The 144,179-nt window shown below is 45.5% G+C and overlaps 3 protein-coding genes across 6 annotated transcripts; 1 reads left to right on the forward strand and 2 right to left on the reverse strand.

Moving 5' to 3' along the window:
* Nucleotides 1–14,416: 14,416 nt before the first annotated feature.
* On the reverse strand, nt 14,417–56,048 carry LOC141264758 (uncharacterized). Of its 4 annotated transcripts, none has more exons than XM_073677044.1 (42): nt 55,880–56,048; nt 53,520–53,847; nt 52,100–52,201; nt 51,899–52,012; nt 50,871–50,984; nt 50,123–50,572; nt 46,722–46,853; nt 44,323–44,436; nt 44,127–44,246; nt 43,722–43,844; nt 43,577–43,633; nt 43,058–43,178; nt 42,870–42,968; nt 42,579–42,668; nt 42,345–42,494; nt 41,519–41,662; nt 41,318–41,437; nt 40,976–41,140; nt 40,673–40,786; nt 39,136–39,267; nt 38,793–38,906; nt 38,549–38,695; nt 38,325–38,465; nt 38,063–38,209; nt 36,889–37,014; nt 36,686–36,796; nt 36,377–36,538; nt 35,850–35,942; nt 35,604–35,759; nt 35,221–35,307; nt 34,974–35,135; nt 33,871–33,954; nt 33,623–33,775; nt 33,208–33,339; nt 32,742–32,789; nt 32,021–32,167; nt 31,159–31,335; nt 30,351–30,470; nt 30,106–30,240; nt 29,741–30,022; nt 29,476–29,606; nt 14,417–15,569 (listed from the first exon to the last, which is right to left on the reverse strand). In XM_073677044.1, the coding sequence occupies exons 2-40, from the start codon at nt 53,841–53,843 to the stop codon at nt 30,015–30,017; spliced, it is 5,235 nt and encodes a 1,744-aa protein (XP_073533145.1). In that variant the 5' UTR covers nt 53,844–53,847; nt 55,880–56,048; the 3' UTR covers nt 14,417–15,569; nt 29,476–29,606; nt 29,741–30,014. The 4 variants fall into 4 exon arrangements, with proteins under 4 accessions (XP_073533145.1, XP_073533143.1, XP_073533142.1 ...); XM_073677042.1 differs by having other exon boundaries at nt 29,749–30,022; nt 41,318–41,440; nt 55,880–56,047; XM_073677041.1 differs by having other exon boundaries at nt 41,318–41,440; nt 55,880–56,047.
* Nucleotides 56,049–58,498: 2,450 nt separating this feature from the next.
* On the reverse strand, nt 58,499–94,424 carry LOC141264132 (uncharacterized). The gene is made up of 7 exons (XM_073676442.1): nt 94,230–94,424; nt 87,871–87,997; nt 82,696–87,119; nt 63,077–63,121; nt 60,953–61,079; nt 60,780–60,866; nt 58,499–60,246 (listed from the first exon to the last, which is right to left on the reverse strand). The coding sequence occupies exons 1-7, from the start codon at nt 94,278–94,280 to the stop codon at nt 58,586–58,588; spliced, it is 6,522 nt and encodes a 2,173-aa protein (XP_073532543.1). The 5' UTR covers nt 94,281–94,424; the 3' UTR covers nt 58,499–58,585.
* Nucleotides 94,425–122,665: 28,241 nt separating this feature from the next.
* On the forward strand, nt 122,666–140,284 carry LOC141264765 (uncharacterized). The gene is made up of 7 exons (XM_073677053.1): nt 122,666–122,923; nt 124,653–124,769; nt 124,847–124,921; nt 125,283–125,324; nt 131,389–131,496; nt 131,838–131,987; nt 139,968–140,284. Exons 1-7 carry the CDS (start codon nt 122,813–122,815, stop codon nt 139,980–139,982), a joined length of 618 nt encoding a protein of 205 aa, XP_073533154.1. The 5' UTR covers nt 122,666–122,812; the 3' UTR covers nt 139,983–140,284.
* Nucleotides 140,285–144,179: the final 3,895 nt, after the last annotated feature.

Consider the following 144,179-nt stretch of genomic DNA (forward strand, 5'->3'; position numbering starts at 1 on the left):
TGTGTATGGCTGCTGAGACCAAATTTGTGACTGTCTATTTTGCTGTCGGGTAGAAGACAAGTCTGACACTTGGAGTTTAGAGTAAATCCCATAAAGGCCTGGATCCTTGCAGGTTCTAGCCTTGATTATTGGGTATTGACCATCCAGCCCAAGTTCTGCAAGACAGCCATGACTTGTTTCAGTTGTGAAATACAGTGGCTCTCTGAATTCCCCACTATAAGGAAGTCATCCAGATATGGTATAACAACTGTATATTGAATGCGAAGAAAGGCTGTCACCTCGGCTATCAGCTTGGTGAATACCCTTGGAGCAATCGACAACCCGAAGGGAAGAGCTTGGAACTGGAAGTGTCTGCAACTTCCTTGGATGTAAAGAGCAACCCTTAGATACTTTTGATGATCTAGGTGAATTGAGACGTGATAATACGCGTCTTTGAGATCTATCACTGCCATAAAGCAATTGTGAAAAAGAAGCTTTATTGTTGAATTTATCAATTCCATTTTGAATGTATGGTCGTCTACAAATCGGTTGAGGCCTTTTAAATTTATAATAGTTCTGAATGAACCATCCGGTTTTTTAATTAGAAAGAGAGGGGAATAAACTCCCCTTCCTTTTTGACTGACCAGAACTTCGCATAGCACTCGTTTGTTCAACAGGCTCAAGATCTCTGATTCCAGGGCCAGCTGTTCGTCTGGGGATTTTCTTACAGGGGTTATCACAAACGAGCGGCGTGGTTGCTGAATTAATTGAATCCTTAGTCCATCTGTCACTATGATGAGGACCCAGGGACTGGAGGAAATGTTTTCCCAGGCCTGAACAAAATGAGACAGTCTCTCTCCAACTTGTGGCCTGGCGTCATTGTCAAGGATTTTTGAAGGCGGCGGAGGGACCTCCGAACATACAGTACAGACCCAAAGTTTGGACACACCTTCTCATGTAAAGATTTCTCTGTATTTTCATGACTATGAAAATTGTACAGTCACACTGAAGGCATCAAAACTATGAATTACCACATGTGGAATTATATACTTAACAAAAAAGTGTGAAACAACTGAAAATAGGTCATATATTCTAGGTTCTTCAAAGTAGCCACCTTTTGCTTTGATGACTGCTTTGCACACTCTTGGCATTCTCTTGATGAGCTTCAAGAGGTAGTCACCGGAAATGGTTTTCACTTCACAGGTGTGCCCTTTCAGGTTTAATAAGTGGGATTTCTTGCCTTATAAATGGGGTTGGGACCATCAGTTGTGTTGTGCAGAAGTCTGGTGGATACACAGCTGATAGTCCTACTGACTAGACTGTTAGAATTTGTATTATGGCATGAAAAAAGCAGCCAAGTAAAGAAAAACGAGTGGCCATCATTACTTTAAGTAATGAAGGTCAGTCAGTCCGAAAAATTGGGAAAACTTTGAATGTGTCCCCAAGTGCAGCTGCAAAAACCATCAAGCGCTACAAAGAAACTGGCTCACATGAGGACCGCCCCAGGAAAGGAAGACCAAGAGTCACCTCTGCTTCTGAGGATAAGTTTATCCGAGTCACCAGCCTCAGAAATCGCAGGTTAACAGCAGCTCAGATTAGAGACCAGGTCAATGCCACACAGAGTTCTAGCAGCAGACACATCTCTACAACAACTGTTAAGAGGAGACTTTGTGCAGCAGGCCTTCATGGTAAAATAGCTGCTAGGAAACCACTGCTAAGGACAGGCAACAAGCAGAAGAGCAGAAGGAGAAAGGATTACCAGCTTCATGAATAGTTCAAAAAATAGGTTTCTTTATTGTGAAAAAAGCTCTTTAAAAACAGATTCCATAGTCACATAGTGTAGCCAGGGCAACGCGTTTCGAACGCTAAAGATGTGTTCTTTGTCAAGACTGGCTTGCAAATGGCATACCCATGGTATATAAACCATTGTTCACCAATCGCATACAAAATGGAAGTCACATGATACATAAATTTGCATACAAAAATATAAAACCAATTTGCAGAGTATATGCATAGTAAAAACAATCACATGACAAAGAAGAAATCATATATGGATAGAAAAGTTACTCGCTATAATGGAACAGTAGTTCCCTTCGTAAATTTAGTCCATTTGGTTGGCAAGTGTTCAGATGATACATCCAAAATGCTTCTCCATCAAGTAGGCGTCTCCTATTATCCCCGCCCCGAGGATCAAAGGTAAGTTTTTCAATGCCAAAGACCTGAAATGAGGATGTCTCTCTATTATGCTGCTCAATAAAATGTCTGGAGGCGCAAGAAATGTTCTGATTAGTGACATTAAAAATATCAGAAAGATGTTCTGCCACTCGCTGTTTTAATTTTCTTATAGTGCATCCCACATATAACAGATCACAACTGGCACATCTTATGATGTAAACCACATAATTACTGTTGCAATTCAGATAGCTTTTTATATTGTGTGTTTCACTAGAATCAGCATTAGTGAAGGTTTTAGTGATTTTTACATAGCGACAAATGCCGCATCTGGTGTAACCACACTTGTAAAACCCTTTACAATTAAGCCAGGTATGCCGTTTTTGTAGATTATTTGGGCGACTAGATGCCAACAGCCCCCCTATTGTTTGCACTTTTTTTGCCACCACCAAAACTCCAGAATCAAGAATTTTAGATAATACAGTATCCTCATATGGTGTCTGCCATACCAGAATTCATCAAGTATTTAACCCCTTAACAACATCTGACGTACTAATACGCGTCTGTGCCCTGGGACTTAAGAGCCAGACCCGTATTAGTACGTCATCGCGATCGCGCACGCACACAGGCTGTGCGGGCTCGATCGCCGCCGGGCGTCAGCTGATTGTCACAGCTGACACCCGGTACTATGTGCAGGGAGCGGTCCTGCACCGCTCCCAGCACATTAACCCCTGCGATGCTGCGATTGAAGTCGATCGCGGCATTGCGGGGGCAAGGGGAGGTGATCGCCGATACTCACCTCCTCTTCCGGCTTCCAGCGCAGTCTGCAAAGGCTTCCCGGGTGTTGCCATGACGACCCGATGTCGTCATGACAACATCCGGGTCACCAGACAGCAGGAAGATTGTTTGGACATGCGCAGTGCATCTCCAAACAATCTTCACACTGTGCACCGCTGACAGCCTGCATGGCATAGGGATGGTGCTCCATTCCTATGCCATGCAGGCGATCAGAGAAAAAAAAGTGAAAGTCCCAGAGTGGGACAAAGTAATAAAGTGTATAAACTGTCTGAAAGTGGAAAAAAAAAAAAATTGCAAAAATATATAAAAAAAATAAATCAACCAAAAATAAAAGTACACTGCTCAAAAAAATAAAGGGAACACTTTAACAACAGAATATAACTCCAAGTAAATCAAACTTCTGTGAAATCAAACTGTCCACGTAGGAAGCAACACTGATTGACAATCAATTTCACATGCTCTTGTGCAAATGGAATAGACAATAGATGGAAATTATTGGCAATTATCAAGACCCCCTCAATAAAGGAGTGGTTCTGCAGGTGGGGACCACAGACCACATCTCAGTACCAATGCTTTCTGGCTGATGTTTTGGTCACTTTTGAATGTTGGTTGTGCTTTCACACTCGTGGTAGCATGAGACGGACTCTACAACCCACAAAAGTTGCTCAGGTAGTGCAGCTCATCCAGGATGGCACATCAATGCGAGCTGTGACAAGAAGGTTTGCTGTGGCTGTCAGCGTAGTGTCCAGAGGCTGGAGGCGCTACCAGGAGACAGGCCAGTACACCAGGAGACGTGACGGAGGCTGTAGGAGGGCAACATCCCAGCAGTAGGACCGCTACCTCCGCCTTTGTGCAAGGAGGAACACTGTCAGAGCCCTGCAAAATTACCTCCAGCAGGCCACAAATGTGCATGTGTCTGCACAAACGGTTAGAAACCGACTCCACGAGGGTGGTATGAGGGCCCGACGTCCATAGATAGGGGTTGTGCTCACAGGCCAACACCGTGCAGGACGCTTGGCATTTGCCACAGAACACCAGGATTGACAAATTCGCCACTGGAGTCCTGTGCTCTTCACAGATGAAAGCAGGTTCACACTGAGCACTTGTGACAGAGTCTGGAGACCCGTGGAGAGCGATCTGCTACCTGCAACATCCTTCAGCATGACCAGTTTGACAGTGGGTCAGTAATGGTGTGGGGTAGCATTTCTTTGGAGGGCCGCACAGCCCTCCATGTGCTCGCCAGAGGTAGCCTGACTGCCATTAGGTACCGAGATGAGATCCTTAGACCTCTTGTGAGACCACATGCTGGTGCGGTTGGCCCTGGGTTCCTCCTAATGCAGGACAATGCTAGACCTCATGTGGCTGGAGTGTGTCAGCAGTTCCTGCAAGATGAAGGCATTGAAGCTATGGACTGGCCTGCCGTTCCCCAGACCTGAATTCGATTGAACACATCTGGGACATCATGTCTCGCTCCATCCACCAACGTCACGTTGCACCACAGACTGTCCAGGAGTTGGCGGATGCTTTAGTCCAGGTCTGGGAGGAGATCCCACAGGAGACCATCCGCAACCTCATCAGGAGCATGCCCAGGCGTTGTAGGGAGGTCATACAGGCACGTGGAGGCCACACACAATACTCAGCTTCATCAGGAGCATGCCCAGGCATTGTAGGGAGGTCATACAGGCACGTGGAGGCCATACACAATACTCAGCCTCATCAGGAGCATGCCCAGGCGTTGTAGGGAGGTCATACAGGCACGTGGAGGCCACACACAATACTGAGCCTCATTTTGACTTGTTTTAAGGACATTACATCAAAGTTGGATCAGCCTGTAGCGTATTTTTCCACTTTAATTTTGGGGGTGACTCCAAATCCAGGCCTCCATTGGTTAAGAAATGTGATTTCCATTGATGATTTTTGTGTGATTTTGTTGTCAGCACATTCAACTTTGTACAGAACAAAGTATTCAATGAGAATATTTCATTCATTCAGATCTAGGATGTGTTATTTGAGTGTTCCCTTTATTTTTTTAAGCAGTGTATAATGTACCCATCAATAAATATTATTATAAAAAAAAAAACAATAAAAGTACACATATTTGGTATCGCCGCGTCCGGAACAACCTGACCTATAAAACTGTCCCACTAGTTAACCCCTTCAGTGAACACGGTAAAAAAAAAAAAAAAGAAGCAAAAAACAATGCTTTATCACCATTCCGCCAAACAAAAAGTGGAATAACACGCGATCAAAAAGACGAATATAAATAAAAATGGTACCGCTGAAAACGTCATCTCGTCCCGCAAAAAACAAGCCGCCATACAGCTCCATCAGCCGAAAAATAAAAAAGTTATAGCTCTCAGAATAAAGCGATGCTAAAAAATATTTTTTTCTATAAAATAGCTTTTATTGTGTATAAGCGCCAAAACATAGAAAAATGATACAAATGTGGTACCGCTGTAAACGTACTGACCCGAAGAATAAAGCTACCTTATCAATTTTACCACACGCGGAACAGAACAAAAAAAAAAAAAAAAAAAAAAAACAATTCCTGAATTGTTGGTTTTTGTTTATTCTGCCTCCCAAAAATCAGAATAGAAAGCGATCAAAAAATGTCACGTGCCTGAAAATGGCACCAATAACAACGTCAAGTCATCCCGCAAAAAACGAGCCGTCACATGACTGTCTGCCAAAATCTGGAAAAATTATAGCTCTCAAAATATGGCGATGCAAAAACTAGATTTTACAAAAAATGCGTCTTTTAGTGTGTGACAGCTGTCAGTCATAAAAACCCCATATGATTCTGGCATTGCTGTAATCACACCGACCCTAAGAATAAAGACGTCTAATCACTTATACCGCACAAGGAACGGCGTCAAAAATAAACTCTTGGGTTAGGATTGGGCTAGGGTTAGGGCTGGGTTTGGGGCTAGGGTTGTGCTGGGGCTGGGATTTTTTTCAAAAGAAAAAAAGATGACGATATGGCGACTAGTGTTGAGCCCAAGTGCTCGCTACTTGAGTTTGCATCGGGTGCTCTGGTATGCATTGAGTATTGTGGGTATTTGAGTGACATGCTCGAGTCTCTCTGCCCCATATGCTTCGCGGCCAAAAAAACTTTACGGGGATTGCCTGACATGCAAGAGCGATCCCCGCATGTTTTTTTTTGGGTGTCTAATAACCGTGAAACATGCGGAGCAGGGACTCGAGCAGGTCACTCGAGCACACGCTGTACATGGTGCATACCTGAGTACCCGATGCAAACTCAAGTAGCGAGCACTTGCGCTCAAGAATAATGACAACTTATTCAATATGATGACCTAATGTAAACAAATTCTGTGCCGTACCTCTGGGTTCAAAATGTTCACTATACACCTTAATAAAATCCTTGACGGGTATAGTTTCCAAAATGGGGACACTTGTGGGGGGAGCTCCACTGTTTAGGCACATCACGGGCTCTCCAAACGCGACATGGTGTCCGCTAACGAATTGAATGGAAAATCGGCTCAAATTGTTAGCGGACGCCACGCTGCATTTGGAGAGCCCCTGTGTGCCCAAACTTTGGAGCTCCCCCACAAGTGACCCCATTTTGGAAACTAGACCCCCCAAGGCACCTATCTAGATTCATAGTGAGCACTTGGAACCCCAGGTGCTTCACAAATTGATTCATAAATATGAAAAAGTGTTTTTTTTCTTCACTTTTTCATTTTTACGAATCAATTTGTGAAGCACCTGGGGGTTCCAAGTGCTCACTATGCATCTAGATAGGTGCCTTGGGGGGTCTAGTTTCCAAAATGGGGTCACTTGTGGGGGAGCTCCAATGTTTGGGCACAGAGGGGCTCTCCAAATGCAACGTGGTGTCCGCTAACAATTTGAGCCGATTTTCCATTTAATTTGTTAGCGGATACCATGTTGCATTTGGAGAGTCCCTGTGTGCCCAAACATTGGAGCTCCCCCACAAGTGACCCCATTTTGGAAACTAGACCCCCCCAAGGCACCTATCTAGATGCATAGTGAGCACTTGGAACCCCCAGGTGCTTCACAAATTGATTCGTAAAAATGAAAAAGTGTTTTTTTTTTCACTTTTTCATTTTTACGAATCAATTTGTGAAGCACCTGGGGGTTCCAAGTGCTCACTATGCATCTAGAAAGGTGCCTTGGGGGGTCTAGTTTCCAAAATGGGGTCACTTGTGGGGGAGCTCCAAAGTTTGGGCACACAGGGGCTCTCCAAACACAACATGGCGTCTGCTAATTATTCAAGCAAATTTTACAATCAAAAAGTCAAATGGCGCTCCTTCCCTTCCGAGCCCTGCCGTGCGCCCAAACAGTGTTTTTTCCCCAAATATTGGGTATCTGTGTGCCCAGGGGAAATTGCACAACAAATTTTGGGGTCCATTTTTTCTTGTTACCCCTGTGAAAATAAAAAAAATTGGGTCTAAAGTAACATTTTTGTGAAAAAAGTTAAATGTTCATTTTTTTCTTCCACATTCAAAAAAATTCCTGTGAAGCACCTGAAGGGTTAATAAAGTTCTTGAATGTGGTTTTGAGCACCTTGAGGGGTGCAGTTTTTAGAATGGTGTCACTTTTGGGTATTTTCTGTCATAAAGACCTCTCAAAGTGACTTCAAATGTGATGTGGTACCTAAAAAAATGGTTTTGTAAATTTTGTTGGAAAAATGAGAAATCGCTGGTCAACTTTTAACCCTTATAGCTCCCTAACAAAAAAAAATTTTGGTTCCAAAATTGTGCTGATGTAAAGTAGACATGTGGGAAATGTTATTTATTAACTCTTTTGTGTGACATATCTCTCTGATTTCAGGGCTTAAAAATTCAAATTTTGAAAATTGCAAAATTTTCAAAATTATCGCCAAATTTCCATTTTTTTCACAAATAAACGCAAGTGATATCGAAGAAATTTTTCCACAATCATGAAGTACAATATGTCACGAAAAAACAATCTCAGAATCAGAGGGACCCGTTGAAGCGTTCCAGAGTAATTACCTCATAAAGTGACAGTGGTCAGAATTGTAAAAATTGGCCCGGTCATTAACGTGCAAACCACCCTCGGGGCTTAAGGGGTTAAATAACAATGAATTCAATCTTTCTTTCACTTACACCTTTGATTCTAAGTGTATATCATTTCTTGATCTAAAATTGGAGATTCTTGACGGTTCCATCACTACTTACACATTTTCCAAACCCATATCTGGGAATACCATTCTACATGCCAAAAGCGGACATCCGCGCCATACTATAAAAGCTATACCTGTGGGGGAACTGACAAGAATCAAACGTAACTGTAACAATGCAAATAAATTGGATGAAGAATTCATCAGGTGTAAAAATAAATTGAAATCTAGGGGTTATCCGGATTTGTCTTTAACCCCTTAACCCCCGAGGGTGGTTTGCACGTTAATGACCGGGCCAATTTTTACAATTCTGACCACTGTCACTTTACGAGGTAATTACTCTGGAACGCTTCAACGGATCCCCCTGATTCTGAGATTGTTTTTTCGTGACATATTGTACTTCGTGATTTTGGTAAAATTTCTTCGATATCACTTGCGTTTATTTGTGCAAAAAATGGAAATTTGGCGAAAATTTTGCAATTTTCAAAATTTGAATTTTTATGCCCTTAAATCAGAGAGATATGTCACGCAAAATACTTAATAAATAACATTTCCCACATGTCTACTTTACATCAGCACAATTTTGGAACCAAATTTTTTTTTTTGTTAGGGAGCTATAAGGGTTAAAAGTTGACCAACGATTTCTCATTTTTCCAACAAAATTTACAAAACCATTTTTTTAGGGACCACATCACATTTGAAGTCACTTTGAGAGGTCTTTATGACAGAAAATACCCAAAAGTGACACCATTCTAAAAACTGCACCCCTCAAGGTGCTCAAAACCACATTCAAGAAGTTTATTAACCCTTCAGGTGCTTCACAGGAATTTTTGGAATGTGGAAGAAAAAAATGAACATTTAACTTTTTTCACAAAAATGTTACTTTAGACCCAATTTTTTTTATTTTCGCAGGGGTAACAAGAAAAAATAGACCCCAAAATTTGTTGTGCAATTTCCCCTGGGCACGCAGATTCCCCATATGTGGGGAAAAAACACTATTTGGGCGCACGGCAGGGCTCGGAAGGGAAGGAGCGCCATTTGACTTTTTGATTGTAAAATTTGCTTGAATAATTAGCGGACGCCATGTTGCGTTTGGAGAGCCCCTGATGTGCCTAAACATTGGAGCTCCCCCACAAGTGACCCCATTTTGGAAACTAGACCCCCCAAGGCACCTATCTAGATGCATAGTGAGCACTTGGAACCCCCAGGTGCTTCACAAATTGATTCGTAAAAATGAAAAAGTATTTTTTTTTCCACTTTTTCATTTTTACGAATCAATTTGTGAAGCACCTGGGGGATCCAAGTGCTCACTATGCATCTAGATAGGTGCCTTGGGGGGTCTAGTTTCTAAAATGGGGTCACTTGTGGGGGAGCTCCAATGTTTAGGCACACAGGGGCTCTCCAAACGCGACATGGTTCTAATTTGTTAGCGGACACCATGTCGCGTTTGGACACTAAATCACTAAAACCTTCACTAATGCTGATTCTAGTGAAACACACAATATAAAAAGCTATCTGAATTGCAACAGTAATTATGTGGTTTATATGATAAGATGTGCCAGCTGCGATCTGTTATATGTGGGATGCACTATAAGAAAATTAAAAACAGCGAGTGGCAGAACATCTTTCTGATATTTTTAACGTCACTAATCATAACATTTCTTGTGCCTCCAGACATTTTATTGAGCAGCATAATAGAGAGACATCCTCATTTCAGGTCTTTGGCATTGAAAAACTTACCTTTGATCCTCGGGGCGGGGAGAATAGGAGAAGCCTACTTGATCGAGAAGCATTTTGGATGTATCATCTGAACACTTGCCAACCAAATGGACTAAATTTACGGAGGGAACTACTGTTCCATTATAGCGAGTAACTTTTCTATCCATATGTCATTTCTTCTTTGTCATGTGATTGGTTTTATATTTTTGTATGCAAATTTATGTATCATGTGACTTCCATTTTGTATGCGATTGGTGAACAATGGTTTATATACCATGGGAATGCCATTTGCAAGCCAGTCTTGACAAAGAGCGCATCTTTAGCATTCGAAATGCGTTGCCCTGGCTACACTATGTGACCATGGAATCTGTTTTTAAAGAGCTTTTTTCACAATAAAGAAACCTATTTTTTGAACTATTCATGAAGCTGGTAATCCTTTCTACTTATGCTGTGGAACTACTGCGAATGGTTCATCGCACCTTGCTTCAGGACGTCATTGCTCAGGTGAGCTGCTGTTACCTTATTACTTCTCCACTGTTGAACAAGCAGAAGAGACTTGTTTGGGCTAAAGAACACAAGGAATGGACATTAGACCAGTGGAAATCTGTGCTTTGGTCTGATGAGTCCAAATTTGAGATCTTTGGTTCCAACCACCGTGTCTTTGTGCGACGCAGAAAAGGTGAACGGATGGACTCTACATGCCTGGTTCCTACCGTGAAGCATGGAGGAGGAGGTGTGATGGTGTGGGGGGGCTTTGCTGGTGACACTGTTGGGGATTTATTCATAATTGAAGGCATACTGATCCAGCATGGCTACCACAGCATCTTGCAGCGGCATGCTATTCCATCCGGTTTGCGTTTAGTTGGACCATCATTTATTTTTCAACAGGACAATGACCCCAAAAACACCTCCAGGTTGTGCAAGGGCTATTTGACCAAGAAGGAGAGTGATGGGGGGCTACGCCAGATGACCTGGCCTCCACAGTCACCAGACCTGAACCCAATCGAGATGGTTTGGGGTGAGCTGGACCTCAGAGTGAAGGCAAAAGGGCCAACAAGTGCTAAGCATCTCTGGGAACGCCTTCAAGATTGTTGGAAGACCATTTCCGGTGACTACCTCTTGAAGCTCATCAAGAGAATGCCAAGAGTGTGCAAAGCAGTCATCGAAGCGGAAGGTGGCTACTTTGAAGAACCTAGCATATAAGACATATTTGCAGTTGTTTCACACTTTTTTGTTAAGTATATAATTCCACATGTGGTAATTCATAGTTTTGATGCCTTCAGTGTGAATGTACAATTTTCAGTCATGAAAATACAGAAAAATCTTTAAATGAGAAGGTGTGTCCAAACTTTTGGTCTGTACTGTATATCCGGAGTCTTTCTTGTTCTTGAAATCCCACTTTTTTTCTCCCGCGGGGCGACCTCTACTAAATTTCCCCCTCCGAAAATAGGTCTTCCTGGCGTCTGACGAAAACCCAGGGAACCTACCTTTTTTGTCGCTCGCTTTCTCAAGGACTTTGTCCAATTTTTTGTCAAAGAGAAATTGGCCGTCACAGGGGATAGAACACAATCTAGACTTTGATTGTAAGTCCCCAGGACATCCCTTGAGCCACAGAGCTCGTGTAGCCACGTTTGATAATCCAGCCGACCTAGCTGCCGGTTTTACTGAGTCGGCAGAGGTATCTGCTGGGAAGGCAGCTGCACCATGTAACAGGGGGAGGTTGGCTAGAATTTTTTCCCTTGAGGTCTTTTTATCGTTCAGCTGATCTTCCAACTGCTGTAACCATATCATTAGGGGACAAGCGGTACATGTTACTGCAATGGCTGGTTTTAGACCTCCTGCTGCTGACTCCCAAGTATGCTTTAAGAAGGTATCCGCCTTCTTGTCTAAGGGGTCTCTAAGTTGCCCCTGAGTCTTCAAGAGGGAGTGATCTTTTTGATGATCTAGACACTGCAGCGTCAATTTTTGGCACCTTGTCTCAGTTTTCAGAGTCCTTTAGGTCAAAGGGATATTTTCTCTTTGAGGATGAAGGCAAGGCTCCTACTTTCTCAGGCTTCCTCCATTCTCTATTAATAAGTGCCTTGACCTTAGCGTTCACCGGAAAGGTGCGTTTTTTTCTTTTCTTCCAACCCTGCAAACATGATGTCTTCTATGAACTTAACGGATTTATCTTCCTTTAACCCCATAGTGGTTCTGACAGCCTTTACCAATCTATCTGTGTCTTCTATAGGGAAGCATGGTCTCCCCCCTCTATCACTGCCTGAAGAGGATGAGGAGGAGGCCCCACTACGACACTGTCCATCCAATAACATAGGAGTCAAGAGTCAGAAGGATCAGATATGATTTTTCTTCTTTTCCTCAAAATTGTTTTAAGGGAACCCTCTACCTCCGATCTGATGACAGACCTGAGGCTGGCTGCAAAATCCGGGGTACCCTCAAATAGTTTTCTGAATGCAGTCCGAGCAGAGCTCCTTCTGCCAGTCTATCGCTAGTCGGCATTTGCATATGGCACATTCCCTGTTCCGCTTCTTGTCGGTAACTTTCCTGGGTTCCTCCTGATTATTTAAACACACAATAGGAGTCCCATTAGCAAATATATCTAGTGATATTCACGAAGATCACTCACCCCGCCACTGCGGATAAAAGAATTGAAGACTTTCAGGATACGCGACGCATCCCTCCTGGAGACCGTGGAGTCCTGAGAAGCTTTACCCTTCTGACTGGGACGACTGCTGGGCCTTCCGCTGGACCCTCTAGACCGGCGAGCAGACTGAGGTGGTGATGAAGGTGGTAGCGACTGTGGCGACGGAGCAGCAGCAGCTATGTCAGACATTATGTCAAGACATTGAGCAGCGTTCTGACCCCAGGTGCTCCTTTATATAGGGAGATGGGCGGGGTCAGCCATCTCCAGGTCCCTGCGGTCTCCTTCCGGTGATTTTGCCCCCTCCCCGCCATTTCCGCAGCCGCTGACGCCGCCAGTCTTTTGCCATGCCAGTCGGCATTATACAGGGTGCCGCCATCTTTTTCCCGGCGCTGCCCCCCAACGTCACCGAGGCGCGCCCTACCCAGCGTGCCCCACACCACAACGTCAGAGGTCACTTCCGGTCACATGGGCGGCAGGGGAAGGGTGGCGGTGTACGGAAGCCCAGGACCTCAGCACCGCCCGCGCGTGCAACAGGTCCCTGGAGAACCTGCAGACGGCGCTACCAGCACCTGAAGGCCGGCGCCACGGACAAGAGCCTGCTCTTCCAGCGCCCTAGTAAGTTTCTTCAGCATGACAGCCGCCTGATTACTTCATGAGGATTCCCATCAAGGACAGGAAATCAACTGAAGCGGGGGAGAGGTGCCGCCCTTTTATTTCAGATGGTTTCCTGTCCTCGAAGGGCGGATCCTCTTTCTCAGGTGTGCTGTCATGGGTGAAGGGAAAAAAATCATTATATTAAAGGGGTTGTCCACTACTTTCACATTGATGCCCTATACATAGGATAGGGCATCAATGTATGATCGGCCGGGGTCCTGCACGTGGCACCCCCGCCGATCAGCTGTTATTGGTGCCGGCGGCAGGAAGTGCTTACCTGTCAAGTTGTAGTGGCCGGTGCTTGTTACTGCACATCTGCCTATTCAATTGAATGGGAGGCGGATGTGTAGTACCCCGCTGTGGCCACTACAGATGGACTGCCAATGGATCGGGCATCAATTTGAAAGTAGTGGACAATCCCTTTAAGGGGAACGTAGATAAGTGCAGCCATAAATAGCCATAATGTATCCCTCAGCTAATGATAGTACTGGAGCGTTATAAGAGGGGTTGATATCAGTCACATATGATGTATTGCCTGGTGGTTAGATCAGTGCTGGAGCGTCATAAGAGGCTGATATCAAGTCTCATACAGTGGGGAAAATAAGTATTTGATGCTCCGCCGATTTTGCAATTTTTCCAACCTACAAAGAAAGGAGAGGTCTATAATTTTTCTTACTATTGCACCAACAGTTGTCTCCTTCTCACCCAGCTTCTTACTTATGGTTTTGTAGCCCATTCCAGCTTTGTGCAGGTGTATGATCTTGTCCCTGACGTCTTTAGAAAGCTCTTTGGTCTTGCCCATGTTGTAGAGGTCAGAATCTGATTGAGTCTGTGGACAGGAGTCTTTTATACAGGTGACTATGTAAGACAGCTGCCTATACTGCAAGTAACGAATTGATTAGGAGCGTCTAACTGGTCTGTAGGGGATCAAATACTTATTTCTCACTGCAAAATGCAAATAAATTTATCTAATTTATACAATGTGACTTTCTTGATTTTTTGGGGGGGGGGATATTTTATCTCTCAGTGTTAAAATTAACCTACCTAACCTGTCAGTGGGCAAACTTACAAAACAGCAAGGGATCGAATACTTATTTCCTCCACTGTACATAGACTGTTCTCAGCACTGGGAGAGGCGATATAAAGCAGTGGTTTTGGGGTCTCCACGCTTCCTGCCCCTTATCCCAGTGTAGAGAGCAGCAGATTGTATTCCTGTATCCCACAGTTCACCTTTCCTTAAACTGGAAGTGTCTGACAACAGAAAGCAACAGACTGCGTAAAACTGGAAACAAACTGAAAAAAGCCGAGAGCACCGGAGCTTTGAGGTAGGATGTGTTTATTTCCGATATACAATTTGCAGCTTGATTGCACTTTCTATAATGACCCTGTCAGTAAAGCGTGGAGGGGAGAACAAATCCCTCATCTTGGTTTGGTGCGATTTTAAATGAAAAAAATAAAATAAAATTAAGGGGCAGCGCATATTCTGTAATAACACAAATTCACATAAAATAAAACATATAAAAAAAAACAACAACAATTGTCAGAATGTAAATAGAAACAACAGATTGAGGCAGAATCGACCCTGTGTCCTAATGGGGTGCGGTGCAGATTGTCACGCCAATATTACTAATATACAGCATTTACATGGACACTGAGCAGCTGAGAACATATCCAGACACGGCGAGGAGGCTGCGGCTACTGTGCAGTCTGCTCGCCCCCCCGTGCAGTCACAGCACAGCTCTCCCCAATGACACGGCGAGGAGTCTGCGGCTACTGTGCAGTCTGCTCGCCCCCCCGTGCAGTCACAGCACAGCTCTCCCCAATGACACGGCGAGGAGGGTGCGGCTACTGTGCAGTCTGCTCGCCCCCCCGTGCAGTCACAGCACAGCTCTCCCCAATGACACGGCGAGGAGGGTGCGGCTACTGTGCAGTCTGCTCGCCCCCCCGTGCAGTCACAGCACAGCTCTCCCCAATGACACGGCGAGGAGTCTGCGGCTACTGTGCAGTCTGCTCGCCCCCCCCCCCCCGTGCAGTCACTGCACAGCTCTCCCCAATGACACGGCGAGGAGTCTGCGGCTACTGTGCAGTCTGCTCGCCCCCCCCCCGTGCAGTCACTGCACAGCTCTCCTCAATGACACGGCGAGGAGTCTGCGGCTACTGTGCAGTCTGCTCGCCCCCCCCGTGCAGTCACAGCACAGCTCTCCCCAATGACACGACGAGGAGTCTGCGGCTACTGTGCAGTCTGCTCGCCCCCCCGTGCAGTCACAGCACAGCTCTCCCCAATGACACGGCGAGGAGTCAGCGGCTACTGTGCAGTCTGCTCGCCCCCCCCCCCGTGCAGTCACAGCACAGCTCTCCCCCCCAATGGGAGCAATGAATGGGGAGCTTAGAGACCATTTCAAGCCCCCGACGCTGTACAGTCCTTCATCACACATGGAAGCGGCCGAGGATGAAGATGGCGGCTGCAGAGATCAGTTGCACCTGCGGAGAAAGTTAAGGAAGGATAATGATAAATTGTTAATTTATACTAATTAGCTGGGTGAGTGATTAGAGAGGCAGGAAAAACACAAAGAGTGAGCTGCAGTTTCTAGTAAATGTTTTATCCCCCCTCACCCCCACCAAGAGCTGGATCATAGCTAAACTGCAGCTTTCTAGTAAGCGTTTCACCTCACCCCAGAGTGGGATTCACAGCTACACTGCTCGGCACTACTGTACCATAGCCTCCATGCTGCTGCTTTCTAGCATTTATTCTTTCCTCATTCGAGCACTAGATCACTACTACACTGGCTCAGTGATGCTGTATAATATACTCCATGCTGCAGATATTTTCTAGTAAGTGTTCCATCCTCTACAATGCTGGATTTACAGCTGCACTATATACACACACACACACACACACACACACACACACACACACACACACACACACGTGGTCAAAATTGTTGGTACCCCTCGTTTAATGAAAGAAAAACCCACAATGGTCACAGAAATAACTTGAAACTGACAAAAGTAATAATAAATTAAAAATCTATGAAAATGAACAAATGAAAGTCAGACATTGCTTTTCTGCTTCCACAGAATTAAAAAAAAAAAAAATTAAACGCATGAAATCGGCCTGGAGAGAAATGATGGTTCTTCTTCTTCTTAACTTAATATTTTGTTGAACCTTTTGAGGCGATCACTGCAATCCGACGATTCCTGTAACGGTCAATGAGACTTCTGCGCCTCTCGACAGGTATTTTGGCCGCTCCTCATGAGTAAACTGCTCCAGTTGTCTCGTGTTTGCAGGTTGCCTTCTCCAGACGGCATGTTTCAGCTCTTTCCAAAGATGCTCAATAGGATTGAGGTCAGGGCTCATAGAAGCCACTTCAGAATAGTCCAATGTTTTCCTCTTCGCCATTCTTGGGTGATTTTAGCTGTGTGTTTTGGGTCATTATCCTGTTACAAGATCCATGACCTGCGACTGAGACCAAGCTTTCTGACACTGGGCAGCACATTTCTCTCTAGAATCCCTTGATAGTCTTGAGATTTCATTGTACCCTGCACAGATTCAAGACACCCTGTGCCAGACGCAGCAAAGCAGCCCCAGAACATAACAGAGCCTCCACCATGTTTCACAGTAGGGACAGTGTTCTTTTCTTGATATGCTTCATTTTTCCATCTGTGAACATAGAGCTGATGTGCCTTGCCAAAAACTTCCATTTTTGGCTCATCTGTCTATAGGACATTCTCCCAGAAGCTTTGTGGCTTGTCAACAAGTAGTTTAGCAAATTTCAGTCTGGCTTTCTTATGATTTTTTTTTCAACAATGGTGTTCTCCTTGGTCGTCTCCCATAAAGTCCACTTTGGATCAAACAACGACGGATGGTGCTATCTGACACTGATGTTCCTTGAGCTTGAAGTTCACCTTTAATCTCTTTAGAAGTTTTCCTGGGCTCTTTTGTTACCATTCGTATTATGCGTCTCTTTGATTTGCCATCAATGTTCCTCCTGCGGCCACGTCCAGGGAGGTTGGCTACAGTCCCATGGATCTTAAATTTCTGAATAACATGTGCAACTGTAGTCACAGGAACATCAAGCTGCTTGGAGATGGTCTTATAACCTTTACCTTTAACATTCTTGTCTATAATTTTCTTTCTAATCTCCTGAGACAACTCTTTCCTTTGCTTCCTCTGGTGCATGTTGAGTGTGGTACACACCATGTCACTAAACAGCACAGTGAGTATCTGTAGCCCTATATACAGGCACAGTGAGTATCTGTAGCCCTATATACAGCACAGTGAGTATCTGTAGCCCTATATACAGGCACAGTGAGTATCTGTAGCCCTATATACAGGCACAGTGAGTATCTGTAGCTCTATATACAGCACAGTGAGTATCTGTAGTCCTATATACAGGCACAGTGAGTATCTGTAGCTCTATATACAGCACAGTGAGTATCTGTAGCCCTATATACAGGCACAGTGAGTATCTGTAGCTCTATATACAGCACAGTGAGTATCTGTAGCCCTATATACAGGCACAGTGAGTATCTGTAGCCCTATATACAGGCACAGTGAGTATCTGTAGCCCTATATACAGGCACAGTGAGTATCTGTAGCCCTATATACAGGCACAGTGAGTATCTGTAGCTCTATATACAGCACAGTGAGTATCTGTAGCCCTATATACAGGCACAGTGAGTATCTGTAGCCCTATATACAGGCACAGTGAGTATCTGTAGCCCTATATACAGGCACAGTGAGTATCTGTAGCTCTATATACAGCACAGTGAGTATCTGTAGCCCTATATACAGCACAGTGAGTATCTGTAGCTCTATATACAGGCACAGTGAGTATCTGTAGCCCTATATACAGGCACAGTGAGTATCTGTAGCCCTATATACAGCACAGTGAGTATCTGTAGCCCTATATACAGGCACAGTGAGTATCTGTAGCTCTATATACAGCACAGTGAGTATCTGTAGCTCTATATACAGCACAGTGAGTATCTGTAGTCCTATATACAGCACAGTGAGTATCTGTAGCCCTATATACAGCACAGTGAGTATCTGTAGCCCTATATACAGCACAGTGAGTATCTGTAGCCCTATATACAGGCACAGTGAGTATCTGTAGTCCTATATACAGCACAGTGAGTATCTGTAGTCCTATATACAGCACAGTGAGTATCTGTAGCCCTATATACAGCACAGTGAGTATCTGTAGCCCTATATACAGGCACAGTGAGTATCTGTAGCTCTATATACAGCACAGTGAGTATCTGTAGTCCTATATACAGCACAGTGAGTATCTGTAGTCCTATATACAGCACAGTGAGTATCTGTAGTCCTATATACAGGCACAGTGAGTATCTGTAGCCCTATATACAGGCACAGTGAGTATCTGTAGCCCTATATACAGCACAGTGAGTATCTGTAGCCCTATATACAGGCACAGTGAGTATCTGTAGCTCTATATACAGCACAGTGAGTATCTGTAGCCCTATATACAGCACAGTGAGTATCTGTAGCCCTATATACAGGCACAGTGAGTATCTGTAGCCCTATATACAGCACAGTGAGTATCTGTAGCCCTATATACAGGCACAGTGAGTATCTGTAGCTCTATATACAGCACAGTGAGTATCTGTAGCTCTATATACAGCACAGTGAGTATCTGTAGCTCTATATACAGGCACAGTGAGTATCTGTAGCTCTATATACAGCACAGTGAGTATCTGTAGCTCTATATACAGCACAGTGAGTATCTGTAGTCCTATATACAGCACAGTGAGTATCTGTAGCCCTATATACAGCACAGTGAGTATCTGTAGCCCTATATACAGCACAGTGAGTATCTGTAGCCCTATATACAGCACAGTGAGTATCTGTAGCCCTATATACAGGCACAGTGAGTATCTGTAGTCCTATATACAGGCACAGTGAGTATCTGTAGTCCTATATACAGCACAGTGAGTATCTGTAGTCCTATATACAGCACAGTGAGTATCTGTAGTCCTATATACAGCACAGTGAGTATCTGTAGCTCTATATACAGCACAGTGAGTATCTGTAGCTCTATATACAGCACAGTGAGTATCTGTAGCCCTATATACAGCACAGTGAGTATCTGTAGCCCTATATACAGGCACAGTGAGTATCTGTAGCTCTATATACAGCACAGTGAGTATCTGTAGTCCTATATACAGCACAGTGAGTATCTGTAGTCCTATATACAGCACAGTGAGTATCTGTAGCTCTATATACAGCACAGTGAGTATCTGTAGCTCTATATACAGCACAGTGAGTATCTGTAGCTCTATATACAGCACAGTGAGTATCTGTAGCCCTATATACAGCACAGTGAGTATCTGTAGCCCTATATACAGCACAGTGAGTATCTGTAGCTCTATATACAGGCACAGTATCTGTAGCCCTATATACAGCACAGTGAGTATCTGTAGCCCTATATACAGCACAGTGAGTATCTGTAGCCCTATATACAGCACAGTGAGTATCTGTAGCCCTATATACAGCACAGTGAGTATCTGTAGCCCTATATACAGCACAGTGAGTATCTGTAGCCCTATATACAGCACAGTTATTATCTGTAGCCCTATATACAGCACAGTGAGTATCTGTAGCCCTATATACAGCACAGTGAGTATCTGTAGCCCTATATACAGCACAGTGAGTATCTGTAGCCCTATATACAGCACAGTGAGTATCTGTAGCCCTATATACAGCACAGTGAGTATCTGTAGCCCTATATACAGCACAGTGAGTATCTGTAGCCCTATATACAGCACAGTGAGTATCTGTAGCCCTATATACAGCACAGTGAGTATCTGTAGCCCTATATACAGCACAGTGAGTATCTGTAGCCCTATATACAGCACAGTGAGTATCTGTAGCCCTATATACAGCACAGTGAGTATCTGTAGCCCTATATACAGCACAGTGAGTATCTGTAGCCCTATATACAGCACAGTGAGTATCTGTAGCCCTATATACAGCACAGTGAGTATCTGTAGCCCTATATACAGCACAGTGAGTATCTGTAGCCCTATATACAGCACAGTGAGTATCTGTAGCCCTATATACAGCACAGTGAGTATCTGTAGCCCTATATACAGCACAGTGAGTATCTGTAGCCCTATATACAGCACAGTGAGTATCTGTAGCCCTATATACAGCACAGTGAGTATCTGTAGCCCTATATACAGCACAGCGAGTATCTGTAGCCCTATATACAGCACAGCGAGTATCTGTAGCCCTATATACAGCACAGCGAGTATCTGTAGCCCTATATACAGCACAGCGAGTATCTGTAGCCCTATATACAGCACAGCGAGTATCTGTAGCCCTATATACAGCACAGCGAGTATCTGTAGCCCTATATACAGCACAGCGAGTATCTGTAGCCCTATATACAGCACAGCGAGTATCTGTAGCCCTATATACAGCACAGTGAGTATCTGTAGCCCTATATACAGCACAGTGAGTATCTGTAGCCCTATATACAGCACAGTGAGTATCTGTAGTCCTATATACAGCACAGTGAGTATCTGTAGTCCTATATACAGCACAGTGAGTATCTGTAGTCCTATATACAGCACAGTGAGTATCTGTAGTCCTATATACAGCACAGTGAGTATCTGTAGTCCTATATACAGCACAGTGAGTATCTGTAGCCCTATATACAGCACAGTGAGTATCTGTAGCCCTATATACAGCACAGTGAGTATCTGTAGCCCTATATACAGCACAGTGAGTATCTGTAGCCCTATATACAGCACAGTGAGTATCTGTAGCCCTATATACAGCACAGTGAGTATCTGTAGCCCTATATACAGGCACAGTGAGTATCTGTAGCCCTATATACAGCACAGTGAGTATCTGTAGCCCTATATACAGCACAGTGAGTATCTGTAGCCCTATATACAGGCACAGTGAGTATCTGTAGCTCTATATACAGCACAGTGAGTATCTGTAGCTCTATATACAGCACAGTGAGTATCTGTAGTCCTATATACAGGCACAGTGAGTATCTGTAGCCCTATATACAGGCACAGTGAGTATCTGTAGCTCTATATACAGGCACAGTGAGTATCTGTAGCTCTATATACAGGCACAGTGAGTATCTGTAGCCCTATATACAGCACAGTGAGTATCTGTAGCCCTATATACAGCACAGTGAGTATCTGTAGCCCTATATACAGCACAGTGAGTATCTGTAGCCCTATATACAGCACAGTGAGTATCTGTAGCCCTATATACAGCACAGTGAGTATCTGTAGCCCTATATACAGCACAGTGAGTATCTGTAGCCCTATATACAGCACAGTGAGTATCTGTAGCCCTATATACAGCACAGTGAGTATCTGTAGCCCTATATACAGCACAGTGAGTATCTGTAGCCCTATATACAGCACAGTGAGTATCTGTAGCCCTATATACAGCACAGTGAGTATCTGTAGCCCTATATACAGCACAGTGAGTATCTGTAGCCCTATATACAGGCACAGTGAGTATCTGTAGCCCTATATACAGCACAGTGAGTATCTGTAGCCCTATATACAGGCACAGTGAGTATCTGTAGCCCTATATACAGGCACAGTGAGTATCTGTAGCTCTATATACAGCACAGTGAGTATCTGTAGCCCTATATACAGCACAGTGAGTATCTGTAGTCCTATATACAGCACAGTGAGTATCTGTAGCTCTATATACAGGCACAGTGAGTATCTGTAGCCCTATATACAGCACAGTGAGTATCTGTAGCCCTATATACAGCACAGTGAGTATCTGTAGCTCTATATACAGCACAGTGAGTATCTGTAGTCCTATATACAGCACAGTGAGTATCTGTAGTCCTATATACAGCACAGTGAGTATCTGTAGCTCTATATACAGGCACAGTGAGTATCTGTAGCTCTATATACAGGCACAGTGAGTATCTGTAGCTCTATATACAGGCACAGTGAGTATCTGTAGCCCTATATACAGCACAGTGAGTATCTGTAGCCCTATATACAGCACAGTGAGTATCTGTAGCTCTATATACAGGCACAGTGAGTATCTGTAGCCCTATATACAGCACAGTGAGTATCTGTAGTCCTATATACAGGCACAGTGAGTATCTGTAGCTCTATATACAGGCACAGTGAGTATCTGTAGCCCTATATACAGCACAGTGAGTATCTGTAGCCCTATATACAGCACAGTGAGTATCTGTAGCTCTATATACAGGCACAGTGAGTATCTGTAGCCCTATATACAGCACAGTGAGTATCTGTAGCCCTATATACAGCACAGTGAGTATCTGTAGCTCTATATGCAGCACAGTGAGTATCTGTAGCCCTATATACAGCACAGTGAGTATCTGTAGCTCTATATACAGGCACAGTGAGTATCTGTAGCCCTATATACAGCACAGTGAGTATCTGTAGCCCTATATACAGCACAGTGAGTATCTGTAGCCCTATATACAGCACAGTGAGTATCTGTAGCCCTATATACAGGCACAGTGAGTATCTGTAGCTCTATATACAGCACAGTGAGTATCTGTAGCTCTATATACAGCACAGTGAGTATCTGTAGTCCTATATACAGGCACAGTGAGTATCTGTAGCCCTATATACAGGCACAGTGAGTATCTGTAGCTCTATATACAGGCACAGTGAGTATCTGTAGCTCTATATACAGCACAGTGAGTATCTGTAGTCCTACATACAGGCACAGTGAGTATCTGTAGTCCTATATACAGGCACAGTGAGTATCTGTAGCTCTATATACAGGCACAGTGAGTATCTGTAGCTCTATATACAGGCACAGTGAGTATCTGTAGCCCTATATACAGCACAGTGAGTATCTGTAGCCCTATATACAGCACAGTGAGTATCTGTAGCTCTATATACAGCACAGTGAGTATCTGTAGCCCTATATACAGGCACAGTGAGTATCTGTAGCCCTATATACAGCACAGTATCTGTAGCTCTATATACAGCACAGTGAGTATCTGTAGCTCTATATACAGCACAGTGAGTATCTGTAGCTCTATATACAGCACAGTGAGTATCTGTAGCTCTATATACAGCACATTGAGTATCTGTAGCCCTATATACAGGCACAGTGAGTATCTGTAGTCCTATATACAGCACAGTGAGTATCTGTAGCCCTATATACAGCACAGTGAGTATCTGTAGCTCTATATACAGGCACAGTGAGTATCTGTAGATCTATATACAGGCACAGTGAGTATCTGTAGCCCTATATACAGCACAGTGAGTATCTGTAGCCCTATATACAGCACAGTGAGTATCTGTAGCCCTATATACAGGCACAGTGAGTATCTGTAGCTCTATATACAAGAACAGTGAGTATCTGTAGCTCTATATACAGCACAGTGAGTATCTGTAGCCCTATATACAGCACAGTGAGTATCTGTAGCTCTATATACAGCACAGTGAGTATCTGTAGCTCTATATACAGCACAGTGAGTATCTGTAGCTCTATATACAGGCACAGTGAGTATCTGTAGCTCTATATACAGCACAGTGAGTATCTGTAGCTCTATATACAGCACAGTCAGTATCTGTAGCTCTATATACAGCACAGTCAGTATCTGTAGCCCTATATACAGGCACAGTGAGTATCTGTAGCCCTATATACAGCACAGTGAGTATCTGTAGCCCTATATACAGCACAGTCAGTATCTGTAGCTCTATATACAGCACAGTGAGTATCTGTAGCGCTATATACAGCACAGTGAGTATCTGTAGCTCTATATACAGCACAGTGAGTATCTGTAGTCCTATATACAGCACAGTGAGTATCTGTAGCCCTATATACAGGCACAGTGAGTATCTGTAGCTCTATATACAGGCACAGTGAGTATCTGTAGCCCTATATACAGCATAGTGAGTATCTGTAGCTCTATATACAGCACAGTGAGTATCTGTAGCCCTATATACAGCACAGTGAGTATCTGTAGCTCTATATACAGGCCACTGACTGATTACAAGATTGTAGACACCTGTGATGATAATTAGTGGGCACAACTTGATTTAACATGTCCCTTTTGTCACATTATTTTCAGGGGTCCCATCATTTCTGTCCAGGCTGATTTCATGAGGTTAATTTTTTTTTAAATTCTGTGGAAGCAGAAAAGCAATGTCTGACTTTCATTTGTTCATTTTAACCGGTTCCCGACCGCCCACTGTAGATAAACGTCGGCGCTTGCCGGGCTCTGTGCAGTGCCGACGTTTAAAAACGGTGGGTGGTCTCGCAGTGCTCAGGACCCCCAGGGTCCTGCAAGCACTGCGATTCCGGTGCAGAGCGTTAGCTCTGACAGGGTACATCATCGGGACCTGATTAGATCAGGTCCCAGTGATGTTAACCCTTTGCTGTCTTCTATATGCTGTGATCTATAGTGATCACGGCATATAGGAGACAGCAGGAAGAGAGGGGGTCGTCTTACTTACCTCCGAAGACCTCCGTTTCGTTTGAGGACCTGGGGTTGCTATGGCAGCTGGAGGTCACATGACCGCCTCCAGCTCTGCCATATATGGTGTCCTTCCTGTCTGACTTCAGCCTGTATGTAGCTGAAGTCAGACAGGAGACTCTGACTGAAACAGTCAGTGAAGATCTCATATAATGTAATATATGTGTATTACATTACATGAGATCAGTGATCAGAAAAATAAAAGTTAATGTCCCATACAGGGACTAAGTAAAAATGTAAAAAAAAGTAAAAAAAAAGTTTTTAAACTATTAAAAAAAAAAATCACAAAATAAATAAAAATAAATAAATAAAATATTAAACCAATAAATCCGTAAATTATTACAAAACCAAAAAAAGTACACATATTTGGTATCGCCGCGTCCGAAACAACCCGAGCTATAAAACTGTCACACTAATTAACTCCTTCTGTGCACACCGTAATAAAAAACGGAGCAAAAAAATATGCTTTTTCATCATATCGCCAAACAAAAAGTGGAAAAAAATGCGATTAAAAAGCAGAATAGAAATAAAAATGGTACCACTGAAAACGTCATCTTGTTCCGCAAAAAAAAGCCGCCATACAGCTCCATTAGCCAAAAAATAAAAAAAGTTATAGCGCTCAGAATAAAGCAATGCAAAAAAAATATTTTTTTTCTATAAAATTGTTTTATTGTGTAAAAGCGCCAAAACATGAAAAAAATACAGTAAGTGTAGTATCGCTGTAAACGTACTGACCCGAAGAATAACGCTGCCTGATCACTTTTACCACACGCAGAACGGCATAAAAAAAAACTCAAAAAACAATTCCTGAAGTGTTTGTTTTTGTTAACTTTACCTCCCAAAAAACGGAATAGAAAGCGATCAAAAAATGTCACGTGCCCAAAAATGGTTCCAATAAAAATTTCAACTCGTCCCGCAAAAAACAAGCCATCACATGACTATCGGCCGAAATATGGAAAAATTATAGCTCTCAAAATATGGTGATGCAAAAACTAGATTTTGCAAAAAAAGCGTATTTTAGTGTGTGACAGCTGTCAATCATAAAAACCCGATATAAATCTGGTATCTCTGTAATCGCACCGACCCGAAGAATAAAGTAATCTAATCAGTTATATCACACTAGGAACGGCATAAAAAATAAATAAAACAAATATTATTCACCTGCTACTGATTTGTTTATTATGTCTCCCAAAGATCCCAGTAAGGCTCTGCTCACATTTATCCTGCGCTCTGCGCTGAGCACTTACACCAGAGTTTCCGTGTAAATCTCTGAAATATGTGAATCAGCCGGAACCGATGACGGAAGATTCCCTGTAATGAGGCAGATATAGGCACTGTGGACGCCGTCTAGCCTGGGATCCCACGGTGTCATTTGTTTTAGGCGTGCATAAAAGTGCGGTTGGCTACAGTTTTGTGCACTTCTGAAAAAAAGGACAACACTGAACAGAGGCCATACGGAGTCCAGAGTAACTCTGCTGCCTCATTACAGTGAATGGATCCCGCAGGGGTTTCATCTGAATTACATCACTTGGAAATTTAGATGGAAACCCCGATGTAAGTGCTCAGCCTAGAGCGCCGGATAAATGTTACGTAAAATGTTCCCAATAAAAGCTTCAACTCAGTCCTCAAAAAAAGCTAGTCCCCACTCAGGTCCGTCATCTGTTAAAAATATAAGGGACTTCCAAGTTACTGGTAGCAGAAAGGCTCTGGAAAAGCAAAATGGCCCTTGCCCCCCAAAAGAAATTCAGAAAATTTTGTGCTCCCAAATCCAAATGCCTATTCTACAATAATTTGTTCTCCAATTGTCAAATAGCGCTCCGTCCCCCCCAGATCTCGCCGTATGGCTGAGCGGTACGATACAGCCACATATGGGGTATTGACACTTTTAGTAGAAATTGTGTGACACATTTCGGCACCATTTTTACCCATTGCCCTGTGTGAAAATGTAAAATCTGAGGGTAAAACATTTTTTTGTGGTAAAAATATAATTATGCTTTTTTCACTGCCCAATGGTATAAATTTAAAAATTAAAAAATGCTCACTACTTCCCTAGATGAATTCCTTGAGAGGTGTAGTTTACAAAATGGGGTCACTTGTGGGGGTTTCTGCTGTTTTGGCATGTCAGCGACTCTTCAAATGTGACATGGTGTCTGCTGCCTATCCCAGCCAACATAGCGCTCCTTTCTCTTCCGAACCCTGCCGTACACCAAAGCAGTGGTTTTCCCCCACATATGGGGTATCGGCGTACTCAGGAGAAATTGTACAACAAATTTCATGGTGCAATTTATCCTGTTACCCTTATGATAATGCAAAATTAGGGAATGAAAAACATTTTTTATGGGAAAAATGTGAAAATTTGATTTTTACGGCTCAATATTATAAACTTCTGTGAAGCAGCTGGGGGTGCAAGGTGCTCACCACACATCTAGATAAGTTCCCTAAGGGGTATAGTTTCCAAAATGGTGGCACTTGTGGGGGGTTTCCACTGTTTAGGCACATTAGGGGCTCCCCAAATGTGACATGGCGTCTGCTAATTATTCAAACAAATTTTACATTCAAAAAGTCAAATGGCGCTCCTTCCCTTCCGAACCCTGCCATGTGCCCAAACAGTAATTTGCCTCCACATATGGGGTATCAGCATGTTCAGGAGAAATTGCACAACAAATTTCATGGTGCAATTTATCCTGTTACCCTTATGATAATGCAAAATTAGGGAATGAAAAACATTTTTTGAGGGAAAAATGTGAAAATTTTATTTTTACGGCTCAATATTATAAACTTCTGTGAAGCACTTGGGGGTTCAGGGTGCTCACCACACATCTAGATAAGTTCCCTAAGGGGTATAGTTTCCAAAATGGTGTCACTTGTGGGGGGTTTCCACTGTTTAGGCACATCAGGAGCTCTCCAAATGCAACATGGCGTCTGCTAATTATTCAGACAAATTTTACATTCAAAAAGTCTAATGGCGCTCCTTCCCTTCCGAACCCTGCCGTGCGCCAACAGTGGTTTTCCCTCACATATGGGGTATCAGCACGCTCAAGAGAAATTGCACAAAAAAAATTTGGGGTCCATTTTTTCATGTTACCCCTGTGAAAATAAAAAAATTGGGTCTAAAGTAACATTTTTGTGAAAAAAGTTAAATGTTCATTTTTTTCTTCCACATTCCAAAAATTCCTGTGAAGCACCTGAAGGGTTAATAAAGTTCTTGAATGTGGTTTTGAGCACCTTGAGGGGTGCAGTTTTTAGAATGGTGTCACTTTTGGGTATTTTCAGTCATAAAGACCCCTCAAAGTGACTTCAAATGTGATGTGGTCCCTAAAAAAATGGTTTTGTAAATTTTGTTGGAAAAATGAGAAATCGCTGGTCAACTTTTAACCCTTATAGCTCCCTAACAAAAAAAAATTTGGGTTCCAAAATTGTGCTGATGTAAAGTAGACATGTGGGAAATGTTATTTATTAACTATTTTGTGTGACATATCGCTCTGATTTAAGGGCATGAAAATTCAAAGTTTGAAAATTGCAAAATTTTCAACATTTTCGCCAAATTTCCGATTTTTTCACAAATAAACGCAAGTGATATCGAAGAAATTCACTATCATGAAGTACAATATGTCACGAAAAAACAATCTCAGAATCAGGGGAATACGTTGAAGCGTTCCAGGATAATTACTTCATAAACTTGCAGTGGTCAGAATTGAAAAAATTGGCCCGGTCACGAAGGCAAAAACAGGCTCTGGCGCGAAGTGGTTAATAGATTTTTAATTTATTATTACTTTTGTCAGATTCAAGTTATTTCTGTGACCATTGTGGGTTTTTCTTTCATTAAACGAGGGGTAACAACAATTTTGACCACGTGTGTGATGTCCTCCATGCTGCAGCTTTCTAGTAAGTGTTTTTTTTCTCACCACAGTGGTGGGTTCAAAAGCTACATTGCTCAATACTGCTGTATAATGGCTTCACTGCTGCTTCTAGTAAATGTTTTAGCTCATCCGTTGCTGGACTCACAGCTATATTGCTGTATAATGCCCTCCATGCAACAGCTTTCTAGTTATTTTTTTCACATTGCTCAGTACTGCTTTATAATGTGCTTCATGCTGCCTTTAGTAAGTGTTTTATCTCCCCCCCATTGCTGGATTTACAGTTTTTAAAGTTCTATATGCTACAGCTTTGTAATAAGTTGTTGTATCTCTCTCCAGTGGTGGATTCACAGCTACACTGCTGAGTCTACTAACTGGAGAATCTCAAGTTTTTTTTTCTTCGAGAACTATCGGATCAATGTAAAAATCAATGAACGGTCGTTGTCCCTGTGCGAAGGAAAGTGCTCCATGAATCTGGAGCCTCGGAGTGGCGTGTGCCATATCAGACATCTTACTGTCGTGCCAGATTTCTGGCATAGGGAACGTCGCAGCTAGTCGTGAATGAGACGAGCATTGCGGAGCTGGGAGAAACTGGTGTGAAAATGACAAAAGTTGCAAAATGTAGGTGCAACTCTAAAGTGCGCCTAACTTTTGTGACTTTTCAAAGCCTTTACGCCAGATTTCTGGCATGAAAGCTTTGATGATTCGAGCCCATTATTTGTAAATTAGCACAGAATTTCTAATATATTTAGATTTAAAAAAAAAAAAATAAATAAATAAATTATGACCGGGTGCCCTATTAAGGGTTTTTTCTAGAATTCAAAATTCAATTGAGCAGGGCTGCAATACCGCTCAAAACCTGTAGACAGGTGTGGCGCTGTTATTTGGTAATCAGCCACACTTTTCTTTTAATCCTAGACAAGCCCTACATCATGTAAGCCCGTATAGTTTTCAGGACTATTCTCCGGACCTTGCAGACATGATAGATAAGGAATAACAGAAATCAGCAGCAATGATCATTAGACCAAGACCCGAGGGACTCACTGGGGCCAGGACACCATCCGTTCCCATCTGCTTTACTGGAGGCTTCATCCCTTGCACAAAGAAACATTCACTGCTGTCCTGGAACGTCTGACCAGTCCGATATGGGATGCCTGGTTGCAGAGAGCGCCCCTCTGTGGACAGAAGATATAATTTCACTCAAGATGTGCAGCTCTGTAGAATACAATGGAGGACACAATTCAGCCATCATTTCCATCACATGATCTGATCGTCCTCAGTCATCCCGCACACAGATTCATTAACTCACTGGCTTACTGGAGGGTTGTGCCGGCGGCGCTCTCCTCTCCATCCGTGCAGCTGCTGTGGTCCGGCCGCCCCGAGTTGAGCCCGGCTGCTGGAAGACCCTCTGCAGTCTCCATACCCAGGTTATTGCATGTAGTGGTAAAAACCTTCTCGGATTCACAGTTTTTGCAGGTGTCCCTGTGGCTGCAGAGCAATGTCAGCCGTAAATAAAACACTGCTGCAAAGACGCTTCACTCCCGCTGCCGTCACTTCTGCCCATCATCATGACGGAAGCGGCTTCAAGTTTCTGGAGGAGGAAGAAGGAAATTTGCATTATTATTGATCCTGCTGTAGAGTCTCAGATACATGTAGATGATCAGTGATCGCTACCGGGAGACGATGTGCTCTTAAACCACCAGCTCCCGCCCAGGGCCTGCCCGCTGGGTCTGCTCGCTGGGGGAAACGTTGGGACGCCATTCAGGAGCTTCTCCAGTCCGCTAAGATGTTCATTGACAGCAGGAACCGCTGGAGAGAAGAAGAAGAAGAAGAAGAAGAAGAAGAAGATGCCGCCATTAGCCCCGTCTGTTATTTCCATCCATGGTCACAGTCAGACCCAGCAGCTCAGATATAACTACCCCCTCTGTTGGAGCCCGATGCCCCTGGGTCCAGCGGTTGGTCCAGTTTGCCACATGGAGCCTTCGATAACTTAACGGCGTGTCTGTGCTTCTCAGCAAGAGGCGGGGGGAGTCTCATACCTGGAAGAGGAACTTAACGGTCACAATCAGGGGCTGCAGGCAGAACGGGGGGACGTCCATAGAAAAAGAAAATGAGGGAGTTCCAGCAATCATGAACCCCCCCCCCCTCCTCCCACCCAAATAAAAACATAACACCTTAAACATTCTCCCCCATCGCTTTAGGGATCCATTGACGTGTCGTCTTCAATGACGTGACTGCCATTGGCCAATCACTGCCAACTGTGATGACAATTAGTCTATTCTCCTGTTACAAGATGGTTCCCATCGTGGCCATTCTTGGGAAAATCTGTCTATGTAGCGGCAACACTCGGGACTATGGCTGCTTCCCTAATCCCAAACTTTTGAATGCTTGTCTGAGATGGAATACCCCTTAAAGTCAAGTTGCAGTGGCAGAAATCAAGGAGTCATGACACCGAGAATTTAGAGAGTTCCTGTTTCTGCTTCTAGCTCCTCCCATCCATAGAACTTTATGAGCACCAACCGTCATTTCATATCTAAGTAATGGTAAAATCTGTATTCACCCAAGACAGATTATATGGGTGAATTCAGAATATTGAGAATGAAATATCAGTCCAGGAGAAAGAAGATGATTTCTCTGATAAGGTACATTACAAAGTTGCCGCCCGCAAGGAGCCCGGACGAGAGTGCAGCCTATTAAAAAAAAAAAACAAATCTTGCTGCTTTCTACCTGCATGACTTGGTTTTCGGGTCGCCTCGGAGCTGGACATTTTGGGTTTAGTTGGCGTTTCATCCTCTACAGTCAGATCGATCAGCTGGTTACAAGAGGCCCGGTTGCTTCCTGGAAGTCTGCTTCTGATTCCTACTGGATTTTCGCGTCGGTTACTGGGTAATTCTGAGTGTCGAGCTGTGAGACAGACGGCTTGTGTTACCCTATTAGTGCCGTATACTTCTCAGGGTTTTGTGCTACAACAACTGAACCCCTGACTGATACATGGTAAACTAATAAAACAGGGAGAACAATTTTTAAGGCAGCTCTGTCTAGCGCAAAGGGTAAAATAAAAGCATTATAGTCGCCCTCCATGGTAACGCTAGTCTGGTCCACGGTCTCTGGACAACCCCGCCGATGCCATCTCTTCCCATATGATTGTCCGCAGCGGTCACATAAGACGAGACGTCATCACAAGTAGTCTGGTGCAGACACCCAGCGAATATAGCAGAAGATGCAGGACATGAGTGCTGCTGGTAACGACCGTCCACCGAATAGAAGATGTAGTCAAGGTTCGGTTATCGATAAGACGTTCAGGCTGCACGTTACATTACCAGCAGCTGACAGACCATAATTCTACAGACGTTTACCAGGGTTATAGCTGTAATAACAAAACCCCAGAAAGTTAGCGCCCCCCCACCTCCAGTCGCCCTATGTCTCCACTTTATACTGGGATCATTGTACCAGGAGCCAGTGTCCCTTTATCTTTTGCGGGTGCAGACATCGCCAATATGCCGTGGATGTTCCCCGCCTGCAAGTCTGGACAGAAAATGCCAGAGTATCCGTCCGTGTGAACTCCGCCATAAAGCGGATGTTGCTTTACCTTCCCTGGTTTTCGGCTTTCTCTCCGGTGCTGCGCTCCTGTTTTTGCTGCACAAGGCCTCCTCCTCTTGTGTCAGGTCGATGCACTGGTTGCCGGCTGCTGCCGGGGTGCTGGATGAGCTATGTGAATGTTCGGAGTCATTGTGACCTTAGGGAAAAAAAAAAAAATTGAAAATGTATTACAGAAAATGCTCCTCAAATAATCTACAATATGCACAAGTTACCAGTCCCCGGACGCGGCCATTACAGCCTGGATCGAAGGTCTCTCTCACGTGGAATTTCTGTGGCATCGGTACGTGGGTGCAGAGAAGCTGGTACTAAAGTCATGGCACCCCGATCTGGGGAATAGCAATGTGCAACGGAAAGCCATCGCTCAAACTGACGACTTAGAGGAGTCTGTATCAACGGGGCACTAAAGCTGACAACTATTGGATCGCCGTGGGATAGTGAGAACTATGGTCTGGTGTCTCCTATTCTCTGGGCGGCAAGTCCATGGCCAGGAGGGTTTGATGGGAGCGGCAGGTTGCACATGTGCCCTGCTACTCCACTAAGTCTATGGTACGGATGATATAAAGGAACCCATCTAAGCTTGGTGACCTCCATCAGTGGCTCAGACGCAGGACGCAGTGACACTGGCTACCTTGCACAAATGGCTGATTCATAGGAGAGATCTGTAGTCAAATTCCTGTGGGTGCCAAAAAGACATTTTGGAAGGGACTTACTGGGTACAGTCATGGCGGCCGGTCTCAAGCATTTTTGTGAGGTTTCATCTGTGGATAGAAAAGGGATAATGGGTTCATTTACAAACCCGGTCTTCTAGAAATGAATGCCACATCCGCCCACCTTCACAAGGCTGCCGCAAGGAAAAAGAGGCGCAGCCATTGGCACCAGCTATAACTCTCCCAGGATAACTGTACATTACTGCGCAGCAATGGTGGGAGAGCGGCCATCCAGCTTTCTGGGCAGCTATGAAATATTGCTAGCCTTTTAGCATTGTACGGCTGCCTTAAAAACCCGGCACTCCAAGCTGCATCTCCCGACAATGCATTCGATCTGATCGGCGTGGCACACAATGATAACTGGAGGATCTCCGGAGGGGTTACCCGTGGTCACAGCAGAAGTTTGGGGTTCTTCGTGCCATTTATAACAGAAGTGAAAATAATAATGCAAAACAATACAAGCGCTCACCTCTGCTCTTTACGCTCAGGCCGGCATCGCTCTCGCTGGACACACTAGCTACTCTGAGGGGGCTCAGGTAGTTGGTGTCGGGGGCCCCATTTATCACATTCCTCTGACCGGTGAGAGTGGAGGACACTAAATCTGTGCGGGGAGAGAAGGAACATTAGTCACCAGTGCTGCTGGACCCAAGAGTCTAGACGTGGCTACAGACCCCTTTACTAGCCAGAGTAAGGAGCGGCTCCTGGCCTGGGGGACTCGGCACGACTAATTAGTACAGATATTGCATTAATTACAGGCAGTAACATAATGGCACTAGAATTTGGAGAGGGCACTGTGGCGGCTGTGCTTGGCTTTAGAGCAGGTGAGGCTAGCCTCACTAGCCTAGGGCAGGCCTCGGGTCCCTCATGGAGGACCGTCCTCTTACCCAGTGCTGGGGCATCGCTCTTCCGCTGGATGGAAACCTCCACTGTGCAGTCACTGACCGGGGTACTGACTGCAGAGAAGGGGCTGACGCAGCTCATCTCCGAGAAGCCATTCACTACTTTCTGGAGACCACTGAGAGCCGAGTAAGAGGAGTCTAAAGAGGGAGCGACACATACGGGAAAAGTCAGATCTGAGGGAGTGGTGGGTGGTGAGCGCCGGAGACAGACCCAAGGTTTTACAGCAGCTTACCCAGTTCAGAGAGCCACTTCCCAGAATCACACAGATAGTGACTGATCGGTGCTGGAGAGGAGCCTTGGAGATGAGGCGACGGAGCTGTGGTAAAAGACAACACATGAGAAGGATGTACACACGCACCCTGAATAGGACAGGGCCAGGCCTGGCCGAGACGGGCAGAGCGGGGGACCAGACTGGGCGGGGAGGCCAGACCAGGCCTAGATAGATAGAGCAGGGAGGCTTGACCGGGCCAAGATGGGCAGAGTGGGAAGGCCAGACCGGGCCTAGCTAGATAGGGCAGGGGAGAGGTGTGTGTGTGTGTGTGGGGGGGGGGCTTGGCCAGACCAGGCCTAGATAGATAAGGTGTGTGTGTGTGTGTGTGTGTGTGTGTGTGTGTGTGTGTGTGTGTGTGTGTGGCGGGGGGGGGGGGTCAGACCGGAGCGGGGAGGTCAGACCAGGCCTAGATAGATAGGGCAGGGGACCAGAACGGGCAGAGCAGGGAGGCCAGAGCAGGCCTAAATAGATAGGGCTGGGGACCGGACCAGGCTGAGACAGAGCGGGGAGGCCAGACCAGGCCTAGATAGATAGGACTGGGAACCAGACCGGGCTGAGACAGATAGAGCAGAGCAGGGAGGCCAGACCGGGCCAAGATGGGCAGAGCGGGAAGGCCAGGCCGGGCCTAGATAGATAGGGCAGGGGACCAGACCAGGCTGAGACAGACAGAGCAGGGAGGCCAGACCGGGCAGAGCGGGAAGGCCAGACCGGGCAGAGCAGAGCGAGGAGGTCAGACCAGGCCTAGATAGATAAGGCGGGGGATCAGAGCGGGGAGGCCAGACTGGGCCTACATAGATGGGCAGAGCGGGGAGGCCAGAATGGGCCTAGATAGATGGGCAGAGCGGGAAGGCCAGACTGGGCCTAGATAGATGGGCAGAGCAGGAAGGCCAGACTGGGCCTAGATAGATGGGCAGAGCAGGAAGGCCAGACTGGGCCTAGATAGATGGGCAGAGCGGGAAAGCCAGACTGGGCCTAGATAGATGGGGCTGGGGACCAGACCGGGCCTAGGCGGGCAGAGCGGGGTGGGCCTAGCAATACCTATATTATCATTCTAGCATTGTTACCTTCTTCCTCCGGACCGGATTTCTTCCCAGAATAGTCCCGGGGGCCTAAGCTGGGGGTTGGGGTCGCAATTCTGACAGCAGTTATAGGACTCACACACTCTTGTTCTACAAAGCCATGGACAACTTTCTGCAGGCCACGAATCGCTGCAACTGCCGCTTCCCCTGAAATATGAAAATATGAAGCATGCGGCTATACACGGGATTGGACTGAACTAAGTTATCCAAGAAGAAAGCCTTAATTTCTCACCATTCTCCGTAGAGCAGGCACTGTGTGCAATCCCCACGGCCTCCCGGGGCGATCGTCTTATGCTCTCATTCAGTCGGGAGGTGGAAGCTGCAGATTATTCAGAAGGTCACATACAAGCGCGGTGTAACAGGACTAGGAACATGCGCACACTCCGGCTGATACATGTATTACTCCCCAATAGTCGCCAGCCCTTGCGATCGTAGGGTGATTGGTGCCAATGGGAGCAGCGCAGAAAGAGCTGCACAGCCAGGAGGTTTCTGCAGTGTCGGCCATTAGTGCTGGAAGGCAGCTGTCAATCATTGCAGGGTGCAGCTCCTCTGCCCTACGTGATCACTGCAGACATTATTTGCTGCTGGCAGATAAAAGCCGTGATGTCCACTCACCGGTTGAAGCGTCCTTTGGTTTCTTCAGTGCGATTCCCTCCTGGACGCTGGAGACGGGAGGAGCAGCCACTGCAACCAGGGGACTGACCGATCCTAATTCAGCAAACTCGCTCAACACCCTCTGCAGACCACCGATAGCTGAATACGAAGGGTCCACTGGGGATCGGGAGACAGAAGCCTTTACTGGGCTGATCATTCACCATTAAGACCAACATGATGGCAGAAGACCGGAGTGTGACCCATTACCATTCTCCGAGGACCAGCTGGTGTCATCGCTGTACACGGAGTCCACAGACGCGATGGTGCCATCATTCAGCTCCTCCTGGAAACCGCAATCATCTACATGAAGAGGAGACGGGAAGATGACAGCGGAGGCGAGGCTGCACTACTGAGAGCGGACACTGACTGTGCCCCTACACCCGGCTTGTATCATGGCTAATGTGTGTACGGAAGTAGAGCTCCATGTGGACGGCAATTTCTATCCTTATCCCTGTCTTTACCGCTGAGCCTCGGTGCACTCCAGAGCCGAAATCATCATGCGGGCACGACCTGCTGCATCCTGCGTTATTTACAGGACCATGTGACAAAGGGGCTCATTTACATAAAGCTTAGTCACATTAAAAGGAAAAGTTCTGCAACTTTCTAAAAACTTTATCTGTCAATCCCACACCGGTCCTGTTAGCAGCGAGGGCCCTGACACACTAACGCACCGTGGGCCAGACTGCCATGTTTGAGAAGAAAATCTATTAACCCTTTCTAGTCACTATTCTCACCATTACTGGAGGAGAGGTGATTGGATCGGTCCATTCTCCGGACGAGGGAGTGTCCGACAGCGATGCTGTACATGGCCCGGGACGGGTTACTGGCCTCTGCGCACGGGATCTCCTCCATAAGTCTCATCAGCCCGGTCAGGTGAACGTTTGTGGCCAAGGATCCTGCGAAGGGTTAAACCACAAGCTAATTAGTGTTATGACTATATGATGGGTCCTACCGTGATCAGCCTGTTAACCCTTCAAAACACCCCACAATCAATATCGCTGCATGTGGAGACAGCACACAGGCGGGAGGAGGACGGTGCTGACCTGACTGCATGGGGACGTCCGGACTCTGCGGGGGCTGGATCCATTGTCTGGGAGTCTCTGATGGATGGTTTTCATCTTTCTCCTGCTTCACTTTCACCTCGGTAACAATTCCTGGAAGAATATTAGAGATCAGTGATAATAATCAGGGAGGATATAAAACCTCCGGCTGTGTTGTCCGCCATCTCCCGGGTCTCTGCAGGTACCTTGTGCACTGGAGCGGCCCGTGTCTGCGGGGGACGTGACATGTACGGAGGGGCTGAGCCGGCGCCCGGGGATCTTCCTCACACAGTTCATGACGCTCATCAGATGGGACTTTCCTACAGGCTGATCTGGATGATGAGAGTTATACATTTATAGCATTCTCCATGATGGATCTGAAGCTTGTGCGCCTGGTCCTGCTGGGGGGGTCCGGAGGAGGGGGCTGCAGGCAGCTATGCCCAGAAGACCCCAGAGAGTTTAGTGCCCTGGATTCACCACCAGAGGTCACTATACCAGGCTGTCACCTTCCATATTAACCCTTCCTGCTCCATACTATCACATCACACAGCCCTTTAAGTGGCGCAGTCCCAGAGGGGCGGCCGTTCAGACTATTGAGTGATGTTGATGGTCTGCCATGGAAGCCAAGGACCTGCTGAAGGCCTCCATCTTGGTGTGTTGGTGACGCTTCAGCACAGGCTGGGCACTATTGAGAGATTGGGATATTTACTATATAATGCAATACCGGATTTATTGCACTAAACAGTAAAAGCAATCAAACAAGTGAAAAGTAGCAAGAAGAAAAACAAAATAAACTTTTAATCGACCCCCTTTTTATCCAATCCAAAAATGAAAGCAATAAGCACATTTCATTCTGCTAAAAAAAACATCGTACGTACGTCCAAAATTGTGCTAATGAAAACATGCAAAAACCAGGCCGTCCCGCAGGACCAATGATGGAAGCGTAAAAAAGTTATGATACTCAGAAAAAAAGAAACAAATTATTATTATTATTTTTTTTAATTTTTGCACTTTTTATACCCCCTAACATATAAGCCGCACAATGCACGTCTGCCATCGCTGTGATCGTACCGACCTGGAGAGTCAGGTTCCCCGGTCACTTTAACCACACAATTAATGCCGTAAATGGAAAATCCCAAAAAAAATAAATATACAATTGTGTTTTATTTTATTTCTTCACCATTTCACTGCACTTGGGATTTTTTTCCCAGTTTTTCGGTACAATATTTGGTAAAATTAATGGTTTCATTCAAAAAGACAACTTGTTTCGCATAAAACAGGCCCCATACGGCTGCGGGGATGGAAACATAAAAAGGTTCTGGCTCGGAGATAAAGGTGAAGAAACAAATGAAAGTACAATTATTCAGGGCTAACACTTACCCTCACTGGGGGCCCTGGGCAGCTCCTCTGGGGGTCTCCACAAATCACGGTGGCTGGGAGAACAACTGCTGACAACCCGGGAGGAGCCGGACACTTCTAGGGTGGGCCGCTTTACACCCCCTAAGACAGTAGAGCGACCAGACGGATCTGAAATAGAGCGAGGCCACTGAGAAGAGAGCAGGCTTCGCATGGGGCGACCGGGGGGGATTAATCAGGCCCCTTCTCAAAAGACCCGGACGGGGGGAGTTTATGGCCATCTTACCATCAGAGTGGGTCCTCTTCACGGCCAGTCCTACCCTCCGGGACTCCTCACTGCTGTGGGATCCACCGCTGGACATACGGGAATGGATCTTCTCCAGACACCTCCCGAGGGCAGACAGCGGGACGGAGCCCATGTGCGGCTCTGGAGCAATGAAGGTGCAGAGGTCATTGCCCGATAAAAGAAGTAACCCGGTGCCCACCCTGCAGTCGACCCCAGCTCCTCACCATCTCTGCCCGCTCTGGTATTCTGACCGTCTGACGTCCTGGGCTCTGCGCCCCTCAGCTGGGCCGCTCCATTGGTGACTGCTACAGTGAAGGGATTGGGTGGAGGCGCAGGTATCGGGGGGTCCCGGGGGGAGCTGGCTGAGGCTTCTGTAGTAACACAACAAACAGGAAGCAAAGGAGACCCCCGGGTCAGATATTGCTGGACGCTTTCCTCCATTATTTCACAGCACTGCAGTAAAGTTACCTGCGCCCCATCGTGCGGCGGACCACGAGCTGCTGTAAAGACGCGGGCGGACGGCAGAGATCTCCTTCAGGCAGTTCACCAGTCTGTGTAAGGGGGAGCTGCCCAGGGGGGCGTCTGTAAAAAACACAACATTGTGAGAAAAGCCACAAAGTGCATCTGAGAAGACAAGAGGATTTCAGGCGACCTCAGACTCCGACAGACAATGCAGCCGAGCTGGAGTCACTTATAGGGAAGCCAGAAACTGCAGAAGCTCCAGGATCTGATGAGACGGGAGGTGAAGACCCCAACACACTGCAACAGGCTGAAATAATGCAGAACGGGACAAGGACAATCACCACATTACCTGCCGGGAACCTCCGGGGGGAAGCAGTCACATGCCACTGCTCCCGCTCTGAGGAAGAGGAGCTCGGGGGATGGGGGACCCTCCTGCCATATACTGGGGACTCTGACAAGTCTCTGTCACTCCCAGAATCCTCTGCAAAAGGAAAAACGTCCGTCAGTGAGTGACATCTACTTACATCAGCGCGGCATATAGGGCAGAATAGTGAGTGCAGCTCTGGGGTATAATACAGGATGTAACTCAGGATCAGTAATGTAATGTATGCAAACAGTGACTGCACCAGCAGAATAGTGAGTGCAGCTCTGGAGTATAATACAGGAGGTAACTCAGGATCAGTAATGTAATGTATGTACACAGTGACTGCACCAGCAGAATAGTGAGTGCAGCTCTGGAGTATAATACAGGATGTAACTCAGGATCAGTAATGTAATGTATGTACACAGTGACTGCACCAGCAGAATAGTGAGTGCAGCTCTGGAGTATAATACAGGATGTAACTCAGGATCAGTAATGTAATGTATGTACACAGTGACTGCACCAGCAGAATAGTGAGTGCAGCTCTGGAGTATAATACAGGATGTAACTCAGGATCAGTAATGTAATGTATGTACACAGTGACTGCACCAGCAGAATAGTGAGCGCAGCTCTGGAGTATAATACAGGAGGTAACTCAGGATCAGTAATGTAATGTATGTACACAGTGACTCTACCAGCAGAATAGTGAGTGCAGCTCTGGAGTATAATACAGGATGTAACTCAGGATCAGTAATGTAATGTATGTACACAGTGACTGCGCCAGAATAGTGAGTGCAGCTCTGGAGTATAATACAGGATGTAACTCAGGATCAGTAATGTAATGTATCTATACAGTGACTGCACCAGCAGAATAGTGAGTGCAGCTCTGCAGTATAATACAGGATATAACTCAGGATCAGTAATGTAATGTACACAGTGACTTCACCAGCAGAATAGTGAGTGCAGCTCTGGAGTATAATACAGTAGGTAACTCAGGATCAGTAATGTAATGTATGTACACAGTGACTGCACCAGCAGAATAGTGAGTGCAGCTCTGGAGTATAATACAGGAGGTAACTCAGGATCAACAATGTAATGCATGTACACAGTGACTGCACCAGCAGAATAGTGAGTGCAGCTCTGGAGTATAATACAGGAGGTAACTCAGGATCAGTAATGTAATGTATGTACACAGTGACTGCACCAGCAGAATAGTGAGTGCAGCTCTGGAGTATAATACAGGAGGTAACTCAGGATCAGTAATGTAATGTATGTACACAGTGACTCTACCAGCAGAATAGTGAGTGCAGCTCTGGAGTATAATACAGGAGGTAACTCAGGATCAGTAATGTAATGTATGTACACAGTGACTGCACCAGCAGAATAGTGAGTGCAGCTCTGGAGTATAATACAGGAGGTAACTCAGGATCAGTAATGTAACTTGGACATTTGCTTTAGAGATATCAGGGAACTATATAAATTGCACTTCTCTAAGTTGATGCTTAGTGGAACATAAAATACAGACCTTGCTTTATTTTCATTTTCAGCTCCCCCAGACCAGTGCAGTTTGCTCCGTGATGAGGGGAAACACTTGGGTTTCTGGGGGAGGCAGCTGTTGAGCGACTCAGCGACGACCCACCTGTTGATGGCGGTCAGAGGATAGAATATATTAGTGAATAGTTTTGCTCTTATTTTCTGGGCCATTTAGAAGACTGACCGGGGTCAGAAGACTTACAGGACACATTGGCCGTACGTTTCCTAACGAGTCAGCGAGGTTGGTGTCATTGCCCCAATTACTACCGATCGCACAGTGAACCTGGCCACTCACCTCCAGAGCCCGGTCTTCGGATGTGGTCAGGAATCGGACAGTCCCGGGGTCCAGGACTGTACAGGGGGATTTTTGGAAAATGGGAAAGGTCTTTCCTGTGAAGCCCAACATGTCTCTGTGGTCCGGTCAGGGGGTGAGCAGGACTGCAGGCGGCAGGAAACTCTTCTGTGGGAACAGATTCAGGGAATTTCTACAATGCCGTCTGTAGATAACTGGTCACACACCAACACTGACAATTCTGTATATTTTGCAAAAGACTGAAAAACTTTATGCTATTTCTGATCTTGGAATTCTGTCTGCAAACTGAGAATTTAAGCGCCCCCGTAAGTCCGCAGCCGTCACCTTGTTTGATCCGCAGCCGGCCCTCAGTGCTGGCGCATGGGTCACTCTTGATACAGGACGGTGATATGGGCAGATGGGTGACCGGGGCGCTGTACCTGGAGGACTGACTCACAGCGACCTCTACTGGAAGACAAGGTGATATATCAGTCATCCTGGGCACCATGGTCAGTACTACAAATCCCCCACAAATGTGACACTTACTTTTCTCTACTTTGGTCACGATTTTGCCATTACTCTGCTCCATACGCTTGTGCACCCCCAGACCGGTTGTGACTTCTGGGGTCTCGCTCGCCGGAGCGTGGGAAGAAGCTGGAGAACAAGTCGGCGTATGATCCTCAGTTTTAACTAAATTAATAAAATCCACAAATTAGAAACACGTTTCAGGCTGCAAGAAAAATCCTCTGTGCAACCCCAGAATAAAGCACGGTCATTAACCCCTTCACGGCGCAGCGGCCGAAGCCGTAGAGTGGGACTTGTAGACTTTGACAAAGTTATGGACGGAGGACAAGTTGGCAGCCATGATCAGCAGAGGCCGGATGCCTGACCGCCCATGCAGTGACCAGAGAGGGCCTCGTCTTCCACAATAGCCATGGCTCTGTCCCTCAATGACATTGATGATGAGAAGAACTAAGCTGCCGAGGGTCTGAGGAGAGGGTCAGCCCGCCAGGAGGAGCAACACCTAGCGGCAGGTCCTGGGCCCCCTAATGCGAGAAAACTGCAATTTGCTATTAATTTTTGTGTTTGGTTTTTACGACTTTCATTATAATCTGATCATGAGCAAACATTGCACTGCTGGTTTCCTCAGCTTCGGATTCCTTAATGGATGAGTCGACTTATCCGGTTTCTTTTTCTTAGTATGATTCATTTTCACCCCTGTTTTGGGAATGTGGAGATCCACAGTGCGGCCCCAGTGGCCGTCAGCTTTCCCGCAGATGGATATCACATAGAAAAAAAACGACTACAACCCAACGTTTCCATCTTAACGACACAAACAATCACCATGTGCAGAACACGACGCCGGTCTCACCTTTCAGGAGCGGCCGGCTGTTGCCGGGATCCTCGGTGCTGCGGGCGGGAGAGCTGCTGCCATCTGTGACCGAGCTGCCCAAGAGGAAACCTGGGATCTCGTTCACGAGTCGCATCAAGGCGCCGAGGTGACTACTACTCTCAGCAGACTCTGAGGGCGGACAGGACAAGGAGGCGATGATCCCATGTTACATCATATCTGCACAGCTCGCTGGAAAGGCTCAGAAGATCTCACCTCTTCCACTGCAGGGTGAAGCGTCATTATCCTTGGCCAACGCGCAGATCCCGTCCATGTGCTGGTCCAGGAAACACGGAGGATCCTCCTCTGATAGCAGAAAGCAAAGTCTGATCACTAAACTAAAAAAAGTTTTCTGGTTTTAAGTGAAAATAAGAATTATGTAAAACAGGATAATCCGATTATTGTAACAGCCGGCAGCTCTGTGAGCAAAGCTGCACAGTCCACTCACTGACAGCAAGCAGAGGTCTTGTAAACGGTGAAAACTGCAGCATCCATCAATGCACTCACCATGCAGACGGATCCTTCTGGGAGATCCCAGATTTACCCACAGACTCTCCTCCTCGTTCTCGATCCGTAACACTAGGTCAGGCTTCTCCTGCAGGAGTCCTGGGGTGAGGAGGAAAAGTATGAGGACCAGCAGAACTGATTGGATGACATGGGGGACCCATTGGCCAGCGCCGGCCCTAGCGACTTACCCAGGGAAATCAGAGACTGGTAATTATCAGACATCACCTCCCTGTACACGTCCTTATCTTCGTCCCCAAGCAATTCCCATTCTTCCTTCGAGAAATATACGGCGACGTCCTCAAATGTGACCTGCGGGGCAAATATAGAGAAAGAGGTCAGAGGAAGATGGCGAGAAACCCCCAAAATAAGAACGTTTGAAAAGGAGAATTACCATTTAGGCCACTTCCCAACAGAGCCATTGCAAACTTATGGGAAATCGCTTAAAAAGGCAATGTCACAAATGTTATCACCGGTGTCGGCATCTGCAGAAGTGATGATGGCACAACGCAAATCCAGCAGGACTGAGCGTTCCCGGTGATAGAATAGGACACTTCCTATCAGCAGCGGTTCTCAATAGATTAGGAATTACTGTTTAAGCAACTTAAAAGCCTAATATAAGCAGCAAACCTCTGCCCCAGTAGCCCCCAATCTTCAGGGGGGGTCTATACCTGCCTGCAGCGTGATTACACAGCCAAGATCTGCAATACCTTATTCTCCAGGCGAACGCTGATGTCCTGAGGATAGGCCGGGCCATGCTCTCCCTCCTGTGCAGGAATAGAGGCCATTAATGGGTTAAATCTTAGGACACGGCTCTGTGCCTAGGTCCACCAATAACTTGGAAGAGTGCGTCACCTGACATATTGGCGTAGTGCGGGTGTTCAGTACCGGGGGGCAGCTGCGACTCTTCGGAGGTCTTGGAGACGGACTCTTTGGATTTTCTTGTGCTCTTTGTGGCAGCAGAAACCAATTACAGGTCTGGAAAGACAAAAAACGCCACGAATCCACGTGAGCAGCAGGCGAGAAAGCGCAGAACGTACCAATAAGGGGATAGATAAAAGGGGTCCGACCGCTGGGACACACGCGCAGGAACGCTGGGACACACGAGCAGGACCGCCGCTGCATTCACCGTCTATAGAAGATTCATGGGGCGAAGGGAGTTCCCCTCACCATAATTCTGCCAAGTGCCGGCTTCAGAGCAGAATCTTTTGTTGCGATCAGTAACAGACAGGTGATACAATGTAGAGGATTTGGACCCACCTGCGTTTCCTGGTGCTGCCGGGACGTGACTACAGGAGGTGAGAAGTCACGAGAGGTGCAGGGTGCGGGGACGTCTTCATTCCCTGCCGCGCTCTCCGGCTCCACAAAATTCACTACAATCTAAAAGAGAAAATTATACTGAATCTTCCTCCAGGACAAATTAATATCCATATAAAAAGACAAAATGTGCACCCACCTGCTTAACACGGGGCTGGGCTGAGATACAGGCACACGGAGAGGAGGAGGAGGAGGAGGCAGCGGAGACACATGGAGGAGGCACATTACACCGCTCCAGCAGATCCCCGACATACTGACCGCAGAGAAGAGAGAACAGTAGTTATATTCTTGTACATAGGGGCAGTATTATAGTAGTTATATTCTTGTACATAGGGGGCAGTATTATAGTAGTTATATTCTTGTACATAGGGGCAGTATTATAGTAGTTATATTCTTGTACATAGGGAGCAGTATTATAGTAGTTATATTCTTGTACATAGGGGCAGTATTATAGTAGTTATAGTCTTGCACATAGGGAGCAGTATTATAGTAGTTATATTCTTGTACATAGGGAGCAGTATTATAGTAGTTATATTCTTGTACATAGGGAGCAGTATTATAGTAGTTATATTCTTGTACATAGGGGCAGTATTATAGTAGTTATATTCTTGTACATAGGGGCAGTATTATAGTAGTTATATTGTTGTATATAGGAGCAGTATTATAGTAGTTATATTCTTGTACATAGGAAGCAGTATTATAGTAGTTATATTCTAGTACATAGGAGCAGTATTATAGTAGTTATATTCTAGTACATAGGAGCAGTATTATAGTAGTTATATTCTTGCACATAGGGAGCAGTATTATAGTAGTTATATTCTTGTACATAGGGAGCAGTATTATAGTAGTTATATTCTTGTACATAGGGGCAGTATTATAGTAGTTATATTCTTGTACATAGGGGCAGTATTATAGTAGTTATATTGTTGTATATAGGAGCAGTATTATAGTAGTTATATTCTTGTACATAGGAAGCAGTATTATAGTAGTTATATTCTAGTACATAGGAGCAGTATTATAGTAGTTATATTCTAGTACATAGGAGCAGTATTATAGTAGTTATATTCTAGTACATAGGAGCAGTATTATAGTAGTTATATTCTTGCACATAGGGAGCAGTATTATAGTAGTTATATTCTTGTACATAGGGAGCAGTATTATAGTAGTTATATTCTTGTACATAGGGGCAGTATTATAGTAGTTATATTCTTGTACATAGGGGCAGTATTATAGTAGTTATATTGTTGTATATAGGAGCAGTATTATAGTAGTTATATTCTTGTACATAGGAAGCAGTATTATAGTAGTTATATTCTAGTACATAGGAGCAGTATTATAGTAGTTATATTCTAGTACATAGGAGCAGTATTATAGTAGTTATATTCTTGCACATAGGGAGCAGTATTATAGTAGTTATATTCTTGCACATAGGGAGCAGTATTATAGTAGTTATATTCTTGTACATAGGGAGCAGTATTATAGTAGTTATATTCTTGTACATAGGGGCAGTATTATAGTAGTTATATTGTTGTATATAGGAGCAGTATTATAGTAGTTATATTCTTGTACATAGGAAGCAGTATTATAGTAGTTATATTCTTGTACATAGGAGCAGTATTATAGTAGTTATATTCCTGTACATAGAGGGCAGTATTATAGTAGTTATATTCTTGTACATAGGAGCAGTATTATAGTAGTTATATTCTAGTACATAGGAGCAGTATTATAGTAGTTATATTCTTGTACATAGGAGCAGTATTATAGTAGTTATATTCTTGTACATAGGAGCAGTATTATAGTAGTTATATTCTTGTACATAGGGGGCAGTATTATAGTAGTTATATTCCAGTACATAGGAGCAGTATTATAGTAGTTATATTCCTGTACATAGAGGGCAGTATTATAGTAGTTATATTCTTGTACATAGGAGGCAGTATTATAGTAGTTATATTCTAGTACATAGGAGCAGTATTATAGTAGTTATATTCTTGTACATAGGAGCAGTATTATAGTAGTTATATTCTAGTACATAGGAGCAGTATTATAGTAGTTATATTCTTGTACATAGGGGGCAGTATTATAGTAGATATATTCTTGTACATAGGGGGCAGTATTATAGTAGTTATATTCTAGTACATAGGGGGCAGTATTATAGTAGTTATATTCTAGTACATAGGAGCAGTATTATAGTAGTTATATTCTTGTACATAGGGGGCAGTATTATAGTAGATATATTCTTGTACATAGGGGGCAGTATTATAGTAGATATATTCTTGTACATAGGGGCAGTATTATAGCAGTTATATTCTTGTACATAGGGGGCAGTATTATAGTAGTCATATTCTTATACACAGGGGGCAGTATTATAATGAAATACTTGCAGTTTCTGTAAAAATCCTGGAAATTATTCAAAGACAAATAAATAAAAAACAGTGGATTGTGGATTATTCTGCAGTCCCAGAGCCACGTATGATCTGCTGGTGCCGTCCTGGGGTTAGCAGTTTGCTCACACATATAATGCACAGTTTATTACGTCACCTGGTTTATAGATGGGTCTAAACAGAACGGTTTGCAGGTTCGCCGGCTGTGAGGAGACACCGGGGGCTGTGAGGGGGTCTCTGGTCTTTGTTCACATTTCCTGAGATGTTTTGGTGCTTGGTCATCAGTGATCTGCGAATACAGAGATATAATAATTCTACCAGTAGAAGAGTCAGACATGTTGTCACATACGGGGATTATCGGAGGTTTACATTGAAATGATGAAGACCCCTATTCCTGCTCACACATGGGGGGGGTTATAATAAAGCTTGTGTGTTAGTTAAAGGCTAATCCAGCTCCAGACACTTCTGCATCGGGAGGTTAATGATGCCGGTAACGTCACGGCTGCAAACATCCGCCGCCTCGCACCTGTCATACGTGAACGAGATGCGTAGACGTGACGTCAGCGGCCCCGCACTAACTCCTGACGAGGAAGGGAGAGGAGCGGGATCCCCCCTCTAAGCCCTGAGTCCTACACAGGAGAGAGGTTTGTGCTCAAGATGCATTAACGCATACAGATATATCTACGAGTCCACACTGTCACAAACCCTCAGCAGTGTGAACAGGGTTCGGTCAGGACATCCATTATTATTATGATGTGCCTAAATAGTGGAAACCCCCCACAAGTGACGCCATTTTGGAAACTACACCCCTCAAGGATTTTATCAAGGGGTATAGTGAACATTTTGAACCCAGAGGTACGACACAGAATTTGATAACATTAGGTCATCATATTGAATAAGTTGTCATTAGTCTTGGGCGCAAGTGCTCGCTACTTGAGTATGCACCATGTATCGCGGGTGCTCGAGTCCCTGTGCCGCATGTTTCACGGTTATTAGACACCCCAAAAAAAACATGCGGGGATCGCTCGTGCATGGCAGGCAATCCAAGCTAATTTTTTTGGCCATGAAGCATATGGGACGGAGACTCGAGTACCCGCGATACTCAATGCATACCCGAGCACCCGATGCAAACTCAAGTAGCAAGCACTTGCGCTCAACATTAGTCGCCAGATCATCATTTTTTTTTTCTTTACTTTTGAAAAAATCCCAACCCCAACCCTAATCCCAACCCCAACCCCAACCCCAATCCCAATCCCAGCATATTTTGAGAGCTATAATTTTTCCATATTTCGGCCGACAGTCAAGTGACGGTTTGTTTTTTGCGGGACGAGTTGACGTTTTTATTGGTATCATTTTCGGGTACGTGCCATTTTTTGATCGCTTTCTATTCCGATTTTTGGGAGGAATTGTTTTTTTTTTTCTATGCCGTTCAGCGTGTGGTAGAATTGATAAGGCAGCGTTATTCTTCAGGTCAGTACGTTGACAGTGGTACCACATTTATATCGTTTTTGTAAGTTTTGGCGCTTTTACAAAAATAATTTTTTTGTATCACTTTAGAGAGAGCTATAACTTATTTTTCGGCTGATGGAGCTGTATGGCGGCTTGCTTTTTGCAGGAAAAGATGATGTTTTCAGCGGTACTATTTTTATTTACGTTCGTCTTTTTGATCACGTGTTAATCCATTTTTTTTTTTTGGGCGGTATGATGATAAAGCACAGTTTTTTGCTTTGTTTTTTACCACCGTGTTCACTAAAGGGGTTAACTAGCGGGACAGTTTTATAGGTCAGTCTGTTCCGGACGCGGCGATACCAAATATGTGTACTTTTATTGTTTTGGGTTTTTTTTTCATAATATTTATTTATGGGTATAGTATATTTTTATCTTTTGGGTATTATTTTTTTCATATTTTTACAATTTTTTTTTTTTTCCCACTTTAACACTTTTCTTACTTTTACACTTTGTCCCACTATGGGACTTTCACTTTTTACATGCTGATCGGCTGTATAGCATAGAGAGCAGCAGCATCCCTGTGCTATACAGCCTGTCAGCACTGCACAGGGAGAAGTTGCTTTGGTCGCGCATTGTGCAAAGTAACTTCTTGTCGTCATGACAACATCCAGGTCACCATGACAACAACCGGGACCCGGCAGGTGACAGCGCAGGACGCCAGAGAGGAGGTGAGTAAAGGCGCTTACCTCCCCTTGCTCCTGGAATGCTGCGATCGACTTCGATTGCTTTATTTTGGGGGTTAATGTTCCAGCAGCGGTGCGGGACCGCTCCCTGCACATAGCACCGAGTGTCAGCTGTGACAATTCAGATGACACCCAGTGGCGATCGCACCGCTTGTGTGCGGGCGCGATCGCATTATGCGTAATAGTACGTAGCTGGTCCATAAGACCCAGGGGCAGCTACCTACTATTACTGACGTCGTCGGAAAGGGGTTAACTGCTAAAATCTGACCTGCCATTATGATTCTCCAGGTCATTACGAGTTCGTAGATACCAAACATTTCTCCTTTTTTTTTTTAATTTAAGAGGTGAAAAAAACAAACAAAAAAAAAAACAAACAATGGCGCCATTTCCCGAGACCTGTAGTGCCTCCATTTTTCAGGATCTGGGGCCGGGTGAGGGCTTATTTTTTGCGTGCCGAGGTGACGTTTTTATTGATACCATTTTGGGATAGATATGAAGTTTTGATTGGCAACCAAAAAAAACGTAATTCTTGAGTTTTGTTTTTTTTTTCTGTTATACCAATCTGATTAATTCTTTTTATATTTTGATAGATCGGGAGATTCTGAACGCAGTGATACCAAATGTGTATTTTTTATTGTTTTATTTTGAATGGGTTAAAATGGGGCGATTTAAACTTATATATTTTTTTAAAAACATTTTTTTTCTACTTTACAATTGCTTCAATAGTCTCCATGGGAGACTAGAGGCTGCGATCATCTGATCGCCTGTGCTACACATACGGCTTCAGCCCTGCTATATGCAACAAAAGTGCTCATCTGCTATGAGCGCCGGCCACTAGGTGGTGCTCATAGCAGATCAGCTATGACAACCATAGAGATCTCCAGTACACCCCGGGTTGTAATGTCAACCTATCGATGACCCACAGTCATGTGACACGGGCGCCAATGGGTGGGTCTTGTGACGCGCTTCTGGCGCAGTGATGTTAAATGCCGCAGAGATTGACAGCGGCATTTAACATGTTAACATCTGCAGGAGGATCGCGATTCCACCCGCAGCTGTTAAGAGGCACATGATCTGATCAGCTGGCATGTCCTCGGAAAGGTGCGGGCTCATCGCCGGAGCCTGCATCAAAGGGGGAGACACGCCATGCGCCGCATATCGTGAAAGGGTTAACAGAGGCAGTGCGGCTTTTCAAGTAATCTGCCAGTGACTTGTGCACAGGGAAAGAGATGAAGCAACAGTCACCGCAGCGCGGCAGTTTAGCCCACGACGACGGCACCGCAGCAGTTTAGCCCACGACGACGGCACCGCAGGGCAGCAGTCCAGCCCACGACGACACCACAGGATATGGCGGTGCCCCAGTTACCTGAGCCTGTGAGTCCACATTAGATCCATCTCCTTGGTCCAGACTTTCGGGGGCTCCTTGGAGCTCATCTAGAACGGGGGACAGATAATCCATGCCGGCTTGTCCTCCGCTCACATCATCCTCGGTGCTCCGCTCCGGGCAGGGCGGTAGGGTTGGCGTGTCCGGTACGGAGGGTGTTAGATCACTGCATGGACAGATCTGCTCCAGAGGGCTGTGGCTGACCTCACTGGTGTTGGGGGAACCCTCCATCGGTTCGGGGGATTCCTCAGTGCCTGTGCTGGTCTCTGTGCTCACGTGGTCAGGTCTCTCTGCATGGACCGGGGCATTGGGCTTGGATTTTCCATCTCTTCCTTCCGTTTGGGTACTGGCGCTTATAGTGCGGGGAGATTCCTGAGAGGACAATGGACATGCGGCCGATTCATGGGGACGATCCAGGAGGATGAGGACAACCTGGTAGAGAGAATGGGCAGGATGTCAGTGAGCATGTCCCCTAACCCACTGGAGAAGACGTCACACAACCGTATGCGGCCATATTTTCTCATTTGGGATCTGAAATAGCAGCGTGATTGTCATGTCTGTGGCAGCGGGATCTGGACACAAGAGAGCGGGGCACAAGAGCTGCCGCCAGGCCGGGGACAGCGGCCACAATACGGACAAGAACGCAGGTCGAGCCTTCTCTTAGAGAGTCCTGCTCCACCGAGTAGTACTACCATCCCATCATCCGTGACACCACGTCAGGACCGCTCACCTGCTTCACCACTCCCTGCTGGCAGTGGCATCCTCCCTGACATTGGGGGGCGCTCTCCGTGGAAACATTATCCAGGGTAAGACTCTTCGCTCCTTCACGAAAATTGAGAACGATCTGTGGGATAAGGGAAGTCATCATATCCTAGGACATTATACAGATATAAATTATGATGCCCTCGGTAAAGAGAAGGGCTCATTAATATTTCCAAAACCAGCGCCCCCCTCATCCACTGGCTGCGCCTATAACTGCAGCATATATCCGAGCCAAGCAAATGGCTTCTGCATTCCTCTCTACCAATGAGGCCCCTGCTCCTTCCATGATGTAAATCTCAGTCTGTGACCCCCCCCCCCCCACACAAGATCACTACACTCATCTCCTGAAGTACTCTGTGCTGCTGGGGGACCCTGCACCTTCCACTATGTAACCACTCACATGATCAGCACATTCCTCTCCTGACATCCTCTGCGCTGCTGGGACCCCTACTTCTGCTACTATGACTTCCCACATTCCCACCATGTTGCTTTCCTGAAATACTCTGTGCCGCTGTAAGGACCCAGTTCGATTTCTCATCAGCTCAATGACATTTTTCCTAAAATCATCTGTGCTGCTCTGTAACCCTGTTCCAGCTGCACTTACAAAAAGATAAACCGAGCCTAATGAGACCCCGTGTCCGTCCTCCCCCACGAGCCTAATGAGACCCCGTGCCCGTCCTCCCCCACGAGCCTGAGACCCCGTGCCCGTCCTCCCCCACGAGCCTAATGAGACCCCGTGCCCGTCCTCCCCCACGAGCCTAATGAGACCCCGTGCCCGTCCTCCCCCACGAGCCTAATGAGACCCTGTGCCCGTCCTCCCCCACGAGCCTAATGAGACCCCGTGCCCATCCCCCCCCCCCCGTGCCCCGCCTGTGTCCCTCTCCCCCACCCCGTGCCCCGCCTGTGTCCGTCCTCCTCCAATGTGCACCGTAATCTCTTCGTCCTCAGTGTAGCGCTCCATCCCCCGTACACAGTGCAACGCCTCCGACATCTCACCTGACTGACGCCGGGCTGGGGGCTGACCACCGTGGTTCCTGCGCTGCAGTGCGACACCAGCAGTCCATGCGGAGCCGAGGAGCGGACATCAGCCGACTCTCCGCAGTCCGCGGCCTGCAGCATTAAGCAGAGTCTCAGCGCGGACCTTTTACCACATGGCGGGGGACCCCCTAGTAATGGTGGGGTGTCTGCGGCCTTTACCTGCACCGTATGAGACGTGCGGCCATGGGGCAGGGCACTAGAGGGATGCGCAGGCGCTGCAGGCGGAGCTGCCCTGTGTGCGGACGGCACAGAGGTGTGAACCTGGAAGAGAAGAGGAAGCAGCATTATATCAGGGCAGAGTCCCTCCTTATACAGTTCACCACGGAGGTTACGGGCAGCAGAGCACACACGGCAGCCATCACTCTCATCATCTTCACAGTCGTACAGCAGAGGTGAATGTGTGACAGCCATGTCTAGAAGTGACATCCAGAAGAAAAGATGGCTGGCCGGTGGTTGCCATGGAAACTGCGGGGAGCTGGTTTGGCAGGAGCGATCGGAGGGGAGAGCGAGATCCTCTATGAGGGGAGGAAGGGACCCGGCCGACGCTGCAGCTCCTGACAAACCAGCAGGACGACAACCACAATCATCCGCACGAGTCAGGACAAGGATCACAAAATACAGCAAATGTCGTCTGCATGAGAGAACTGCAAAAATAACAGTTTACTAAAGGAAAATCCAGGCACCCAACATGGCAGCAGGTGTCCTGTCTGCCGTCCATCAGTGACGGAGCCGCCTGTGTGTTGATAATAAACCTTAAGGAATTGCTAGTTCAGCGATTCCCTGGTAAACTACTGACCCACGACAACAGGTAATAAGTATCGCTGCACTGAATACGAGGGGAGCGCCTCTGTGCTGCCAAGGAGACCTCAGTGTCCGAGGAGCGCCGCACCGCAGATGTTCTCAGAGCAAACGGCAGCCGCGCAGCGCTGACAGCAGGGAGATGATTAATGGAAGAAACGACGGGTGTCAGGGACGGCGAGAAATGAGAAACTGGAGTGACGCAGACAACTGACAGTGATGAATGATGGAGCCAGGCTTCAGGATCACTCATCACTGCCACATCCATCACCGCCCTCATGTGTGACCGGGACACAGAGGAAAAGGAGTGGAGACCGACAATGTGAGAAGAGGGTTAAGAGGACGACAGAGCAGTGATAAAGCCGGATTATAGTATATTCTTGGACATAGGGGGCAGTATTATAGTAGTTATATTCTTGGACATAGGGGGCAGTATTATAGTAGTTATATTCTTGTACATAGGGGGCAGTATTATAGTAGTTATATTCTTGTACATAGGAGCAGTATTATAGTAGTTATATTCCTGTACATAGTGGGCAGTATTATAGTAGTTATATTCTTGTACATAGGGGCAGTATTATAGTAGTTATATTCCTGTACATAGTGGGCAGTATTATAGTAGTTATATTCTTGTACATAGGGGCAGTATTATAGTAGTTATATTCTTGTACATAGGGGGCAGTATTATAGTCTTTCTTGCCATGTGTAAGGTTCCAAGCTCTGAAATATGAATACTAGAGCAGGTTCGCCTTTCATACATCTGAGCCTCATCTCTCCTCACCTGAGCATTGTTCTTGGTGGCCTGCACTGGGCTCAGTAAAAGTGTTGGCTCGGCTCTATGTCTCAGATTTACGTTGCTGGTTTCATCGTCTGGGTTTGTTTCGAAGGCTTCTTGCTCAAAGTGTAGAGAACATAGGTGGTAGTTCCCATGACTGCCTTGCTCCAGATCTTTCAAGAGTTGAGAACATTTTTGGCCAGAGACCCCGCACAGACTCGCCCACCTCTCCGCAGCCTCCCGCTCTGCTGGGAATGGGTGGAAGGTAATAGAGACGTCCGTCCTCCCAGAACCGTTTCTGCAGCCTCTCACCATGCAGTGAGACATCATGGACCTGAAATAAAACAAGAGGCAGAGACCGGCGTCAATCACTGTCGCCTCATGATGATATATGACGTCCTGCAGCGCAGATAACAGGCGCTGCAAGCAATCAGCATAATAATAAAGACGTGGCCTAATACATTGGGAATGAAGCACTTTATGGGGGATGGGTTCAGAGTGGAGGTGGCCATAGGGATCACATAGCGTTGGCCTGTAAATAAAAAGGTGCATTTAGATATTCTGACTTCGTCCTATCAATGCACCTTAAGGAGGGTCGATGGACAATATATCCTTCCAGAATTCCTCCCTGCCCATTCCTAAGTAAGTGCACCCCACAGTGGGGTCCATTAGTCTCCAGCTAGGGCAGAATGTCCAAACTGTAATGATCTCGGAGGAGCAGAGTCCTGGGTTATCTGCTGATCAGCTTCTGCCGGGAAGAAAGTCATGCATTGCAAAGTAGGGCACTTGTCAACTATGATAAATGCCCCCATTTGTGAGCACTTGCTGCAATAGGATGGGGGGTGCATAGTTATCTCCTAAGCTTACCCTCCTCCCTCTGCCAAGGAACAGACAGGAGCAAACATGACAGCGCAGGAAGAAAAAACAACGCAAATAATCAGGCAAAGCCAGAGTTAAACGTTTTTGTTTTTTTTTTGTTTTTTTAAATACAAATAAATGATAAAAATTTAATAAAATACAACAAAATGCAGACACAAAATTACAAATAAATAGAAAGAATAGAGAAAGCGATCAGAAGGATGGGTGACTGCACATGAGAATCTACTAAATTTCTAGATTTTGAAAAAAAAAAATTAAGTCTGAAATTTGAAAGTAAATGAAAATAAATGAATCTGAATAATGCAAAATAAAAATCTAAGTAAGGCAAGTTTGCATCTGCAACTTGAAAATAGGGATATTGGTAGTAAACCAGCAGACGATGGAACCGCAGGGCCTCCAACGTAAAAGGGGCCGAACAGCCGACAAATGATCAAAATGTGAACGGGGTCCTAAAATCACCACATCTCCTTGTGTAAACACCGATGATGTGTAACTGTACGGGGGGAAATCGATTGCACCGATGTTCTTCAGACATCGTACAGTTTGCATCATCAAGTGCAAAAAGCTGTAATAAACGCCCATTGTTTGTTATTGATGCCCATGTAAACCCCCCAGTCAGTGGTGCCGCTGGGAGACATCTCCAACAGAGAAACAAAATATAAAAAATATAGACTTTAAATAAGGTGGAAACGGTAGGAGCAATAACGACCGCAACACAAATACCTTTATAAAAAAAAAAAAAAAAAAAAAAGGAAATAAAAGAAAATGCAAAAGACAAGAAAATATTTACATCACCAGCAGAAAAAAAATAATATATTTTTTAATATAACAAATTAGAAATGTAAAAGGAAAACAAACTTTATTAAGAATCCAGAAATGCTGATGCAGCGGAGGGGCAGGCGGGGGCTCTATGTGGCTGTGGGGCTCCTGTCCTGGGCGGGGGGCACAGGAGACGCTCTCACGTGAGCGGTGACAGACGAGGTGATGAGAATACAGGAATGTGGAGAAGTGGCCGCTATCGCAACACAGCGACCTACATGTAACGTAGTGGGGGGCACGGTGCTCAGGGCGGGGGGCACGGTGCTCAGGGCACATGTTGGGTCCTGGGGGGGCCGTGCCGCTCTCCCTGCACATTATTGGGGCTCAGGTGCCAGACAAGGAGAGAACTGCTTCATTAATGGGGTGCTAGATATTGGGGTGCAGACCGTGCTTGGGAGACTCCCCGGGCATAATGTGCAGTGATGGTGCTGAATGCTGGGCTGAGCGGTGATGGGCGCCGGGCAGTGATGAGGTGTCGTGTGCAGAGACGGGTGTTCGGGGAGCAGTGTGCGGTGCTCGGGGTGTCGGGTGTGCGGTGCCCGGGGGTGTCGGGTGTGCGGTGCTCGGGGGTGCTGTGCTCGGGGGTGTCGGGTGTGCGGTGCTCGGGGGTGCTGGGTGTGCGGTGCACAGCCCCCCGTGTGACTCCGGGGCCCCCGGCCGCCTCTCACCTCGCTCGGACATGCTGCTCCGCTCTGGGCCCTGCGCTCCGTCCTTTTGTCTGGGCTCCGGGGATGAGACTGCCGGGAGGGCACAGCACAGCCGGGCGTACAGGAAGTAGGAGGAGAGAGGAGGCCGCACCGAGAGCAGCACAGCACTGCTGGGAGATGTAGTCCTGGAGGAGGGGCGGGGCTACGGAGAACTACAACTCCCATCATCCAGTGTGTCACACTCATTAGAGCCCTCTCTTCTCCCGAGTCACTGTCTTTACCATCCCCTCTTCTACTGTGTGTCACAGCCATTGATGTCCCCTCATCTCCCATGTGTCACGGTCATTAGTGTCCCCTCTTCTCCCGTGTGTCACAGTCATTAGTGTCCCCTTATCTCCCATGTGTCACGGTCATTACGGTCCCCTCTTCTCCCATGTGTCACGGTCATTAGTGTCCCCTCTTCTCCCGTGTGTCACAGTCATTAGTGTCCCCTTATCTCCCATGTGTCACGGTCATTACCGTCCCCTCTTCTCCAATGTGTGACGGTCGTTAGTGTCCCCTTATCTCCCATGTGTCACGACCATTACAGTCCCCACTTCTCCCATGTGTCACGGTTATTAGTGTCCCCTTATCTCCCATGTGTCATGGTCATTACCATCCCCTCTTCTCCCATGTGTCATGGTCATTAGTGTCCCCTTATCTCCCATGTGTCACGGTCATTACCATCCCCTCTTCTCCCATGTGTCATGGTCATTAGTGTCCCCTTATCTCCCATGTGTCACGGTCATTACCGTCCTCTCTTCTCCCATGTGTCATGGTCATTAGTGTCCCCTTATCTCCTGTGTGTCACAGTCATTACCTTCCCCGCTTCTGTGTGTCACGGTCATTGCCGTCCCCACTTCTCCTGTGTGTCACAGTCATTAGTGTCCCCTTATCTCCCATGTGTCATGGTCATTACCATCCCCTCTTCTCCCATGTGTCATGCTCATTAGTGTCCCCTTATCTCCCATGTGTCATGGTCATTACCATCACCTCTTCTCCCATGTGTCATGGTCATTAGTGTCCCCTTATCTCCCATGTGTCATGGTCATTACCATCCCCTCTTCTCCCATGTGTCATGGTCATTAGTGTCCCCTTATCTCCCATGTGTCACGGTCATTACCGTCCTCTCTTCTCCCATGTGTCATGGTCATTAGTGTCCCCTTATCTCCTGTGTGTCACAGTCATTACCTTCCCCGCTTCTGTGTGTCACGGTCATTGCCGTCCCCACTTCTCCTGTGTGTCACAGTCATTAGTGTCCCCTCTTCTCCCATGTGTCACAGTCATTATCGTCCCCTCTTCTCCTGTGTGTCACGGTCATTCCTGTCCCCTCTTCTCCCCATATGTTACACTCATTAGTGCCCCTCTTCTCCTGTGTGTCATGGTCATTGCTGTCCCCCCTTCTCCAGTGTGTCACACTTATTAGTGTCCCCTCTTCTCCCATGTGTCACAGTCATTACCTTCCCCGCTTCTCCTGTTTGTCACGGTCATTACCGTCCCCTCTTCTCCCATGTGTCACGGTCATTAGTGTCCCCTCTTCTCCCATGTGTCACAGTCATTACCTTCCCCTCTTCTCCTGTGTGTCATAGTCATTACCGTCCCCTCTTCTCCCCTTATGTCACACTCATTAGTGCCCCTCTTCTTCTGTGTGTCACGGTCATTGCTGTCCCCTCTTCTCCAGTGTGTCACACTTATTAGTGTCCCCTCTTCTCCCATGTGTCACAGTCATTAGTGTCCCCTCTTCTCTTGTGTGTCATGGTCATTACCATCCCCTCTTCTCCTGTGTGTCATGGTCATTACCGTCCCCTCTTCTCCCCTTATGTCACACTCATTAGTGCCCCTCTTCTTCTGTGTGTCACAGTCATTACCGTCCCCTCTTCTCCCATGTGTCACGGTCATTAGTGTCCCCTCTTCTCCCATGTGTCACAGTCATTACCGTCCCCTCTTCTCCTGTGTGTCATGGTCATTACCGTCCCCTCTTCTCCCCTTATGTCACACTCATTAGTGCCCCTCTTCTTCTGTGTGTCACGGTCATTGCTGTCCCCTCTTCTCCAGTGTGTCACACTTATTAGTGTCCCCTCTTCTCCCATGTGTCACAGTCATTAGTGTCCCCTCTTCTCCTGTGTGTCATGGTCATTACCATCCCCTCTTCTCCTGTGTGTCATGGTCATTACCGTCCCCTCTTCTCCCCTTATGTCACACTCATTAGTGCCCCTCTTCTTCTGTGTGTCACAGTCATTACCGTCCCTTCTTCTCCTGTGTGTCACGGTCATTGCTGTCCCCTCTTCTCCAGTGTGTCACACTCATTACCATCCATCTAGAAAGGGTCACCTTTAGGTTCCTCTTTCTGGTGGAGCCTAGCCTATATTTACGCCCGGCAGGTGGGTGTGGGGCGGACTCCAGCAGTACGGGGCTCAGACGGACTCTCTCTGAGCTTTGGTGACCTTCCAGGCTCAGGTTCAGGGCTTTTCGACCACATGCAGACTGATCTTGGTTGTCCTAAGAACAGAGAAGGACGGACTCTGATGCCAGAAGTAGCTAACTTCTACTATTCGTGGCCGGAGACACAAAGTGCGAGATAAGAAAGGTGAGACGTGGGACTGTCATGAAATAAGCAGCATTTTTATTGTCCGCCCTGAGACACAGACCATGAACATTTGTAGGACCGCAGTGAGCTCTTGGGGGCTGCTATGTCTCCGTGTCCCCCGTGTGATCCCGCCGATGCCTGATAAGAGATGACTGATAGCGGAAAGTCTTGTCGCAGGTCGCACAGTGGAAGGGTCTCTCCCCGGTGTGGATCCGCTGGTGAATCACCATGTTGGACTGCTGAGTGAACTGCTTCCCACACTCTGCGCAGGTGTACGGCCGCTCCCCGGTGTGGATCCTCCGATGAATAGTCAGCTTGGACATCTTAAGAAAACTCTTTCCGCACTCGGAGCACACATAGGGCTTTTCTCCCGTGTGGGTTTTCCTGTGCTCTGTTAGACGCGACCATTGAATGAAGGACTTATCACATAAGGAGCACTTAAAGGGACGTTCGCCAGTGTGAGTTCGAAGGTGGACGACTAACTTAGACTTATCTAGAAATGATTTGTCGCACTCGGTGCAGCTATACTTCTTATCTGGAAGTAAAAGAGCACCTAGGTAGTCACTCAAGGGCGAGCGTGGAAGATAAGTGTCCTCACAGTCCTGCTCAACATCTGGATGACTTGTTGGGTCGAGGACTGGTGGCACCGTAAGTAAAGGTCTGCATTCTGCAGTCTCAGTCACTTCTGCTGAGTGTGTTTGGTCTGGAGTTGGTGGCTCCTCGTGAGACGTCTCATCCAGGAGTTGCGGCTCGTGAACTTTAACATGGAGTTTGAGGCTTGAGTGTTGAGAGAAGGCTTTCTCGCACAGAGAGCACTTGTATGGTTTCTCCCCGGTGTGGGTTCTTTGGTGGACCATGAGTGTGTAATGGTAGCTGAACGTCTTCTTGCAGTCATTACACTTGAAGGGTTTCTCTCCCGTGTGAGTCCTCTGATGGACCACAAGGTTGGACTGTTGGCTGAAGCTTTTGTCGCACTCGGTGCACTTGTATGGCCTCTCCCCGGTGTGTATCCTGAGATGAACGATGAGTTTGGACATCTTGATGAAGCTCTTATCACATTCAGTGCATTGATACGGTCTGTCGCCGGTGTGTGTCCTCTGATGCTCTACCAGGTTGGATGGATAGTGGAAGGTCTTATCACACTGGTCGCACTTGTGGGGTTTCTCCCCAGTGTGGGTCCTGAGATGTTCCTTAAGGTGTGACCTCTTGGTGAAGCCTTTCCCGCACTCGCTACACTTGAATGGCTTCTCTCCAGTGTGCGTCCTTTGGTGCTCGATCAGCTTAGACTGTTGAGTGTAGCTTTTTTCGCACTGGGTGCATTTGAAGGGTCTTTCTTCTATATGGCACCGCTTGTGCATCACCAGCTGGGACCTCTTTGGGAAGCTCTTGCTGCATTCAGGACACTTAAAGAGTTTCTCGCCCGTGTGCGTTTTCTGGTGCAGAGATAGGACAGACTGGTTACTAAAGGATTTATCGCAATTGTTACATTGGAAGATCCTCCCTGCGGTGGGAACAGACTGTGGGGTCACCACTGGGACCTCCTTTACGACTTTATTCAGAACCCTTTCTTCCTTATGGGTTTTCTTGTGCGTGTCCAGGAGGGGTCTGCTGCCAAATATCATCTTACATTGCAAACATCTGTGCACCATCTTATCATTTTGAGGTTTTCGCTGTACGCAGACATCGTTGCCGTTCACTAAAGGTTTTGGACAGCTGGGTGCTGCTTCTCTTTTGTCGTCTGCTTCCCACCCTAATTCTTCCTCTAAGATGTAAAGGAGACAGATATGTTAAATGGGTAAGGGAACGTATTTCCTACTGCACACTAAACCAAGAAGAGAGCAATCACTGGAGAAGAACATCATGGTCGGAAGAATAGAAGGAACAAGGCGAAGAGGAAGACCAGCAACCCGATGGCTCGATACTATCAAGATAATGGCGGAGAAGACTCTGGTGGACCTGTCAAGGCTGCACAAGATCCATCTTCCTACAGAGCGTTCATCCATCAAGTCAACGTGGCTCGAGATCGAGCTGAAGGCCATTTTAAAAAAAAAAACAACTAAGGAGTAAATTACTGTGGAGCAACTACTCAATTATCTGTGGGTGGGCAGCACTATGGTCAATCAATCCTCAGCTTTTCCATCCACATCCGTGGAGATTGTTTTACGCTGAACAGTTCGAAATCCACATACAATTTTTGGATGGATGTGATTAGGGTTAAGGATATTGTCAAATTCTAACTTCAGGAATTTCTAATTTTGACGTCTTATTTACCAAGTTCTGAAATTCGTCACTTACCCAAACGGAATCCAAAATAATTAGTAATAGACACGTCATCGTTAGGAAGAGGCCTCGGTAAGGCGGAGGTCCAGGGATGCTGATACCCTACAGAACGAAGGAAAATCTTAAAGAATAACCTGGCCGATAGCAGGACCACCCCGCGGAGAATCACGGGAATCGCAGTCCCTTACCCACAGACAGCACCACCTCCAGGTTCTCCTGCATGACTTCTCTGTACAGCCTTTTCTGCCACTCCTCTAGGTGGCGCCATTCATCCTCGGAGAAGTACACTGCCACCTCATCAAAGGACACGGGGACCTGGAATATGATGACACATATTTATAGCAGAACTACAAGACGATTGATGGACCGTCAGCGAGTTACAGCGATTGCTCTATTGTGTGTATACTAGGTGTCACCATGACAAGTCAGAGCATAATGTGAATGTGCACCTCCCCTGTAAGAGGACATGATTATAGGGAGGGTAGGGGACTTCAGATCCCATCTCTCTTAGCTCTATGTGGCCAAAGTTTGCAGTTTAGGTCCTGTATAAACTTCTGAAGACTTCCTGGGTCCAGCTGTGGCAATACTACAACCCTCATCATCCTGACGGCCTGCGGGAAACAATCTGGTTTCTTTTAACTCCTTTCTTGCCAACATGTCTTTTAATAAGGGATAACTTCCAAATGCCTTTAAGGCTATGTGCCCACGTTGCATTTATGAAGCAGAAAATTTCTGCTTCATTTCTGCAAGTCCTCTCCCGGAAAAACGCATGCGGAATTCCGCACGCGTTTATCGCGCATTTTTCGCGCGTTTATCACGCGTTTTCCACATGCGGAATTGCCTTGCGTTTTTTATGCATTGGACAAAGGCAATTCCGCTTGCGGAAACGCAAAATTAAATGACATGCTGCGGATTTTTGAACGCGGCATAAACGCTGCGGAAAAATCCGCAGCATGTGCATAGAACTTGCGGAATCCCATTGGGGACCATGGGGTGCGGATTACCAAGCGTTTTACAAGCGTTTCCGCTGAGGAAATTTCGCATCAAAAAACGCTTGAAAAACGCTACGTGGGCACACAGCCTAAGAGATAACTTCCTGATTGTTGGGGGTCCAACCACTATGACCCCCACTGGTCCCAGTTGTCGGGACCTTAACCCCTATCTAAACTTGAGATTACCCCGTTAAACTTGCGTTTACATTAGGTGATGGTGCCCATTTAAAACCCAATTGTGTATATGGGCGTAGCTATAGGTTCTGCTTTGGGTCACCAGTGTGAACAGAGCTAAAGTAGCTGAGCTCGCTCCACACGCGGTAGATGCCGGCTTCGTTACATCGCCGGTACCTGCCTCCAACAGAAGTCGACAGAGCTGAGCTCCGATCACTGCTTTAACCATTTACACGTCGTCTTCAATCTGATGTGAATGGCGTCATTGCCGATGCTCGCACACAAAGGCTCCCATCGGCCCCCCGCCAGCACGTCTAAAGGCCACATTTCCTGCCAAATTGGTCCCCCTATGAAGCTCAGGCTAGGCACCATTGGGTACTGCAATTTACACTATATACTGTCATACCATGGTTAAAAATCCCTGAGAAGATTAAAAAAAAGTAAGAAAAATATATACAATTTCAAATCCCTCCTTTCCCCCCCCATTAACAAAATAAACAGATTTGTTGTCAACACATCCATAAAAGTCTGGGCTATCAAAATCTAAAATTAATTAACGGTGAACGCAGTAAAGAGAAATGTAATAAAAAGCGATTAAGAGGTCCTCAGCACCCGGATAGGTATCATTGAAAACGCCGGCTGAGCGCAAAAAAATACAAGCCGGAAAAGGAGCAGCGTTGGGGGGCTCAGAAAATTGTGACTCAAGCCCAAAAAAAAAAAAAAAAAAAAAATTTTTTTTTTCTTTACAACCATCTGCATTTTTTTTGCACTAAAATAAAAAAGAAAAAAAAAAAATCTGGAGTTTTGTATCACCGTAATGACACTGACCTGGAGAATCATAATAATAATAATTTTATTTATATAGCACCAACATATTCCGCAGCACTTTACAAAAAAAAGCGATAAGTTCTCCCATCCCATTTATGAACATCACCGGTTGCCCTTCCCCAGCTTGAGAGGACTGATAACAGAGAACAATGGATTGCATACGGCTAGACCTCAGGTTTAGTGGCGCCACCATTGGCCATAGTGCCGTTCTATTTACACCCTATAGCAGTATAGATGATTTGTGGACAGATTTTCATCCCTCAGTTGATTGCTCGGACAGATGTCAGATCCTGTGAAAGGGTTAATACAACTACTCACCGCCCCCAGTGCCCCATCATGCATCATGGACCAACAGTAGGGCAGCTATAGGGCATTGCTGGCAGGAAGGCGCCCGCTGATGCTCCTGCACTCTGCTCTGTGAGCCTGGAGCTGCTGCTGCTGCTGCTGCTGCTCTTTATGTCACATGACCAACTACATCCTGCTGGCACAGCTGCCAGAACTACAACTCCCACAATCCCTTGCAGGCTGACTAGCTGGGGACATAAGGAAGATTATTTCTTCCATGTACACAATCTGTAGGGTCAGAGATGGAGCAGAGTCCACATGACTCCAGAAAACATCTGCAAGTGCAGGAGCAGCACAGGGCGCCGCTGTAGGAAAATCCGCTCTACCTTACACACACACACACACACACAAATAATAGCCGGAATTTTCCAAAAATGCAATTTCACATTAAAACGTTCAATTTCTGTACAATATGTGATGCATTTTATTTCTGCTCAGTCTCAATGGGGTTAAAAACAAAGAAAACAGAATTGGAAAAATTCTAAAAGATTTAACATGTTGCATAAATAAAAAAAAAGCGCCGTACAGACCAATGGGAATAAAGATTTTAAAAATTGCGACGTGAATAAGTCCCCGGAGTTTTCCTCCTTTGCACAAAATGCGATGAATGTTTCGAATGTTTGGAGATTCTGATGAAGTTTTCAAAATTTGTAACATTTGTAATGTGAGTTTTTTAATGGCAAATATCATATTGTACACTGAAGCGAAAGAGAGGAGCAAAAAGCCCTGGTAAGTCCTGACACTGTTTTGAGATCTATCAGTGATTAGAAAGCGATCCTGCCACATAGTGACAAATAATATCAGCTGGTTCAATTGATGGCCTATGAAAAGGTGTCTCATTAACAAAGTGCCACACAGGAAACATCTCATGATGGGTAAAACCAGTGAGCTGTCTCAAGACCTTCACAACCTTATTGTTGCAAAACATACTATTGCCATTGGTTACAGTAGAATTTCTAAACTACTGAAGGTTCTAGTGAGCGCTGCTGGGGCCATAATTCAGAAATGGAAAAAAAAACATAATTTCACCATAAACCGGCCATGATCAGATGCTCCCCGCAAGATTTGAGACAAAGGATTGAAAAGAATTACACTGTTCTACAGCCAATTTTTTTTCATAGACAAAAACAGCTGAACTTAACTAATTTTGTGGTGCTGAAAACGAACATGATGGTTAAATTTGCTAAATGGCTTTAATATTCAAGATCCAGAGGAGGTTCTAATTACTTATGACACCTTTCATTCAGGCTTATAGAAAAATTGCATCTCATTATTTCCTCATCATTATTGCATTGTTAGCAGCTTGTCTATAACATCATGTATTTAGTCTATTGAGCCTTCAGTATTCTATCGTAGGGCGACCATTCAAAAAAAGACACCTCAGCTCTGATGACATAAATCCTAATTACAGCTGCATCGTCTACTTTTATAAATGCTCTGTGTAAAGGTATACAGGTTTAGGATTTCTTAGCATATTAACAGGTTTCTATATGGTTTTTTTCTGATATGCCTTGTTCTTGCATTAACAAAGCGGATAGTTTATGCTACATATGGAAAGTCACTTTTGCATCACAAAGACGAAACTAGACTACCATGATAAGGAAAGCCTACAACCTGTATTTTGGTTGCATATATCCTGCAGTAGATGTGCATCACATCGTACCCAGTGGTTAGACGGGAAGAGGCAATCTGTGCCTTTTGCAGTCTAAATGATCTGGAGAAACCACCGATCACACTACCAATTGCTTTTTCTGCATGGTGCCCCCCATTAGGAAAGGAGTTCCATGGAAGAAGTGGACTTTACCGTATCCAAAACTTCCACCTGCAATTCACCCAGTACCACATACAGAAGAACTGCAGACTCCAAAAGCACCAGAAACATTTTCAGTCGAGTGAGAAAGAAGAGGGCGCTTGGTGTCATGAAGCTTCTTCCTCTCACGACCAGGGCCGGCTCCAGGTTTTTCTGGGCCCCGGGCGAAAGAGTCTCAGTGGGCCCTTTTAACACATACACGATTCATGATGCACAGATACGGCGGAGAAATAAATATATATATATATATATATATATATATATATATATATTTATTTATTACACATGGCCCAGCCTGCCCCCTCATCCTTCACATACGCAGACATATGCGCGCGCACACACGGTACGCAGACATATGCACGCACACACGGTACGCAGACATATGCGTGCGCACACACGGTACGCAGACATATGCGTGCGCACACACGGTACGCAGACATATGCGTGCGCACACACGGTACGCAGACATATGCGTGCGCACACACGGTACGCAGACATATGCGTGCGCACACACGGTACGCAGACATATGCGTGCGCACACACGGTACGCAGACATGCGTGCGCACACACGGTACGCAGACATATGCGTGCGCACACACGGTACGCAGACATATGCGTGCGCACACACGGTACGCAGACATATGCGTGCGCACACACGGTACGCAGACATATGTACACATACAGACATACACATAGATAAAACAGACAAATATATATACACAGTCATATACACTGACATTCACATACATGCACTCACACAGACCCATTACTAATATTTTTAATATGGGGATTGGGGAAGCCTCACTCACCTGTCCCCGGTCAGGTAAGCTTCTATAAGATGAGGAGTTTCTCCGTTTGTTGCAGGGCAAGAAAAAGGCTGCATGGGCCACATTCACATTAGTGGGAACTCAAGAGCAGATAACTATGAAGACCTGGTGGAAAATCTCCTGAAAACATATCAGGATCATGGCTGTAACCTGTCCTTAAACATATTCACTACTAGGACAACCGCTTAAGCTAAATGTTTGGCCCCGATAAAATAATAAAGCCCATACTCACCTCCGGTGCCGGTTCCGTTCCGGCGGTGTCGGCACTCGCGGTCCTGGGGTTGTGATACGGTGGAATGACACGTGACCCGGGCGCCCAATCAGTGCTGGCGTCGCTGCCCCCGCCTTTGGACAACTGAACATGAAGAAGTCAGGGCTACAGCTGATCCCGGGCACGTGTCATTCCACCGCATCACAGCCCCGGGACCGCGAGTGCCGACACCGCCGGAACGGAACCGGCACAGGAGGAGAGTACAGGATTTATTATATTATCGAGGCCGAACATTTAGTTTAACCCCTTAACGACCGCAGATACGCATTAAAACGGCGGCCGTTAAGGGGCCTTATTCCCTTAATGCTGTTTTAAAACGGCGATTGTCAAAAAGGCCGTAGCGCCCCTCAGAGTCGGAAATTCTCCGGGGTCTCAGCATCCGCGGGTAGCTGAGACCCTGGAGAACATGATCAGGGCTGGATTTTCCGATCCCCGATCATGAAATAAAAAAACGTGTGCCCGCTGTTACAATGATTTCTCTCTCCTCTGACATAATATACATGTCAGAGGAGAGAGTAATGATGCCCCCCCTGAGCCCTCCCAGTACCTCTGCTGTCCTCAGGACCTCCTGATCCATCCCCCCGTATCATCTTCATGTAAAAAAAAGGGCGTGCGCAGTGTGCCCGCCGAGATCTGCCGACCAGTACCCGCAAAAAATAGGGAATTTTTCTTATGGTTCCTTTTGATTACTGTGATAGACCCTGTCACAGTGATGAAAAGCAAAAAAAAAATGCTTGGCTGCTATGTGTTTATTGTAGCTCACCTGGTGAAATGGACCCTCTAAGCCCCAGGTTCGGGTTGGTACACAGGCAGGGGTGCAGCTGGCAGGATGACACGTGGAGAGCGAGGACGAGACACCATCAGGAATCTTGGTAACAGCAGGATGGATGCAGCGAAGTCAGCAGAAAGAGGTAACACGGTGTGCACAGGTGAAGAGCAACAAACTAAAGTCTAGGATAACAATCAGGTGTGTGTCCTAACGGGCCTTAAAAGGCCTAGGGAGATGATGTCACACACCGAGCAACCTGCAAAATCCAACGTTGAGCACAACAGAGGGCAACGGACTGAGGTGATGGATGAGAGCCCAGACCCGAGATAAGTGTGTAACGGTGTAAAAACGACACCATTGATCCGTATAACGAACATAAAACCCAATCGTGATATTATGAAACATTCTGCAACTTCACTTTTCATTTCAATCCCTCACCACTTGCTTGACCTCTGCAAATTGGAGCATTTTCATTAGCTGAAACCCTCTCGGAGGCACATACCGCTCACAGCTAACATGCGTGGCTTATTGGGCATCCCCTCCCAGAACCATGGACCTTAATATGGAGTTGGGGCCCTTTTGCAGCTATAACAGCCTTTACAAGATCGGTGGGAATCTGTGACTCATTTTTTGGACAGGCACTGAAGGAAACTCAAGTGAAAGCCATAAAGTGAGTTATGGCCTGAAATCCCAGTGTGAGAATCCAGTGCCGATTCTGCATGCTGAGATCTCCGCTGGACAGCTGCCGGTCAGCAGACACTAAAGCATCATTTGGGAAGTCACCAAGCAGCCAGCACCCCCGTCACTCACTGCTTTCTGCCGAGTGATGACTGCAATCGATATGGCAGCCAGAAGCAAAGTCAGAATATTAAATTCACCAGGAAGGAATGCGGGATTGTCTAGTATTTGGCTAAGATTGGTTGGCTAGGGCTTAATCTATTGGGCATCTTGCCACCATCTTGAGTGACCACCCTTCTGGACTTCCAAGCTATCCTTCTGCAACCTTATAAACTGTCTGGTTCCATGACACCAAAGAAAACTAAATCCCCCGGGGAGTATTCCCCCGTCATGGCACCAGACAGCTGAAATATCGGCAAGACAAGGACCTTCTCATCCTACAGGGAAGATCCTCTGATTGGTAGAATTTGTAGGTGCAGCAGATCACTAAATAAGTCTTGCTAGAGGTCCATTTTACATTCATGGCCAGGTTATTGCTCCAGTTGGAGGAGAGCTCATGATGTTTAATGCTGTTTGGCTTTGTGCATATGGCAGAGCCCAGCGCATGGTTGTGTTCTAGGAGCCATTGGTCTCTTTGCACCGCTGTACAGGCTCCGCAAGGTGTCATATGGATGGTAATGTTTTCCTCTAGAAGAAATGCTTCCAGCATCTACAATCCCAATTCCAAAAAAAGTTGAGCCGCTGTGTAAATGTAAAGAGAACAAGAATTTAATGGCTTGGAAATCTCTTATCGCCAAATTTGAAATCACACAAAACAGCTCAGTTGGTGAACACTGGACATTTTTTTCATTTCATAGGATTTGATGGCAGCGACATCTCAAAAAGTTTGTGATGGGGTTAACAAAAGGCTGGAAAAGTAAGTGACACTAATGAAAAACAGCCACTAAGTCACATGACTATGCAAAAAAAAAAAAAAAGAGCATGTGAGAGAGGCAGAGTCTCCCAGAAGCAAAGATGGTCAGAGGTCACCAATGTGAACAACTGCAACTAAAACTTGTGGAACAAATTGAGAAAAATGTTCCTCAATTTAAAATTGCAAAGACAAAGACCACCATCTACAGCACATAATATCATCAGAAGATTCAGAGATTCTGGAGAAATCCATGTGCACAAGGGACAAGAACAATGGTCAATATTGGAGGCTCGTGATCTCCGGGCCCTCAGGCCGCACTGCATTAAATACAGGTGTGATTCGATGGTGCAAATCACTGCATGGGCTCAGGAATAGTGTTGAGCATTCCGATACTGAAATATCGGGTATCGGCCGATATTCGCGGTATCGGAATTCCGATACTTAATTCCGATACTATTGCAATATCGTATACCGGAATCGGAAGTTCCCATAATGCAATGAGACATTTTCATTTTATTCAGCCAATGAGGATCCTAAGAAGTGTGGGCACATCCTGTTAGGCATGTAGGCATCTTAACTAATGGCATGGCTGTGATTGGCTGCTGAAATGATGTCATGATGCACTATAAAAGCCACCGCCGCCATTTTGAGCTCACTCTGCTGTGAATTCAGTTAGGGATAGGACGCTGTTGTTCTGAGGGACAGTTTTAGCTACCTATTTGCTCTATACTGCTTTACCCAAGCTACTTTCTAAATCACTGTGCCTTGCAGTGCTAGTGCACAGTTCCCTGTGCTGTTCACCGCTGTCTGCAAGGTCTGTGTGTGTGAGTGCAGCTCACCCTGTAGTGTGTGCTTCAACCCCGTCTGGTTGTAGTGCACTCAGTGTGTGTCACTGCCTCATACATTGTCCTTTATTGCCAATTCATAATTTTTCCTGATATCTCCTATTAGTGTGGTGGTTCCATCTGTATTCAGCTAAATTGGTTCCAAACACACTATATAGGAGTAGATAGAGAATTTTTTTTCCGTCTTGCAGCACTAGTGCACAGTGCTCTGCATCTGTACTGTTCACCGCTGTCTGCAAGGTCTGGTGTGTGAGTGCAGCTCACCCTGTAGTGTGTGCTTCAACCCCGTCTGGTTGTAGTGCACTCAGTGTGTGTCACTGCCTCATACATTGTCCTTTATTGCCAATTCATAATTTTTCCTGATATCTCCTATTAGTGTGGTGGTTCCATCCATATTCAGCTAAATTGATTCCAAACACACTATATAGGAGTAGATAGAGGAGCCTTTCTGCAGCATTGGGCCCTGCAGCCCCAGCCAGATTAGTATTAGCCTATTTTTTGCAGCCTCATCTATTGCATTGTAGGTTACCTTCCTACATTGTAATAGCTACAAAAAGTTTGTGATACTATCGTTATTACATCTTTAGGCACATCCAGTGTCTTTTTGTGACAAAAAAAACCTAAATAAAGTTCACCAAACACTCCACTTTACAGTTGTGTAGGCCACATTAGCTCATATTAAAGTCTAGTCCACACTTTATAAAATTAGTGTTTCTTATACCTGTTAGCAGCTGTTCAGGAATAAGCACACTAAGCCCTTAGTACTTTTCTGCCTATCTTTATCAGTCTACCAAGATGAAGAAGGCAGGGAGTAAGGCATGTGGTCGTGGTCGTGGGCGTGGGCGTGGAGTTTCTGCAGGGAGAGGACGTGAGGATTCTGTGCCTGCAGGGAGAGGACGTGGGGATTCTGTGCCTGCTGCGGGCACCAGTGACTCAGCATCCCCCAGTTTTACCAGGGAACAGTCCTTTATGCGCAGCTTTGTAGGAGCTAGCCGTACCCCACTGCTGCGCGAGGACCAAATTGAAGCCGTTGTCGGATGGATGGCAGCTAACGCATCGACTTCAATTAGTTCCAGATCCTCTCAGGTCCTGAGCACTGAAGAGCACCCATCTGTCTCTTCACCACCTGCCAAATTGCCCAGGCAGTCAGAGAGCCCTGGACAGGAGCCATCTCTACTTCTGTTCTCTGAATCTCTTGGCTTGGAAAGAGGGGGCCAGCCAAGCAGAATTCGAGAATTTGAAGAAGAGGTAGTATGCAGTGATGCGCAACCGTTTTGTCTCTCTGAATCTGAAGAGGCGGGTGGGCCAGTGCCTATGGTCAGCAGCACACCTCAGTACGCATCTGATGATGAGACTCAGGTGCCACTTTCTGGTGCGTACTGTGCTGTCGAGACTACCCAGGAGAAGCAGTTGTTTGAAGAGGGTGGTGTAGATGATGAGGTCCTTGACCCATCATGGCGTGAGGGACAGGAAGGTGGTGGGAGCAGCTCTGAGGAAGAGATTCCCCGAACGGCCCAAAAAGGAGGGAGAGGGAGGGGGCAGACTTGGTTGCCTGTAGCCTCCACTTCGGCACCCATTAGGAGCATGGCTCTTCCAAAATCCAAAGCGGGCGCTCCCAAGACTTGCAGTGCCTGGTCCTTTTTTGACACAGTTGCAGATGACATTTGCTTTGTCAAATGCAAGCTGTGTAATCAGAAGGTGAAAAGAGGGAAAAGTGTCAGCAACCTCAATACCACAAATATGTGGAAACATGTGCGGACCAAGCACGTGGTGGAGTTACACAAACACACTGAAGACCTAGGCCAACCTACAGCGCCACCTACCACCTCTTCAGCTCGTGTTGTAGCCTCTTCCTCCAGCTCACACACAGCTGGTTCGGCTTCCTCACAGGATCGCCATGGAAGAATCTCTGGCACTGTTGTACAGAGACACAGTGTAATTCCACCCACAGCACCACTTTCCCAGTCATCCTCACACTCCCAGGCCAGTCTACAGCCATCGTTAGCACAGGCATGGGAGAAAAGGCGCCCATACTCGGCAAACCACCCCCGAGCACAGGCTCTGAATGCTGGCATTGCTAAACTACTGGCCCTTGAAATGCTATCATTCAGGCTGGTGGAGACTGACACATTCCGTAACTTTATGGCATTGGCAGTCCCACAATACAACGTGCCCAGCCGCTTTTATTTCAGCAGGCAAGCCGTCCCTGCCCTGCAACATCATGTGGAGGGAAAAATTAAACATGCGCTACAAAACGCCGTCAGTAGCAAGGTCCACCTGACCACTGATGCGTGGACCAGTAAGCATGGACAGGGACGATACCTTTCCCTCACTGCCCATTGGGTAAATGTTGTGGAGCCGGGTACAGATCTTGAGAGTGGCGCTGTACGTGTTCTGCCAACTCCAAGGATTGCAGGAATCCAGTCTGTACACATTGACTCCTCCTCATACTCCAGTTCCTCTGAATCAGCGCTGCAGGAGCCGTCACGGTCTACCTCCACATCGACCCGTGAACGGTTACCTGTTATGATGACCGATATGAGCACAGCCGTGGCCAAACGTCAACAGGCCGTATTAAAATTAATTTCTTTGGGGAATCGAAGCCACACAGCGCAGGAGCTCTGGAATGCCATCAAGCAGCAGAGTGACGTGTGGTTTGTGCCAGCGAATCTCCAGCCAGGCATGGTAGTGTGTGACAATGGCCGAAATCTGGTGGCAGCTCTGGGCCTAGGCAACCTCACTCACATCCCATGTCTGGCACATGTGCTCAACTTGGTCGTGCAGAGTTTTTTGAGGGACTATCCGGATCTTGATGCACTGCTTCACAAGGTCCGCATAGAGTGCGCTCACTTGCGGCGTTCCAGCAATGCAAGATCACGCATTGCAGCTCTGCAGCGCCGATTATGTCTTCCGGAACATCGCATCATATGTGACCTACCCACCAGGTGGAATTCAACGTTACATATGTTGGAGAGGTTGTGTGAGCAGCAGGCAGCAGTAATGGAGTACCAGCTGCAGCAGGCGCAAACAAGTCGCAGTGCGCGCCGTTCACACTTCACCACCACTGAGTGGGCCTCTATGAAGGACATTTGCCACGTTTTGCGTGCCTTCGATTATTCCACGCGGATGGCGAGTGCAGATGATGCACTAGTCAGCATGACTATCCCCCTTATCTGCCTGCTTGAAAAAACACTGCAAGCACTAAGGGACGAGGTTTTGGAAGAGGTGGAGGATGAGGAGTCACAAATGCCATCTGCTTCTCTACAGTCTGCGCAACGTGGTTCCTCACAAAGGCCTAGGCAGGGGACACTTTGTGAGGAGGATGAGGAGGAGTCAATGGATGAGGAAGACATCTGTCCAGAGGAGGGAGGTACACAATGCTCTAGTAGTCAGTATCTAGAGCGAGGGTGGGGTGATGCAGAGCAGGCAGAGATCACGCCTCAAGCAGGGGACAGCGTTTCTTGGCCAGTTGGCAGTCTGCAGCACATGGTTGATTTCATGCTGCAGTGCCTCAGAAACGACCGCCGCATCGCCCACATTCTCAACACGGCTGATTATTGGGTGTCCACCCTCCTAGATCCTCGCTACCGGGACAACTTACAAAGCCTCATAACACCATTGAACCGGGAGCGTAAAATGCGGGAGTACCAAGACGCACTGGTGCATTCCATCATGTTCTCCATTCCAACCGAGAGCAGTGCTGCTAGTGCTTTACAAAGCAGCTCAGTGCGTCGAGGCAGTGGAGGAAGCTCTGCACAAAGAGGGAGCAGAAGCAGCGCCTCAGCACAAGGCAAGACCAGTATGGCCGAAATGTGGCAAAGTTTTGTGTCCCCGCCGCCACAAATGTCTACACCATCACAGACAGCTCCAGTCAGCAGGAGGCAACGTTTCCGTCAGATGGTGACAGACTACATGTCTTGCCCTCTTAGTGTACTCCCAGACGGCTCTTCTCCCTTCAAGTTTTGGGTCTGTAAGCTGGATACATGGCCAGAGCTTAGTCAGTATGCACTGGAGGTGCTAGCTTGCCCTGCTGCTAGTGTATTATCGGAACGCGTCTTTAGTGCCGCAGGTGGTGTACTAACAGACCGTCGCATGCGACTATCCTCCGATAACGTTGACCGGCTTACTTTTCTCAAAATGAACAAGGCCTGGATCTCTCATGAATTTGCCAGTCCTCTTCCAGAATAAATAATTGGTTGGCAACAGTATCCAGGTCTCCTGTTCTGTTCATGTTTCTACCACCTGAACTGTAATCCCTGAGCTCCAACACCGCCAGTTGGCGCTCGGAAGTGCCGTCTGCACAGTCAACACTTGCTGCCGTGTTATTGGGGTTCAGTAACGTCAGCTGTTCTCCTGCTGTGCGGACGGCAATTTCTCCTGATTTGTCCACATCCACTGTACTACACATTTTAAAGTTGCTCCAATTACTCCTCTGGCTCCTCTGTTTTCATTCTTATCCCTGGGCTCCAGCACCGCCAGTTGGCGCTCGGAAGTGCTGTCTGCACAGTCAACACTTGCTACCATGTTATTGGGGTTCAGTAACGTCAGCTGTTCCCCTGCTGTGCGGACGGCAATTTCTCCTGCTCTGTCCACATTCTCACTACTACAGATTTTAAAGTTGCTCCAATTACACCTCTGGCTCCTCTGTTTTCATTCTTATCCCTGGGCTCCAGCACCGCCAGTTGGCGCTCGGAAGTGCCGTCTGCACAGTCAACACTTGCTGCGGTGTTATTGGGGTTCGGTAACGTCAGCTGTTCCCCTGCTGTGTTCACGGCAATTTCTCCTGCTCTGTCCATATTCACTGTGCTACTTATTTAAAACTTGCTCCAATTACACCTCTGGCTCCTCCGTTTTTAGTATTTACCCTGGGCTCCAACACCGCCAGTTGGCGCTCGGAAGTGCTGTCTGCACAGTCAACACTTGCTGCCGTGTTATTGGGGTTCAGTAACGTCAGCTGTTCTCCTGCTGTGCGGACGGCAATTTCTCCTGCTTTGTCCACATCCACTGTACTACACATTTTAAAGTTGCTCGAATTACACCTCTGGCTCCTCTGTTTTCATTCTTATCCCTGGGCTCCAGCACCGCCAGTTGGCGCTCGGAAGTGCTGTCTGCACAGTCAACACTTGCTGCGGTGTTATTGGGGTTCGGTAACGTCAGCTGTTCCCCTGCTGTGTTCACGGCAATTTCTCCTGCTCTGTCCATATTCACTGTGCTACTTATTTAAAACTTGCTCCAATTACACCTCTGGCTCCTCCGTTTTTAGTATTTACCCTGGGCTCCAACACCGCCAGTTGGCGCTCGGAAGTGCTGTCTGCACAGTCAACACTTGCTGCCGTGTTATTGGGGTTCAGTAACGTCAGCTGTTCTCCTGCTGTGCGGACGGCAATTTCTCCTGCTTTGTCCACATCCACTGTACTACACATTTTAAAGTTGCTCGAATTACACCTCTGGCTCCTCTGTTTTCATTCTTATCCCTGGGCTCCAGCACCGCCAGTTGGCGCTCGGAAGTGCCGTCTGCACAGTCAACACTTGCTGCGGTGTTATTGGGGTTCGGTAACGTCAGCTGTTCCCCTGCTGTGTTCACGGCAATTTCTCCTGCTCTGTCCATATTCACTGTGCTACTTATTTAAAACTTGCTCCAATTACACCTCTGGCTCCTCCGTTTTTAGTATTTACCCTGGGCTCCAATACCGCTAGTTGCTGCTCAGAAGTGCCGTCTGCACAGTCAACGCTTGCTCCAGTGTTATTGGGATTCAGTAACGTCAGCTGATCCCCAGCTGTGTGTCCGGCAAATTCTCCTGCTTTGTCCACATCCACTGTAGTACGGATTTAAAACCTCCTCCAAATACACCTCTGGCTCTTCTGTTTTTAGTATTTACCCTGGGCTCCAGCACCGCCAGCTGGTTCTCGGCAGTTCCATTGGCTCTTGTACCTTCTGCTACCCATCCGGGTTCCAGTACCGTCAGCTGGTTCTCGGCAGTGTCTTTGGCACGGGTACTCCCTCCTGCCCAGCCTGGTTCCAGCACGCCAGCTGTTTCCGGGTAGTGTCAACGTCACTTTGCCTCCAATGCGTTGTCCTGTCGTGTTGCGGTCGGGTTAGCCGACTCTATGGTGCCTGCAGTTTAGGTGACTCCTATGTGGGCTGCGGGATCTGCCAATGAAGGCTGGTTCCATAGTGCCAATAGGACAAGCACCCTCTGTAGGACTGTGGGTTTTGGTAACTGCGGCCGGCTCGCGGCCTTGAACTTTTTTTTTACATGGGTACCTTCTGCTACCCATCCGGGTTCCAGTACCGTCAGCTGGTTCTCGGCAGTGCCTTTGGATTAGGTGCCTCCTTCTCGGTATCCAAGTTCCACCAACGTCTGCTGGTCCTTGGTAGTGCTTTCTGGCACAGGTACCTCCTGCTTAGTAACCGAGTTCCAGTAACATCAGCTGGTCCTCGGTAGTTCCATTGGCTCTTGTACCTTCTGCTACCCATCCGGGTTCCAGTACCGTCAGCTGGTCCTCGGTAGTTCCATTTGCTCTTGTATCTTCTGCTACCCATCCGGGTTCCAGTACCGTCAGCTGGTCCTCGGTAGTTCCATTTGCTCTTGTATCTTCTGCTACCCATCCGGGTTCCAGTACCGTCAGCTGGTTCTCGGCAGTGCCTTTGGATTAGGTGCCTCCTTCTCGGTATCCAAGTTCCACCAACGTCTGCTGGTCCTTGGTAGTGCTTTCTGGCACAGGTACCTCCTGCTTAGTAACCGAGTTCCAGTAACATCAGCTGGTCCTCGGTAGTTCCATTGGCTCTTGTACCTTCTGCTACCCATCCGGGTTCCAGTACCGTCAGCTGGTCCTCGGTAGTTCCATTTGCTCTTGTATCTTCTGCTACCCATCCGGGTTCCAGTACCGTCAGCTGGTTCTCGGCAGTGTCTTTGGCACGGGTACTCCCTCCTGCCCAGCCTGGTTCCAGCACGCCAGCTGTTTCCGGGTAGTGTCAACGTCACTTTGCCTCCAATGCGTTGTCCTGTCGTGTTGCGGTCGGGTTAGCCGACTCTATGGTGCCTGCAGTTTAGGTGACTCCTATGTGGGCTGCGGGATCTGGCAATGAAGGCTGGTTCCATAGTGCCAATAGGACAAGCACCCTCTGTAGGACTGTGGGTTTTGGTAACTGCGGCCGGCTCGCGGCCTTGAACTTTTTTTTTACATGGGTACCTTCTGCTACCCATCCGGGTTCCAGTACCGTCAGCTGGTTCTCGGCAGTGCCTTTGGATTAGGTGCCTCCTTCTCGGTATCCAAGTTCCACCAACGTCTGCTGGTCCTTGGTAGTGCTTTCTGGCACAGGTACCTCCTGCTTAGTAACCGAGTTCCAGTAACATCAGCTGGTCCTCGGTAGTTCCATTGGCTCTTGTACCTTCTGCTACCCATCCGGGTTCCAGTACCGTCAGCTGGTCCTCGGTAGTTCCATTTGCTCTTGTATCTTCTGCTACCCATCCGGGTTCCAGTACCGTCAGCTGGTTCTCGGCAGTGTCTTTGGCACGGGTACTCCCTCCTGCCCAGCCTGGTTCCAGCACGCCAGCTGTTTCCGGGTAGTGTCAACGTCACTTTGCCTCCAATGCGTTGTCCTGTCGTGTTGCGGTCGGGTTAGCCGACTCTATGGTGCCTGCAGTTTAGGTGACTCCTATGTGGGCTGCGGGATCTGGCAATGAAGGCTGGTTCCATAGTGCCAATAGGACAAGCACCCTCTGTAGGACTGTGGGTTTTGGTAACTGCGGCCGGCTCGCGGCCTTGAACTTTTTTTTTACATGGGTACCTTCTGCTACCCATCCGGGTTCCAGTACCGTCAGCTGGTTCTCGGCAGTGCCTTTGGATTAGGTGCCTCCTTCTCGGTATCCAAGTTCCACCAACGTCTGCTGGTCCTTGGTAGTGCTTTCTGGCACAGGTACCTCCTGCTTAGTAACCGAGTTCCAGTAACATCAGCTGGTCCTCGGTAGTTCCATTGGCTCTTGTACCTTCTGCTACCCATCCGGGTTCCAGTACCGTCAGCTGGTCCTCGGTAGTTCCATTTGCTCTTGTATCTTCTGCTACCCATCCGGGTTCCAGTACCGTCAGCTGGTTCTCGGCAGTGTCTTTGGCACGGGTACTCCCTCCTGCCCAGCCTGGTTACAGCACGCCAGCTGTTTCCGGGTAGTGTCAACGTCACTTTGCCTCCAATGCGTTGTCCTGTCGTGTTGCGGTCGGGTTAGCCGACTCTATGGTGCCTGCAGTTTAGGTGACTCCTATGTGGGCTGCGGGATCTGGCAATGAAGGCTGGTTCCATAGTGCCAATAGGACAAGCACCCTCTGTAGGACTGTGGGTTTTGGTAACTGCGGCCGGCTCGCGGCCTTGAACTTTTTTTTTTACATGGGTACCTTCTGCTACCCATCCGGGTTCCAGTACCGTCAGCTGGTTCTCGGCAGTGCCTTTGGATTAGGTGCCTCCTTCTCGGTATCCAAGTTCCACCAACGTCTGCTGGTCCTTGGTAGTGCTTTCTGGCACAGGTACCTCCTGCTTAGTAACCGAGTTCCAGTAACATCAGCTGGTCCTCGGTAGTTCCATTGGCTCTTGTACCTTCTGCTACCCATCCGGGTTCCAGTAACATCAGCTGGTCCTCGGTAGTTCCATTGGCTCTTGTACCTTCTGCTACCCATCCGGGTTCCAGTACCGTCAGCTGGTTCTCGGCAGTGCCTTTGGATTAGGTGCCTCCTTCTCGGTATCCAAGTTCCACCAACGTCTGCTGGTCCTTGGTAGTGCTTTCTGGCACAGGTACCTCCTGCTTAGTAACCGAGTTCCAGTAACATCAGCTGGTCCTCGGTAGTTCCATTGGCTCTTGTACCTTCTGCTATCCATCCGGGTTCCAGTACCGTCAGCTGGTCCTCGGTAGTTCCTCAGCTTTCTTGTACCTTCTGCTACATTTCCAAGTTCAAGCTTTTTGAAATGGTTCTTGGTAATCACTCTGGATCTCCCTGACGAGGACCCTGAAGACGAGGACCCTGAAGACCAACCCTAAGAAGACGAGGACCCCGAAGACAATGACCCTGAAGACGAGGACCCTGAAGACCACCCCGAAGAAGACGAGGACCCTGAAGACCACCCCGAAGAAGACGAGGACCCTGAAGACCACCCCGAAGAAGACGAGGACCCCGAAGACGAGGACCCAGAAGACCAACCCGAAGAAGACGAGGACCCCGAAGACGAGGACCCCCGAAGACGACGACCCTGAAGACCAAGAAGATGACCCTGAAGAAGTTGACCAAGAAGACAAAGAAGAGAAGACAAGCACCAAGATACAGAAAAACAAGAGACAGAAAACCAAGAAGCAGAAATACAAGAAGCTGCAGAACAAAAAGCGGAAGAACATTAAGCATAAGACTAAAAATCAGAGCAAAAGATAATATCTAAATTATAAGCAGAAGATGACTAAGCAGTGTATGGGGGTGAGTCCGTTCCTCCTCGTGGTGCCCCTGGAAAAGACCTGCTGCTGCAGGCCAAACTGAACGCGGACAAATCCTGTTGTAAATCTTTTGTGACGGGCAGAACGAAAGGTGTAATGTCCAACCTTTTATAGATAACAACTACAGGAATGCCTGTCACAAATAAGAATATGATGAAGAAGAAGAATATGAAGAAGATGAAGAAGTAGAATATGAAGAATGTAAAAAAAAGAATAATACGAAGAAGGTGAAGAAGAAGAAGGTGAAGAAGAAGTGGATGAAAAAGATGCTGAGGATGATGAAGGAGAAAGTGTGGGAGAAGTAAAAAAGAAGGTGAAGAGCATGGAAGTAGTGAAACATAAATATCTGACAAAATATAAAAATACTTAACATAGTTAATATTTCCGTAACTCAGAACATAATAAAAAAATATTAATTCCTGCTATTCCATTTGACTGGGCTAAACCTCTATGCCTTTATTGTCTCCCCCACCTCCCCCAATACATTCTACATTATTCTTAGTTGTTTTCCTTCATGTAGAAATAACCTACAAGGAAAGAAAGGGTTTATTTTAATTCCGATATTTATGTCCCATTGACTTGCATTGGTTTCCGGTATCGGAATCGGCGATATCCGATACTTTTTCGGTATCGGTCCGATCCAATCCGATCCGATATTTCCCGATATCGGAAGGTATCGCTCAACACTACTCAGGAATAATCCAGAAATCATAGTCTATGAATAGAGATGAGCGAATGAATTCGAATGGAATTTAATTCTACTTGAATTTTACAAAAATCCGCATTCACCAAAATGCAGATTTTTTTTAAATCCTTTTACGTGCGGATTAAGCAAAATGGCGGCTGGCCGCTATTTTTTTTTAACCATAAAAAGCCATCAAAATGTAAAAAAAAAAAACCTTATACTTACCTCATCAGCCCCTCTGCTCCTTAACCCCACCGGCCTGGTCCTCATCGAATCCCTTGGACTTGATCTCTAGGCCGAAGCTTCCTGTTTGCTAGCAGAACCCTCTTGGGCCTAGGAAACCAAAAAGCTTCGGCCTAGCGACCGAGGTCTGGAACTTCACTGCTGCCGATGCCGATCCAAAGATGCAGCGAGGGCCGGATGGGTGGCAGTAAGGAACGAAAGGGCCGAATAGGTCAGCAGTGAGGTGAGTAAAATTATTTATAAGGTATACTGTGCTATAGGGTCTGGAGAGACCCCAGAGCATAACAAGGAATATTAAATTCACTGAGATTAACTTCTCCACGAATTTAATTTCCCAATAAAAAAAATGTAAAACAGGCAAATATGAATTTTGCTTAATCATAGTTCTCCGTGCAATGCATAAATGTAAGTGAAAACTCCATCATAAAAAGAAGCTAAATATCAGCACAATTCATAAATGCTGCCGTCTTCTCTGCGGCCAACGCTCATTTATAATGGAGGAAGGCAAAGTGGAAAACGGTTCTGCGCACAGTTCCTGCATCTCTGATGTATCGTGGGCATTAGTGCTTATGGCAGGGGCAGTGCACTTATGAAAGGCGCCATCAATGCTGAGCATTATATAGAGGAGTTCGAACAATATCTGCTCCATTGGGACCTCAGGGAAGACTTTATACATTTCAGCAGAACAATGGTGAACCACATCCTGCCTCCATCACACAGCACAGAAGAAGAGTCCGGGGGATGAACCTGCCGCCTGCAGTCTGGACCATCCACCAAAAACACTTGGTGTATTATGAAACCAAAAATCTGGCAAAGACCCCGAACTATGGAGCAACGAGAATTTGACAGACAAGAAAGGGACAACGTTCTTTTCCCAAAACTCCAGCAATTGTCTCCCAACTTCCCCGACATTTACATACTAATGTAGATAAAATAGGGGACACCGCACAATGGTGGACACAGCGCGGGCACAACTGATCTGAATTTTTAGTTATAATTTATTCAAATGAAAAGGAAAAAAATGTCCAACGTTCAACATCTTATCTGTTCTAGGTTCTGCTGTTAGTAAAATATGGCGATAAGAGATTTCCAGATCATTGCATTCATATCTCCCATACATTTTACACAAAGTTCCAACTTTTTGGAAATGCGGTTGTGCATACAAAATCCGATTTGCTATGCCACGAAGACATACAGTGGTGGCCAAAAGTATTGGCACCCCTGCAATTCTGTCAGATAATACTCAGTTTCTTCCTGAAAATGATGGCAATCACAAATTCTTTGGTCTTATTATCTTCATTTAATTTGCTTGCAAGGAAAAAACACAAAAGAGAATGAAGCAGAAATCAAATCATTGATCATTTCACACAAAACTCCAAAAATGGGCCGGACAAAAGTATTAGCACCCTCAGCCTAATAGTTGGTTGCACAACCTTTAGCCAAAATATCTGCGAACAACCACTTCCGGTAACCATCAATGAGTTTCTTACAATGCTCTGCTGGAATTGTAGACCATTCTTCTTTGGCAAACTGCTCCAGGTCCCTGATATTTGAAGGGTGCCTTCTCCAAACTGCCATTTTGAGATCTCTCCACAGGTGTTCTATGGGATTCAGGTCTGGACTCATTGCTGGCCACCTTAGAAGTCTCCAGTGCTCTCTCTCAAACCATTTTATAGTGCTTTTGGAAGTGTGTTTTGGGTCATTGTCCTGCTGGAAGACCCATGACCTCTGAGGGAGACCCAGCTTTCTCACACTGGGCCCTACATTATGCTGCAAAATTTGTTGGTAGTCTTCAGACTTCATAATGCCATGCACACGGTCAAGCAGTCCAGTGCCAGAGGCAGCAAAGCAACCCCAAAACATCAGGGAACCTCCGCCATGTTTGACTGTAGGGACCGTGTTCTTTTCTTTGAATGCCTCTTTTTTTTTTCCTGTACACTCTATGTTGATGCTTTTTCCCAAAACGCTCTACTTTTGTCTCATCTGACTAGAGAACATTCTTCCAAAACGTTTTAGGCTTTCTCAGGTAAGTTTTGGCAAACTCCAGCCTGGCTTTTTTATGTCTCGGGGTAACAAGTGGGGTCTTCCTGGGTATCCTACCATACAGTCCCTTTTCATTCAGACGCCGACGGATAGTACGGGTTGACACTGTTGTACCCTCGGACTGCAGGGCAGCTTGAACTTGTTTGGATGTTAGTCGAGGTTCTTTATCCACCATCTGCACAATCTTGCGTTGAAATCTCTCGTCAATTTTTCTTTTCCGTCCACATCTAGGGAGGTTAGCCACAGTGCCATGGGCTTTACACTTCTTGATGACACTGCGCACGGAAGACACAGGAACATTCAGGTCTTTGGTGATGGACTTGTAGCCTTGAGATTGCTCATGCTTCCTCACAATTTGGTTTCTCAAGTCCTCAGACAGTTCTTTGGTCTTCTTTCTTTTCTCCATGCTCAATGTGGTCACACAAGGACACAGGACAGAGGTTGAGGCAACTTTAATCCATGTTAACTGGCTGCAAGTGTGATTTAGTTATTGCCAACACCTGTTAGGTGCCACAGGTAAGTTACAGGTGCTGTTAATTACATGAATTAGAGAAGCATCACATGATTTTTCAAACAGTGCCAATACTTTTGTCCACCCCCTTTTTTAACTTTTGTGTGGAATTATATCCAATTTGGCTTTAGGACAATTCTTTTTGTGTTTTTACATTGAAGACAAATTAAATGAAGATAATACCAAAGAATTTGTGATTGCAATCATTTTCAGGAAGAAACTGAGTATTATCTGACAGAATTGCAGGGGTGCCAATACTTTTGGCCAGCACTGTACTATGGCTTGACCCCTTATGTAATGACATGAATTATACTTTCACAGTTTATGATTCCTAAAATGAAAAAAAAAAAAAATGAATTCAAGGAACGGCAATAAAAGCACAGAACACCTTTAATTTACTGAATTGCAGGAAACTTGCAAATATCCCTGAGAAAAGGGCACCTCCTTCCCCGTGGAAAGACTGGTAAAATGTTTCCAATAAATAATCTATAAATGTTTTTGGTTTCCAGTCTTCCCTTTTGTCATGAACACAGGTCATATTTTTGGTGTCTGTGAAGACCCGTCTGATAGCGGAATGTTTTGTTGCAGTCTGTACATCGAAATGGTTTCTCCCCCGTGTGGATTCGCTGATGGACGACAAGATTAAACTTCTGACTAAACTGTTTGTCACATTTCCCGCAGGAATACGGCTTCTCTCCGGTGTGAGTCCTCTGGTGAAGGACAAGTTGGGAGGCTTTGCTGAAGACTTTGTTGCACATGGTGCACCTGTGGCGGCCACTGGTGTGCACCGTCTGATGTTCCACATACTGGTCTAACTGGGAAAAACATTTCTTACAATGCTCACATTTATATTGTTTTTTTTCTGTTCTTAATCTGGTATCAACAGATATCTGACGATCTAAGACACAGGCTGAAGAACTATCATCAACGTTCTTGAATTCTATTTTATTCAAAAATATGGACTTTGGTCCTTGGTCATGCAGGTGGTGGACCACAGGCGGACTGTGTGGAGATATAACATTGTTTGGGCCGTGGCTAAGAAATTTTGGATTATGAGAAACAAACGAGGATTCAACAGAAGATCGAAGAGTAGAATAAAGTGTATTGGTGCCTTTAAATGGTTCGTTAGTGCCCAAAGGCTTCAACTTAATATTAACCTTATAGGATTTCTGCCGTGTGGTCCTTTTAGTGGCCGAGTTTCCGAGTATTGAAAACAGAGCTCGATTTGACTTGACATGTCCGCCCAATGGAGATGTCTTACGTGGGATACCTTGCAAACTCTCCTGTGATGGTTCTCTTCTAATCTTTTTTGTTAAATCTGGAAGTTCATCGCTACAAACATTTTGAGATCCCTGAGAAGCAGCTGGAGACTCAAATGACCTATCTGTTGTAGGGGTTGACTGTGGAAAGCGTAAGTTAGCAGAAGGTTTTTCTAATGGTGGCTTTTTTGTACATGGCCCATGCCTCTGATGACGAAGAAGACCTGTCCGGTATCGGAAGGATTTACAACATTCTGTGCATACATATGGGTTTTCTCCTGTATGTATTCGTTGGTGAACCACAAGATTGAATCGTTGGCTGAACCTTCTCCCACATTCTGTGCAGACATAAGGCTTTTCTCCTGTGTGAGTCCTTTTGTGAAGAATGAGGGTGGATTTTCTAATGAAACTCTTATTACATTCTGGGCAAGTATTTCGTGATCCGGTGTGGGATTTCTCATGTTCCATCAATTGATTCTGGTGGATAAACGCTTTTTTGCATTGACTACATTTAAATGGTTTCTCAATTAGGCTTTGTGAACTGGTTTGTGATGGGGATGTTATAGTATGGGTCAATGGGCCAATGGAAGTAGGTGGTTTAGGAAGCTTATTACTAGGCGATTGAGAAGTTAGAGATAATGGCAATGAAGGTTTAGTCGGAGATTCCTTAATGAAAGATGGTTGGTTGGAGGAATTTACTGATGAAGAGCATTTGATGCCAGATGTATCATCATGGGAAGAGGCATATTTCATGTCGGAGGCTTGTGAACATGAGATCATGGATGATAATTGACATTTTACACCTGATGGAAGATATCTAGCAGAGGATAGTCTTCCATCCAGGTTACAAGAAAAAGTGGAGGAAGGTAATGTAGAGATTTTAGTTGATTGGTAAATGGTGTAGGATGATGTGGTTTGGAGATGCTTTGTAGCTGGTGAATTATGTCTTGAAGAACTTGAGGCTAAAGTTAATTTCTTATCTGACAGAGGGTTAGCCTTTAATAAATTACTGATGGAGGAAGGTGAGGCCAATGAATGACCGATAGAGGAAGGTGAGGCCAATGGTTGCTTAATATCCATTGAATGACTGATGGAGGAAGGTGAGGCCAATGAATGACCGAGAGCAGAAGGTGAGGCCAGTGGTTGCTTAATATCCATTGAATGACTGATGGAGGAAGGTGAGGCCAATGAATGACCGATAGAGGAAGGTGAGGCCAGTGGTTGCTTAATATCCATTGAATGACTGATGGAGGAAGGTGAGGCCAATGAATGACCGAGAGAAGAAGGTGAGGCCAATGGTTGCTTAATATCCAATGAATGACTGATGGAAGAAGGAGAGACCAATGGACGTTTAGCATCTAATGAATGATTAATAATAGAATGTGAGGCCAAAGGAGGCTTAGTATCTAGTAAATTTTTCTTGGAGGAAGGTGATGTCAACAAAACTCTCATGGAGGGAGGAGAGGCCAAAGGAGGCTTAACATTCAATGAACGACTGATAGAGGATGGTGAGGCCATTAATGATTGCTTAGTATCCAATGAATGACTGATGGAGGAAGGTGAGGCCATTAATGATTGCTTAGTATCCAATGAGTGACTGATGGAGGAAGGGGAGGCCAATGAAGCCTTTGTATTCAATAAATGACTTATAGAGGAAGGTGAAGCCAATGGAGGCTTAGCATCCCATAAATGACTGACAGAGGGTGATGAAGCTAATGGTGGCTTAATATCCCATGAATGACTGACAAGGGAAGGTGAGGCCAATGATTGCTTATTATTCAATGAGTGACTGATGGAGGAAGGTGAGGCCAATGGAGGCTTAGCATCCAATGAATGACTGACAAGGGAAGGGGAGGCCAATGATTGCTTAGTATCCAATGAATGACTGATGGAGGAAGGGGAGGCCAATGATTGCTTAGTATCTAATGAGTGACTGATGGAGGAAGGTGAGGCCAATGGAGGCTTAGCATCCAATGAATGACTGACAAGGGAAGGGGAGGCCAATGATTGCTTAGTATCCAATGAGTGACTGATGGAGGGAGGAGAGGCCAATGGAGGCTTATTATTCAATGAGTGACTGATGGAGGAAGGTGAGGCCAATGATTGCTTTTTATTCAATGAGTGACTGATGGATGAAGGTGAGGCCAATGATTGCTTTTTATTCAATGAGTGACTGATGGAGGAAGGTGAGGCCAATGGAGGCTTAGCATCCAATGAATGACTGACAAGGGAAGGGGAGGCCAAAGATTGCTTAGTATCCAATGAGTGACTGATGGAGGAAGGAGAGGCCAATGATTGCTTATTATTCAATGAGTGACTGATGGAGGAAGGGGAGGCCAATGGAGGCTTAGCAACCAATGAATGACTGACAAGGGAAGAGGAGGCCAATGATTGCTTAGTATCCAATGAGTGACTAATGGAGGAATGTGAGACAGTGGGATGTCTGCTACTTAAAACACTGTAGATGGGAGAAGTAGTGGCTAAAGGGATTATATTACCAAATGGAGGACACATAGTAGGGGGTAAAGCCAAGAGAGTCTTTATATTTGATTTATCATGTGTCAAGGTTGACGGAGATTTCATTCTCAAGTCATGGGACATGATAGATGTAGATGAGGGACGTTTAGTGCTTTTCCGATGATGAAAGGAAGAAGGTGCAGCTGAAGAGTCTTCAACATCTGGTAAATTGCTGTTCAATTTCTTCAGGGACGACAATGGTCTAAGCTTTGATAGATGAAGTTTGAGATCTACTGTATCATGCCTGGAATTCACCGATGATTGATCAGTTGGAGGACATGAAGGAGCATGTTCTCTTTGTACAGTAGGCTTAAGATCTGAAGAGGCAGCTCTTTGTGGAAGATGTCCAGGGATCTTATTCTCCATCATTATTTGTGTTTTTGGCATACTCTTAACACACTTTCCTTCTTTTTCATGCCTGACAAGAGCAGGCTTGTAGCGGAAGCTTTTTTCACAAGTAGGACATCTATACGGCTTCTCTCCTGTGTGAATCCTCTGATGGATCACAAGGTTAAATCTCTGACTGAAACGTTTCCCGCAGTCAGTACAAGCAAACGGCCGCTCTCCTGTGTGCGTCCTCCGATGAAGCTTAAGTATGGACTTCCTAATGAAGGTTTTCCCACAGTCAGGACATGTAAAGGTCTTGTTTTCCTGGTGTGATTTTTCATGCTCGGCCAGAAGACTGAGGTCGGTGAATACCTTAGAACAATGCACACATTTACTGAAACTCTTCTCTTTTTCTAAGTTCTGAAGCCTGGTTCTCTTCTGAGTGTCGTAACTTTTTGTTAGCTTTTGGTCATCTTTTTGGGTCTTCGTTGTGCATGTTCCCCAATTCAAATTCTCATGGGTATCGAAAGTTCTCCAGTCATTGTATCTTGTGTTCTGAAGATTGGAGATGACCTCCTTGTCATCAGGAGTGGACTGTGGTTTGCTTCTGTGGCGATTCATCTTATGGTCAACGAGAAGGGACCAGCTATAAAAAACTTCTTGACACTGGGAGCACTTGTGGTGGACTTCTTCTAAGACACCATGGCAATACTTCTTGTAGCAACTGCTCACATTTTGTGCGTCTTGATCATTCTTTTGAGGTCTTCGCGATTTCCTCCTTACTGAATTACTGGAGAATGTAGAGGTATTTTCATTGATTTTACTATAATGCAGGAAAATGTCTTCTGGAAAAAAAAAACAGAAAGTCGTTAATGGAAATGTAATATTTATTTAACGACATGAGAAAATGTGAAAATTATTTAAATCCTTATATATAGTCGCTTAGATGTTGACTTCTAGGATACCAATTAAAGCCTCAACTCTTCTAGCCCCTTACCAGTTCCAGCATGGCCTCCGCTCTACATTACCTCCTGAATCACTTTATTATTTGCTTATAATTCAATCTTGGCCTCCACTCGACCAGTTTCTCACTAATTTAAGCATGGCCTCCACTCGACCAGTTTCCCACTAATTTAAGCATGGCCTCCACTCGAACCAGTTTCCCACTAATTTAAGCATGGCCTCCACTCGACCAGTTTCCCACTAATTTAAGCATGGCCTCCACTCGACCAGTTTCCCACTAATTTAAGCATGGCCTCCACTCGACCAGTTTCCCACTAATTTAAGCATGGCCTCCACTCGAACCAGTTTCCCACTAATTTAAGCATGGCCTCCACTCGACCAGTTTCCCACTAATTTAAGCATGGCCTCCACTCGACCAGTTTCCCACTAATTTAAGCATGGCCTCCACTCGACCAGTTTCCCACTAATTTAAGCATGGCCTCCACTCGACCAGTTTCCCACCAATTTAAGCATGGCCTCCACTCGACCAGTTTCCCACTAATTTAAGCATGGCCTCCACTCTACCAGTTCCTCCGGCTTTATTTGTACCATTCCTATCTAATCCAGACTTCTGCCTTCGGATGCCATCCTTACCCAATGAAAGCAAGATTTCCAGGTTTTCCTGCATGACCTCCATGTACAGGGTTTTCTGCCACTCCTCAAGATGGCGCCACTCTTCTTTCGAGAAATATACTGCTACATCGTTAAAGTTTACAGAAATCTGAAATAAAGAATTGTGAATGAGTTTTGGACACTGCTAATTGGTGAACATAGAGTATGAATAGAGATGGGCAATTCCTAATCAGCAGCGGAAACTTCTATGTTTAATCCACAGATAAAGTGACACAAAATATTAGGATATTGTGAGAAAGAGATCGGTGATATAAGGCCACATAGTGACACGAATGTGCCGACACTGACGCACGTCACAAATTACATCTCCTTATTCATAGCTGTAAAAGCATCAGAAGTCGGCACATTTGTGTCTATATAGAGTCTTACATTATTCAGAAAATAAACTGGAAGACGGAGCGCCGGTCTCTTTGCTTTTCCTCTCGGCTCTGAGCACCGGAGGATAAAGATTTGCGGGTTTGGTCAGCCGTAATATATTTCTACATGAATTATAGTGAGATGTCGGCGCCATCATCAGCAGGCGCCATCATCAGCAGGCGCCATCATCTGCAGGCGCCATCATCTGCAGGCGCCATCATCAGCAGGCGCCATCATCTGCAGGCGCCATCATCAGCAGGCGCCATCATCAGCAGGCGCCATCATCTGCAGGCATGACCGTTGCAGAAAGAGCAGGATCCAACTTTTTTTTCTAATCTTATGATAATCAGAAAATGCAACAACCAGCGAGTTATTCCCACAAGAAAAGACTGTACAGACCCAGATGTAAATATAGCAGGTCCGAAAATGCAAATCACAGATCAAGATATGTACAGACACTGAACAAACAGTTCTAAATGTAACAATTGCTCGGACAAGATAAGTTTATATCGTGCAATGAAGTCATTAAATTTTATTGAATAATCAAAAAACACAAATCATAATACACGACATATACATATGTATACATAAACACAGAACAGTTTAAAAAGCAACAAGGTGTATGCAGGATAAGATATAGATAGTATGCAGGACACAGGTGAGGAACATCAGGTCAGTGATCTTAATCAGAAGTACGTAGCCCTGAGCCACCTCAATAGATATAAAAAAGCACAGCAGTAACATTATGTCACTATAAAGTGCAAATGCAAATTCAGGATATAAATAATTTAAAGTGACTCCGTGCTTAAACTAATATTAGGTCTCTGGCCAAACAAAATGCAAATACGGATTTATTCAGGTCAGGGTGTCTTTAGTGTTCAGGGAGTGAAGCATACTTGTGAAACGCGCGTTGGAGTGTGGATTTTCATTACACCTGGTGTTTGCAGCATGAATCCAGGTATTTCATGTGATGTTTTTGATGCAATATCCATGGTTATAAGCTATTGTTCTACTTTGTTACTTTATGTGCATTGCACTTTATATGTATAGACGAATTCATGCTGCGACCATGTATATCTCTATTGAGATTTGATCACCTGTTAAGCGGACACTAACACCATGCCACTTTCATATGACTATTCATCTATTTTGTTGTCTGGCCATAGAATCAATATTTGCCTAAACACTAAAGACACCTTGACCTGAATAAATCCGTATTTGCATTTTGTTTGGCCGGTGACCTGATATTAGTTTAAGCACGGAGTCACTTTAAATTATTTATATCCTGAATTTGCATTTGCACTTTATAGTGACATAATGTTACTGCTGTGCTTTTTTATATCTATTGAAGTGGCTCAGTGCTACCTACTTCTGATTAAGATCACTGACCTGATGTTCCTCACCTGTGTCCTGCATACTATCTATATCTTATCCTGCATACACCTTGTTGCTTTTTAAACTGTTCTGTGTTTATGTATACATATGTATATGTCGTGTATTATGATTTGTGTTTTTTGGGTGTTTTGATTATTCAATAAAATTTAATGACTTCATTGCACGATATAAACTTATCTCGTCTGAGCAATTTTTAGATTTAGAATTCGTTGCTTCTTTGCTTGGATTTTTGCCCTAGATGGCAGTATAAAGAATATGAGATGATGATTTGGGTTTGCAATCCTTCTATATGTTTGGTAATGACTGAACAAACAGTGACTGCACCAGCAGAATATTGAGTGCAGCTCTGGAGTATAATACAGGATGTAACTCAGGATCAGTAATGTAATGTATGTACACAGTGACTGCACCAGCAGAATAGTGAGTGCAGCTCTGGAGTATAATACAGGAGGTAACTCAGGATCAGTAATGTAATGTATGTACACAGTGACTGCACCAGCAGAATAGTGAGTGCAGCTCTGGAGTATAATACAGGAGGTAACTCAGGATCAGTGATGTAATGTATGTACACAGTGACTGCACCAGCAGAATAGTGAGTGCAGCTCTGGAGTATAATACAGGAGGTAACTCAGGATCAGTAATGTAATGTATGTACACAGTGACTGCACCAGCAGAATAGTGAGTGCAGCTCTGGAGTATAATAAAGGATATAACTCAGGATCAGTAATGTAATGTATGTACAGAGTGACTGCACCAGCAGAATAGTGAGTGCAGCTCTGGAGTATAATACAGGATGTAACTCAGGATCAGTAATGTAATGTATGTACACTGTGACTGCACCAGCAGAATAGTGAGTGCAGCTCTGGAGTATAATACAGGATGTAACTCAGGATCAGTGATGTAATGTATGTACACTGTGACTGCACCAGCAGAATAGTGAGTGCAGCTCTGGAGTATAATATAGGATGTAACTCAGGATCAGTGATGTAATGTACAGTTATATGAAAAAGTTTGGGCACCCCTATTAATCTTAAGCTTAATGTTTTATAAAAATTGGTGTTTTTGCAACAGCTATTTCAGTTTGATATATGTAATAACTGTTGGACACAGTAATGTTTCTGCCTTGAAATGAGGTTTATTGTACTAACAGAAAATGTGCACCAGAAAAGTGACATTAATATTTAGTAGATCCTCCTTTTGCCTCTAGTCGCTTCCTGTAGCTTTTAATGATTTCCTGGATCCTGGATGAAGGTATTTTTGACCATTCCTCTTTACAAAATTCCAGTTCAGTTAAGTTTGATGGTCGCCGAGCATGGACAGCCCTCCTCAAAAGACCACACAGATGTTCAATGATATTCAGGTCTGGGGACTGGGATGGCCATTCCAGAACATTGTAATTGTTCCTCTGCATGAATGCCTGAGTAGATTTGGAGCGGTGTTTTGGATCATTGTCTTGCTGAAAGATCCATCCCCTGCGTAACTTCAACTTTGTCACTGATTCTTGAACATTATAGTCAAGAATCTGCTGATACTGAGTGGAATCCATGCGTCCCTCAACTTTAACAAGATTCCCGGTGCCGGCATTGACCACACAGCCCCAAAGCATGATGGAACCTCCACCAAATTTTACTGTGGGTAGCAAGTGTTTTTCTTGGAATGCTGTGTTTTTTTGCCGCCATGCATAACGCCTTTTTGTATGACCAAACAACTCAATCTTGGTTTCATCAGTCCACAGGACCTTCTTCCAAAAAGAAATTGGCTTCTCCAAATGTGCTTTTGCATACCTCAGCCGACTCTGTTTGTGGCGTGCTTGCAGAAACGGCTTCTTTCGCATCACTCTCCCATACAGCTTCTCCTTGTGCAAAGTGCGTTGTATAGTTGACCAATGCACAGTGACACCATCTGCAGCAAGTTGATGCTGCAGCTCTCTGGAGGTGGTCTGAGGATTGTCCTTGACTGATCTCACCATTCTTCTTCTCTGCCTTTCTGATGTTTTTCTTGGCCTGCCACTTCTGGCCTTAACAAGAACTGTCCCTGTGTTCTTCCATTTCCTTACCATGTTCCTCACAGTGGAAACTGACAGGTTAAATCTCTGAGACAGCTTTTTGTATCCTTCCCCTTAACAACTATGTTGAATAATCTTTGTTTTCAGATCATTTGACAGTTGTTTTGAGGAGCCCATGATGCCACTCTTCAGAGGAGATTCAAACAGGAGAACAACTTGCAAGTGGCCACTTTAAGTAGCTTTTCTCATGATTGCATACACCTGGCTATGAAGTTCAAAGCTCAATGAGGTTACAAAACAAAAAAAAATGCTTTAGCAAGTCTGTAAAAAGTAGGTAGGAGTATTTAAAACAAGAAAATGATAAGGGTGCCCATACTTGTGCACCTGTCAAATTTTGTTTGAATGCAGATTGCACATTTTCTGTTAGTACAATAAACTTCATTTCAAGGCAGAAACATTACTCTGCCCAACAGTTAATACATATATCAAACTGAAAGAGCTGTTGTAAAAACACCAATTTTTATAAAACATTAAGCTTAAGATTAATAGGGGTGCCCAAACTTTTTCACATAACTGTATGTACACTGTGACTGCACCAGCAGAATAGTGAGTGCAGCTCTGGAGTATAATACAGGATGTAACTCAGGATCAGTGATGTAATGTATGTACACTGTGACTGCACCAGCAGAATAGTGAGTGCAGCTCTGGAGTATAATACAGGATGTAACTCAGGATCAGTGATGTAATGTATGTACACAGTGACTGCACCAGCAGAATAGTGAGTGCAGCTCTGGAGTATAATAAAGGATGTAACTCAGGATCAGTAATGTAATGTATGTACACAGTGACTGCACCAGCAGAATAGTGAGTGCAGCTCTGGAGTATAATACAGGATGTAACTCAGGATCAGTAATGTAATGTATGTACGCAGTGACTGCACCAGCAGAATAGTGAGTGCAGCTCTGGAGGATGTAACTCAGGATCAGTAATGTAATGTATGTACACAGTGACTACACCAGCAGAATAGTGAGTGCAGCTCTGGAGTATAATACAGGATGTAACTCAGGATCAGTAATGTAATGTATGTACACAGTGACTGCACCAGCAGAATAGTGAGTGCAGCTCTGGAGTATAATACAGGGTGTAACTCAGGATCAGTAATGTAATGTATGTACACAGTGACTACACCAGCAGAATAGTGAGTGCAGCTCTGGAGTATAATAGAGGATGTAACTCAGGATCAGTAATGTAATGTATGTACACAGTGACTGCACCAGCAGAATAGTGAGTGCAGATCTGGAGTATAATACAGGAGGTAACTCAGGATCAGTAATGTAATGTATTTACACAGTGACTGCACCAGCAGAATAGTGAGTGCAGCTCTGGAGTATAATACAGGATGTAACTCAGGATCAGTAATGTAATGTATTTACACAGTAACTGCACCAGCAGAATAGTGAATGCAGCTCTGGGGTATAATACAGGATGTAACTCAGGATCAGTAATGTAATGTATGTATACAGTGACTGCACCAGCAGAATAGTGAGTGCTGCTCTGGGGTATAACACAGGAGGAAACTCAGGATCAGTAATGTAATGTATGTACACAGTGACTGCACCAGCAGAATAGTGAGTGCAGCTCTGGAGTATAATACAGGAGGTAACTCAGGATCAGTATTGTAATGTATGTACACAGTGACTGCACCAGCAGAATAGTGAGTGCAGCTCTGGAGTATAATACAGGATGTAACTCAGGATCAGTAATGTAATGTATGTACACAGTGAATGCACCAGCAGAATAGTGAGTGCAGCTCTGGGGTATAATACAGGATGTAACTCAGGATCAGTAATGTAATGTATGTACACAGTGACTGCACCAGCAGAATAGTGAGTGCAGCTCTGGAGTATAATACAGGATGTAACTCAGGATCAGTACAGGATCAGTAATGTAATGTATGCACACAGTGACTCCACCAGCAGAATAGTGAGTGCAGCTCTGGAGTATAATACAGGATGTAACTTAGGATCAGTAATGTAATGTATGTACACAGTGACTGCATCAGCAGAATAGTGAGTGAAGCTCTGGAGTATAATACAGGATGTAACTCAGGATCAGTAATGTAATGTATGTACACAGTGACTGCACCAGCAGAATAGTGAGTGCAGCTCTGGAGTATAATACAGGAGGTAACTCAGGATCAGTAATGTAATGTATGTACACAGTGACTGCACCAGCAGAATAGTGAGTGCAGCTCTGGGGTATAATACAGGATGTAACTCAGTATCAATACGGGATTAGCAGTGTAATCTATGAACAATCTCGTTATGTAGGATTGTTCTTTATATAAATTGTATAATTATCAATAATGGAGTTCAGTCGGTGCCATTAATGTAAGAATTGATGTGCTGGCAGCGGCTCATCATTGGTCGTTATCTATGGCCACTGATGTAATGCTTTACTACCAGACATCAGTTATTATTACGGATTAATGGTTGAGTAATATATAATATAATCCCCCGGTTATTGGACAGTAAGGTGAAAAGAAACAACCATGAGTACCTACCTGCCCAGGGGTCATAGTGATGCCAGGGGCTGGGATGCTGTGGAGTGACATCTGTGTGACATGGGAGCAGGAAGCTGCAGGGTGTCTGTGTCACCTCTGCTGCTCCGTACACTGCAGTACAAGGGTTAAATGCTATGCATAGTACAGAGCCCAGGATTACAGCCTCCTCCCAGCATGCACTGCTTCCACACAGCTGTCCACTTCCTGATATCCCATTAAATCTGGAAAACTACAATTCCCAGAGTCCTCAGGTCTGCGCCCCCTGGTGGCTGCTATGTGTACTTCAATTGTGAAAGAGAAAAGGACAAATGACAACAATTAGTATCTGGTTATTGTGCAGATGTGTGGCATCTAATCCTCTCCTGTGTGATACTGTCTGCTGAGGAGTGTATCTAATCCTATCCTGTGTGATACTGTCTGCTGAGCCGTGTATCTAATCCTATCCTGTGTGATACTGTCTGCTGAGCTGTGTATCTAATCCTATCCTGTGTGATACTGTCTGCTGAGCTGTGTATCTAATCCTATCCTGTGTGATACTGTCTGCTGAGCTGTGTATCTAATCCTATCCTGTGTGATACTGTCTGCTGAGCCGTGTATCTAATCCTCTCCTGTGTGATACTGTCTGCTGAGCCGTGTATCTAATGCTATCCTGTGTGATACTGTGTGCTGAGCTGTGTATCTAATCCTCTCCTGTGTGATACTGTCTGCTGAGCCGTGTATCTAATCCTATCCTGTGTGATACTGTCTGCTGAGCCGTGTATCTAATCCTCTCCTGTGTGATACTGTCTGCTGAGCTGTGTATCTAATCCTATCCTGTGTGATACTGTCTGCTGAGCCGTGTATCTAATCCTATCCTGTGTGATACTGTCTGCTGAGGAGTGTATCTAATCCTATCCTGTGTGATACTGTCTGCTGAGCCGTGTATCTAATCCTATCCTGTGTGATACTGTCTGCTGAGGAGTGTATCTAATCCTCTCCTGTGTGATACTGTCTGCTGAGCCGTGTATCTAATCCTATCCTGTGTGATACAGTCTGCTGAGCTGTGTATCTAATCCTATCCAGTGTGATACTGTCTGCTGAGCCGTGTATCTAATCCTCTCCTGTGTGATACTGTCTGCTGAGCCGTGTATCTAATCCTCTCCTGTGTGATACTGTCTGCTGAGCTGTGCATCTAATCCTATCCAGTGTGATACTGTCTGCTGAGCCGTGTATCTAATCCTATCCTGTGTGATACTGTCTGCTGAGCCGTGTATCTAATCCTATCCTGTGTGATACTGTCTGCTGAGCCGTGTATCTAATCCTATCCTGTGTGATACTGTCTGCTGAGCTGTGTATCTAATCCTATCCAGTGTGATACTGTCTGCTGAGCCGTGTATCTAATCCTCTCCTGTGTGATACTGTCTGCTGAGGAGTGTATCTAATCCTATCCTGTGTGATACTGTCTGCTGAGCCGTGTATCTAATCCTATCCTGTGTGATACTGTCTGCTGAGGAGTGTATCTAATCCTATCCTGTGTGATACTGTCTGCTGAGCCGTGTATCTAATCCTATCCTGTGTGATACTGTCTGCTGAGGAGTGTATCTAATCCTATCCTGTGTGATACTGTCTGCTGAGCTGTGTATCTAATCCTATCCTGTGTGATACTGTCTTCTGAGCCGTGTATCTAATCCTATCCTGTGTGATACTGTCTGCTGAGTCGTGTATCTAATCCTATCCTGTGTGATACTGTCTGCTGAGCCGTGTATCTAATCCTATCCTGTGTGATACTGTGTGCTGAGCTGTGTATCTAATCCTATCCTGTGTGATACTGTCTGCTGAGCCGTGTATCTAATCCTCTCCTGTGTGATACTGTCTGCTGAGCCGTGTATCTAATCCTATCCTGTGTGATACAGTCTGCTGAGCTGTGTATCTAATCCTATCCAGTGTGATACTGTCTGCTGAGCTGTGTATTTAATCCTCTCCTGTGTGATACTGTCTGCTGAGCTGTGTATCTAATCCTATCCAGTGTGATACTGTCTGCTGAGCCGTGTATCTAATCCTCTCCTGTGTGATACTGTCTGCTGAGCCGTGTATCTAATCCTATCCTGTGTGATACTGTCTGCTGAGCCGTGTATCTAATCCTCTCCTGTGTGATACTGTCTGCTGAGCCGTGTATCTAATCCTATCCTGTGTGATACTGTCTGCTGAGCTGTGTATCTAATCCCATGCTGTGTGATACTGTCTGCTGAGCCGTGTATCTAATCCTATCCTGTGTGATACTGTCTGCTGAGCCGTGTATCTAATCCTATCCTGTGTGATACTGTCTGCTGAGCCGTGTATCTAATCCTATCCTGTGTGATACTGTCTGCTGAGCTGTGTATCTAATCCTATCCAGTGTGATACTGTCTGCTGAGCCGTGTATCTAATCCTATCCTGTGTGATACTGTCTGCTGAGCTGTGTATCTAATCCTATCCAGTGTGATACTGTCTGCTGAGCCGTGTATCTAATCCTCTCCTGTGTGATAATGTCTGCTGAGCCGTGTATCTAATCCTCTCCTGTGTGATACTGTCTGCTGAGCCGTGTATCTAATCCTATCCTGTGTGATACAGTCTGCTGAGCTGTGTATCTAATCCTCTCCTGTGTGATACTGTCTGCTGAGCCGTGTATCTAATCCTCTCCTGTGTGATACTGTCTGCTGAGCCGTGTATCTAATCCTCTCCTGCGTGATACAGTCTGCTGAGCCGTGTATCTAATCCCCTCCTGTGTGATACTGTCTGCTGAGCCATGTATCTAATCCTATCCTGTGTGATACTGTCTGCTGAGCTGTGTATCTAATCCTATCCTGTGTGATACTGTCTGCTGAGCTGTGTATCTAATCCTATCCTGTGTGATACTGTCTGCTGAGCTGTGTATCTAATTCCATGCTGTGTGATACTGTCTGCTGAGCCGTGTATCTAATCACATGCTGTGTGATACTGTCTGCTGAGCTGTGTATCTAATCACATGCTGTGTGATACCGTCTGCTGAGCTGTATATCTAATCCCATGCTGTGTGATACTGTCTGCTGAGCCGTGTACTTAATCCTCTCCTGTGTGATACTGTCTGCTCAGCCGTGTATCTAATCCCATGCTGTGTGATACTGTCTGCTGAGCTGTGTATCTAATCACATGCTGTGTGATACCATCTGCTGAGCTGTGTATCTAATCCCATGCTGTGTGATACTGTCTGCTGAGCTGTGTATCTAATCCCATGCTGTGTGATACTGTCTGCTGAGCTGTGTATCTAATCCCATGCTGTGTGATACCGTCTGCTGAGCTATGTATCTAATCCCATGCTGTGTGATACTGTCTGCTGAGCCGTGTATCTAATCCCATGCTGTATGATACTGTCTGCTGAGCTGTGTATCTAATCCCATGCTGTGTGATACTGTCTGCTGAGCTGTGTATCTAATCCCATGCTGTGTGATACTGTCTGCTGAGCTGTGTATCTAATCCCATGCTGTGTGATACTGTCTGCTGAGCTGTGTATCTAATCCCATGCTGTGTGATACCGTCTGCTGAGCTGTGTATCTAATCCCTTGCTGTGTGATACTGTCTGCTGAGCTGTGTATCTAATCTCATGCTGTGTGATACTGTCTGCTGAGCTGTGTATCTAATCCCATGCTGTGTGATACTGTCTGCTGAGCTGTGTATCTAATCTCATGCTGTGTGATACTGTCTGCTGAGCAGTGTATCTAATCCCATGCTGTGTGATACTGTCTGCTGAGCTGTGTATCTAATCCCATGCTGTGTGATACTGTCTGCTGAGCAGTGTATCTAATCCCTTGCTGTGTGATACGGTCTGTTGAGCTGTGTATCTAATCCCATGCTGTGTGATACCGTCTGCTGAGCTGTGTATCTAATCCCATGCTGTGTGATACTGTCTGCTGAGCTGTGTATCTAATCCTATCCTGTGTGATACTGTCTGCTGAGGAGTGTATCTAATCCTATCCTGTGTGATACTGTCTGCTGAGCTGTGTATCTAATCCCATGCTGTGTGATACTGTCTGCTGAGCCGTGTATCTAATCCTATCCTGTGTGATACTGTGTGCTGAGCTGTGTATCTAATCCTATCCTGTGTGATACTGTCTGCTGAGCCGTGTATCTAATCCTATCCTGTGTGATACTGTCTGCTGAGCCGTGTATCTAATCCTCTCCTGTGTGATACTGTCTGCTGAGCCGTGTATCTAATCCTATCCTGTGTGATACAGTCTGCTGAGCTGTGTATCTAATCCTATCCAGTGTGATACTGTCTGCTGAGCTGTGTATCTAATCCTATCCTGTGTGATACAGTCTGCTGAGCTGTGTATCTAATCCTATCCAGTGTGATACTGTCTGCTGAGCCGTGTATCTAATCCTCTCCTGTGTGATACTGTCTGCTGAGCCGTGTATCTAATCCTCTCCTGTGTGTTACTGTGTGCTGAGCTGTGTATCTAATCACATGCTGTGTGATACCGTCTGCTGAGCTGTGTATCTAATCCCATGCTGTGTGATACTGTCTGCTGAGCCGTGTACTTAATCCTATCCTGTGTGATACTGTGTGCTGAGCTGTGTATCTAATCCTCTCCTGTGTGATACTGTCTGCTGAGCCGTGTATCTAATCCTCTCCTGTGTGATACTGTCTGCTGAGCTGTGTATCTAATCCTCTCCTGTGTGATACTGTCTGCTGAGCCGTGTATCTAATCCTCTCCTGTGTGATACTGTCTGCTGAGCCGTGTATCTAATCCTATCCTGTGTGATACTGTCTGCTCAGCCGTGTATCTAATCCCATGCTGTGTGATACTGTCTGCTGAGCTGTGTATCTAATCACATGCTGTGTGATACCATCTGCTGAGCTGTGTATCTAATCCCATGCTGTGTGATACTGTCTGCTGAGCTGTGTATCTAATCCCATGCTGTGTGATACTGTCTGCTGAGCTGTGTATCTAATCCCATGCTGTGTGATACCGTCTGCTGAGCTATGTATCTAATCCCATGCTGTGTGATACTGTCTGCTGAGCTGTGTATCTAATCCCATGCTGTGTGATACTGTCTGCTGAGCTGTGTATCTAATCCCATGCTGTGTGATACCGTCTGCTGAGCTGTGTATCTAATCCCATGCTGTGTGATACTGTCTGCTGAGCTGTGTACCTAATCCCATGCTGTGTGATACTGTCTGCTGAGCTGTGTATCTAATCCCATGCTGTGTGATACCGTCTGCTGAGCTGTGTATCTAATCCCTTGCTGTGTGATACTGTCTGCTGAGCAGTGTATCTAATCCCATGCTGTGTGATACCATCTGCTGAGCTGTGTATCTAATCCCTTGCTGTGTGATACTGTCTGCTGAGCCGTGTACTTAATCCTCTTCTGTGTGATACTGTCTGCTGAGCTGTGTATCTAATCCCATGCTGTGTGATACCGTCTCCTGAGCTGTGTATCTAATCCCATGCTGTGTGATACTGTCTGCTGAGCTGTGTATCTAATCCCATGCTGTGTGATACTGTCTGCTGAGCAGTGTATCTAATCCCATGCTGTGTGATACTGTCTGCTGAGCAGTGTATCTAATTCCATGCTGTGTGATACTGTCTGCTGAGCTGTGTATCTAATCCCATGCTGTGTGATACTTTCTGCTGAGCTGTGTATCTAATCCCATGCTGTGTGATACCGTCTGCTGAGCTGTGTATCTAATCCCTTGCTGTGTGATACTGTCTGCTGAGCTGTGTATCTAATCCCATGCTGTGTGATACTGTCTGCTGAGCAGTGTATCTAATCCCATGCTGTGTGATACTGTCTGCTGAGCTGTGTATCTAATCCCAAGCTGTGTGATACTTTCTGCTGAGCTGTGTATCTAATCCCATGCTGTGTGATACCGTCTGCTGAGCTGTGTATCTAATCCCTTGCTGTGTGATACTGTCTGCTGAGCTGTGTATCTAATCCAATGCTGTGTGATACCATCTGCTGAGCCGTGTATCTAATCCCATGCTGTGTGATACTGTCTGCTGAGCTGTGTATCTAATCCTATTCTAGTGTGATACTGTCTGCTGAGCTGTGTATCTAATCCTATCCTGTGTGATACTGTCTGCTGAGCCATGTATCTAATCCTATCCAGTGTGATACTGTCCGCTGAGCTGTGTATCTGATCCTATCCTGTGTGATACTGGCTGCTGAGCTGTGTATCTAATCCCATGCAGTGTGATACCGTCTGCTGAGCTGTGTATCTAATCCCATGCTGTGTGATACTGTCTGCTGAGCCGTGTATCTAATCCTATCCTGTGTGATACTGTCTGCTTAGCCGTGTATCTAATCCTCTCCTGTGTGATACTGTCTGCTGAGCCGTGTATCTAATCCTATCCTGTGTGATACTGTCTGCTGAGCTGTGTATCTAATCCCATGCTGTGTGATACCGTCTGCTGAGCTGTGTATCTAATCCCATGCTGTGTGATACTGTCTGCTGAGCTGTGTATCTAATCCCATGCTGTGTGATACTGTCTGCTGAGCTGTGTATCTAATCCTATCCTGTGTGATACTGTCTGCTGAGCTGTGTATCTAATCCTCTCCTGTTTGATACTGTCTGCTGAGCTGTGTATCTAATCCTATCCTGTGTGATACCGTCTGCTGAGCCGTGTATCTAATCCCATGCTGTGTGATACTGTCTGCTGAGTTGTGTATCTAATCCTATCCTGTGTGATACTGTCTGCTGAGCTGTGTATCTAATCCTCTCCTGTTTGATACTGTCTGCTGAGCTGTGTATCTAATCCTATCCTGTGTGATACCGTCTGCTGAGCCGTGTATCTAATCCCATGCTGTGTGATACTGTCTGCTGAGCTGTGTATCTAATCCCATGCTGTGTGATACTTTCTGCTGAGCTGTGTATCTAATCCCATGCTGTGTGATACCGTCTGCTGAGCTGTGTATCTAATCCCTTGCTGTGTGATACTGTCTGCTGAGCTGTGTATCTAATCCCATGCTGTGTGATACTGTCTGCTGAGCAGTGTATCTAATCCCATGCTGTGTGATACTGTCTGCTGAGCCGTGTATCTAATCCTATCCTGTGTGATACTGTCTGCTGAGCTGTGTATCTAATCCCATGCTGTGTGATACCGTCTGCTGAGCTGTGTATCTAATCCCATGCTGTGTGATACTGTCTGCTGAGCTGTGTATCTAATCCCATGCTGTGTGATACTGTCTGCTGAGCTGTGTATCTAATCCTATCCTGTGTGATACTGTCTGCTGAGCTGTGTATCTAATCCTCTCCTGTTTGATACTGTCTGCTGAGCTGTGTATCTAATCCTATCCTGTGTGATACCGTCTGCTGAGCCGTGTATCTAATCCCATGCTGTGTGATACTGTCTGCTGAGTTGTGTATCTAATCCTATCCTGTGTGATACTGTCTGCTGAGCTGTGTATCTAATCCTCTCCTGTTTGATACTGTCTGCTGAGCTGTGTATCTAATCCTATCCTGTGTGATACCGTCTGCTGAGCCGTGTATCTAATCCCATGCTGTGTGATACTGTCTGCTGAGCTGTGTATCTAATCCCATGCTGTGTGATACTTTCTGCTGAGCTGTGTATCTAATCCCATGCTGTGTGATACCGTCTGCTGAGCTGTGTATCTAATCCCTTGCTGTGTGATACTGTCTGCTGAGCTGTGTATCTAATCCCATGCTGTGTGATACTGTCTGCTGAGCAGTGTATCTAATCCCATGCTGTGTGATACCGTCTGCTGAGCCGTGTATCTAATCCCATGCTGTGTGATACTGTCTGCTGAGCTGTGTATCTAATCCCAAGCTGTGTGATACTTTCTGCTGAGCTGTGTATCTAATCCCATGCTGTGTGATACCGTCTGCTGAGCTGTGTATCTAATCCCTTGCTGTGTGATACTGTCTGCTGAGCTGTGTATCTAATCCCATGCTGTGTGATACTGTCTGCTGAGCAGTGTATCTAATCCCATGCTGTGTGATACCGTCTGCTGAGCCGTGTATCTAATCCCATGCTGTGTGATACTGTCTGCTGAGCTGTGTATCTAATCCCAAGCTGTGTGATACTTTCTGCTGAGCTGTGTATCTAATCCCATGCTGTGTGATACCGTCTGCTGAGCTGTGTATCTAATCCCTTGCTGTGTGATACTGTCTGCTGAGCTGTGTATCAAATCCTCTCCTGTGTGATACTGTCTGCTGAGCTGTGTATCTAATCCCATGCTGTGTGATACTGTCTGCTGAGTTGTGTATCTAATCCTATCCTGTGTGATACTGTCTGCTGAGCTGTGTATCTAATCCTCTCCTGTTTGATACTGTCTGCTGAGCTGTGTATCTAATCCTATCCTGTGTGATACCGTCTGCTGAGCTGTGTATCTAATCCCATGCTGTGTGATACTTTCTGCTGAGCTGTGTATCTATTCCCATGCTGTGTGATACCGTCTGCTGAGCTGTGTATCTAATCCCTTGCTGTGTGATACTGTCTGCTGAGCTGTGTATCTAATCCCATGCTGTGTGATACCGTCTGCTGAGCCGTGTATCTAATCCCATGCTGTGTGATACTGTCTGCTGAGTTGTGTATCTAATCCTATCCTGTGTGATACTGTCTGCTGAGCTGTGTATCTAATCCTCTCCTGTTTGATACTGTCTGCTGAGCTGTGTATCTAATCCTATCCTGTGTGATACCGTCTGCTGAGCCGTGTATCTAATCCCATGCTGTGTGATACTGTCTGCTGAGCTGTGTATCTAATCCCATGCTGTGTGATACTTTCTGCTGAGCTGTGTATCTAATCCCATGCTGTGTGATACCGTCTGCTGAGCTGTGTATCTAATCCCTTGCTGTGTGATACTGTCTGCTGAGCTGTGTATCTAATCCCATGCTGTGTGATACTGTCTGCTGAGCTGTGTATCTAATCCCAAACTGTGTGATACTTTCTGCTGAGCTGTGTATCTAATCCCATGCTGTGTGATACCGTCTGCTGAGCTGTGTATCTAATCCCTTGCTGTGTGATACTGTCTGCTGAGCTGTGTATCTAATCCAATGCTGTGTGATACCATCTGCTGAGCCGTGTATCTAATCCCATGCTGTGTGATACTGTCTGCTGAGCTGTGTATCTAATCCTATTCTAGTGTGATACTGTCTGCTGAGCTGTGTATCTGATCCTATCCTGTGTGATACTGTCTGTTGAGCTGTGTATCTAATCCCATGCAGTGTGATACCGTCTGCTGAGCTGTGTATCTAATCCCATGCTGTGTGATACTGTCTGCTGAGCCGTGTATCTAATCCTCTCCTGTGTGATACTGTCTGCTGAGCTGTGTATCTAATCCTATCCTGTGTGATACTGTCTGCTGAGGAGTGTATCTAATCCTCTCCTGTTTGATACTGTCTGCTGAGCTGTGTATCTAATCCTATCCTGTGTGATACAGTCTGCTGAGCTGTGTATCTAATCCTATCCAGTGTGATACTGTCTGCTGAGCTGTGTATCTAATCCTATCCTGTGTGATACGGTCTGTTGAGCTGTGTATCTAATCCTATCCTGTGTGATACAGTCTGCTGAGCTGTGTATCTAATCCTATCCAGTGTGATACTGTCTGCTGAGCTGTGTATCTAATCCTATCCTGTTTGATACTGTCTGCTGAGCTGTGTATCTGATCCTATCCTGTGTGATACTGTCTGCTGAGCCGTGTATCTAATCCTATCCTGTGTGATACGGTCTGTTGAGCTGTGTATCTAATCCCATGCTGTGTGATACCGTCTGCTGAGCTGTGTATCTAATCCCATGCTGTGTGATACTGTCTGCTGAGCTGTGTATCTAATCCTATCCTGTGTGATACTGTCTGCTGAGGAGTGTATCTAATCCTATCCTGTGTGATACTGTCTGCTGAGCTGTGTATCTAATCCTATCCTGTGTGATACTGTCTGCTGAGCTGTGTATCTAATCCCATGCTGTGTGATACCGTCTGCCGAGCTGTGTATCTAATCCCATGCTGTGTGATACTGTCTGCTGAGCTGTGTATCTAATCCTATCCTGTGTGATACTGTCTGCTGAGCTGTGTATCTAATCCTCTCCTGTTTGATACTGTCTGCTGAGCTGTGTATCTAATCCTATCCTGTGTGATACCGTCTGCTGAGCCGTGTATCTAATCCCATGCTGTGTGATACTGTCTGCTGAGTTGTGTATCTAATCCTATCCTGTGTGATACTGTCTGCTGAGCTGTGTATCTAATCCTCTCCTGTTTGATACTGTCTGCTGAGCTGTGTATCTAATCCTATCCTGTGTGATACCGTCTGCTGAGCCGTGTATCTAATCCCATGCTGTGTGATACTGTCTGCTGAGCTGTGTATCTAATCCCATGCTGTGTGATACTTTCTGCTGAGCTGTGTATCTAATCCCATGCTGTGTGATACCGTCTGCTGAGCTGTGTATCTAATCCCTTGCTGTGTGATACTGTCTGCTGAGCTGTGTATCTAATCCCATGCTGTGTGATACTGTCTGCTGAGCAGTGTATCTAATCCCATGCTGTGTGATACTGTCTGCTGAGCTGTGTATCTAATCCCAAGCTGTGTGATACTTTATGCTGAGCTGTGTATCTAATCCCATGCTGTGTGATACCGTCTGCTGAGCTGTGTATCTAATCCCTTGCTGTGTGATACTGTCTGCTGAGCTGTGTATCTAATCCAATGCTGTGTGATACCATCTGCTGAGCCGTGTATCTAATCCCATGCTGTGTGATACTGTCTGCTGAGCTGTGTATCTAATCCTCTCCTGTTTGATACTGTCTGCTGAGCTGTGTATCTAATCCTATCCTGTGTGATACCGTCTGCTGAGCCGTGTATCTAATCCCATGCTGTGTGATACTGTCTGCTGAGTTGTGTATCTAATCCTATCCTGTGTGATACTGTCTGCTGAGCTGTGTATCAAATCCTCTCCTGTTTGATACTGTCTGCTGAGCTGTGTATCTAATCCTATCCTGTGTGATACCGTCTGCTGAGCCGTGTATCTAATCCCATGCTGTGTGATACTGTCTGCTGAGCTGTGTATCTAATCCCATGCTGTGTGATACTTTCTGCTGAGCTGTGTATCTAATCCCATGCTGTGTGATACCGTCTGCTGAGCTGTGTATCTAATCCCTTGCTGTGTGATACTGTCTGCTGAGCTGTGTATCTAATCCCATGCTGTGTGATACCGTCTGCTGAGCCGTGTATCTAATCCCATGCTGTGTGATACTGTCTGCTGAGTTGTGTATCTAATCCTATCCTGTGTGATACTGTCTGCTGAGCTGTGTATCTAATCCTCTCCTGTTTGATACTGTCTGCTGAGCTGTGTATCTAATCCTATCCTGTGTGATACCGTCTGCTGAGCAGTGTATCTAATCCCATGCTGTGTGATACCGTCTGCTGAGCTGTGTATCTAATCCCTTGCTGTGTGATACTGTCTGCTGAGCTGTGTATCTAATCCCATGCTGTGTGATACTGTCTGCTGAGCAGTGTATCTAATCCCATGCTGTGTGATACTGTCTGCTGAGCTGTGTATCTAATCCCAAGCTGTGTGATACTTTCTGCTGAGCTGTGTATCTAATCCCAAGCTGTGTGATACTTTCTGCTGAGCTGTGTATCTAATCCCATGCTGTGTGATACCGTCTGCTGAGCTGTGTATCTAATCCCTTGCTGTGTGATACTGTCTGCTGAGCTGTGTATCTAATCCAATGCTGTGTGATACCATCTGCTGAGCCGTGTATCTAATCCCATGCTGTGTGATACTGTCTGCTGAGCTGTGTATCTAATCCTATTCTAGTGTGATACTGTCTGCTGAGCTGTGTATCTGATCCTATCCTGTGTGATACTGTCTGTTGAGCTGTGTATCTAATCCCATGCAGTGTGATACCGTCTGCTGAGCTGTGTATCTAATCCTCTCCTGTGTGATACTGTCTGCTGAGCCGTGTATCTAATCCCATGCTGTGTGATACTGTCTGCTGAGCTGTGTATCTAATCCTATCCAGTGTGATACTGTCTGCTGAGCTGTGTATCTGATCCTATCCTGTGTGATACTGTCTGTTGAGCTGTGTATCTAATCCCATGCAGTGTGATACCGTCTGCTGAGCTGTGTATCTAATCCCATGCTGTGTGATACTGTCTGCTGAGCCGTGTATCTAATCCTCTCCTGTGTGATACTGTCTGCTGAGCTGTGTATCTAATCCTCTCCTGTGTGATACTGTCTGCTGAGCTGTGTATCTAATCCTCTCCTGTTTGATACTGTCTGCTGAGCTGTGTATCTAATTCTATCCTGTGTGATACTGTCTGCTGAGCCGTGTATCTAATCCCATGCTGTGTGATACCGTCTGCTGAGCTGTGTATCTAATCCCATGCTGTGTGATACTGTCTGCTGAGCTGTGTATCTAATCCTATCCTGTGTGATACAGTCTGCTGAGCTGTGTATCTAATCCTATCCAGTGTGATACTGTCTGCTGAGCTGTGTATCTGATCCTATCCTGTGTGATACTGTCTGCTGAGCCGTGTATCTAATCCTATCCTGTGTGATACGGTCTGTTGAGCTGTGTATCTAATCCCATGCTGTGTGATACCGTCTGCTGAGCTGTGTATCTAATCCCATGCTGTGTGATACTGTCTGCTGAGCTGTGTATCTAATCCTATCCTGTGTGATACTGTCTGCTGAAGAGTGTATCTAATCCTATCCTGTGTGATACTGTCTGCTGAGCTGTGTATCTAATCCTATCCTGTGTGATACTGTCTGCTGAGCTGTGTATCTAATCCCATGCTGTGTGATACCGTCTGCTGAGCTGTGTATCTAATCCCATGCTGTGTGATACCGTCTGCTGAGCTGTGTATCTAATCCCATGCTGTGTGATACTGTCTGCTGAGCTGTGTATCTAATCCTATCCTGTGTGATACTGTCTGCTGAGCCGTGTATCTAATCCTCTCCTGTGTGATACTGTCTGCTGAGCTGTGTATCTAATCCTATCCTGTGTGATACTGTCTGCTGAGCTGTGTATCTAATCCCATGCTGTGTGATACTGTCTGCTGAGCTGTGTATCTAATCCCATGCTGTGTGATACCGTCTGCTGAGCTGTGTATCTAATCCTATGCTGTGTGATACTGTCTGCTGAGCTGTGTATCTAATCCTATCCTGTGTGATACTGTCTGCTGAGCTGTGTATCTAATCCTATCCTGTGTGATACCGTCTGCTGAGCTGTGTATCTAATCCCATGCTGTGTGATACTGTCTGCTGAGCCGTGTATCTAATCCTATCCTGTGTGATACTGTCTGCTGAGCTGTGTATCTAATCCTATCCAGTGTGATTCTGTCTGCTGAGCCGTGTATCTGATCCTATCCTGTGTGATACTGTCTGTTGAGCTGTGTATCTAATCCCATGCTGTGTGATACCGTCTGCTGAGCTGTGTATCTAATCCCATGCTGTGTGATACTGTCTGCTGAGCTGTGTATCTAATCCTATCCTGTGTGATACTGTCTGCTGAGCCGTGTATCTAATCCTATCCTGTGTGATACTGTCTGCTGAGCTGTGTATCTAATCCTCTCCTGTGTGATACTGTCTGCTGAGCTGTGTATCTAATCCCATGCTGTGTGATACCGTCTGCTGAGCTGTGTATCTAATCCCTTGCTGTGTGATACTGTCTGCTGAGCTGTGTATCTAATCCCATGCTGTGTGATACTGTCTGCTGAGCAGTGTATCTAATCCCATGCTGTGTGATACTGTCTGCTGAGCTGTGTATCTAATCCCATGCTGTGTGATACTTTCTGCTGAGCTGTGTATCTAATCCCATGCTGTGTGATACCGTCTGCTGAGCTGTGTATCTAATCCCTTGCTGTGTGATACTGTCTGCTGAGCTGTGTATCTAATCCCATGCTGTGTGATACTGTCTGCTGAGCAGTGTATCTAATCCCATGCTGTGTGATACCGTCTGCTGAGCCGTGTATCTAATCCCATGCTGTGTGATACTGTCTGCTGAGCTGTGTATCTAATCCCAAGCTGTGTGATACTTTCTGCTGAGCTGTGTATCTAATCCCATGCTGTGTGATACCGTCTGCTGAGCTGTGTATCTAATCCCTTGCTGTGTGATACTGTCTGCTGAGCTGTGTATCTAATCCCATGCTGTGTGATACTGTCTGCTGAGCAGTGTATCTAATCCCATGCTGTGTGATACCGTCTGCTGAGCCGTGTATCTAATCCCATGCTGTGTGATACTGTCTGCTGAGCTGTGTATCAAATCCTCTCCTGTGTGATACTGTCTGCTGAGCTGTGTATCTAATCCCATGCTGTGTGATACTGTCTGCTGAGTTGTGTATCTAATCCTATCCTGTGTGATACTGTCTGCTGAGCTGTGTATCTAATCCTCTCCTGTTTGATACTGTCTGCTGAGCTGTGTATCTAATCCTATCCTGTGTGATACCGTCTGCTGAGCTGTGTATCTAATCCCATGCTGTGTGATACTTTCTGCTGAGCTGTGTATCTATTCCCATGCTGTGTGATACCGTCTGCTGAGCTGTGTATCTAATCCCTTGCTGTGTGATACTGTCTGCTGAGCTGTGTATCTAATCCCATGCTGTGTGATACCGTCTGCTGAGCCGTGTATCTAATCCCATGCTGTGTGATACTGTCTGCTGAGTTGTGTATCTAATCCTATCCTGTGTGATACTGTCTGCTGAGCTGTGTATCTAATCCTCTCCTGTTTGATACTGTCTGCTGAGCTGTGTATCTAATCCTATCCTGTGTGATACCGTCTGCTGAGCCGTGTATCTAATCCCATGCTGTGTGATACTGTCTGCTGAGCTGTGTATCTAATCCCATGCTGTGTGATACTTTCTGCTGAGCTGTGTATCTAATCCCATGCTGTGTGATACCGTCTGCTGAGCTGTGTATCTAATCCCTTGCTGTGTGATACTGTCTGCTGAGCTGTGTATCTAATCCCATGCTGTGTGATACTGTCTGCTGAGCTGTGTATCTAATCCCAAACTGTGTGATACTTTCTGCTGAGCTGTGTATCTAATCCCATGCTGTGTGATACCGTCTGCTGAGCTGTGTATCTAATCCCTTGCTGTGTGATACTGTCTGCTGAGCTGTGTATCTAATCCAATGCTGTGTGATACCATCTGCTGAGCCGTGTATCTAATCCCATGCTGTGTGATACTGTCTGCTGAGCTGTGTATCTAATCCTATTCTAGTGTGATACTGTCTGCTGAGCTGTGTATCTGATCCTATCCTGTGTGATACTGTCTGTTGAGCTGTGTATCTAATCCCATGCAGTGTGATACCGTCTGCTGAGCTGTGTATCTAATCCCATGCTGTGTGATACTGTCTGCTGAGCCGTGTATCTAATCCTCTCCTGTGTGATACTGTCTGCTGAGCTGTGTATCTAATCCTATCCTGTGTGATACTGTCTGCTGAGGAGTGTATCTAATCCTCTCCTGTTTGATACTGTCTGCTGAGCTGTGTATCTAATCCTATCCTGTGTGATACAGTCTGCTGAGCTGTGTATCTAATCCTATCCAGTGTGATACTGTCTGCTGAGCTGTGTATCTAATCCTATCCTGTGTGATACGGTCTGTTGAGCTGTGTATCTAATCCTATCCTGTGTGATACAGTCTGCTGAGCTGTGTATCTAATCCTATCCAGTGTGATACTGTCTGCTGAGCTGTGTATCTAATCCTATCCTGTTTGATACTGTCTGCTGAGCTGTGTATCTGATCCTATCCTGTGTGATACTGTCTGCTGAGCCGTGTATCTAATCCTATCCTGTGTGATACGGTCTGTTGAGCTGTGTATCTAATCCCATGCTGTGTGATACCGTCTGCTGAGCTGTGTATCTAATCCCATGCTGTGTGATACTGTCTGCTGAGCTGTGTATCTAATCCTATCCTGTGTGATACTGTCTGCTGAGGAGTGTATCTAATCCTATCCTGTGTGATACTGTCTGCTGAGCTGTGTATCTAATCCTATCCTGTGTGATACTGTCTGCTGAGCTGTGTATCTAATCCCATGCTGTGTGATACCGTCTGCCGAGCTGTGTATCTAATCCCATGCTGTGTGATACTGTCTGCTGAGCTGTGTATCTAATCCTATCCTGTGTGATACTGTCTGCTGAGCTGTGTATCTAATCCTCTCCTGTTTGATACTGTCTGCTGAGCTGTGTATCTAATCCTATCCTGTGTGATACCGTCTGCTGAGCCGTGTATCTAATCCCATGCTGTGTGATACTGTCTGCTGAGTTGTGTATCTAATCCTATCCTGTGTGATACTGTCTGCTGAGCTGTGTATCTAATCCTCTCCTGTTTGATACTGTCTGCTGAGCTGTGTATCTAATCCTATCCTGTGTGATACCGTCTGCTGAGCCGTGTATCTAATCCCATGCTGTGTGATACTGTCTGCTGAGCTGTGTATCTAATCCCATGCTGTGTGATACTTTCTGCTGAGCTGTGTATCTAATCCCATGCTGTGTGATACCGTCTGCTGAGCTGTGTATCTAATCCCTTGCTGTGTGATACTGTCTGCTGAGCTGTGTATCTAATCCCATGCTGTGTGATACTGTCTGCTGAGCAGTGTATCTAATCCCATGCTGTGTGATACTGTCTGCTGAGCTGTGTATCTAATCCCAAGCTGTGTGATACTTTATGCTGAGCTGTGTATCTAATCCCATGCTGTGTGATACCGTCTGCTGAGCTGTGTATCTAATCCCTTGCTGTGTGATACTGTCTGCTGAGCTGTGTATCTAATCCAATGCTGTGTGATACCATCTGCTGAGCCGTGTATCTAATCCCATGCTGTGTGATACTGTCTGCTGAGCTGTGTATCTAATCCTCTCCTGTTTGATACTGTCTGCTGAGCTGTGTATCTAATCCTATCCTGTGTGATACCGTCTGCTGAGCCGTGTATCTAATCCCATGCTGTGTGATACTGTCTGCTGAGTTGTGTATCTAATCCTATCCTGTGTGATACTGTCTGCTGAGCTGTGTATCAAATCCTCTCCTGTTTGATACTGTCTGCTGAGCTGTGTATCTAATCCTATCCTGTGTGATACCGTCTGCTGAGCCGTGTATCTAATCCCATGCTGTGTGATACTGTCTGCTGAGCTGTGTATCTAATCCCATGCTGTGTGATACTTTCTGCTGAGCTGTGTATCTAATCCCATGCTGTGTGATACCGTCTGCTGAGCTGTGTATCTAATCCCTTGCTGTGTGATACTGTCTGCTGAGCTGTGTATCTAATCCCATGCTGTGTGATACCGTCTGCTGAGCCGTGTATCTAATCCCATGCTGTGTGATACTGTCTGCTGAGTTGTGTATCTAATCCTATCCTGTGTGATACTGTCTGCTGAGCTGTGTATCTAATCCTCTCCTGTTTGATACTGTCTGCTGAGCTGTGTATCTAATCCTATCCTGTGTGATACCGTCTGCTGAGCAGTGTATCTAATCCCATGCTGTGTGATACCGTCTGCTGAGCTGTGTATCTAATCCCTTGCTGTGTGATACTGTCTGCTGAGCTGTGTATCTAATCCCATGCTGTGTGATACTGTCTGCTGAGCAGTGTATCTAATCCCATGCTGTGTGATACTGTCTGCTGAGCTGTGTATCTAATCCCAAGCTGTGTGATACTTTCTGCTGAGCTGTGTATCTAATCCCAAGCTGTGTGATACTTTCTGCTGAGCTGTGTATCTAATCCCATGCTGTGTGATACCGTCTGCTGAGCTGTGTATCTAATCCCTTGCTGTGTGATACTGTCTGCTGAGCTGTGTATCTAATCCAATGCTGTGTGATACCATCTGCTGAGCCGTGTATCTAATCCCATGCTGTGTGATACTGTCTGCTGAGCTGTGTATCTAATCCTATTCTAGTGTGATACTGTCTGCTGAGCTGTGTATCTGATCCCATGCAGTGTGATACCGTCTGCTGAGCTGTGTATCTAATCCTCTCCTGTGTGATACTGTCTGCTGAGCCGTGTATCTAATCCCATGCTGTGTGATACTGTCTGCTGAGCTGTGTATCTAATCCTATCCAGTGTGATACTGTCTGCTGAGCTGTGTATCTGATCCTATCCTGTGTGATACTGTCTGTTGAGCTGTGTATCTAATCCCATGCAGTGTGATACCGTCTGCTGAGCTGTGTATCTAATCCCATGCTGTGTGATACTGTCTGCTGAGCCGTGTATCTAATCCTCTCCTGTGTGATACTGTCTGCTGAGCTGTGTATCTAATCCTCTCCTGTGTGATACTGTCTGCTGAGCTGTGTATCTAATCCTCTCCTGTTTGATACTGTCTGCTGAGCTGTGTATCTAATTCTATCCTGTGTGATACTGTCTGCTGAGCCGTGTATCTAATCCCATGCTGTGTGATACCGTCTGCTGAGCTGTGTATCTAATCCCATGCTGTGTGATACTGTCTGCTGAGCTGTGTATCTAATCCTATCCTGTGTGATACAGTCTGCTGAGCTGTGTATCTAATCCTATCCAGTGTGATACTGTCTGCTGAGCTGTGTATCTGATCCTATCCTGTGTGATACTGTCTGCTGAGCCGTGTATCTAATCCTATCCTGTGTGATACGGTCTGTTGAGCTGTGTATCTAATCCCATGCTGTGTGATACCGTCTGCTGAGCTGTGTATCTAATCCCATGCTGTGTGATACTGTCTGCTGAGCTGTGTATCTAATCCTATCCTGTGTGATACTGTCTGCTGAAGAGTGTATCTAATCCTATCCTGTGTGATACTGTCTGCTGAGCTGTGTATCTAATCCTATCCTGTGTGATACTGTCTGCTGAGCTGTGTATCTAATCCCATGCTGTGTGATACCGTCTGCTGAGCTGTGTATCTAATCCCATGCTGTGTGATACCGTCTGCTGAGCTGTGTATCTAATCCCATGCTGTGTGATACTGTCTGCTGAGCTGTGTATCTAATCCTATCCTGTGTGATACTGTCTGCTGAGCCGTGTATCTAATCCTCTCCTGTGTGATACTGTCTGCTGAGCTGTGTATCTAATCCTATCCTGTGTGATACTGTCTGCTGAGCTGTGTATCTAATCCCATGCTGTGTGATACTGTCTGCTGAGCTGTGTATCTAATCCCATGCTGTGTGATACCGTCTGCTGAGCTGTGTATCTAATCCTATGCTGTGTGATACTGTCTGCTGAGCTGTGTATCTAATCCTATCCTGTGTGATACTGTCTGCTGAGCTGTGTATCTAATCCTATCCTGTGTGATACCGTCTGCTGAGCTGTGTATCTAATCCCATGCTGTGTGATACTGTCTGCTGAGCCGTGTATCTAATCCTATCCTGTGTGATACTGTCTGCTGAGCTGTGTATCTAATCCTATCCAGTGTGATTCTGTCTGCTGAGCCGTGTATCTGATCCTATCCTGTGTGATACTGTCTGTTGAGCTGTGTATCTAATCCCATGCTGTGTGATACCGTCTGCTGAGCTGTGTATCTAATCCCATGCTGTGTGATACTGTCTGCTGAGCTGTGTATCTAATCCTATCCTGTGTGATACTGTCTGCTGAGCCGTGTATCTAATCCTATCCTGTGTGATACTGTCTGCTGAGCTGTGTATCTAATCCTCTCCTGTGTGATACTGTCTGCTGAGCTGTGTATCTAATCCCATGCTGTGTGATACCGTCTGCTGAGCTGTGTATCTAATCCCTTGCTGTGTGATACTGTCTGCTGAGCTGTGTATCTAATCCCATGCTGTGTGATACTGTCTGCTGAGCAGTGTATCTAATCCCATGCTGTGTGATACTGTCTGCTGAGCTGTGTATCTAATCCCATGCTGTGTGATACTTTCTGCTGAGCTGTGTATCTAATCCCATGCTGTGTGATACCGTCTGCTGAGCTGTGTATCTAATCCCTTGCTGTGTGATACTGTCTGCTGAGCTGTGTATCTAATCCCATGCTGTGTGATACTGTCTGCTGAGCAGTGTATCTAATCCCATGCTGTGTGATACCGTCTGCTGAGCCGTGTATCTAATCCCATGCTGTGTGATACTGTCTGCTGAGCTGTGTATCTAATCCCAAGCTGTGTGATACTTTCTGCTGAGCTGTGTATCTAATCCCATGCTGTGTGATACCGTCTGCTGAGCTGTGTATCTAATCCCTTGCTGTGTGATACTGTCTGCTGAGCTGTGTATCTAATCCCATGCTGTGTGATACTGTCTGCTGAGCAGTGTATCTAATCCCATGCTGTGTGATACCGTCTGCTGAGCCGTGTATCTAATCCCATGCTGTGTGATACTGTCTGCTGAGCTGTGTATCAAATCCTCTCCTGTGTGATACTGTCTGCTGAGCTGTGTATCTAATCCCATGCTGTGTGATACTGTCTGCTGAGTTGTGTATCTAATCCTATCCTGTGTGATACTGTCTGCTGAGCTGTGTATCTAATCCTCTCCTGTTTGATACTGTCTGCTGAGCTGTGTATCTAATCCTATCCTGTGTGATACCGTCTGCTGAGCTGTGTATCTAATCCCATGCTGTGTGATACTTTCTGCTGAGCTGTGTATCTATTCCCATGCTGTGTGATACCGTCTGCTGAGCTGTGTATCTAATCCCTTGCTGTGTGATACTGTCTGCTGAGCTGTGTATCTAATCCCATGCTGTGTGATACCGTCTGCTGAGCCGTGTATCTAATCCCATGCTGTGTGATACTGTCTGCTGAGTTGTGTATCTAATCCTATCCTGTGTGATACTGTCTGCTGAGCTGTGTATCTAATCCTCTCCTGTTTGATACTGTCTGCTGAGCTGTGTATCTAATCCTATCCTGTGTGATACCGTCTGCTGAGCCGTGTATCTAATCCCATGCTGTGTGATACTGTCTGCTGAGCTGTGTATCTAATCCCATGCTGTGTGATACTTTCTGCTGAGCTGTGTATCTAATCCCATGCTGTGTGATACCGTCTGCTGAGCTGTGTATCTAATCCCTTGCTGTGTGATACTGTCTGCTGAGCTGTGTATCTAATCCCATGCTGTGTGATACTGTCTGCTGAGCTGTGTATCTAATCCCAAACTGTGTGATACTTTCTGCTGAGCTGTGTATCTAATCCCATGCTGTGTGATACCGTCTGCTGAGCTGTGTATCTAATCCCTTGCTGTGTGATACTGTCTGCTGAGCTGTGTATCTAATCCAATGCTGTGTGATACCATCTGCTGAGCCGTGTATCTAATCCCATGCTGTGTGATACTGTCTGCTGAGCTGTGTATCTAATCCTATTCTAGTGTGATACTGTCTGCTGAGCTGTGTATCTGATCCTATCCTGTGTGATACTGTCTGTTGAGCTGTGTATCTAATCCCATGCAGTGTGATACCGTCTGCTGAGCTGTGTATCTAATCCCATGCTGTGTGATACTGTCTGCTGAGCCGTGTATCTAATCCTCTCCTGTGTGATACTGTCTGCTGAGCTGTGTATCTAATCCTATCCTGTGTGATACTGTCTGCTGAGGAGTGTATCTAATCCTCTCCTGTTTGATACTGTCTGCTGAGCTGTGTATCTAATCCTATCCTGTGTGATACAGTCTGCTGAGCTGTGTATCTAATCCTATCCAGTGTGATACTGTCTGCTGAGCTGTGTATCTAATCCTATCCTGTGTGATACGGTCTGTTGAGCTGTGTATCTAATCCTATCCTGTGTGATACAGTCTGCTGAGCTGTGTATCTAATCCTATCCAGTGTGATACTGTCTGCTGAGCTGTGTATCTAATCCTATCCTGTTTGATACTGTCTGCTGAGCTGTGTATCTGATCCTATCCTGTGTGATACTGTCTGCTGAGCCGTGTATCTAATCCTATCCTGTGTGATACGGTCTGTTGAGCTGTGTATCTAATCCCATGCTGTGTGATACCGTCTGCTGAGCTGTGTATCTAATCCCATGCTGTGTGATACTGTCTGCTGAGCTGTGTATCTAATCCTATCCTGTGTGATACTGTCTGCTGAGGAGTGTATCTAATCCTATCCTGTGTGATACTGTCTGCTGAGCTGTGTATCTAATCCTATCCTGTGTGATACTGTCTGCTGAGCTGTGTATCTAATCCCATGCTGTGTGATACCGTCTGCCGAGCTGTGTATCTAATCCCATGCTGTGTGATACTGTCTGCTGAGCTGTGTATCTAATCCTATCCTGTGTGATACTGTCTGCTGAGCTGTGTATCTAATCCTCTCCTGTTTGATACTGTCTGCTGAGCTGTGTATCTAATCCTATCCTGTGTGATACCGTCTGCTGAGCCGTGTATCTAATCCCATGCTGTGTGATACTGTCTGCTGAGTTGTGTATCTAATCCTATCCTGTGTGATACTGTCTGCTGAGCTGTGTATCTAATCCTCTCCTGTTTGATACTGTCTGCTGAGCTGTGTATCTAATCCTATCCTGTGTGATACCGTCTGCTGAGCCGTGTATCTAATCCCATGCTGTGTGATACTGTCTGCTGAGCTGTGTATCTAATCCCATGCTGTGTGATACTTTCTGCTGAGCTGTGTATCTAATCCCATGCTGTGTGATACCGTCTGCTGAGCTGTGTATCTAATCCCTTGCTGTGTGATACTGTCTGCTGAGCTGTGTATCTAATCCCATGCTGTGTGATACTGTCTGCTGAGCAGTGTATCTAATCCCATGCTGTGTGATACTGTCTGCTGAGCTGTGTATCTAATCCCAAGCTGTGTGATACTTTATGCTGAGCTGTGTATCTAATCCCATGCTGTGTGATACCGTCTGCTGAGCTGTGTATCTAATCCCTTGCTGTGTGATACTGTCTGCTGAGCTGTGTATCTAATCCAATGCTGTGTGATACCATCTGCTGAGCCGTGTATCTAATCCCATGCTGTGTGATACTGTCTGCTGAGCTGTGTATCTAATCCTCTCCTGTTTGATACTGTCTGCTGAGCTGTGTATCTAATCCTATCCTGTGTGATACCGTCTGCTGAGCCGTGTATCTAATCCCATGCTGTGTGATACTGTCTGCTGAGTTGTGTATCTAATCCTATCCTGTGTGATACTGTCTGCTGAGCTGTGTATCAAATCCTCTCCTGTTTGATACTGTCTGCTGAGCTGTGTATCTAATCCTATCCTGTGTGATACCGTCTGCTGAGCCGTGTATCTAATCCCATGCTGTGTGATACTGTCTGCTGAGCTGTGTATCTAATCCCATGCTGTGTGATACTTTCTGCTGAGCTGTGTATCTAATCCCATGCTGTGTGATACCGTCTGCTGAGCTGTGTATCTAATCCCTTGCTGTGTGATACTGTCTGCTGAGCTGTGTATCTAATCCCATGCTGTGTGATACCGTCTGCTGAGCCGTGTATCTAATCCCATGCTGTGTGATACTGTCTGCTGAGTTGTGTATCTAATCCTATCCTGTGTGATACTGTCTGCTGAGCTGTGTATCTAATCCTCTCCTGTTTGATACTGTCTGCTGAGCTGTGTATCTAATCCTATCCTGTGTGATACCGTCTGCTGAGCAGTGTATCTAATCCCATGCTGTGTGATACCGTCTGCTGAGCTGTGTATCTAATCCCTTGCTGTGTGATACTGTCTGCTGAGCTGTGTATCTAATCCCATGCTGTGTGATACTGTCTGCTGAGCAGTGTATCTAATCCCATGCTGTGTGATACTGTCTGCTGAGCTGTGTATCTAATCCCAAGCTGTGTGATACTTTCTGCTGAGCTGTGTATCTAATCCCAAGCTGTGTGATACTTTCTGCTGAGCTGTGTATCTAATCCCATGCTGTGTGATACCGTCTGCTGAGCTGTGTATCTAATCCCTTGCTGTGTGATACTGTCTGCTGAGCTGTGTATCTAATCCAATGCTGTGTGATACCATCTGCTGAGCCGTGTATCTAATCCCATGCTGTGTGATACTGTCTGCTGAGCTGTGTATCTAATCCTATTCTAGTGTGATACTGTCTGCTGAGCTGTGTATCTGATCCCATGCAGTGTGATACCGTCTGCTGAGCTGTGTATCTAATCCTCTCCTGTGTGATACTGTCTGCTGAGCCGTGTATCTAATCCCATGCTGTGTGATACTGTCTGCTGAGCTGTGTATCTAATCCTATCCAGTGTGATACTGTCTGCTGAGCTGTGTATCTGATCCTATCCTGTGTGATACTGTCTGTTGAGCTGTGTATCTAATCCCATGCAGTGTGATACCGTCTGCTGAGCTGTGTATCTAATCCCATGCTGTGTGATACTGTCTGCTGAGCCGTGTATCTAATCCTCTCCTGTGTGATACTGTCTGCTGAGCTGTGTATCTAATCCTCTCCTGTGTGATACTGTCTGCTGAGCTGTGTATCTAATCCTCTCCTGTTTGATACTGTCTGCTGAGCTGTGTATCTAATTCTATCCTGTGTGATACTGTCTGCTGAGCCGTGTATCTAATCCCATGCTGTGTGATACCGTCTGCTGAGCTGTGTATCTAATCCCATGCTGTGTGATACTGTCTGCTGAGCTGTGTATCTAATCCTATCCTGTGTGATACAGTCTGCTGAGCTGTGTATCTAATCCTATCCAGTGTGATACTGTCTGCTGAGCTGTGTATCTGATCCTATCCTGTGTGATACTGTCTGCTGAGCCGTGTATCTAATCCTATCCTGTGTGATACGGTCTGTTGAGCTGTGTATCTAATCCCATGCTGTGTGATACCGTCTGCTGAGCTGTGTATCTAATCCCATGCTGTGTGATACTGTCTGCTGAGCTGTGTATCTAATCCTATCCTGTGTGATACTGTCTGCTGAAGAGTGTATCTAATCCTATCCTGTGTGATACTGTCTGCTGAGCTGTGTATCTAATCCTATCCTGTGTGATACTGTCTGCTGAGCTGTGTATCTAATCCCATGCTGTGTGATACCGTCTGCTGAGCTGTGTATCTAATCCCATGCTGTGTGATACCGTCTGCTGAGCTGTGTATCTAATCCCATGCTGTGTGATACTGTCTGCTGAGCTGTGTATCTAATCCTATCCTGTGTGATACTGTCTGCTGAGCCGTGTATCTAATCCTCTCCTGTGTGATACTGTCTGCTGAGCTGTGTATCTAATCCTATCCTGTGTGATACTGTCTGCTGAGCTGTGTATCTAATCCCATGCTGTGTGATACTGTCTGCTGAGCTGTGTATCTAATCCCATGCTGTGTGATACCGTCTGCTGAGCTGTGTATCTAATCCTATGCTGTGTGATACTGTCTGCTGAGCTGTGTATCTAATCCTATCCTGTGTGATACTGTCTGCTGAGCTGTGTATCTAATCCTATCCTGTGTGATACCGTCTGCTGAGCTGTGTATCTAATCCCATGCTGTGTGATACTGTCTGCTGAGCCGTGTATCTAATCCTATCCTGTGTGATACTGTCTGCTGAGCTGTGTATCTAATCCTATCCAGTGTGATTCTGTCTGCTGAGCCGTGTATCTGATCCTATCCTGTGTGATACTGTCTGTTGAGCTGTGTATCTAATCCCATGCTGTGTGATACCGTCTGCTGAGCTGTGTATCTAATCCCATGCTGTGTGATACTGTCTGCTGAGCTGTGTATCTAATCCTATCCTGTGTGATACTGTCTGCTGAGCCGTGTATCTAATCCTATCCTGTGTGATACTGTCTGCTGAGCTGTGTATCTAATCCTCTCCTGTGTGATACTGTCTGCTGAGCTGTGTATCTAATCCCATGCTGTGTGATACCGTCTGCTGAGCTGTGTATCTAATCCTATCCTGTGTGATACTGTCTGCTGAGTGTATCTAATCCTGTCCTGTGTGATACTGTCTGCTGAGCAGTGTATCTAATCCTATCCTGTGTGATACTGTCTGCTGAGCTGTGTATCTAATCCCATGCTGTGTGATACCGTCTGCTGAGCTGTGTATCTAATCCCATGCTGTGTGATACTGTCTGCTGAGCAGTGTATCTAATCCTATCCTGTGTGATACTGTCTGCTGAGCTGTGTATCTAATCCTATCCTGTGTGATACTGTCTGCTGAGGAGTGTATCTAATCCTATCCTGTGTGATACTGTCTGCTGAGCTGTGTATCTAATCCCATGCTGTGTGATACCGTCTGCTGAGCTGTGTATCTAATCACATGCTGTGTGATACCGTCTGTTGAGCTGTGTATCTAATCCCATGCTGTGTGATACTGTCTGCTGAGCTGTGTATCTAATCCCATGCTGTGTGATACCGTCTGCTGAGCTGTGTATCTAATCCCATGCTGTGTGATACTGTCTGCTGAGCAGTGTATCTAATCCTATCCTGTGTGATACCGTCTGCTGAGCTGTGTATCTAATCCCATGCTGTGTGATACTGTCTGCTGAGAAGTGTATCTAATCCTATCCTGTGTGATACTGTCCGCTGAGCTGTGTATCTAATCCTATCCTGTGTGATACTGTCTGCTGAGGAGTGTATCTAATCCTATCCTGTGTGATACTGTCTGCTGAGCTGTGTATCTAATCCTATGTGATACTGTCTGCTGAGCTGTGTATCTAATCCTATCCTATGTGATACCGTCTGCTGAGCTGTGTATCTAATCCTATCCTGTGTGATACTGTCTGCTGAGGAGTGTATCTAATCCTATCCTGTGTGATACTGTCTGCTGAGCTGTGTATCTAATCCTATCCTGTGTGATACCGTCTGCTGAGCTGTGTATCTAATCCTATCCTGTGTGATACTGTCTGCTGAGGAGTGTATCTAATCCTATCCTGTGTGATACCGTCTGCTGAGCTGTGTATCTAATCACATGCTGTGTGATACCGTCTGCTGAGCTGTGTATCTAATCCCATGCTGTGTGATACCGTCTGCTGAGCTGTGTATCTAATCCCATGCTGTGTGATACCGTCTGCTGAGCTGTGTATCTAATCCCATGCTGTGTGATACCGTCTGCTGAGCTGTGTATCTAATCCCATGCAGTGTGATACCGTCTGCTGAGCTGTGTATCTAATCCCTTGCTGTGTGATACCGTCTGCTGAGCTGTGTATCTAATCCCTTGCTGTGTGATACTGTCTGCTGAGCAGTGTATCTAATCCCATGCTGTGTGATACCATCTGCTGAGCTGTGTATCTAATCCCATGCTGTGTGATACTGTCTGCTGAGCTGTGTATCTAATCCCTTGCTGTGTGATACTGTCTGCTTAGCCGTGTACTTAATCCTCTCCTGTGTGATACTGTCTGCTGAGCTGTGTATCTAATCCCATGCTGTGTGATACCGTCTGCTGAGCTGTGTATCTAATCCCATGCTGTGTGATACTGTCTGCTGAGCTGTGTATCTAATCCCATGCTGTGTGATACCGTCTGCTGAGCTCTGTATCTAATCCCTTGCTGTGTGATACTGTCTGCTGAGCAGTGTATCTAATCCTATCCTGTGTGATACTGTCTGCTGAGCCGTGTATCTGATCCTCTCCTGTGTGATACTGTCTGCTGAGCTGTGTATCTAATTTCCATGCTGTGTGATACCGTCTGCTGAGCTGTGTATCTAATCCTGCCCTGTGTGATACTGTCTGCTGAGCCGTGTATCTAATCCCATCCTGTGTGATACTGTCTGCTGAGCTGTGTATCTAATCCTCTCCTGTGTGATACTGTCTGCTGAGCTGTGTATCTAATCCTATCCTGTGTGATACTGACTGCTGAGCTGTGTATCTAATCCTATCCTGTGTGATACTGTTTGCTGAGCTGTGTATCTAATCCCATGCTGTGTGATACTGTCTGCTGAGCTGTGTATCTAATCCCATGCTGTGTGATACTGTCTGCTGAGCTGTGTATCTAATCCCATGCTGTGTGATAGTCTGCTGAGCTGTGTATCTAATCCCATGCTGTGTGATACTGTCTGCTGAGCTGTGTATCTAATCCTATCCTGTGTGATACTGTCTGCTGAGCTGTGTATCTAATCCCATGCTGTGTGATACTGTCTGCTGAGCTGTGTATCTAATCCCATGCTGTGTGATACCGTCTGCTGAGCTGTGTATCTAATCCCATGCTGTGTGATACTGTCTGCTGAGCTGTGTATCTAATCCCATGCTGTGTGATAGTCTGCTGAGCTGTGTATCTAATCCCATGCTGTGTGATACCGTCTGCTGAGCTGTGTATCTAATCCCATGCTGTGTGATACTGTCTGCTGAGCTGTGTATCTAATCCCATGCTGTGTGATAGTCTGCTGAGCTGTGTATCTAATCCCATGCTGTGTGATACCGTCTGCTGAGCTGTGTATCTAATCCCATGCTGTGTGATACTGTCTGCTGAGCTGTGTATCTAATCCCATGCTGTGTGATACCGTCTGCTGAGCTGTGTATCTAATCCCATGCTGTGTGATACTGTCTGCTGAGCTGTGTATCTAATCCCACCCTGTGTGATACTGTCTGCTGAGCTGTGTATCTAATCCCATGCTGTGTGATAGTCTGCTGAGCTGTGTATCTAATCCCATGCTGTGTGATACTGCCCCTCTGGGTTGGGCCCTGCAGCTGCTGGGGGGGGGGACACTGCATTCCCCACAGATGTTTGACCCCATAAGTAGCTTAATACAGAGGGGGAAGGGACATTTCATGCCCCGCGGCTCCATTCACAGGAAGAGGGGGAGGGCGGCTGTGACTCCAGAGCTGGGATCAGACTTCTGCATTGTTAATGTAGTGGGGAGCGGAGAGTCCGGCAGATATGAGGGGGCTGCTGATTCTGGGGTGCGTCGCTCTTGGCCTCTTGTTGGTGGCTGCGTCTCATCAGGACCAGGAGGAGTCCGAGCTAGAAGCCGGGAATGAGAGAGTCCAGGTAAGTAGCCACAATGACCCCAGGACGGGATGGAGGGGGCAATGTGGCTGAAAGAGAGCGCAGCCTTATTATAGGTCCTGGATAGAGAGAGACATGAGAGAGAGAGAGAGGGGTAGAGAGAGCGCAGCCTTATTATAAGTCCAGGAAAGAGAGCGACATCAGCGATAGAGAGGGGCAGAGAGAGCGCAGCCTTATTATAGGTCCAGGAAAGAGAGCGACATGAGAGGTAGAGAGGGGCAGAGAGAGTGCAGCCTTATTATAAGTCCAGGAAAGAGAGAGACATGAGAGATAGAGAGGGGCAGAGAGAGCGCAGCCTTATTATAGGTCCAGGAAAGAGAGCGACATGAGAGGTAGAGAGGGGCAGAGAGAGTGCAGCCTTATTATAAGTCCAGGAAAGAGAGAGACATGAGAGATAGAGAGGGGCAGAGAGAGCGCAGCCTTATTATAGGTCCAGGAAAGAGAGCGACACGAGAGGTAGAGAGGGGCAGAGAGAGCGCAGCCTTATTATAGGTCCTGGATAGAGAGAGACATGAGAGAGAGAGATGGGCAGAGAGAGCGCAGCCTTATTATAGGTCCAGGAAAGAGAGCGACACGAGAGGTAGAGAGGGGCAGAGAGAGCGCAGCCTTATTATAGGTCCTGTATAGAGAGAGACATGAGAGAGAGAGAGGGGCAGAGAGAGCGCAGCCTTATTATAGGTCCTGGATAGAGAGAGACATGAGAGAGAGAGGGGTAGAGAGAGCGCAGCCTTATTATGGGTCCAGGAAAGAGAGCGACATGAGAGGTAGAGAGGGGCAGAGAGAGTGCAGCCTTATTATAAGTCCAGGAAAGAGAGCGACATGAGAGATAGAGAGGGGCAGAGAGAGCGCAGTCTTATTATAGGTCCTGGAAAGAGAGCGACATGAGAGGTAGAGAGGGGCAGAGAGAGTGCAGCCTTATTATTGGTCCAGGAAAGAGAGCGACATGAGAGATAGAGAGGGGCAGAGAGAGCGCAGCCTTATTATAGGTCCAGGAAAGAGAGCGACATGAGAGATAGAGAGGGGCAGGGAGAGCGCAGCCTTATTATAGGTCCAGGAAAGAGAGCGACATAAGAGGTAGAGAGGGGCAGAGAGAGTGCAGCCTTATTATAAGTCCAGGAAAGAGAGCGACATGAGAGATAGAGAGGGGCAGAGAGAGCGCAGCCTTATTATAGGTCCAGGAAAGAGAGCGACATGAGAGGTAGAGAGGGGCAGAGAGAGCGCAGCCTTATTATAAGTCCTGGATAGAGAGAGACATGAGAGAGAGAGAGGAGCAGAGAGAGCGCAGCCTTATTATAGCTCCTGGATAGTGAGAGACATGAGAGGTAGAGAGGGGCAGAGAGAGCGCAGCCTTATAATCCTGGATAGAGAGCGGCAGAGAGAGTGCAGCCTTATTATAAGTCCAGGATAGAGAGCGACATGAGAGATAGAGAGGGGCAGAGAGAGCGCAGCCTTATTATAGGTCCTGGATAGAGAGAGACATGAGAGAGAGAGTGGTAGAGAGAGCGCAGCCTTATTATAGGTCCAGGAAAGAGACCGACATGAGAGGTAGAGAGGGGCAGAGAGAACGCAGCCTTATTATAGGTCCTGGATAGAGAGCGACATGAGAAATAGAGAGGGGAACAGAGAGCGCAGCCTTATTATAAATCCTGGATAGAGAGGTCTGTGATCCATGGATGATGGGAGTGATATATTTCATTTTATTTTTTTTCAGGATGATTTTGTGAAGGACCGAGACATTCGATCAACGGGAGGAAAGAAAAGTAAACCACCCAGGAAAACCGGAGTATTCAGCACCCTGGCGAGACCGTCCAAGCCGAGGGAGAAGAGGGTCAGTGTGCAGCGCACAGGTGAGAAGATGCCGTATCTGGTGCAACCAATCTGTAATACTCCCATCATCTCTTACAGGGCACTAAAGAATCCTCCCCTAAACAAGAGAAACCGAAGAAATGTCGCGGATGTTTCACAGCTTTGTTTACAAGGGTAAGTAGCGTCCCCAACCTCAACTTTATAGAACTCATTGTAACTTTCTGAAACTCGTAACTTTCTGTAATTTTCTGTAACTTATTTTAACTTTCTGTAACTTTCTGTAACTTATTGTAACTTTCTGTAACTTATTGTAACTTATTGTAACTCTGATTTTGGCTCCTGGTAGACACCAGGGATAATTTGGAGCAATATGGACCGTCTCTAGGTTTTGTCGAAGGGCGTCATCGATCCATTTTGTGGACACTGTGCCCTTTAGTCGCCCTCAGGCGGAGAAATGTTGGACTTTTAGGCTTCCATACGTTTCTGGATCTGGTTTTTAATCTTTGTTACTTTTATATTTATCTTGATGTTTCAGGATAATGTGAAAAACTTCAACCCGACTGTACGACATCAGCGGGTAAGTAAAACTGAAAACCTACTAATGTGAAGACAGGAAGCAGAGAGGAGGAGTAACATGCGACCCAGGGGCCCTAATTCTAAATCTGGGGCCCCCACCTATCATCTTCCATTGTATAACACAGACCTTTGCCCCCCTTGGTGCAGGGCTCAGTTCTGCCCCCTATAGCTGTGGCCCTGGGGTTCTAATTTTTGGGACAGATCATGACTTCAGGATACTATAAATTACCAGGCCAATCAGAAGTGAGAGAGGGCAGAAGCCACACCCCTCAGTCATTTCTCCTTTGACCGTATGGAGAGGCATGGACATGGCGCTCCTCCATTATATTTAAAGGGGAACTCTATTAAAATAATTAGGTAACCTGCAGATCCTGGCAAGATCTGGATATTTCACTCACTTTAGCTGTAAGGGCTGAGAGCATTGCGATTAGAGGAGACCCCCTTTAATAGCCAGGTCTGCACTGCACCAATAATTTAGTGCCCCTCTATATTGCTGCATAGGGTTATATGCACCGTCCTATATGGATCCTAAGGAGGACGAGAGACAGTCGGGGTCTCTGGCTCTTGAGCAATAGGACGGACGCCCACAGGGAAATTCCTCCTTCATTTTTGCAGAACACGAAGTGAACAGACGATGGGCCGCAGCTGGTTCTTGAAGGGCGACATCTGGATTTAACAAAATGTCTGTAAACAAGGCGAGAAACAGGCGAGACAAGAGCATCTAAGATTAATGAGAGGAAATAGGACATTAAACATCTGCAGACTTGTGTTCTTACTAAATGGGGAATTTCCATCTTTGCCTTCACCGCATCCTGCGAGTCGTCACGTATCTGGAATCCTGTGAAAACTGAATCTCAGGAATAAAACGGGGATCAACTGGACTGAAGATAGAGAAAATAAAGACATCAAAAGTGAAAATGTGCTTCACATGGATCAGTCCAGTGATTGGGTTAGGTTTCTGCTAAATTACCCTCTGGGGGGCGCTGTTCCACTAGTGTCTATGGAAAAATGTGTGGGGATAGTGGTGAGAAATGGTACTGCACCTTGTGGAAGTATCTGTAAACTGCAGATTTAGATGAAGCGTCTCCCAGAAAGACAGGTCCTCAGAAGAACACAACAATCCTGACATGCTCTGTGCTGCTGGAAACCTTGTAATGTATAATATCCAAATTGTCCCTTTCATTTAACATCTGATATAAGAAACAAACTCAATCATATACAGCCCCCCTAGTAACATCATCCCATCAGTGGACTCTTCTCCTGAAATACTCTGTGCTGACTGACAAGACTATGGTCTCACGCAAAAACAACATACTCCTCTCCTGAAATACTCTGTGCTGTTAGACTGACTCTGCGGCACTGTAACCTCACACGAGATCAGCATACTCCTCTCCTGAAATACTCTGCGCTGCTAGACTGACTCTGCGGCACTGTAACCTCACACGAGATCAGCATACTCCCCTCCTGAAATACTCTGCGCTGCAAGACTGACTCTGCGGCACTGTAACCTCACACGAGATCAGCATACTCCTCTCCTGAAATACTCTGTGCTGCTAGACTGACTCTGCGACACTGTAACCTCACACGAGATCAGCATACTCCCCTCCTGAAATACTCTGCGCTGCTAGACTGACTCTGCGTCACTGTAACCTCACACGAGATCAGCATACTCCCCTCCTGAAATACTCTGCGCTGCAAGACTGACTCTGCGGCACTGTAACCTCACACGAGATCAGCATACTCCTCTCCTGAAATACTCTGTGCTGCTAGACTGACTCTGCGTCACTGTAACCTCACACGAGATCAGCATACTCCCCTCCTGAAATACTCTGTGCTGTTAGACTGACTCTGCGGCACTGTAACCTCACACGAGATCAGCATACTCCCCTCCTGAAATACTCTGCGCTGCAAGACTGACTCTGCGGCACTGTAACCTCACACGAGATCAGCATACTCCTCTCCTGAAATACTCTGTGCTGCTAGACTGACTCTGCGACACTGTAACCTCACACGAGATCAGCATACTCCTCTCCTGAAATACTCTGTGCTGCTAGACTGACTCTGCGTCACTGTAACCTCACACGAGATCAGCATACTCCCCTCCTGAAATACTCTGCGCTGCAAGACTGACTCTGCGGCACTGTAACCTCACACGAGATCAGCATACTCCTCTCCTGAAATACTCTGTGCTGCTAGACTGACTCTGCGACACTGTAACCTCACACGAGATCAGCATACTCCTCTCCTGAAATACTCTGTGCTGCTAGACTGACTCTGCGTCACTGTAACCTCACACGAGATCAGCATACTCCCCTCCTGAAATACTCTGCGCTGCAAGACTGACTCTGCGGCACTGTAACCTCACACAAGATCAGCATACTCCTCTCCTGAAATACTCTGTGCTGCTAGACTGACTCTGCGGCACTGTGACCTCACACGAGATCAGCATACTCCTCTCCTGAAATACTCTGCGCTGCTAGACTGACTCTGCGGCACTGTAACCTCACATAAGATCAGCATACTCCCCTCCTGAAATACTCTGTGCTGCTAGACTGACTCTGCGGCACTGTAACCTCACACAAGATCAGCACATTCCTCACCTGAAATACTCTGTGCTGCTAGACTGACTCTGCGGCACTGTAACCTCACACAAGATCAGCATACTCCCCTCCTGAAATACTCTGTGCTGCTAGACTGACTCTGCGACACTGTAACCTCACACGAGATCAGCATACTCCCCTCCTGAAATACTCTGCGCTGCTAGACTGACTCTGCGGCACTGTAACCTCACATAAGATCAGCATACTCCCCTCCTGAAATACTCTGTGCTGCTAGACTGACTCTGCGGCACTGTAACCTCACACGAGATCAGCATACTCCTCTCCTGAAATACTCTGTGCTGCTAGACTGACTCTGCGGCACTGTAACCTCACACGAGATCAGCATACTCTCCTCCTGAAATACTCTGCGCTGCTAGACTGACTCTGCGGCACTGTAACCTCACACGAGATCAGCATACTCCTCTCCTGAAATACTCTGCGCTGCTAGACTGACTCTGCGGCACTGTAACCTCACACTAGATCAGCATACTCCCCTCCTGAAATACTCTGTGCTGCTAGACTGACTCTGCGACACTGTAACCTCACACAAGATCAGCATACTCCCCTCCTGAAATACTCTGCGCTGCTAGACTGACTCTGCGAAACTGTAACCTCACACGAGATCAGCACATTCCTCACCTGAAATACTCTGTGCTGCTAGACTGACTCTGCAACACTGTGACCTCACACGAGATCAGCATACTCCCCTCCTGAAATACTCTGCGCTGCTAGACTGACTCTGCGAAACTGTAACCTCACACAAGATCAGCATACTCCCCTCCTGAAATACTCTGCGCTGCTAGACTGACTCTGCAACACTGTGACCTCACACGAGATCAGCTTACTCCTCTCCTGAAATACTCTGTGCTGCTAGACTGACTCTGCGGCACTGTAACCTCACACGAGATCAGCATACTCTCCTCCTGAAATACTCTGCGCTGCTAGACTGACTCTGCGACACTGTAACCTCACACAAGATCAGCATACTCCTCTCCTGAAATACTCTGCGCTGCTAGACTGACTCTGCGACACTGTGACCTCACACGAGATCAGCATACTCCCCTCCTGAAATACTCTGCGCTGCAAGACTGACTCTGCAACACTGTGACCTCACACGAGATCAGCATACTCCCCTCCTGAAATACTCTGCGCTGCTAGACTGACTCTGCAACACTGTGACCTCACACGAGATCAGCATACTCCCCTCCTGAAACACTCTGCGCTGCTAGACTGACTCTGCGACACTGTAACCTCACACAAGATCAGCATACTCCCCTCCTGAAATACTCTGCGCTGCTAGACTGACTCTGCGACACTGTGACCTCACACGAGATCAGCATACTCCTCTCCTGAAATACTCTGTGCTGCTAGACTGACTCTGCGGCACTGTAACCTCACACGAGATCAGCATACTCCCCTCCTGAAATACTCTGCGCTGCTAGACTGACTCTGCAACACTGTGACCTCACACGAGATCAGCATACTCCCCTCCTGAAATACTCTGCGCTGCTAGACTGACTCTGCAACACTGTGACCTCACACGAGATCAGCATACTCCCCTCCTGAAATACTCTGCGCTGCTAGATTGACTCTGCAACACTGTGACCTCACACGAGATCAGCATACTCCTCTCCTGAAATACTCTGTGCTGCTAGACTGACTCTGCGGCACTGTAACCTCACACGAGATCAGCATACTCCTCTCCTGAAATACTCTGTGCTGCTAGACTGACTCTGCGGCACTGTAACCTCACACGAGATCAGCATACTCCCCTCCTGAAATACTCTGCGCTGCTAGACTGACTCTGCAACACTGTGACCTCACACGAGATCAGCATACTCCCCTCCTGAAATACTCTGCGCTGCTAGACTGACTCTGCGTCACTGTAACCTCACACGAGATCAGCATACTCCCCTCCTGAAATACTCTGCGCTGCAAGACTGACTCTGCAACACTGTGACCTCACACGAGATCAGCATACTCCCCTCCTGAAATACTCTGTGCTGCTAGACTGACTCTGCGACACTGTAACCTCACACGAGATCAGCATACTCCTCTCCTGAAATACTCTGCGCTGCTAGACTGACTCTGCAACACTGTGACCTCACACGAGATCAGCATACTCCCCTCCTGAAATACTCTGCGCTGCTAGACTGACTCTGCGTCACTGTAACCTCACACGAGATCAGCTTACTCCTCTCCTGAAATACTCTGTGCTGCTAGACTGACTCTGCGGCACTGTAACCTCACACGAGATCAGCATACTCCCCTCCTGAAATACTCTGCGCTGCTAGACTGACTCTGCAACACTGTGACCTCACACGAGATCAGCATACTCCCCTCCTGAAATACTCTGCGCTGCTAGACTGACTCTGCGTCACTGTAACCTCACACGAGATCAGCATACTCCCCTCCTGAAATACTCTGCGCTGCTAGACTGACTCTGCAACACTGTGACCTCACACGAGATCAGCATACTCCCCTCCTGAAATACTCTGCGCTGCTAGACTGACTCTGCGTCACTGTAACCTCACACGAGATCAGCTTACTCCTCTCCTGAAATACTCTGTGCTGCTAGACTGACTCTGCGGCACTGTAACCTCACACGAGATCAGCATACTCCCCTCCTGAAATACTCTGCGCTGCTAGACTGACTCTGCGTCACTGTAACCTCACACGAGATCAGCATACTCCCCTCCTGAAATACTCTGCGCTGCTAGACTGACTCTGCGTCACTGTAACCTCACACGAGATCAGCATACTCCCCTCCTGAAATACTCTGCGCTGCTAGACTGACTCTGCAACACTGTGACCTCACACGAGATCAGCATACTCCCCTCCTGAAATACTCTGTGCTGCTAGACTGACTCTGCGGCACTGTAACCTCACACGAGATCAGCATACTCCCCTCCTGAAATACTCTGCGCTGCTAGACTGACTCTGCATCACTGTAACCTCACACGAGATCAGCATACTCCCCTCCTGAAATACTCTGTGCTGCTAGACTGACTCTGCGACACTGTAACCTCACACGAGATCAGCATACTCCCCTCCTGAAATACTCTGCGCTGCTAGACTGACTCTGCAACACTGTGACCTCACACTAGATCAGCATACTCCTCTCCTGAAATACTCTGCGCTGCTAGACTGACTCTGCGACACTGTAACCTCACACGAGATCAGCATACTCCTCTCCTGAAATACTCTGTGCTGCAAGACTGACTCTGCGACACTGTAACCTCACACGAGATCAGCATACTCCTCTCCTGAAATACTCTGTGCTGCTAGACTGACTCTGCAACACTGTGACCTCACATAAGATCAGCACATTCCTCACCTGAAATACTCTGTGCTGCAAGACTGACTCTGCGACACTGTGATCTCACACGAGATCAGCATACTCCCCTCCTGAAATACTCTGTGCTGCAGTGTTACTATAGACACCTCGTTTTTTTTCATTTACAGGACACAGAAGAACATGTGAAAATAAAGAAGCAAAAACATCTGAAGTCAAAGAATAAGGAAAAGAGGAGAAGAAACAAGGGCCACAAACATAAGCACGCCCACTATCCGGTAATGCACGCTCCATGTAGTAGAAGCTCAGCCAGGATTAAAAAGGGTTAATCATCCAACTTTACTATCAAATGTTCTGCAACTTTGAATTTTTCGCCTTTTTTTGTCTAGTTTTTCATGTTTTTCACCTTTTTTTTCTTTGCACCTTATTCTTTTTGCCTGTTGTTTATGTGTTTTACCTGTTTGTTTGTTTGTTTGTTTGTTTTTCTTAAGTGCTCAGCATTGAGGTTTGGGGCTTCTAAACGTTTTCAGCCAATTAATTATTTGTGGCTTTTTAACCCCTTCACGACATATTATGTGCAGTAATGTAGAGTAAAACCCTGAATTTGTCATCAACACAGACCGAGGATCCAGAGATCGGACACAACAAGAGGCGCAAACATCACAAAGGGAAGAAGGAAAGGGATCATGTCCGAACCGGGGTGTTCACTGGTCTCGCAGGGATAACACCTAACATGGAGAAAATGCGCACGGACAATCGCAATGCGCCGGTAACAATCCACATAAGTACACTGGAGGAAATAAGTATTTGACCCCTTGCTGTTTTTGTAAGTTTGCCCACTGACAAAGACATAAACAGTCTATAATTTTAAGGGTAGGTTCATTTTAACACTGAGAAATAGAATATCCCCCCAAAAAAAAATCAAGAAAAATCACATTGTATAAATTAGATACATTTTTTTTGCATTTTGCAGTGAGAAATAAGTATTTGATCCCCCTACAAACCATTATGAGTTCTGGCTCCTACAGACCGGTTAGACTCTACTAATCAATTCGTTACTTGCAGTATAGACAGCTGTCTTACATAGTCACCTGTATAAAAGACTCCTGTCCACAGACTCAATCAGATTCTGACCTCTACAACATGGGCAAGACCAAAGAGCTTTCTAAGGATGTCAGTGGCAAGATTATAGACCTGCACAAAGCTGGAATGGGCTACAAAACCATAAGTAAGAAGCTGGGTGAGAAGGAGACAACTGTTGGTGCAATAGTAAAAAAATGGAAGAAATACAAAATGACTGTAAATCACCATCGATCTGGGGCACCATGCAAAATCTCACCTCGTGGGGTATCCTTGATCATGAGGAAGGTGAGAGATCAGCCTAAAACTACACTGGGGGAACTTGTTAATGATCTGAAGGCAGCTGGGACTGCAGTCACCAAGAAAACCATTGGTAACACATTACACCTTAAAGGTTTAAAATCCTACAGCGCCCGCAAGGTCCCCCTGCTCAAGAAGACATATGTGGAGGCCCATCTGAAGTTTGCCAATGAACACCTGGATGTTTCTGTAAGTTATTGGCAGAAGGTGCTGTGGTCAGATGAGACAAAAATTGAGTTCTTTGGCATTAACTCAACTCGCCGTGTTTGGAGGAAGAAGAAGGACGAGTACAACCCTAAGAACACCGTCCCAACCGTGAAGCATGGTGGGGGAAACATTATACTTTGGGGGTGCTTTTCTGCAAAGGGGACATGACGACTGCACCGTACTGAAGGGAGGATGGATGGGGTCATGTATCGCGAGACTTTGGCCAACAACCTCATTCTCTCAGTAAGAGCATTGAAGATGGGCCATGGCTGGGTCTTCCAGCAAGACAATGACCCAAAACATACAGCCAAGGCAACAAAGGAGTGTCTCAAAAAGAAGCACAGTAAGGTCATGGAGTGGCCTAGCCAGTCTCCAGACCTTAATCCCATAGAAAACTTATGGAGGGAGTTGAAACTTCGAGTTGCCAATCAGCCTCAAAATCTGAATGATTATGGCTGCATGCCCACTATGCGCTTTTCAAGTGTTTTTGCCGTGGAATTTCTGCAGCGAAAATGCTTAAAAAAAACGCTTAGTAATACGTGCCCCATGTTCCCCAATGATAATCCGCATGCTCTGCACATCCTGTGGAAATTTCCGCTGCGGATTATCATTGCGGAAAAATCCGCAGCATGTCCATTAATTTTGCGGACACGCAGCGTAATTGCCGCCATTGACTTGCATTGAAACGCTTGATATCCGTATCACTACATCTGCACATGCGGATATGAAGCGATTCAATGTGCGGATGGTACCCGGGTCTGGAGGACAGGAGACTCTCATCAGGACCCGGGTACCATAGAACCTGTAAAAAAAAGAATTTAAAATAAAGATTATACTCACCTTCCGATGGCCCCCGGTATTTTCTCCGCTCCGTCCGGTCTGTTGTATGGGTCGCGGTGGTGTGAAAGGACCTACCATGAAGTCATTTAGTCATGTGACAGGTCACGCGACCGCTGACGTCGGTGGTCACGTGACCTGTCACATGACTCAAAGACGTCACCGCAGGTCCTTTCACACCACCGCGACCCATACAACAGACCAGACGGAGCGGAGAAAATACCGGGGGCCATCGGAAGGTGAGTATAATCTTTATTTTTTACCATTCTTATTTTTTTTTTTTTTAACTATTAACTTGGTCACACTATATAAATCCATGCTGTTTGCAAAAAACCTCTGACTGCTGTGCTTGAGGGGTCAAATACTTATTTCTCACTGCAAAATGCAAAAAAAAATTATCTAATTTATACAATGTGATTTTCTTGATTTATTTGGAAATTCTCTCAATGTTAAAATTAACCTACCCTTAAAATTATAGACTGTTCAAGTCTTTGACAGTGGGCAAACTTACAAAACCAGCAAGGGATCAAATAATTATTTCCTTCACTGTATATAAAAGTATTATAGTGGTTATATTCTTGTACATAGGAGCAGTATTATAGTAGTTATATTCCTGTACATAGGTGTAGTATTATAGTAGTTATATTCTTGTACATAGGGGGCAGTATTAAGGTAGTTATATTCTTGTACATAGGGGCAGTATTATAGTAGTTATATTCTTGTACATAGGGGCAGTATTATAGTAGTTATATTCTTGTACATAGGGAGCAGTATTATAGTAGTTATATTCTTGTACATAGGGAGCAGTATTATAGTAGTTATATTCTTGTACATAGGAGCAGTATTATAGTAGTTATATTCTTGTACATAGGAGCAGTATTATAGTAGTTATATTATTGTATATAGCGAGCAGTATTATAGTAGTTATATTCTTGTATATAGGAGCAATATTATAGTAGTTATATTCTTGTACATAGGAGCAGTATTATAGTAGTTATATTATTGTATATAGGGGGCAGTATTATAGTAGTTATGTTCTTCTATATAGGGGGCAGTATTATAGTAGTTATATTCTTGTACATAGGGGGCAGTATTATAGTAGTTATATTCTTGTACATAGGAGCAGTATTAAAGTAGTTATATTCTTGTACATAGGGAGCAGTATTATAGTAGTTATATTCTTGTACATAGGGAGCAGTATTATAGTAGTTATATTCTTGTACATAGGAGCAGTATTATAGTAGTTATATTCTTGTACATAGGGGCAGTATTATAGTAATTATATTCTTGTACATAGGAGCAGTATTATAGTAGTTATATTCTTGTACATAGGTAACAGTATTATAGTAGTTATATTCTTGTACATAGGGGCAGTATTATAGTAGTTATATTCTTGTACATAGGGGCAGTATTATAGTAGTTATATTCTTGTACATAGGAGCAGTATTATAGTAGTTATATTCTTGTACATAGGGGCAGTATTATAGTAGTTATATTCTTGTACATAGGGGCAGTATTATAGTAGTTATATTCTTGTACATAGGGGGCAGTATTATAGTAGTTATATTCTTGTACATAGGATCAGTATTATAGTAGTTATATTCTTGTACATAGGGGGCAGTATTATAGTAGTTATATTCTTGTACATAGGATCAGTATTATAGTAGTTATATTCTTGTACATAGGGGGCAGTATTATAGTAGTTATATTCTTATATATAGGGGGCAGTATTATAGTAGTTATATTCTTGTACATAGGGGCAGTATTATAGTAATTATATTCTTGTACATAGGGGCAGTATTATAGTAGTTATATTCTTGTACATAGGGGGCAGTATTATGGTAGTTATATTCTTGTACATAGGAGCAGTATTATAGTAGTTATATTCTTGTACATAGGAGCAGTATTATAGTAGTTATATTCTTGTACATAGGAGCAGTATTATAGTAGTTATATTCTTGTACATAGGTAACAGTATTATAGTAGTTATATTCTTGTACATAGGAGCAGTATTATAGTAGTTATATTCTTGTACATAGGAGCAGTATTATAGTAGTTATATTCCTGTACATAGGAGCAGTATTATAGTAGTTATATTCTTGTACATAGGAGCAGTATTATAGTAGTTATATTCTTGTACATAGGGGCAGTATTATAGTAGTTATATTCTTGTACATAGGAGCAGTATTATAGTAGTTATATTCTTGTACATAGGAGCAGTATTATAGTAGTTATATTCTTGTACATAGCGGCAGTATTATAGTAATTATATTCTTGTACATAGGAGCAGTATTATAGTAGTTATATTCTTGTACATAGGTAACAGTATTATAGTAGTTATATTCTTGTACATAGGAGCAGTATTATAGTAGTTATATTCTTGTACATAGGTAACAGTATTATAGTAGTTATATTCTTGTACATAGGAGCAGTATTATAGTAGTTATATTCTTGTACATAGGGGCAGTATTATAGTAATTATATTCTTGTACATAGGAGCAGTATTATAGTAGTTATATTCTTGTACATAGGTAACAGTATTATAGTAGTTATATTCTTGTACATAGGAGCAGTATTATAGTAGTTATATTCTTGTACATAGGGGGCAGTATTATAGTAGTTATATTCTTGTACATAGGAGCAGTATTATAGTAGTTATATTCTTGTACATAGGAGCAGTATTATAGTAGTTATATTCTTGTACATAGGAGCAGTATTATAGTAGTTTTATTCTTGTACATAGGGGCAGTATTATAGTAGTTATATTCTTGTACATAGTGGCAGTATTATAGTAGTTATATTCTTGTACATAGGGGGCAGTATTAAGGTAGTTATATTCTTGTACATAGGGGGCAGTATTAAGGTAGTTATATTCTTGTACATAGGAGCAGTATGACAGTAGTTATATTCTTGTACATAGGAGCAGTATTATAGTAGTTATATTCTTGTACATAGGTAACAGTATTATAGTAGTTATATTCTTGTACATAGGGGCAGTATTATAGTAATTATATTCTTGTACGTAGGAGCAGTATTATAGTAGTTATATTCTTGTACATAGGAGCAGTATTATAGTAGTTATATTCTTGTACATAGGAGCAGTATTATAGTAGTTATATTCTTGTACATAGGGGCAGTATTATAGTAGTTATATTCTTGTACATAGGAACAGTATTATAGTAGTTATATTCTTGTACATAGGGGCAGTATTATAGTAGTTATATTCTTGTACATAGGAACAGTATTATAGTAGTTATATTCTTGTACATAGGAGCAGTATTATAGTAGTTATATTCTTGTACATAGGGGCAGTATTATAGTAATTATATTCTTGTACATAGGGGCAGTATAATAGTAGTTATATTCTTGTACATAGGAGCAGTATTATAGTAGTTATATTCTTGTAGATAGGGAGCAGTATTATAGTAGTTACATTCTTGTAGATAGGGAGCAGTATTATAGTAGTTATATTCTTGTACATAGGAGCAGTATTATAGTAGTTATATTCTTGTACATAGGAGCAGTATTATAGTAGTTTTATTCTTGTACATAGGAGCAGTATTATAGTAGTTTTATTCTTGTACATAGGGGCAGTATTATAGTAGTTATATTCTTGTACATAGTGGCAGTATTATAGTAGTTATATTCTTGTACATAGGGGGCAGTATGACAGTAGTTATATTCTTGTACATAGGAGCAGTATGACAGTAGTTATATTCTTGTACATAGGAGCAGTATTATAGTAGTTATATTCTTGTACATAGGGGCAGTATTATAGTCGTTATATTCTTGTACATAGGAACAGTATTATAGTAGTTATATTCTTGTACATAGGAGCAGTATTATAGTAGTTATATTCTTGTACATAGGGGCAGTATTATAGTAATTATATTCTTGTACATAGGGGCAGTATTATAGTAGTTATATTCTTGTACATAGGAGCAGTATTATAGTAGTTATATTCTTGTAGATAGGGAGCAGTATTATAGTAGTTACATTCTTGTAGATAGGGAGCAGTATTATAGTAGTTATATTCTTGTACATAGGGGGCAGTATTATAGTAGTTATATTCTTGTACATAGGAGCAGTATTATAGTAGTTATATTCTTGTACATAGGAGCAGTATTATAGTAGTTTTATTCTTGTACATAGGAGCAGTATTATAGTAGTTTTATTCTTGTACATAGGGGCAGTATTATAGTAGTTATATTCTTGTACATAGGGGGCAGTATGACAGTAGTTATATTCTTGTACATAGGAGCAGTATGACAGTAGTTATATTCTTGTACATAGGAGCAGTATGACAGTAGTTATATTCTTGTACATAGGAGCAGTATTATAGTAGTTATATTCTTGTACATAGGGGCAGTATTATAGTAGTTATATTCTTGTACATAGGAGCAGTATTATAGTAGTTATATTCTTGTACATAGGAGCAGTATTATAGTAGTTATATTCTTGTACATAGGGGCAGTATTATAGTAGTTATATTCTTGTACATAGGAGCAGTATTATAGTAGTTATATTCTTGTACATAGGTAACAGTATTATAGTAGTTATATTCTTGTACATAGGAGCAGTATTATAGTAGTTATATTCTTGTACATAGGGGGCAGTATTATAGTAGTTATATTCTTGTACATAGGAGCAGTATTATAGTAGTTATATTCTTGTACATAGTGGCAGTATTATAGTAGTTATATTCTTGTACATAGGGGGCAGTATTAAGGTAGTTATATTCTTGTACATAGGGGGCAGTATTAAGGTAGTTATATTCTTGTACATAGGGGGCAGTATTATAGTAGTTATATTCTTGTACATAGGAGCAGTATTATAGTAGTTATATTCTTGTACATAGGGGGCAGTATTATAGTAGTTATATTCTTGTACATAGGAGCAGTATTATAGTAGTTATATTCTTGTACATAGGGGGCAGTATTAAGGTAGTTATATTCTTGTACATAGGGGGCAGTATGACAGTAGTTATATTCTTGTACATAGGAGCAGTATTATAGTAGTTATATTCTTGTACATAGGGGCAGTATTATAGTAGTTATATTCTTGTACATAGGAGCAGTATTATAGTAGTTATATTCTTGTACATAGGAGCAGTATTATAGTAATTATATTCTTGTACATAGGAGCAGTATTATAGTAGTTATATTCTTGTACATAGGTAACAGTATTATAGTAGTTATATTCTTGTACATAGGAGCAGTATTATAGTAGTTATATTCTTGTACATAGGGGCAGTATTATAGTAGTTATATTCTTGTACATAGGAGCAGTATTATAGTAGTTATATTCTTGTACATAGGTAACAGTATTATAGTAGTTATATTCTTGTACATAGGAGCAGTATTATAGTAGTTATATTCTTGTTCATAGGAGCAGTATTATAGTAGTTATATTCTTGTACATAGGAGCAGTATTATAGTAGTTATATTCTTGTACATAGGGGCAGTATTATAGTAGTTATATTCTTGTACATAGGGGGCAGTATTATAGTAGTTATATTCTTGTATATAGGAGCAGTATTATAGTAGTTATATTCTTGTACATAGGGAGCAGTATTATAGTAGTTATATTCTTGTACATAGGGAGCAGTATTATAGTAGTTATATTCTTGTACATAGGAGCAGTATTATAGTAGTTATATTCTTGTACATAGGGGCAGTATTATAGTAGTTATATTCTTGTTCATAGGGGGCAGTATTATAGTAGTTATATTCTTGTACATAGGAGGCTGTATTATAGTAGTTATATTCTTGTACATAGGGAGCAGTATTATAGTAGTTATATTCTTGTACATAGGAGCAGGATTATAGTAGTTATATTCTTGTACATAGGGGGCAGTATTATAGTAGTTATATTCTTGTACATAGGGGGCAGTATTATAGTAGTTATATTCTTGTACATAGGGGCAGTATTATAGTAGTTATATTCTTGTACATAGGAGCAGTATTATAGTAGTTATATTCTTGTACATAGGGGGCAGTATTATAGTAGTTATATTCTTGTACATACGGGGCAGTATTATAGTAGTTATATTCTTGTACATAGGAGCAGTATTATAGTAGTTATATTCTTGTACATAGGGGCAGTATTATAGTAGTTATATTCTTGTACACAGGGGGCAGTATTATAGTAGTTATATTCTTGGACATACAAGTAGTGAGATCCTGCAGCATGAAGTCTCTGCTCTATCATGGGGTTAAAGTACCAAAAAGAATAAAATAATGGAATTTAAAAAATCTAGTATGTCATTGTTATCGTGTGACTCATTACTGTATTATTGGTGTTTACGTCTCTATTCATATTACAGGATATGACAGAATGAAGATGATCCCACTGAGATTCCATCATCCCATTAGCCGGTGATCATTAGTTGCGCTGTGCAGAGATGGAGGAGGACTTCTTTACCGCATGACCTTTGTAGTATTTAGTGTCTGTAGTCTCACAGTAATGAATGTTTAGTACATAGGACAGAACGTATCTCTATCGTCTCACAGGAGCAGATCTGATGGCTCGTCTGCTGGAGCTGTGAAGAGACTGTCAGCTCAGGCGGCAGAGAAGAATACACAGCTTATCAGACCAATTAGATATAGGAACCAGCACTTGTAATAAACTCAGTGAATCAACTCTGATTTGTTGTTTTGTGCATGTACAACTGAAAAACTTCAAATGACGATTCCTCTGCCACCCATCTCCGCAGATCAGAAGCCTGAGAAGACCAAGGAGCTAGTATGCAGAGTGACCAGCAGCCATGACATCAGAGTACTCTATAATCAGTAGTGACATCCCTGTAAACAGAGATACATGATAAGATTCTGTCTGCAGCCACCACTAGGGGGAGCTCCCTGCATACAGAGATACATGATAAGATCCTGTCTGCAGCCACCACTAGGTGGAGCTCCCTGTATACAGAGATACATGATAAGATCCTGTCTGCAGCCACCACTAGGAGGAGATCCCTGTATACAAAGATACATGATAAGATTCTGTCTGCAGCCACCACTAGGGGGAGCTCCCTGTATACAGAGATACATGATAAGATTCTGTCTGCAGCCACCACTAGGGGGAGCTCCCTGTATACAGAGATACAAGATAAGATTCTGTCTGCAGCCACCACTAGGGGGAGCTCCCTGTATACAGAGATACATCATGAGATCCTGTCTGCAGCCACCACTAGGGGGAGCTCCCTGTATACAGAGATACATGATAAGATTCTGTCTGCAGTCACCACTAGAGGGAGCTCCCTGTAAACAGAGATATATGATAAGTTTCTGTCTGCAGCCACCACTAGGGGGAGCTCCCTGTTTACAGACATACATGATAAGATTCTGTCTGCAGCCACCACTAGGGGGATCTCCCTGTAAACAGATACATAATAAGATTCTGTCTGTAGCCACTACTAGGCGGAGCTCCCTGTATACAGGGATACAAGATAAGATCCTGTCTGCAGCCACCACTAGGGGGAGCTCGCTATATACAGAGATACAAGATAAGATTCCGTCTGCAGCCACCACTAGGGGGAGCTCCCTGTATACAGAGATACAAGATAAGTTTCTGTCTGCACCCACCACTAGGGGGAGCTCCTTGTATACAGAGATACATGATAAGATTCTGTCTGCAGCCACCACTAGGGGGAGCTCCCTGTATACAGAGATACATGATAAGATTCTGTCTGCAGCCACCACTAGGGGGAGCTCCCTGTATACAGAGATACATGATAAGATCCTGTCTGCAGCCACCACTAGGGGGAGCTCCCTGTAAACAGAGATACATGATAAGATTCTGTCTGCAGCCACCACTAGGGGGAGCTCCCTGTAAACAGAGATACATGATAAGATTCTGTCTGCAGCCACCACTAGGGGGAGCTCCCTGTATACAGAGATACATGATAAGATTCTGTCTGCAGCCACCACTAGGGGGAGCTCCCTGTATACAGAGATACATGATAAGATTCTGTCTGCAGCCACCACTAGGGGGAGCTCCCTGTAAACAGAGATACATGATAAGATCCTGTCTGCAGTCACCACTAGGGGGAGCTCCCTGCATACAGAGATACATGATAAGATCCTGTCTGCAGCCACCACTAGGTGGAGCTCCCTGTATACAGAGATACATGATAAGATCCTGTCTGCAGCCACCACTAGGGGGAGATCCCTGTATACAAAGATACATGATAAGATCCTGTCTGCAGCCACCACTAGGTGGAGCTCCCTGTATACAGAGATACATGATAAGATCCTGTCTGCAGCCACCACTAGGGGAAGCTCCCTGTATACAGAGATACATGATAAGATTCTGTCTGCAGCCACCACTAGGGGGAGCTCCCTATATACAGAGGTACATGATAAGATTCTGTCTGCAGCCACCACTAGAGGGAGCTCCCTGTATACAGAGATACATGATAAGATTCTGTCTGCAGCCACCACTAGGGGGAGCTCCCTGTATACAGAGATACATGATAAGATTCTGTCTGCAGCCACCACTAGGGGGAGCTCCCTGTATACAAAGATACATGATAAGATTCTGTCTGCAGCCACCACTAGGGGGAGCTCCCTGTATACAGAGATACATGATAAGATTCTGTCTGCAGCCACCACTAGGGGGAGCTCCCTGTATACAGAGATACAAGATAAGATTCTGTCTGCAGCCACCACTAGGGGGAGCTCCCTGTATACAGAGATACATCATGAGATCCTGTCTGCAGCCACCACTAGGGGGAGCTCCCTGTATACAGAGATACATGATAAGATTCTGTCTGCAGTCACCACTAGAGGGAGCTCCCTGTAAACAGAGATATATGATAAGTTTCTGTCTGCAGCCACCACTAGGGGGAGCTCCCTGTTACAGACATACATGATAAGATTCTGTCTGCAGCCACCACTAGGGGGATCTCCCTGTAAACAGATACATGATAAGATTCTGTCTGTAGCCACTACTAGGCGGAGCTCCCTGTATACAGGGATACAAGATAAGATCCTGTCTGCAGCCACCACTAGGGGGAGCTCCCTGTATACAGAGATACATGATAAGATTCTGTCTGCAGCCACCACTAGGGGGAGCTCCCTGTATACAGAGATACATGATAAGATCCTGTCTGCAGCCACCACTAGGGGGAGCTCCCTGTAAACAGAGATACATGATAAGATTCTGTCTGCAGCCACCACTAGGGGGAGCTCCCTGTAAACAGAGATACATGATAAGATTCTGTCTGCAGCCACCACTAGGGGGAGCTCCCTGTATACAGAGATACATGATAAGATTCTGTCTGCAGCCACCACTAGGGGGAGCTCCCTGTATACAGAGATACATGATAAGATTCTGTCTGCAGCCACCAATAGGGGGAGCTCCCTGTAAACAGAGATACATGATAAGATCCTGTCTGCAGTCACCACTAGGGGGAGCTCCCTGCATACAGAGATACATGATAAGATCCTGTCTGCAGCCACCACTAGGTGGAGCTCCCTGTATACAGAGATACATGATAAGATCCTGTCTGCAGCCACCACTAGGGGGAGATCCCTGTATACAAAGATACATGATAAGATCCTGTCTGCAGCCACCACTAGGTGGAGCTCCCTGTATACAGAGATACATGATAAGATCCTGTCTGCAGCCACCACTAGGGGAAGCTCCCTGTATACAGAGATACATGATAAGATTCTGTCTGCAGCCACCACTAGGGGGAGCTCCCTATATACAGAGGTACATGATAAGATTCTGTCTGCAGCCACCACTAGAGGGAGCTCCCTGTATACAGAGATACATGATAAGATTCTGTCTGCAGCCACCACTAGGGGGAGCTCCCTGTATACAGAGATACATGATAAGATTCTGTCTGCAGCCACCACTAGGGGGAGCTCCCTGTATACAAAGATACATGATAAGATTCTGTCTGCAGCCACCACTAGGGGGAGCTCCCTGTATACAGAGATACATGATAAGATTCTGTCTGCAGCCACCACTAGGGGGAGCTCCCTGTATACAGAGATACAAGATAAGATTCTGTCTGCAGCCACCACTAGGGGGAGCTCCCTGTATACAGAGATACATCATGAGATCCTGTCTGCAGCCACCACTAGGGGGAGCTCCCTGTATACAGAGATACATGATAAGATTCTGTCTGCAGTCACCACTAGAGGGAGCTCCCTGTAAACAGAGATATATGATAAGTTTCTGTCTGCAGCCACCACTAGGGGGAGCTCCCTGTTACAGACATACATGATAAGATTCTGTCTGCAGCCACCACTAGGGGGATCTCCCTGTAAACAGATACATGATAAGATTCTGTCTGTAGCCACTACTAGGCGGAGCTCCCTGTATACAGGGATACAAGATAAGATCCTGTCTGCAGCCACCACTAGGGGGAGCTCGCTATATACAGAGATACAAGATAAGATTCCGTCTGCAGCCACCACTAGGGGGAGCTCCCTGTATACAGAGATACAAGATAAGTTTCTGTCTGCACCCACCACTAGGGGGAGCTCCTTGTATACAGAGATACATGATAAGATTCTATCTGCAG

This window comes from Phyllobates terribilis, unplaced genomic scaffold (assembly GCF_046119375.1).
Source record: "Phyllobates terribilis strain yellow unplaced genomic scaffold, ASM4611937v1 Scaffold_4__5_contigs__length_816908805, whole genome shotgun sequence".
Lineage (NCBI taxonomy): Eukaryota > Metazoa > Chordata > Amphibia > Anura > Dendrobatidae > Phyllobates > Phyllobates terribilis.

Coding starts and splice junctions, on each gene's coding strand:
- LOC141264758 (XM_073677042.1), bottom strand. CDS start 53,843: ATGATGTCTCACTGCATGGTGAGAGGCTGCAGAAACGGTTCTGGGAGG. Junction 43,634..43,721: donor GCACTACGCCAATATGTCAG/GTGACGCACTCT, acceptor ATTCCTGCACAG/GAGGGAGAGCATGGCCCGGC. Junction 30,471..31,158: donor CCGAAAACCAAGTCATGCAG/GTAGAAAGCAGC, acceptor TTCCTCTTCCAG/GTATGAGACTCCCCCCGCCT.
- LOC141264132 (XM_073676442.1), bottom strand. CDS start 94,280: ATGTCACTCCACAGCATCCCAGCCCCTGGCATCACTATGACCCCTGGG. Junction 87,120..87,870: donor GGAAATCTTGCTTTCATTGG/GTAAGGATGGCA, acceptor TTTTTTTTCCAG/AAGACATTTTCCTGCATTAT. Junction 63,122..82,695: donor AAAAATATGACCTGTGTTCA/TGACAAAAGGGA, acceptor AATGCCCTATAG/CTGCCCTACTGTTGGTCCAT.
- LOC141264765 (XM_073677053.1), top strand. CDS start 122,813: ATGAGGGGGCTGCTGATTCTGGGGTGCGTCGCTCTTGGCCTCTTGTTG. Junction 124,770..124,846: donor CCAAGCCGAGGGAGAAGAGG/GTCAGTGTGCAG, acceptor CATCTCTTACAG/GGCACTAAAGAATCCTCCCC. Junction 124,922..125,282: donor TCACAGCTTTGTTTACAAGG/GTAAGTAGCGTC, acceptor TTGATGTTTCAG/GATAATGTGAAAAACTTCAA.